The following is a 142,009-nucleotide window of genomic DNA, read 5'->3' on the forward strand; positions in this document are numbered from 1 at the left end:
CCATACATCACAGCTGCTGTGTAAAACAAATACCAAACACTTGCAACTATAATTGCAAGTGCAAGGAATCATTAAAGTGATTTTTCTAGAGGCATTAAAAGTGCTGTAGCAAGGATACACACACATAATGAGTCATACTGGTGGGATCTGATGGGGTCTGCCAGCTGGTTAGGGACTTCCTGATGTTAGTATCTTGCCCAAGGAAACTTTGGCACAAGGCGGGATATCGAACCGTTGACCTTCTGGTTAGTAGACGACCTGCACATCTTCTGAGCCGAGGATCAATCAATCTCATTATCATCAAATATATATAACCGTATTTATATTTCCTAGTTTTTTTTAATTCAATCCAATAATGCACAATAGAGCCAATACAAGATATTTCACAAACTGTAGACAAATTTGTCTTTTAAGGAATAATAAGGACAAATGTTTTGAAAATTATAATATTTCCACTTGCAATCGTATTATCTATTTATTATTATCATTTCCAAATGAATATTTGAACTATGAGCCAGATAAACTCAGATATAAACATTAGAGAGATTCACAGTCGCAGGAAGAAGATGGAAATTCACTCCCCTGCAGAGCGGGAAGAACCTGGAAGGATTATGCAGTAATTTCCAAGTCATTCAGAGGCAGAGCACAAATTATGCAATTGAAAATCCTTCACAGAGCTTATACCACTCCCCCCAGAATCAGGAAATGGACTCAGGTCCTTGCATGGGTGTGGACGAGCTGATTCATATGCTGTGGCGCTGCCCTGCAGTCGAGTCCTTTGGTCCGAGGTGTTTCACCGAATTTCAGGATGAATGAATATGAAATTCTGAGTTCTGTGGTGTTAGGGGAGAAGGTTGCACCGCTGAGGTCAGAGAGAAAAAACATATTCAGCTTTTTGGCTGCAAAATAAACTGATTTTATTACGATGAATGATTTGGGAGCCAAATTACTTCTCAATGGATTTCTGGTTTTGGTGTGAAACTAATGATGTGATCGAGAATGCGAGCGGAGTTTATTTATCAACCACCTTCCGCAGATTCTGTCTCAAAGGGCCTCGCAGTCAAAGTGATCAAATCAAAAAGATAAACCAGAAACACACACGGGATGTGATCAAATACTACATGTCTCCTAGATGTCTGAACAGAACTTTTCAAACAGAGTCTACAGAGTCCAAATACCTGAAGCTTAGCGGGAGACGGTTCCAAAGCTCAGAGGCGACCGACTGGAAAGCTCGATTCCCCCCCCCCACCCCCACCCCCGAGTCTTAAAGTGTGTCCAAGGCAGAATTGCAAAGTTCTGGGTAAAAGAACTGAGAGTTCGCCTTGAGGTGGTTATACTGCAGAGCCTGGACTTGTGGGGCTCTATAGCAACAGACTCTCTTCTCTCCTTTCTTTACCACCCACATCTCCTCCCGTCCCCATTTTTCTTTTGTCCTCAAATGTAAAAAAAAGAGCAATATTAAAATATATAAATAGATATAATGAGTTATCTCCTGACTCATGTAACTAAAAGGCCACTCTGAGCTCATACCATCGCTGCTGCTATCATCCGATATCGCCACGGAGAAGAATTTGGAAAAAAGATTCACAGATCAACACGTTTATTCTTAAGCCCAACACAACATTTCATGGAAATCAAACTTTTTAAGTCGTCCGTTAACTGATTGTTAATTGAATATCTGCAAATAATACAATAATCAAACTGAGCCCATAAAGGAGCTCATTTTATAAATGGGTTCTTACAGGACATTTGAAATCAGCCATGATCCATGTATGGGTAACGGACACGCTGCAGAAGAAGGTACCGGAACTCTAAGATGCGCTGGAGCTGACAGAATCCAAGCGGACAGCTCTCTGCCCCGAGGTCTGTGTCGTCGGGGGGGTTGGCTGAGGTTAGACACTCACACACGAGCCAAGAGGTAAACAGAATCCTGGAGAGTTGCTCCCGGCGTCAACCACGCGGCTGGACTCGCCAGCACCTGCTTTCAGAGCTCGGTGGGCGTGAAGTTGAACGGAGCCGCGGTGACGCACGGTATCATCGCACATCACCTTTCAGAAACAGTCCTGCATATGTGAATGAGGTCCACTTCTGACAATGTGCCAGCCATGCGCCTCCTTGTCATCATTTGAACAAAATGCACCAAGAGTCGTTTAGCCACGAATCTGAGCTTGGGATAGGAATGTTGATCAGTACAAACGACTGCACTGGTGTCACCAGGTGCTCGAGGCCTTTCAGACGTGCGCTGGCGTTTCAACCCACACCAGCGTCTCCTCCACCTGCTCACACTCTGTCCACAGACAGGAGGACAATTCAGCAGCAGGTGGCCGAGCACAATGCAGCCTCACAGGAGGACCAGGTCCTTTCTCCAGCCAGATTTTAGATAGAGTTGTTATTTTTGTACCAGTATTTTGTGGTGTGATAAGTTACCGGTGCTTCAGTTGACTTTTAGATGAAGAGCAAAGCTACACAAGAATCAAGATACATTCTTTGACTGTACATTAAAAAGGACGTAGACCCATATTCTCTCAAATGGTTGGGAAAAGAACAGAATGCATGACCCCACTTCTCACTTGATTTATAGCCCCATTTAAGATTTTCCTAAGCAGCTTGTGAGCACTGAGAGATGTAAATTCAGTCAAACTTCAATTTCAGGCTCCATTTTGCATTTCAAATATCGCTGGCTTATCCAATTTCTTTGGTCTTTCATGTCTATCCAATATTAATAGCCGGAGGACCCCTGTATAAACGAGCGACCTCCTTATTAATAAAACAACGGTGCTGAACTGAAATGACACTCACTCTCTTCGAGCTTCCTTGAAAGAATGTAAATACGAGCCATGGGGGTTAATGGTTTTTTAGAACGTATCATTTTCTTGATTTCCATCATATCGCTGTTATTAGCGCTCTGGTCATTCTTAAAGAGCAGCTCGGGGGCTTTGTGCTGGCGCCTGTGTTGTAACGGCCGTGTCAGTGCTGCTTTCTGAGCCATTAAGACGCAAAGGAAAACTTAAACTGCCTGTTCAAAAGCTTAGACACCAGTAGAGGCAGAGTGCTTTCATTCTACACATGCTGAACAAACTCAGCAATACTCACTAAATCTAGCCTAAAGCCTATATTCACATTGTTTAAAATAATTCTTTTGTAACTAAATTTGATTTAAATCATACAGAGTTTGTTGTATCAACTTTATATAGCCCTTTAAAAAAACTGTATAAATGAGAAGGGGTGCAGAGTGTCAATGGACTTTTGAAATACATTTTCTAATCATAAAGTTTGTATATTTCGTTTAAAACTGTGTGTTACTCTTGGGTTAAATCTGTGCAAGAGTATTTGTGCCACTTCACAGGGTAGAAAACGACACAAGACCAACTTCCACTGCAAGTGCGGAGATGTCTGTGTCATATTATCTGGTAAAAGATACTTTTTACTGTGGACCAGTTAGCTTTAAACTGTGTCTGTAATATTTAAACTTAAATATCAGTTAACAAAATCAGCTAGAAGTACAAATAGTACATATAATGGTACATATGTCACCATTATTGTGAACTACCTACACACAGTGTATATGCAGTAAACTCTTAGCAACAGAAGCTAACAGGGGCCTGGTGCAGCAACAGGAAATATCATTGACCCTCCGTATAGTTGAGTGAAAGTAAAATATTGTATCATCTGCATATAGTGTCAGAATATGTTGTACATCCTCTACGACAGATCACACATCAGTGTTCATGCTTTTGCAACAGCAAGTGTGTAGCCCAGTCACTTCTGGATGAGGTTTTATATAGAAACCACACAGGCTGAATAACAAGGCGTCCTTTGTACTAAGTCAGCGGTGGCAGCGAACAGACGTCCATGCAAATCAACGGCGCCCGTGAGATGCAAGGAGATGACAAGCCGGGGAAATGTTACGCTCCCCGAATGCCAAAAAATAGGTCACCAAACCACAACCTGTACCGAGGAGGCGAGGAAGCGGGGCGACGTGATTCATGCTGAAGACACAGAGAGAAAACGAGGGAGGAAAACACGGGACGGACGACAACCTCTGCTGAGAAAAGTCTTCGACAAGTTTCTAATCACGCTGCAGAGACAGATTCACGGGTAACACTGTATGTTTGGCTGTGGCTAAGTGAGTCACGTGACAGTTGTTTCCTCCTCTCTCATGTTCTTTTTCATTGTCCGCTGACAACATGCCGAAGAAACGACAGGTGGAGCAACGGAAAGAGAAGGAAAATCCAGGAGAGACGAACATGACAAGACTGAGGAAGAAGAGGGAGAAAAATTAATTCCTTGCACATGTATGAATTTCATGCAGGGGGAGAAAATGCATCTAGCAGAAACCAAATGTGCCGTTTCACCGCCGGACTAAAAATAGGGCCGAGGCGGGAGCACTTCCAGGGCTGACAGTGTTTTGAGTGCTGTTTCTTCAGTTGTTAAGAAACAGAGAAAGAGGGACAGTGAGCGAGCAGACGCCTCTGCCAAGTGAGCGTTTGGAATCCCTTACGCTCAACCAGGGATGTTGGGACGTCTGCCACCAGGATGTTGGAGGGATGGCAGCTCGGAGAGGAAGAGAAGCACATGAATGAACAATGCAACTGACATCGCTCCCACAGCAAGACGTCCGTCTGTGCTGCATTCTGCTCCAATCGCTGACGGTTACATAACATGATGTTCCATCCAAATTCCCCAGAGCAGGAATAATCCAAATCTGGCACACTTGGATTCAGTGCCACTTCCTTTTTATTATAATTATCATAGTTTTGATTTCACAAAGAAGAAGAACCCAGTATAGCAATACAAGGCTGCGAATATTTGATATTTTTCTCTCGCTGTAAATGGATCCAGAACACTGGTTTGGATAACAATGGTTGTAAATCAGAATTTGGCTTCGACAAAACTTGTTAGTGGGATATGTTGTTGGTTTTCATGTCATTTCTTTTCTTTTGTAAACGATAAGAAAAACAAGTGTCGTTGAAACAAACCATGAACGTATCATTACTTTTTAAGGTTTATATGACAAACTTGAGCAAACAGTTTCACCCTCAGCATTTGGATCCCTCTGAAATATGTCTATTCTCTCTGTGTTTGGTCTCCACCCAACTCTGGGGGGTAATAATTGACTCTTTAGCTGCAAGTGCTCCACCATGTTGTCTGACTCTCATCCACCAGAACTACTGCATCTACCTGCTGGTTTTGTTTACTTGCAAGTTGTGCTGAGCTGCAAGAGACCAGAGAACCACGGTGATACAGAGTCGAGACTTTTCCTCTGTGGTTTTCACATTTCACAATTCATATTATTGTGAAAAGAAAAAGATCTTGTTTATGGCAGATTTGCAGGATTTGATTCTTGAGCCGTTTGGTAAATATTACAAAATTATTGCACATCTCAGCCTTGTTGACATTTGTGTTGTATCAGGCATTCTGCACACGAGTCTTGACAACACCATCATCACAGAGTCAGAAACACATCGGACACCTGAGGAAAAGAAAATCGTAATTTCTTCGATCCTGCCTTCAAAGTCTTGGTCTACGAGTACAGTCTTGTCTCGAGAGATTTAATCAATACACGTAACACCATCCTCCCCCCCGACACGTGTTTGTTGTGTTGCTGCTGCTGCAGGAGTGTGCAAGTCATAAATAGAGCAGCCAATTACAGAAGCACCGCTGGTCCGCTGCTCCATCACCTCCACCACACTCGGACGCTCATTGATTGGCCCTTTGGATTTAACCTGGAGACGTTTGCATCATATATGATTTAGCAGAATATAAAAAGGCTAAAGCGAAGGCATGTAGAGTTCAACCAGTCCACATGGAGGTCAACGGTAAGAGGCAAAGTCTGCATGGGACTTACTGACCTCTTCTTCCTCTGTGGTGGAAACAATGTGCAAACCAGGGAGGTTGATTTCCCCCCCAGCAGGTCTCTGATGGAATAAACTGTAAGGTAAGATGAGGATCTTTAAAAACAAAAATATATTTTATGCAAATATCTCCTCCCCGAGCATCTCTGAAGCAAACTCTACAAAAACCTTGGAAGTAGCCAAGGAAGTGGGTCAGTTAAACAGGTGGAGCTGGATGAGCGTTCCTCTTACCATCTAATTAATACCTCCCAGACTTATCCTGAGTTATTTACCACTCTCTCTGCTAGTATTTGGGTTTAAAAACCAGACTGACACAAACAAGCCACCAGTGGCCCGAGCAGTCAGACCATTAGTATGACTGGGAGAAAAGGCTGATGCCCCATCTGTCACGCCACCAGACGAGGAGATTAGGACGGAGGCGATGCAAAGAGAAACTCATTTGGAAATAACATGAGAGGAATCTGGAGGTAAAGGTGCAGTGAGCAGCCCCTCGGGTGTGTGCATGCTAAATGAGCTTTCTGCAATCGAGGAGGAAAATTCAGTTTAATTCAGGACGTCGGCCTTAAATATTCACAAATATCGTTTGGCTCATTAATAATTCACAGCTGACTTCTTCATCGTGTCTGAAAGTCAAAGACTGATTAACAGTCTCTGCATTGACAGTCCATACAATACTTTTTTGGCAGACCAGTCTTTCTTTATCCTCTGCTGCAGAGGAGGGTGTGAGGAGGGAAACGACCAGCGACTCCCACAGAAGTCCCCGGAGACAGAGGAGAAGAAGAAGAAGAAGCAGATATAAGGAGACATATTACTGAAGATTGATTTGTATATATATCACGATGAGAGACGCTATTTCTCACATTGTAATTTATAAATGGACTGAGACAATTAGAACAGCGTTCGTCGTTATCTCAAGGTCACAAGAACATTTATCATCATGTGCTGTTGAGTCAGGCAGCGGCGCTTCTTTCACTCTAACAAGCTGATGTAGTTAAAATACCAAACTCATCACCCCCCCCCCCCTCCCCTTGCAAACTGCAGGAAACATAATGAACCCAATCATGGTGATTATTCCACAGGTATCTCGCTCAGAGACATCTGCATCCTCCGGAATGAAAGAGGATCCTAATTTGGCCGGAAGGGCCGGGGAGGATTTTGTGATTCTGTGCATGTGTGTGTGGGAAAGTGAGCGTCTGTCAGGAGTGTGGGTGCATGAATTTTGAGAGAAATACAAATAAGCCGGGAACCTGATGCAGCACGGCATCGGCTTCCAAGTTCCCCCCCTCCCCAGAGACCCTCTGTGTGGTGGTGGGCGGGGGGGTGGGGGGGAATGTAATCACACTGAACACATGCGTGATGGGAGGTGACGCACCATCAAAGAAATAGCGTCATGAAGAGGAGCAGAATGGAGCGATGTCAAGAGGATTGAATATTTGGTGAATAAAATGCTTTCCCACGGGAGCCGGCATCATGACGCACCGCACCCCCACACATGGTGGAGGGGGGGGGGGGATTCACCCCTTTGATTAAGTGTGTCATAATGAAGGAGTCAATGGATCCTCCTGGCAGGACAAATCTGCTCCAGATACCGATAAATGTGCTTATTGCTCACAGATGAGCGGCGGTACAGTGCACACTCGTACATTTAGAGTGTCTGTTCAAAAGCCAGAATCCTAATGTGCTTACACGACGACTACAAACCCACGTTTTTGTGACGCCTCGTTCGGATCCTTGTGCAGGAAATGAAAAACCTCACTCCTACATCCTATTTCCATGAATGAACATCTGTACATGCAGCTCAGATTAAACCGGTTGTGTCTCTTGTAGTGGTGATTTCGGTGCTGAGGCAGTTTGAGGGGGTGGATTGCCGCACCAGAGCAGAAACCTGGAACATCAGGTGTCTTCAGATGCTCGGAGTGCACGAGCACGATCTGGCTCTTAGAGTCAATCAGTCAAGCTGGAGAAGTGAGAGCAACGTGTGGAAGGAAACAGATCTAGTCCAGGCTTTGCTTTCAGTGTTTTGTCAGCGATGACTCACTGGAGAGGAGCGAGATCCCAGCAGCACGTGGAGCATTTTGAACTGCTCTACTTTTTACAAAGACATTGAAGGTTGCTCACTGCTGCAGTATACATTTGTATTTGTCTTGATTACACACACACACACACACACACACACACACACACACTGTAGTCATTATTTGGATGGATTGTGGATCATGGAGGCAGCTGATCGTGGGCTGTGATTACATCGAGACTGCTTCATATAAAATATTCTACCATTATTGACAATAACTCCTCAATCCCTTTTTCATTGCTGCTCCCTTCATCTCTATCATTAGATACGTTTTCTAATGTATAAATACTTTAAACATTGACACACACTTCTGCATTATGTTACACAAAGTTTCTTCTAATAAATGTTGTAAAAATTATGTTGAACTTGTAAATATGGGCTATACAATATACAATGTACTGATTGATTGATAGATTATTTTAACAGCATTGCAATGATTATTGTATTTTAAAGTTGTGTTAATACTTTGTTTTTGTGAATTTGTTTGGAAGAACCCGATCAAACTGAGCAGACACGTAACCAAAGGCCGTACAACGCAGTTCAAAGGTTGTTATTAAGTACGAGTGAAGAGGAAGCAACGTTCTCGGGCAAAGGTTCTGAAAGGCTGAACCAACAGTATATGAAAAGCGAGTGATTAAAATAAATAAAAGTCCATTTGGATCCTGGTTTTAAAAGTAACCTGTAGATGTATATCACATTAGTAACAACAGACTGTATCTGCTTGAACGTTTTTCGATTGGAAGAAATATCGCTTTGCTTATTGACCCTGTCTGACGTTGCAGAGAAGATACGACTGATGTTCCTGCATCTGTTGACACCTCGATGGTCTGAACACAGCCTCAGAGACGCCAGTGGTTTTAGGGATTATTCTCAGGCAAACTAATGAGACAAGGAAGGAGCAACACGTCCTCACAAGAAAAAGTCCTCTCCGAAAAAGATTAATTTGACCGTTTCAAAAGCATCTCGTAGTTTTCTTATTTCTTATCCCTCATCTCTTTTCATTTACTTCTCTCAACTCAAACTACATGAGTAGATTTTCAACGACATTTAAGTCCGTGGGTGAGTAACAGTTAAACTACCTGGTGGCGATAATCCCGATTTTTTAAGGCCTGTGTGGCTCCTGACACAAAGACGGCTTATCACAAAGAAGTCACAGAGGATTGTGGACACTATCTCCACACTGTATCTGGAAGAGGTATTTAAATCCATGCAGCTGAGCTTAGAGATAAGGTTCAGAAGACAAGTGCAGCTTTATCCCTCATATTAGGGTGAGACAGGACAGAGAGGAGGAGCAGGGTTGAGCAGAGGTGACGCACAGGGCAACCTTTACAGAGAAGATTCCCTCGAGGTACGAGCAGGATGGTGTTCGAGAGAGTGAACCAGCAGGAGGAAGCGGAAAGGTGGGTATGAGTCTGGAACAGTCAGTGGATGAATCGTGAACGTGAAGTGAAGGAAACTGGACTGACGGGAGATTTGTTGTAGAAGGCAAACAAGATAAAATTCACCAGTTAGCTACGATTTCAGCACATTCCAGGTGACGTCCATTTAAAATCTCCTACTGCTCAAATCACTCAAACCAAGATATCAGTCTACAGATAAATGATTTCTCTTTCTGTCCTTTATGTTCAGTTTGTCCGAGCACGATAAACCGGGCGACACAAATTATCCAGCAGCGGCAACTTAGAGCAAATAGAGATTAATTTATCATCAGGTGAGAATGAAATGTAACATTTACCCACAGTGCTTTTAAAGAATACGACTTCAGTGCTGGCATATTTTAACGAGCCACCTGGTTGGGAGGAGATTAGCTCACAGAGGTACATTTGAGGGAAGCGGTTGATAAGCCCACAGGAAATGGTGAGCCCTTCCATAGCTACTGCAGATAAAACACACAATAGATGGTTTAGTCCGTGCGGCTCACAATGTCACGGGAGGACGCGGCAGATCTGTAGGAGAAATGCTTGGGTGATGGAGCCATGTGGTGGAAAGGTTGGTCACAGAGAGCTCCTGAACACAGGCACATCAGTCTCTCCCTGAACTTATTGAGCAAAGTGTTTTTACATCACTTTGAAGTATCCTGAAATTATCTATTTTCTACAGTGACAACCCTGAAATGATCTATTCCACAGTCAAAATGTTGGACTTTACTTTGAAAAATCTCCAACTCCATTCAGTAAAAATGTGTGATATTCAGTGGTTGTCCGGGGGCAGGAAAAGACATTAGGCTTTGAATGCTGCATTTTAAGAACGATTGCATCACAGCGGCGAGGCTTGGCCGTCCAGTTTCGAAGGCTCCTTTAAATGAGTCCTTACATTACGAGAGGGTGGATCCATCTCGAGCAAACCCATCCAAGATCCATTGGTGCTGGGGATTAAACTAACTAAACAAACCTGAACTGTGGTAAATGCAGTGACTGAGAGGCGCTAACAGAGCGTGCAGAGCAAGTCCTTCAAGGGGGAAGGAGCCTGAACTGGTGCGGATCTCACGTGTTTGAGTATTTCATTATGTAAGAGTTGGGATACTGTTTGTTTGCTTGTTTGAATCTATAAGTATATATATTGCAAACACCATCATCATCCTTAAAATAATACACTTCAACTCCATCCATCAAGTAATGGAGCAACACAATGTAGTTTCCTTTTACTTTGGAATAATGGCTGCAAAATAATTTAGATGGTAAACAAACCTACAGTGGGTAGATTGGCGCCTGCGTCGTTTCCACAGGCCTGGTATCGAACTTTGAAACTCTGCGGTACCCAGCATGCTTTGGGGCAAATGTCACATGGCAACTAGCAGTGCTGGAGTTGGCAGCGAGCTATAAGATGTCCTATATGGTAATGTGTGTTAGTGGTAGATTTCAGGCTTTGCCGAATTTGATGCAATCCAATTTAAATTTGTCCCTGTTTGCAAACAGGGGTGAACACTATGTGTGTGTGTGTGTGTGTGTGTGTGTGTGTGTGTGTGTGTGTGTGTGTGTGTGTGTGTGTGTGTGTGTGTGTGTGTGTGTGTGTGTGTGTGTGTGTGTGTGTGTGTGTGTGTGTGTGTGTGTGTGTGTGTGTGTGTGTGTGTGTAAAATGAATGCATATACCAGCAGGAGAGTAAAGTAATTTAACTTCTATTTAAATTGGTAATTGAAAGGCAGATTGGCAGTTTAGGATTTATTGGGGGGCTTTAATGAAGACACAGTGCCTTTATATTGTGAGTCACTTGGGTGTAAAGGTTCCTCCCCCTCGTGCAGTCACATGTAAAATGGCATGGGGAGATTTTATTGGCTACTGTACTAAGCCAATCAAACTGTAACTACATCATTATTTCTAAGCCCGAGTCGTGTCTCTGAATTAAGGCTGAGCCCGGATAACAACACACGGGTTTTTCCGGATTATTGTGTGTTTGTGTTTTCTATATTCAAGCCCTCGGCAGATGCTGCTCCTGCTCTGCACTCAACTAAGAACCTTTTTTTCCCAATCTGCTGCGAGTCGAGTGTGTTCCTGTGAACGCTAGCGTGTGCAGGCGTGACGTCAACTATGATCCCCTGAGGACGGACAGATGACAACAGATCGTTTCTATCTCGTCCCCTCGTGGTGTTCCAGAGGACAGAGTGGGGGGGGGGGGGGGGGGGGGTGCGGCAGCCGGGAAGGAGATGTGTGTGTCTGTCGTTTTTCTCCTGATGCCCCTGCAGACCTCCCACCCCCCCCACCCCCGAGGGCGAGCTGGCTCCTGAAGACGTGTGTCTGTCACAACACAGATAAAGCCAAGGGTGGTCGTTCTCCAGCGGATCCTCAGAGGTTACAGAGCCATGGAGAAACATACCTCCCCCCCCCCCCCGCCCTGACCCCCCCGCCCCACTCTCCAAGTCAGTCTCAGGGACCTGACGCCACGGGTACAGACTCACATTAAAGGGTTGATGTGATGACAAACACACACACATAAGCACACAAGCAGACACACAAAGCCCTTGTCACTCAAACAAACAGGGTATGTGATCTGACACAAGATGGAGGGTGCTTACATAACACTTGATTCGTTTCAAAGGTGTAATTGGATGTCTGTTTGGGTCGGGGTGGTGGTGGTGGTGGTGGTGGGGGGAGAGGCTCCTGGCACCGGGGGAATCAAAGCCGACATTCATCAAAGTCGTGCAAAATAACTAACAGTGTTATTTCTGTACGGGAAAGAAACTCACAGAGATACACTCACACAGATCAGACCTGATGTTCATTTATTTTACAGGAGGAACAAACACATCAGTCACAATGTTCACGTAGAAATATGTAACTTCACCACACGTTGTATTTTAAATACTGCTTCCTATTCGCGTTAAAGGTAGACAAAGAGAAAAATAAAAATGTCTTCACATTACAATTCCCCAAAAAGAAATTGCTTTAAAAAGGAATTCAAGAAAGACACATTAAATCAAAAAAGATGCAAAATCGTGTTTCGCAAAATAGTGGTTTGTTTCACTTAATAAAATGAGATTGATGTGACATAAGCTCACATCTACAAAAAACAAAAAAATCCCAGTTCCTTCATTCAGTTCAGATTCTAAGAAACAACAAGTGCCAGTACTCAACAGCTGGAGGCAGCGACAGACGTGTAACATGACTTCTCTGTGTAATCCAGATGTACACATAACGTCCTCAGGCCTCCTGTATAACACTGTGCTTACATCTCACCACATCCAGCAAATAAAACGGCTCTTAAAAATGTACGATGGCAAAGAAATGCACTGAATTCCACTGACACAAGAAAACCAAGGCAGCGTGAGGCTGCTAAGCAAAGACAGAAATCGTTGGCATTTTGAATAACTCGGAATACGATAAATGGTCAGTTTTTAAGGAAGAAGGAAGTCAAGGGGTATTTATCTGTACATACTGCAATTGGGTCAGAGTTCCAGCGATAGGATCTCTCTCTCTCCTGTTCAACTTCATCCCTCCGTGGCTCGTTTTCTGTTTGAATTTTAAAAACCAGCGAATCAGTGAATGTAGGTCAGCCTGTTTGAACACGATACAATAACCGCTCCGCAAATACTGTCTCGTTTGGCCCGCAGTGCAACGAGAGCCGCCAAAGATCATATCACACCACTTTCTCTTTTTTGTTCGTTCCCTCTTTGCATTGTCTACCTTTTTTATTCTCCAACGCTGATAAAACCCACAGTGGAGTTCACAATTTAATAGAGGGAATGTTCTGTATTTCACACGCAAAAAAATAGAAATCCCAGATTTAGTACAAGAAATAATATGCAGGAACATTTCAAGGCAGTGGTCATGTTTTTGTTCATAGTGGTTCCCAGGAAGTGATGAGACATGAGGCCTTGTGGTGTCGTCAGTCATTTGCACTGAGCAGGAATGTAGAAACGAGAGGTTCATGGCTGTTTGTGCGTCCTTCACCTTCATCTTCACGACGTTTAAAGCTCCTCGAAGTAGGCCACTCTGGTCTTGGTGCTCTGTAGTGTTAGCTGTGGAGGAGATCACAAGCCCACAGGGTTTATTCCATCAGTGGGGAAAGTAAACAAGAGGAGAAAATACTGCAGTGGAGCAACATGTGTAAACAGGAAATCCTTATTGGAAACAAGAGTTAGTGAAATCATTTCCATCAGCCTTTCTGCCTGATCCAGTCCTTCCACTCCGACCACTCCCTGTCTGCTCACACCTTCCACCTGAGAGACCATTAAAACCAGTGGGGATGGTCAACAAGCTGACTGGGTCAAAGCCTGTTGCCAGAACTTAGCTTTTAGAGTTTCCTGGTTGTCAACACCTCTACACAACTAAAAAAGTGTTGTCCATGCCCATAGTGTATTGATAAAGTGTCCTATGAATTAATGTCCAATTTATTGATTTACTAAGGTAAAGTAAAGTAAAGGCATGTTGGCATTTACATTTATCCAACTGTAATTAAGTACAGAAGTAATATTAGCAAATACTACTTACGATATCAAAAGTAAAAGTACTAATTTAACAGAACCACCCTCGTAAGTGTATAATCATTTTTAAATTGAATCATTATTATTATTTTTAGTGATGCATTAAGCTGTAAGAAATATTTAAAGTTGTGCCTCCTCAACCACCACATGTGGTCAATTTAATTTAATCAATGATCATGTTTAGTTTTTTTGTTAAAGCTTAAATTTCACTTGATAGGTATGTATTGTATTACAGTTCGCAAGATGCTGATCCCTTATATGTCCATGTTCTTTTACGTTTCTGTGTTCTACTTCCTTGTGTAAACACAAAGTTGAAAGTTGAAGTTAAACCTGCACTTAATAACAACAACGGCCTCCGAGGTGCAGGATTTGACTGATGTTCACGGAGCTCTGATGTAAATCTACATTAATTCCTGTTCAATCCAGTCGAGCCTCCGTTGAACATCAGAGTAAATCGAACAGATCCAGAAACAGCTCATCCTGCCACATCCCGTGATTTGAGTCGTTTCCCTCGACTAATCAAAAGACTACGTGATCATAAGGAGAAGATAATTAGACAGTGTTTGTGCACTTTGCTGTGTTTACTGAAAACATCCCCTCAAGGTGACTCTGCTTGTGATGAATCTCTGATGTGACGTGACGGCGTGCAGCGTTGTTGATACGTCTTACACCGATTCTAATTTACATCAACTGAAAAGCAGAAACAGATTCACTCCGGATCTACAACCGGCTCCGATAGACAAAGAAACCTGTGACTTACACTAACTCTCTACTCCGGCAGAGATAATGAAAGAGACAGGGGAGTGGGGGGGGGGCAGGGCAGGTGGGAGATCGATGCCAGTCAGAGAAAGCACCGTTAACTGTTTTTCTCTCCGGGTTCAAATGAGCTGCTGACGGATTCACTCGGGCCACTGGCTGTGCTCTCACCCCCGAAGCAAACTTCACCATCAGCTTGTCTAATGCAGCGTAACGGGGGGGGGGGGGTGACTTCCATCAGGTGGGGCAAACTTTCTCTCCCGTCCTCAATGTGAGCAGGGTGAGGGGAATTAGAGCGGCTGCCAAAGTAAATATTATATCAGGGATGAAGGAGGACAGTTAGTGAAATCCAGGGTATTTCTGGGAAACGTGTACTTAAGCAAGGGACTTAAGCAAAATCCAAACAGAAAATGGTGTGGTACAGGGACGGATTTGCAGGGTAATGTTTACCAGTCACCTTCTATCGTCCCTGCTGATATAAAGTATGAAGGGTATGAGTTAATCTATGACTGAGGCTGTATCCACACTACTCCGGTGTTTTAGAGATCCTGAGACAAAGAAGTTTAGAAAGTTTTGAGTTTGAAAACTCCGGGGGGCAGCGTTTTAGTCTGGACGAGTAGAAACTGAAATGTTTGGAAATGACGATGTAGACTTGGTTTATTTGGTCTTTTCGGTCGAAACTTAGCCTTTGCTAATTCACCAGGCTCCCATCACATGACCTCCATCTGGAAGAAAACCACTGGCACTTGCCTTGGCTTCCAGTGTAGAGCTTGTGATGGATCAAGGATGAGTGTTACTGACTCTGTTGTCTTTGTGCAGTTTAATCTCATTTGTTATCTGATGGGGATGGAAACCGATGCAGAGCTTAAACACATTGGAATGTTTTAGTTTGAAAACAGCATTTTTAAAACGTAGTAGTGTGGATGTAGCAGAACTCTCCAGCTTTGTGTGCCACTCTATCCAACCTCCACATGAACGGCACAACACTGAGCTACTTCCAGAAAACACATATTTCGGTAAATTGTTAAGCAGAAATAGAGAAGCTGAACTCCTTTGAGTGCCACTTTAAAACAAAAAATAAGCATTTCCTCTTGGTGAGACTTTACACAGAGTCAGAGCAGTTGTTGTGTTGTTCAGTTGTTGAGACTAAAGGCCAATTTATGCCTCTCCGTTTTTTCTATTACGGACAGATAAGACCGCCCTATCCGTCGTGAAACGTCCTCTCCGAGCGCCTCCGACAGCTTTTCGTACACGTCTGATTTTTCTAACTATCCGTCTTCATGTTGGAGACCCGACTGACCGCTCTTGGCTGTGATTGGTCCGCGAACGACATCATTTCCGTATGATGTCATTTCCGTATTTCCGGACCTCAAACTTTCTGTTTACTTGTAGCAACAAACACGAACACAACTATGATTCTATGATTAATGTGACGTGTGTGTTAAGCCAGCGGAGTTGTCCGGCTGACGGTGGCTCGTTAGAGCACTGACGGCATGTGTGCACGGTCACATACGGTTATAACGAGCTTTCAAAACGGCGCTAGCAGGCTAGGCTAGCGGGCTAGGCTAGCCACCATGCTAACTGCGGTGGTAACAGTGCAAGAACCCGCCGTCACGACTTTAATTCCACTTCTATCATGACACTGTTTCTATAATACCGTCAGGTTAGAAGCAAACACTGGATAGTAGTAGTTAGTGCCGGGAGTCCCTGCTGACTGTGTGTGGAAGCTGGGGGGAGCTAGGTCCGTGTAGCTTCTAGCTACATGTAGCCTCAAGCAGATTCAAGCTGTGGAATCAGCAACACAGTTCGGAAACAAGACCGGGGAACCGCTGCGCTAAGAAACGATTACATCAGCATCTTGACCCGCTGGGTGTCACTTTATTTAGTTCTGTTAGTTGCCATGGTTCAGTGCGTGGGACGCAAGCTAACATGTCAACAGAGACACGTGGACTTCTTCTTCCCAAATGGGGTAGGCTTCTCTGAGCTCGTCTTCCGTTGCGCCACCTATGGGTTTGGCGGGGAATTGTTTTTAGACGGATAGTCGTCGGAGAAGTAAAAATCAAAAAGACACTTTGTCTCCCGCTGAGACCTCTCCGAGAAACGGATACGTAGAAGTATATAAGAGCCTTAAGCTCTCCTGGCAGGCCCGGGGCCAGCGGAGCAGAACCTGCGGCCGGCTGGACGAGCCGAGGCGCTGGCCCACGTTAAGGTTCTGTTCATTAATCATCCCGAGGGCAGGAAGGGGGGGGAGGGGATGCAGCCGGCCCTGATGCTCCTGGCTCAGAGTTCTGTGCTTCATTCCATATTCCATCTGACCTTATTATTCCCCCCCCACCGTGTGTTCCCCCTTCCTCTCATCCTGTCCCCCCCCCCTCTCTCTCTCTCTCCGTGACTCTGCCTCTCTTCAAGTCTTCACCCTTTGAACATTTTCGGTCAACCTCAGCTTTTCGACAACTTCACATCTCTTTTGCCACGGCAGCCTAAGTTTCCTCACTCTCGGTTTTCTCCTCCCCTCTTCTCCGCAGTGCTTGGTGCAACCCCCATCCCCCCAACCCCCCCCCACCCACCCACCCGTCTCACCCTTTCCCCCCCTCACTAATAAGATGAATGCCAGCCGCCTCTGGTTCAATTAAACCAACACTTTTAACTTCGCTCCTTCTCCCCTCCTGCAAGCCAGAAGTGCCCCCATCCATCCAAATGACTAATCACCACGCGGAAATCAATTAGTGCTCCCGTAACAAGTATACTTTACACTAGGAGACAAAATGGAGAGGGAGGGGGGGGGGGCTTTTTCTTACACAACGTGCTGAAAACAGCTCGAATTGTCAATGGGTAATTTTACAGAAATGGGAGAGAGCGTGGGTAGATGGAGGAAAGTTTCTCTAATCTGCCAGCTCATCATAAGACGGTGGAAATAGAATCCAATTTTTATAACAGTTTTCATTTTGCCTTTGACCAATCAATTTAAAAAATATCCCTCAAAGCCTCCAGCAAGTTTTACAATTTTTTCCCTCTGTTAATATTTCTAGTATGTGTTTTCAATCCGAGACTTTTATGACTTTAAAAATCAATTTAGTTGAATTTCATCATCAGCATTTTGTTTTGTCAATTCTTGGCTTATGAACTGTTCTAACCGTCAGCATGAAAGGTGCCAAACAAATAAAGTTTGATGGATTGATTGATTGATGGATTGATTGAATTGAGATATGTTCAAAAGGCCCAAAAAGTTTTGTTCTCATTGAACATTTGTGCTATATTTAAAAGGATTCTCTTTTTTGTAATTTCACACTGACCTTGACCAGCAAATTCTAATCACATCATTACCAAATTCTCAGGAATCGCCCTGAGGCGTTCGTGAGAGATCGTGTTTTTTCATAATGTGACGGACAGATGGGCCGACGACCTGAAAACATAATGTCTCCAGCCACCTACTGCTGCCGGCATGGAGGCATAAAGAACTCTAATTTCCCTCTCAGTTGTTTTTGTATTTCCTTTAATAAACATAAGAGCGGTAATCACTGTGCACTTGTAGAGCTCACGGTGGAGAATGAATAATTGTTGCCCCTCCCCCTCCTGCATCATCCAAGAGAAAAAATGAACCCGGGCCCAAATGGAGACTGTTGTTATTGGGCGATGCTCTGAATCAAAACCCAAACATAAAACAAGACGATGGCTGAGACGTGAGTGATGTACGAGAGAAGATTCTAAAAAACTTGTAAATGTAACCGTAAAAAGATAAATTAAGGATAAGTCGAGGTGTTGATCTCTTCATCTTAAATTATTTCACATATCGACATAAACAGACACAGACATTCCTCAAGCTTTTCAAATTTTACAATACTGAATTGGAAATAACCCACAAATAGAATCTCTCTGCTGCAGCGACAGCAGGAAGCAGCTTCCCTGTGTCTCTGTGGCTTGGTTTGCAGTCGGACTCCCAGGAGGAGGAACTTAAATGCTGCTGGCTGGTTTGCTTTTTTTTTCAACCTCAGCTCCTGAGTCAGTAATTTTCTTCAAATTTCAGTACTTAAATTCAATTCAAGAGGAGCTAGGACGTGTCCCTGTGAATGAAACGCCACACGGCTGCAGTCACTGGAGGTTTGCATGTAACCAGGAGACATTGAGGAGCAGCTGGAAGCGGCATTTCCTGCTGACAGTTGTCTCTTGGGTTCCTTTTCAGAACTTTACTTTCAGCGGACATGTCAGACCCCAGCAGATTTTTTTTTTTAAATGCTGAAATGTTAAGATTTCAAGGAAGAGTTGTACGGGATGCTCCCAAAACCTCAGGTTTCAGGTTTGTCGTACCCACGTATATAGATAGATTTATAAGAGATCATTTTGACAGCTGCATCAGACTTTTTAGGTGAATTTGGATTAGATTTGTGGTTGTGTACGGATTAAATCAAATTTCAGGTTTTTATATCGATTTTCCAATCTCACTTTGAGGGGCAGATGTAATCAGATTTCTGTTCTGTGTGGATCAGGCATGACAGGTGATTTCTATGCATGTTTTGGATGATATGAGGGTTATTTTGCTGCATGTGTGACAGTGTGTGTATCCATGTGTCTGCCACGCAAGCAGGTAGCTACCTTTTTAAAGTTGCTCTGCTTGCTCGTCCCCTGCTCTGCGTTCTGGTTGTGAATGATGTCCAGAGGAGTCTCTCTCTCTTTCAGCTTCAGGCTTTCAATCTCCGTCTTTAGCTCGTTCAGCTGCTCCTGCAGGTGTTTGCTCTTCTCCATGTACTCCACCCTTGACACAGACAAGTTGTAGGTAAGAAGATTTAACTTAAGCTTTTTTTTTTAAGATTAACACAAACAGATGTTGTATCTACATCCTCTTCACATGTTTTGGTCAAAATTATGAGAAATGTGCCCTTTTTCAGGACCAGGTGATAATTGGGAAATGGTAAGTAAATGACTAATGTGGACTGATGGGTCTGTTTATGTCCTGGATGTTGTCATTCTGGAGAACTGGAGAGCTTTGTCGAATTAAAAATGACAATTGGGTGTAAAAGAAACAAAATAATAGAAGGGGAAAACATCAACACATCAAAAAGTATGTATTTATTGAGCATAGCATTCTTCAAGGTTTAATCACCACTCAAAGATGCCCATTCAAATTCCAATGGCTCTTTTCTATCACTCGCACATCCAATTTAAATCAGAGGACCTGGGGAAATCGAACGTCCAACTTTTCGATTAGTAGACAACCTGCTCTATCTCCTGAGCCACTGCAGCAACTTTTTATATATCGGCCCAATTCAATCCCAGTCTTTCTTTAAGTTTTACGACCAGTTAGTGGACCTGTCGTCTCTCTGCTCGTTTGTTAACCTAATTACCTCATTAGATGACAATGAAGACCCAGGTAATTATTGGACTGCACAGTCAGGGTCATACTCGTTTAAACACACTTTCCTGTCTGAAATCAGTGACACAGGGGAGCGACAGCTGAAGGTCAATTGCTCACCTGAACTCCTGGATTGAAATGTACATATTTAAACGTGCCTGTGTTTTCCCAAGTAAAATACAGCCTTAAGTTAAGAGTCTTTCTCAAACACATTTTGAGATAAAGAGATGTTTCTGCTAAACAATTCCCATCTGTCATTCAAATACACAATGAAACCACTGAACCAGAAAGTGTCAGATTCAAACTAGCTGATGCCCCAAAGAATATAACATCAGGCAGCATCAGCGAGGTGCGAACGGCGACTCACTTCTCTTTCTCGATCTCCATGGAGAGGCGTTTCATGTCCGTGTCTTTAAAGTCAAAGCTGAGGTTCTCTCTGCTGAAGCTCAGATCCCGAGGCAAGCTGTCGGACGGGAGTCCAGGGGACTAGAGGAGGGACGGACAGATGAGACGGGAGAAACAGATGCAGACACACAGATACACAGAAAATAAAAGTGTGAAATTGGAAAGAACAAAGATTAACTTAATACAAATACTAACAAAAGGAAAAGTGAGGGAAAATATTGGAGAGGTTATACATAGAAATCAAGAAGAGGAAGAAAGAAAGTAGCAGTATATATCAAGGGAAGTACAGATGTACACCAGTTTACCTCTAGGACACATAGATGGAGAGAGCAGTCAGAGGAAGAGAAAGAAAGATGACCAATTTGATGGTCACACATCATGAATTCAGAAATATATTCCCTTAGATCCGGGCCACATGTTTCAAATGTATTGGCCACACAGCACTTGAATAAGAAATGGACCTGATACACAATATAAATGTAAATCCATTTGTTGGCACGTAAATCTAAACTGCACGGAGGATATATCTGACATAAACGCGGCCTGGCAGAGCATGGAGGGCAATCAGAGGCTGGCGGAAATGGGAACAGAGAACATTGTGTACTGGTGTGATCATGAGTGTGTATGTGTGTTTGTGTAGTTTTCACCAGAGTGCTGGTAAGTGTACACTAGAGATCCAGCGGCAATCTGTCTTTAATATGTATGTGCACTTGTGAGTATGTGTTTTGGCTTTTCATTCATAAGCTTGCAGGAGAGTTCTCTATCGATGTCCAGCATCTCAATGTAAATCTGTGTGTGTGTGTGTGTGTGTGTGTGTGTGTGTGTACATGTTTGTGAGCAGAGGAACATGTAAGTGTGGGTTTTCTGCATGTTGCATGCTCTTGCGTGGGCTGCCTCATGTGCAGCCTGTTCTTATGCAAGTATCTCTTGTTCAGTGTGGATTTTTGTGGCTACAATTGCATGTGTGAGTCTGTGTATTTGTGTGACTGTATGTGTGTGTGTGTATATATATGTGTGATATTAGCAGCCAAGATAAAACTGTCAAACCTGTACAGCTATGACATACTTTCATACAAGCAGCAGCAGCATGTACTCCAGATGAGAAAGTGAACAATATTTATAAAACACGACTGCATGTACAGTTCCTCCCAACGGGCACATTGTGTTCATGTACTGCATAATGTGTGTAGTATTTGCAATAGTTTATATGCATGTATGTACATGTAAACATATATTGTCTGGGGGCTTTCAACACACACATATACTGTATATATATATATATATATATATATATATTGTCTAACCTGTAAATCTGCAACGATTAATTGATCAGTCCAAAGATAATTGGTCAGCAACTCTGTTAATTTGTGTTAATTCATAATGTGAGCTGCAATTTTCACTGTTTTCAGTTGTTGAACAAACCAAATTAATTGAGAAATTTTTATAATTGTTAGCTGCAGCCCTCTCTCCTCATTAGATAAACTGGTAAATAAGCTTATTTCTGTAGCAGAGGAGCTGTAATCAGTAATTATTTGGTTATTTCACTTGATAGAATTTTCATTGATTAAACGAATCAATTCATAGCTCCCGCCGACTAGTTTGTTCCCCAACATTTACATCAGACTCTGTACCAGTGTATGACTTGTGTTTTATATGTATGTGTGTGTAAGGTTACCAGGTACACAGCCTTGGTGGTGATCTCCAGCAGCTTGTGCTTCGCCCTGCGCTCCGACTCCCGGGCTTCCTGCAGGTCGAGTTTCAGCTGCTCAGCCTCCTTGGCCCTGAGGGACAAACACACACAGACAGATGCAGTTCATACTTTAATTCATCTCGCGCTCCCTCAAAGAAATCATCTAAATTAAATCCCAATGGATTGTCAGCTCTCAGTGAACCAGGAATGTCACTCTGTTAATACCCAAGTGATCAAATCTCCATCAGACAATCCTTCCAGACTCCATTACAGCGCCGTTGAGCCTTTGCACATCTTGGTAAGAATTTTTAAACGGCGATGATCACGTTTCTTTTGATTGTGTTCCTGAACACTCAGCAGTTCCTCGTTGATGTGGGGGAGCTCGGTGCCTCGAGGGTTTGAGTGGACCGAGTCATTTACATGTTGAGTGCCACCGGTTTAAATTTCTCTGGTGCTGAAAAGTGCTCATCCAGAAATTGCAGTTACTGGCAAGTGGTTAATGGTGCCCATTTGAAATGATTGCCTGATAAATAGTGGAGTAGGGGCTGTGAAGTGATATTCTATCTATATGTAGTCTTCTATTATGAAAATTACTTCAGCTCCTTTCTACAATGATTGGCCGAGCGCGGATTCTGATTGACGATCACTCATCAAGGTTTAATCTCCTTGTCCAGCTGACATCTAGAGATATTTTAAAAAAGAATTTGATTTTAACAACTCAGGGAAGGAGAACAAAAGTGAGAATCACAAACTTTCTTTTTCAAAAAACAAATCAAAAAGTCAGTTGGTGTGCAGTGAAAGAGAGCGTTTGATAGGGTCTCCTACCTTCGATCGATACTACTGCTAACAATTAGCCAACATGAATTAACCTCTGTGCCTCAGACCTAAGGGGGAGGGCTGCTGAACAAAAGATACCACCCCTCTTTGTGCAGCTGTAAGCGCTTGATTACCTGCTTTTCAGCTGCAGCACAAGAACAAAGCCTTTGAAACAAATGATTGGAAATAAGTTAGAAGTTTAAATGCAGCTGAGCTTCCGTGGCTCTGCACCCGGAGCAAATCGACCCGCTCCTGAGCTGCAGAGCTGTTTGTGCAGCTTGACATCGAACACTTCAGCAGCTTAAGATCAGAGTTGAGGAAGTTATTTAGCAACTGTTTTGAGGATCATCTTAAAACAACTCACTCTGTTTGAGGAAATTTGTATTTCAAATTTCAAAAAGTGTCTTGAAAAGTAAGAAAGATGTAAAAACAGAAATGTGTGTGTGTGTGTGTGTAATGGATCCACAGAGAGAGATAGTGATAACAGAGACAAAGGCACTAAGTGGCCAAAGCTAAACAGATGTATATTGACTGCAGCACACATGGCTCTACCCTCGACATTCATCCTCCTGCTCCTCCTTCCTACGCTCCCCACCTCCTCTCCGACTCCTCAGCCATCTTGAGAGCCAGCATCTCCGCCTCCAGCATCTTCTGCTCCATGAGCCGCCGCTCCTCCTGACCGCGGATGGCACTGACTTTGATGCGCTGCATCTCTGTCACAGCCTCGGCAGCTTTCTGGGCCAGCAGCTTGGCCTCCTCCTCCGCGATCTGGGCCTTTTCCGCCAGCAGGTCGGCCGTCTGCTCCGAGCGCAGCTGGAGAGGAGCAGGGAGAGAGGGAGAGGGAGAGAAACACAAAAAGGTGAGACGAGCGACAAGAAGAGTGGAAAATGGGGCAAAGAAAGAGAAAAATATAAAGACGGAATGGCCGACACGAAAAAGAGACACATCCAACAAAGTAATGGATTTGGGTTGAAGCTAACCAATCCAGTCTTACCAGGGCATCGTTGGCCATGTGAGCCTCATCCTGCAGCTGCATCAGTCTCCTCTCCAGCTCGTCCCTGGCTCTCTCTGCCTCCTCCCGCAGCTGCTTCTCCCTTTGCAGACGCTGCCTCTCCACCTGAGCAGCACAGACAGGCGGAGTGCGGGCAAATGAGAATATGATTTATTGGGAAAGTGTGTAGAAAGTTAAATACTTTGCAATCGACATGTTTGACCCTATCCCCTCTGTTCCTCTGTTATCAGTACCTGTTTCCTGGCCCTCTCCTCTCTGGCCTGGGCTCTCATCTGCTGCACTTCAAGGGAGTCAACCCGTCGCCGGCGGATAAACAGGTCATGGTTCCCGATACACAGCTGAAGGATCTGCACAAGAGACACAAACAACAAGAATGTTTTCCAAAAGTATTTGGCCACTGGACACTGTCAAAAACAGCTTTTAGAGTTTCAGCTGAACTCACCAATTTGTTGACTCTCAGCCGTGAAGAATTGAACTTGAAAACGTTGGTCTTTTTGTCCAGAGGTTTGATGGTAAACTAAACAATGAGAAGACAAGTCAAATAAAAACGAGGTCAGGAACGTATCGCAGGGCCAACATACACAGGCTCACATTCAGACAACAATTTAGAGTCTCCAATGAACCTAATCTGTATATCTTTGTACTCTTGGCTCTCCCACCTCCTTGTCGCTGTAGGAGATGTTGCGTATCTCATTCCAGGGGAAGGAGCACTTGGGCGTCAGCCTGTTGTCCGGCTCGTAGATGTGCAGGCCCAGGGCGTCCACTCCCAGGAGGAGCTCTGTTCCTTTTTTATTCTAAACCACAACCGCATAGCAAACAAAGGGCACTAGTGAGACGTTTTCAGAGCAGTACAGTTATTTGTTCTTGTGTTTGACAGAGGTGGCATTACCGTGACTCTACCTGCCCAAACTATTTGTTCGAGCTGAGCCTGAACAATGCCCGATGCGGTGTGTATACACGCCGTCTGGGCTTGTTTACTTGAACAGTAGAGCTACAGTGAATCACCCAGGCTGAGGTTGACTCTGTGGTATTTTAAAATGTCTTGGCCTTTTAGAGAATGCCTCGATCAAGGCCAGCATCACCTCCAGTGAATTTCTGTTTGTTAAGAGTTATAACTTTGTTTTTGTTATGACTCACATGAAAAAAAACTGTGTCCAACAACAACCATTGATAAAAAAAAACACAAATTGGTTCATAAAATGCTTGAGATTCAAAACGAATGATCAGGCTTCATTTCACATCACCATGGGGAAACTGCCCCCCCCCCCCCCCCCCCCCATCCCCTGCCAATCCTTCATATTAGCTCACTTTGTAAAGACACAGCAAAGCAGCATTGACTCACCCTGATTAAAAAGTAATTGACGCCATACATGTCCAGGTCCTGAGCTATTTTTAAATACTCCATCTCGGCTTCATCCCTGGTTCAAAGACAGACAGACAGAGAGAAAGAGAATGAGAGGGAGCCAGGGGAATTGAGAGGAGGAGGTGCAGAAGAAGAGAGAAAAGGGAGATCAGTCCTTGTTTGCTCTGCTTTTGTGTGTAGCATCTGTCATGTTGTTGTGATCTCTGAAAATTGCCTCACAGCTGAAAACACGAGGACAGTGCCGACGCAAATCACAACTATAAGTCTCTAATAGGATTTAGGGGTTATGCTTGATGGAAAAGACGACTTATTACGACGCCTCAGAGTCTTTAAATACTGCGATAGAGAAAACAAATCCCTAAAAACTATTTCTCCTTCCTCTCTCTCTCTCTCAGATCTGTTGTCTTTTCAGGGTCAACTCAAAACATTAGCATACTTTGATGGCTGAGGAGAAATCAGGGCATCTTGGTGCCTAAACTTTTAATAAGTGTCTGTTTGATATGGGTGGTAGAAAAATTGATGATTTAAGCTTCATCAAAGTTTAAACAGGCAGGAGAGTATTATGCCAAGTAAATAAATCTTAACTGGGTTGGACACTAAGTAGATTCTGAGGGTCGGGGAAATTTAAATAAAAGTGATGCTCCGTGGAAAAACCAATAGAGCAGTGTCCTATAAAAAGAAGAACATGCAGAAAATGAGGGACAGTGCATTGAATGTCTTTCAAATAACTCTGAAGTTGGGCAGTGATCATGTTTTTAATAAATCAAATTCCACAATAATATAGATCAAAATACAGATGAAACAAAACTTTAACTGGAGGTTGTCCCCTGGAGCTGGATATTAAACCTGAATACTACTTTGACTACTGCTTAAAAAAAAATTACACTTTACAATTCATTCTTTGGGAGACACATTAAATGTCTGCAGACAATTTCATGTCAACACATTCAATGATTATGGAGATATATTTCAGTCTGGTCCAAAGTGGTGGAATATTCTAGGAGCCATATAAGCATCGCTAAAAGCTTGTTTGTATTTGTCAAAGCAAAGTACCACAAAAAAGATCAAATTGATTTGTACTTGATGCCAAACTCAGTTTATTCAGTGACACAACAGTGTCGGCATTAGGCTGGTGACCCCCCTCCTCATGCTACACTACATGACTTGCTCAACAATTAAAATGCTGAAGGTGTGAGGACCACCGACTGAGTTCTTTCTACTGGGATTGAAAAGGATTATTGATCGCGCACCAGTGACTCAATTATTACTTTTTTTGTCAAAGTGCTGAGGCTTCTGTCTTTTCAACTTCAATTTCCAGCACAAAACACTCCACCCACCGGGGTTTTAAGAGACTCCACATCCCTCACACTGACTCTCAACCCACTTCTAACTTTGTTCGGCTCAACGGTGGAACACAGTGCAACGACAGAGCCACAGATTGTCATTTTCTGTAGCCCTCTTCACGACGTTATGTTTGCTGCACATGAATCAAATAATGTATCTGTCCTTTGAATATGAATACAGTTAATTGATAGGATGTGAGCTGTGCCATTCGGTGCTGTTGAGTTCACATGGTCAGAGGTACATCTTAAAAAAGTTTTATGATGTTCATTAATTCGCCTTCAAACAACTTTCCCACAGACACAACTTCCATGTCTCTTTGCAGCTCACTGCCAAAAGTGGACTGTGGTTTTGCATAAAACATTTCTTGCGGAATCGACTTTTAAACACACGCCACGTGAACTCCAAACTCCAGATTGTGCTGATGACGGTGGAATCTCAGTGGTGCAGTTCAGTGCAGCAGTTCTTACCTTGTCCTGCCCCTGTGCTCCGCATAGCACGCTGTGATCCTCTCCTCCCACATTTCTGCAGTCATCTGGTACAAGTTAATCACCTGAAATGGAAAGAGACAGACATAAATATCCATGAATGCGAGCGGAAAATACAGTAGCTGCTGCAATGCCGCATACTGTATCCTACTGCAGGTGTGGGCCTGGGTGGGGAGACGGAGGTGTAAACATCATTCATGAATAATAATAATAATAATAAGTAAAACCCAACTTTTACTCACTCTCTTAGGCAGAAGTTCCTCTTCAGCCAGGAAGCCAGGTTTGTGAACACTTGGCTCGTAGTCTCCGTACTGGGGAATAAAAATGGAGCAAAAGTGCCAAAAGGATTAAAAATCACTCCAAACCAATCACCACTATCCACCTTCCCACCAAAAACCAGCCCAGACTACGACTCTCCCGGGAGCCGTTTATAAGACAGCAGCAGAGAAAAGTTTCTCTCAGTGAGCGAATGGCCGCTGCTCTGCCATCAGGCCATTAACCGTGCACCGCTCACCCAGTGGCCCAGTTGTTGCGAGACAGTATAAATTACGCTATTAGAAAATATCTCTGAGAGAACGGAGACGGATCACTTATCATCTGAGGGCCGGGGCACAAATGATATCACGCATGTTTGAAGAGCGATATGAATGGATTAGGCATGACTGAGTGGCTGCTACTGCAAAACTGGAGGAAGAATATGAATTAAACATGTAGCTCCAGTTTATGACTGTAGATTTATGCAATTGGGTTAACACGGAAATTTACCTGCACCTCTGCATTGCTACATGATTTTATCACAATCAAATCTAGTTGTTTCTTTCCTTTGCTTTGTGATTTGTTCAGACAGGTGGCTGATAACAAAACAGCTGATATGAGCTTTTCACAGACATACATATGTTTGCCAATATGCTCTGATAAGGAAACTCCTATGTTACAGAATAAACAATGCAGATAAGATGTGTTTTACGTTTTATGGTTGTGTTCTTTATTCTTAGTTATTCATTATGGAGTTCATGGTTAAACTGTAAAAAGCCAAAGCACCAGTGGAGAATCTGTAGAAAGAATAACACTCTCTGTATTTTGGGGTCTGATGCCAAAGTCGGACATCATCACGGAGACGAGCCTTCTGCTGATGCTCAGGTGTTTTTGAAGTCAAATTTAATTGCTCTGTCATATTCAATTGGACAACTACCTGCAGGAGCAGAACATATTTCAAACATACAGAGTGAAAGGACCAACACCAAACCCAAAGAATTCTAGAGCTACATGACACAAAGTTTTATAGAAAACACATTATTAAGTCTTTAAATGTTTTTATAGTGTTTTTTGCACTGTGGCTCATTTGCCCAGAATAAATAAGACACCCTGGACCATTTTTGTGGCTCTAACTTATATTTATATTGTGTTTATAGTGGTTCTTTAATGGGGATTTAATTAGATTTTCTCATTCTTTTCTTTTCGTGCACACAAGTCTGAAAACAGTACTGAACAGAGCTGAACTTAATAAGCTCGACACAGACTGGAAAAGCCTGGAACTGGTGCAGTGGCCACTGAGTGGAGAGGCACAGGGGCATTTAATTAGATCTTTTCTCTTCAGTTTCCATCCTCGCAGCTTTACCTCCCTCATTTCCTCACCTGTTTGTTGGTAACTGCTCTATAATTGATCATATATATATATACCGGGGGAGGGGGGGTATAACTCCAGGAGACAGGGTGACATTTTGACAGTGACGCTGCCTTCAGAAGCTTTCTGCTTACAGACAATTCTTCCAATTATTTCAAGCAAGCCCAAACTCACAGCAACAATCGATCCTCTGAGGACAGCTACGTGTCAATATTTTCACTTAACATCATCACCAGCAGCCCCCCCCCCCGTAATGGATATATTCTGCTCGATAAATCCACCGTACTGAATCTAGGAAATGAATTTTCTCACACTCTCCAGGCACTTTCAGGAAAATCCATTTTGCAGCACAATAGTGAGAAATACAGGTTTTCTCATATCAAGCCATAAAATACCCAGCAATGAAAGGCTTTAGTGTTACTTAGATTAAAATGGGACTTTTTCTTATTGGCTCTGGTGAAGCTGCTCCCACAGAAGTTTAGTTTTACACAATGACTCCCATCAGTGTCATTTACCCCTGTTTGTCTAATCCTCCTCACTTGGTTGGACAAAGATCCCGGTGGTGGAGAAGCTGAGGGAGTTCACCTCACTTTACCGACTCATTCTCTGCACCACAGTGACTCCCTCTACATTTTTTTTTTCCAGAGTCGAGCAACTGTCTCTTGAAACTCCCCATCGAAGCCTTCTTCCCGCACGGCACCAGCTCAGAATACAAAGCAGGAGGTCGTGAAAAACCTCTGCAGAGGCTGAGCAGTAAGGATTATACACACACACACACACACACACTGAAAAGTTACTGTGGTTCTTAAATCTCATGGTTTAGAACATTGGAGTGGTTTAGAGAAAAGGTAGAAACCAACATATCACCTGTAACTAACTGTGAATAGGACAATGGCACTAACATGCAACTAAGCTGTGCCAGGTGTGTTCAAATTCCAAATAGTAAATTTAGCAAATTGGATTATTTCTCTTCTCCAGATGTCAGCCTGAACATTTAGACAGTGTTAGGGAGAAAAGCTCCACGAGGATTATGTACAATTAACGACAACGAGGAAATGACGTCTTTATCCTAGCAGGAAAAAACTTTTACGGTTGATTATATTGTATTTTATGATTTCTCTTACAGATATAACACTACACGTCATATAGACTGTAACATATAACACATAAAAGGCACTTAAGTGAAGTCCATACATTGAATAATCCTGCAGGAAATGTGTTATTGTCTTTTTCATTAATATCTTATACATTCTTTTTTGTGGTTGACCGACACCTCAGTATTTATCTGTGTTCAAACTCCTTCTGTAAAAACAGAGAACATGTTTAAACACACTTTTCTGCATTATTTCCATTATCCCCTCGATTCATGCGCTCTCTGTAACGCATACAAGATAATGGTAGCTTTTAATGCTCCCTACTGTATCTGTTGTGAATTATATGACAATCAACAATCTGCGCAGCTGTCCGCACCTGAATCTGAACATCCCGTAGCTATAATTCACATTGTAGAAGAAAAAATAAATCCCTTTTAGACATTAAAAGTCAAATTGAGAACACGCCTTTACTTTCTCCACGCTGCTATCTTTAGGTCGGCATAATAATGATTAAAGATGAGTCAGGATGCCAAAGTAGATCCCACTGTGGGATTCGCTCCACATCACAGGCTGCTGTGTGGTTCTGCACAATAACAAGTCCTGATGAGAAAAGGAGAGAGGAGCAGTCTGCCAAAAACCTCTCAGCAGCTGCACTGCTAAACAAGAACCTGTCTTCTCTTTACAATTCCAATTTACGCACACTGGCTCTAATCAAAGTGGACTGACTGCTGATTAAATGAAAACAGATTGTGGCCGCATATTATATTTTCTGCTGTTTCCAGATCAACAGGACTGACAACAAGTCTCAATATGATTTTGCTTGATCAACACTTGTCTTTTTTATCCCGGGCCTGTAAATTGGCACGGGAGAGGCGAGTCCCTGAGGACGCCCGGCCAAATCTTTGAGGTAGGTCGCCCGATCTCACTAGACCCTGACTGCCTGTCAGAAAAGCTGCACCTCACTCACTCTCCGAATCTTTTTCTTGAGGATTTCAGAGAGATGGGATCCTTCATCCAAAACGAGTGAGATCGCTGAAGGTTTATTAAGGGAGCCTCTTCCTGTGGAGAGATTTGTATACACACCACATGTGGTTCGATCCTCACCCGTTAAACCAATGAACATGTTTATACACTACCTATAATTCAGGACGATGCAGTTCATAGTGCTCATAAAGTATTTATAACAAAATGCTATATAATGAAAACACAAATACGACCAATAGACATGTAAGTGATATGAGCATTAAAGGATATCAAACAATATTGATTAAATAATACAACTGTAGCACAAATATCATAAACATACACTTGGTGAAAGCCAGTGTAAAAAGGTCAGTTTGGAGCCGGGCTGCATAACATCAAATCTTTATCAGAATGAACTGTCACATTTAGTTTCCCTGCATAAACCCCATTTACAATTATCAGCCTCCAGGCCTGCCCACAAATCTGAATCATTACTGTGAGCAGTCACCTAGGGGGGGGTGTTCTTATCGGACGTGTGAGGTAACTTAACGTCGAGCTGGCTCAGCTGGTGTGGACTAGAGCATATGTTGATATTCAGGGTTGCATTTCACCAGAGTAGGATCCTTTCAGACTGATACTGGCATCTCCTCTGTCTCTTCAAAAGTCTGTACCTAATCTGTACTGTCATTCTTTCATTTCCCATTGAGGTTATTTGTTAATTCCTTGTTTTGCTTATTTTTGGTTTGTCAATTGTCACATCAGATTCTCGCATTTGTTGTCTCCTCTTTTTAAGCTATGCATCGGTAAGAAAATAATAAAATGACTAGCAGAGATACATGCATCCAGCTTCAGAACCATGGACAGGCCTGTGTTAGGCCACTCTGTAAATAAACGTAAACTGTTTCTAAGTGTTTCCCCGCTGCTGGTATAATATGAGTTTTAATTGTGGAGGCTGATTATTAAAGTAATTTTCAATTCAATCAAACAATGCTTTGTTTTTAATGACTGTTTACTTTTAACAACCAGCACCGTGCTCCAGGCACAGTGGGTTTTCGTGACTTCTCTCCGCAGACCTGCTGGAGCAGCACCATCTTTGTGTTTCCCAGCACGTCCTGACTTTCAAAATAAAGTAGTTTGCCAGAACAGTCATGCTCTATCTAAGAAGACTCTGAAATACCCAACCTCCTTCACTTGCAGCAGCCACTTAATGTCTGAACCTCAGAATAAATAGACGGAAGCAGAGGCCACTATCCTTACACTCTGCACCACTTGCAGCTTTTCAGTAGCTACTGGATCCTAAAGTTAATTGAATGAGATTGTGATATTTTATGAAGCTGTGATTTTTCTACCTGCAGATCTGCTAAGTGGCTGCTCTGATGGGTCGCTGCTGCTTTGGAAGAGCTGCTTGTTCTGCATTTTTAAAAATGTTAAAAGTTAAAAGGCTATTTCCTGAGCACCCAGACTCCCGGTTTGTTTGTTTATCAAAAACATTTCCTGCAAGGCCCTGAAGCAATTTGGGAAACAACGAGAAATTAAGAAAATCAATACCAAGTGTGGCCGGTGAAGGTGGAATGTCTTCTGGTTCTTATCTCGACTCAGACGGTGGATTTCTGTATGAAGTCTGCCTGAGGTTACACTAGTCAAACCCATAGGTGACAAAAACACGCAGTCTGTACTGTTATAGAGCAATGTGACATTTATCAGATAACGAACAACTACAGAGATTTCACCTCAATTTCAAAGTGGCACACAAGCTAATCATAATTTTTATTTTTCCATAGTCTTCTACAGCCCATCAAGTGTAGTTAATTAATTCAGTAGAAGATGGTTCCAGATGGGCCAATATATTCTCTCAGTCAGTTCACACTGATTTGATGACCCACTTTGTCAGATACTGAAAAACTGCTGCGTCTTCACAGCTTTTCTTTGGAGCTGTAGTGAGTCACAGCTTTTACCATCTCACACCAGTAATTCAAAGATGCTGCCATTTGATCACACAATTTTCAAAGGATGCATAAAAAGTTAAATGTTACCCAGACAGACAGACAGACAGATAGATGGATGGATGGATGTGCGAATCTTGTTTGAGTAAAAAAACTGTAATTCCAGTAAAAGCACGAACCTTGGCGTGGACAGCGTAGGACGCCAGGAGGACGGAGGCCTCGGGGGGGCAGTGGATCTCCTCCTCCAGGATCCTCCTCTTTACCTGAGAAGACGCCAAATGTAATTAGCTTTGAGACACAACCAATTTTGTTATGCATGCAACCACCTGAAAAACAAAGCCCTCTTCATTTCACCTCACACAAAAATCCATTCAGGATTAACCATGCGGCTAATGAATGTTCTCTGCCATTTAGTTGTTTGTTGAATTATAGAAGCTTTTCACTGTTAAATGTTGAAGCAGCAAGGAAGACAGTTCCAGAAAGGCTGGGACTAATACATCCTTTTATATTGATTTTCACGAGAGGAGCACAACGCCTCTTGACTCAGACACAATGAAAACAGTATTGATACTGGGTGTAACTTTCTGAAACAACTTCTGACATTCACAACAATATTCCCCTGATTCTAATCTATGAGTGTCACATGCAGCTGAAACACTGTGTTCAGGAGTCACTAAACCAAGTTATTATGCGCCGCACACCAGGTAAATAAACACTGGCTCAATTCAGAGAGGACTGGAAGGAGGACAAACTGTGCCAAATAAATATTGTACCAGTAAAGTATCATACCCACATGGGGACCTATTAGAAACCAAGCCAGGAACTATGAACCTCAGCAAACAGTATTTCATATGATCTTTATGCTGCTCCAGGAATATGGGCTTGGACAGAGAGTCGGGGAAAAGCTCCAGATGAGAATGTAAGGAGAACCGCCCGTTCTTACCATTTCTGTTATTCCTAAGCCCCGAGGATTTCTGACTTTATGTTTGTTTTGTTCTCCAATTTATATCTTAAGGAAAGAATGGCTCATGTTTACAAGAGATGCCTTTACTGTCATGGATCAGTGTATTAATATGTTTTCTTATTAAGGGCGGAAATCCCCTTTAACAAGCTCCTTCCAGATTAAAGAGCCACTTCTCGCTGGGCGTCGCATCCCGAGCTCCATCACCTGTCAAACTAATTGAATCCCAAACTTGTGTAACTACATATATAGAGCACAGAGCTGGATTGTAAGCTTTCTCAATTAAAACTGTGCAGAGCTGTAGGAACAGTGTGTGGAGTTTTTTGTTGTTATCAGAATCTTCCCTTCAAGGTTACACAAGCCAAACCTGTTGTAGTTATGCAAGTGAGCAATTTAATGCCTCAAGCCTTATCATTTAGTCGTGCTGTCTTCTCGTGTTTCGAACTAACAAAGGTGTGAAGCCAGAGGTGACAGCCCCTTACTCGGGGGTTAGCGCTAAGTGGCTGCGCTGCAATCAGGTTGTTTACAAATGACACCATGTTGTTGCAAAGATAGCAGGTCCAGAAAAGTGTCTGTCAACGTGTGAGGCGTGTGTGTGTATGTAACAGGGTCAGTGATCATTTCTGATAAGCACTAATCCTGCTGTCGTGCCTGTGACACTATCTCAATGAAGGCCTGCTCCCGACATCATGGGAATTAATGACAGCCAAGTTATAAAGAGACAGGCGAAGCGAGGCGCTGCACATTTGTTTTCCTCGCCCCTCGTAGCTGTGAATGGTTTTTACTGTTGAGTAATTTGTCAGCTGTAGTCGTTTTCTTAAGCACGGTTTCCCTCTGAAATAAATAAATTGCTCCGACTGCCTCTAAACGGATTAATGACACAGATACACCAGTTTCGAGTAGACATGTGCCGGTATCCAAAATCCAACACCAATGCTCTGCTGTCTGGAGCCGCAGCACAATGGGGTGAGTGTGAAGGGAGCGATATGGAAGACGAGCATCCCATGGAGAATATGTCATTAACTGGGCCAATAACTAAACCCCTTAAAGCCTAATTGGTAATTGATAAATGTGGCTGGTAGCATTGGACGACGGGAGCCTGGTTACAAATCTCATCTCTTGTGAGCAGAAATGTGTCGCAGGCGCCGCGGGAATTCCCCCTGAGAGTATTAAGTGGAGAGAAAGGGCAGCAGTAATATGTCGCACACTGATTCCACGCGGCTGCACACAATCAGACGGGGACAGAAAGTGAGGAAAGTGTAAGTCGGAGAGTGTGGACCCCCTGTTGGGACCGAGTCAGACCAGTAAAGCCAAATCCCCTGTGAGCAAGGCTGAAATGGAAAATGGGAAAATGACCGAGCTCATGAGGGCTCGTGTTTTTATAAACTTATTTTCTAAAGTATTTATTTCCAACTAATTAAGCTCACACTCACTTCTAAGGGTGTTTTCTTTCAAAGCTTCAAACGCAGCAGACCCTCCAGGAAGATTACTATCAAAGAAAAAGTAAGTGCCTGCCCACTAGCCAAACAGTAATCCACAGCTTCCTCTGGGAGGCTCGGTGGATTTGAGGTTTACCTCTACGCCCTACGGCAATTTCAACTTAGAGAGCAACAGAGAAAGAAGAGATGGTGTCAGTCAACTTACGGGTTAAATCTACAAAGAACCTTCTTGTGGACTGATGAAGTGAAACAGATAGGAAGACGAGCTGGTAATTGCTTTTGATTTGATTAAACGACACAAGAAGAATATAAATCTCTTCAATATGACCAGAATGAGAAAACAGGAAGTGTGTACTGTGTATAGTTACTTGTAAGAAGAAGAGATGCTGTGTTATATCTTGCACCAGCTCCTCCTCGGCATTTTCAGGGTAAAACTTTGCCAGGAAGTGGAGAGTGATTGGTTCCTCCTTCGGCACCTCCTGATCCAGAACCTGCGTCGGTGAACCAAAACAAGCGTTAAGGGAAATCCATTTCCTTCTCATGGCTGCTACACCTACGGAATATTAACAATGTCTACATGGCTCAGGGCTGTTAACAAAACCAGTGTGATATTAGAATTACTTACCCTCTTTTCCATCTTCAGCCATGCAACAGTGTCCTTGATGTTGTACTGGAGACCAAAGAACCATGTCTCCCTCAGTCCCAGAGCTCGGCACACCATGTCGAACAGGTCTTTTCCTTTCCACTTGGACTGAAACGTGCAAACGTTTTAGTCTCGGGACAGTAACTCAACGAACATGCTAAAGAATATCTAGAATTAAAATTTCAATCTGTTAGAGCAAAAGTTTCACAGTAAAATTCACATCATGCACAGACCTCCCCTGATGTTGTTTAAATATCAAGAGGACAGAAATACTTCATTCTTTTATAAGGTTGAAGATTGAAAAACATTCATAAGATGCAACGTGTTCTGAATCCAGACATCGCAGCATTTCTATCATAACCTCGGTCTGTGGTTTAAAGCTACGAGCAAAACATGGTCTCTACAAGGCAGCCATACGAGGCCCACATATTCAATTTAGAAAGCTTTCATCTGCAGCCTCGGAGATAAATCAGGGTACAAGCTGCTGTCAGGAGTATTCACGGTTGGCGTGGGAAAAAAGTTTCAAACTATGAGAAATATCGGCTGCACAATGCAGCAGCAGCAGGGTTTGCAGCTGGAGCCAATTCGAGAAGTCCCACACAAGGCAGAATGAATATTTGGTCTATATGAGCTACACCTTTTTTTTTTATAAATGCTATTTACAAAAACCCATAATTGATCAAATTATCACCCCAGGGCAGAAAATAGAAACCCAAAACTAGCATCATGCTGCTCTTTGTAATTACAAGCTGCCAACTTTGGCGGGGTTCCTCCCTTTATAAGTACAGAGATGGTGCCTGCAAGTTATTTTGATGGCTTTCCACTCCGGTATATAATCAACCCAGTCATATATTCATCTGGTGATTCCATTGCTGCATACGACAGAGATAAATTATCAGAGATTTGCAGAAGCTGCAGAGCACAGTTCAAAGTCACTTGCTGCCACCTAGTGTTGAAAAGAGAAACTCATACATCTTTATATGATACAAACTTTGTACTAAGGTTGGGAATTAAACCAAAATCAATAATAAGTGTGATATAAGTTTCATCAATATCAATATAAATAAGGTCTGATATGTATTGATATATTTTTTAGATGGTGAATGTGTGTATATTGCAGAGACTGTGTGACTTGTTCAGTGTTCAGTTAAGTGTAGTTTAAAACGTCAATAAAACAATAATGTGACATTTATTGTGATGATTAAGGACATCAACTGATATGAATAAGTTTTATTTATAAATACTTTTCTGCCACATCGTCCAACACTACTTTGTTAAGATGCACACTGCACTTTATTTAACCATCTCAGGGCTGCTGAATTTGTTGGATTTAACTGTGTACATTGTAGTTTAGTGTGTAGAATGTACTTTCTTGGATTAATATCTATCTTCATCATTTACAGTTGCAATAGAATAATAGGTACTTGTACTTGGTGCTGTGTTTACAGGCATGTACTTTATTTACAGTATGTCTGCTTGGATTAATATCTATCTCATTTACAGTTGCAATATAATAACAAGTGTATGTGTGTGTGTGTGTGTGTGTGTGTGTGTGTGTGTGTGTGTGTGTGTGTGTGTGTGTGTGTGTGTGTGTGTGTGTGTGTGTGTGTGTGTGTGTGTGTGTACCTGGTGTTGTATTTACATGCACTATATACACTTATTTAAAGCTTGGCTTAATATCCACTTATCTATCTACATCACTTGCGGCTTTAATAGAACAACAGGTGTGTACTTGGCGTTGTGTTTACAAACACTTTATATACTCTATTTGCAGTATGTCTGATTGGATTAATATCTATCTATCTATCTATCTATCTATCTATCTATCTATCTATCTATCTATCTATCTATCTATCTATCTATCTATCTATCTACATCGTTTAAAGTTGCAATAGAACAACAGGTGTGTACTTGTTGTGTCTAGACTATAAATGTGGTTCTTGGTTGAATAAAGGTAGAATAAACTCGGTTGCAGGACAGATCCTCACCTCGCAGCTGAACTCCATGTCTGACTCCATCGTGCAGATCCTCACGTTGAAGTTCTTGCTTTGTTTCCTCACCAGCGAGTTGAATCCCAGCTTGGCAGCCAGGGCACTCGCCATGACGTCGACCTGTGCAGGAATCTCCCAGGGATCCTAACTCCTGCAGGCTGCACTTCACAGAGAAGTCATCTGATGGAGGTCACAGCAGATGAACACCTCATATCCTGATGCTGGTAAAACTGCTGTTACAAGTTTACCTGTTGCACATATTAATGGTTTGTTAATGTCTTATTCGCTTCACGTGCTTTTTAAAGTAGTTGTTTGTGAAGTTCACCCAGGAAACTGTTTACAAAAGAGCTAATGATTTCCCAGACTTGCGAATGCTAACTCAAAGCTAAATAATAAACAAGTTAGCTAACTTTCTTTCCTGTCCTCTGTTGTCTTTTGTCTTTCGCTGCAGTCGTTCTCTTCTACACTGTGAAGAACTTCAGAGTTTCCATGGAGTTATAGATCCAGCAGGTTCCCAGTGTGGGGGGTGTGGGGGGGTGAAGACACTTTGGTTGTAGCATCGCATCGCCACAGGTCTGGAGTGAAGCTAACTGCTAACACTCATCTGCTAGCTAGGTTAGCCCACAGGCTGTGCTGCGTTCAAGTGCCGTGCGGGAGTGTGTAATAACAGTGTAGCAACTGGTGAGATACTCTATCAAGTTGAGAAGCTCATAATAAAAGTGTTTGATCAGATTTAATGGTTTTCAATCGCCTGGGTTATGTGGCCTTCATAACAAAGATTTGTTTTGAGACTAAGATAAAGAAAAAACACACAAATATTCAGAAATTAAGTTACTTAAAGGTGCACGATTATGTTTATGCTGTAATCATTTGTTGGTTAATCTATTGGTCAGAATATATTCAGTGACTATTTAGTAAATTGATTTAGGCATTGTTTAAGCAAAAAGGGGGTAACTGTTTAACCTTGCAAAAGTTGCTGCTTCTCGTTTGAGTGGATAACATACTTTTTTACTTTGATCAAATACTTCATATATGTATGTTTGGGACTGTTTATAACAGAACATTAAAAAAATGAATGTCACCCTTGTACTTTAAGGCCATGGGATGGTGTTGATTTGTCACTATATAATAATAATAAAAGCAATAATTTAAAATAATAATACTAAAACAATGTTTATTATGATCATGTGAGTCAGTTAATTGAACGTAAAATCATGCATCTTCCCATTGTCCATCTGCAAGCACCATAACAACACTAATAATAATAATAATAATACTTGGTTGCGTGATTTATTATTATATTAGGTATTCAGCTCTTTGTAAAACCACACATTAATTCTTCAAATATTCTGTAAAGAAAGTGACAAAGAAAAACATGTTTATGTTTATAAAAGACCAGTAAAGTTTTATTTTGCTGCTAGAAAAACACTCTGATTCATAAATTCCATGTAATGTGTATTTTAATTAACAAATAAAGCAGAATCTGCACAGTTTTAGTTTTGTTTTGTATTGTATTGACACTTTACTGTTCACCCTGTGTTAACTAACATCATGACAAATAAAACTCGAAACTTGAAAATCCAACTTCCCACGGCACATGAAAGCAGCAGCCCTTCCCCCTTCCTCCCTCTGCCCGAACCAACCAATCACGGACCACCTCTCCCCTCACACCCCGCCTCTGGCCCTGCCCCCTGCGCCATAAGGGGGCGGGGCCGGCACAATGAGGTAATCGGGGGGTAAACAGAAAAGATGGCGTCGTCTGTAGCCGGAGCCGCGCAGCAGAGCCTGAATGGAATCCTCCCGGAGCCCCGGGACAAGAAGCTCACCGACCTGCCGAGCGAGCTGCTGGAGCTCATCCTCCGCTTCCCGGTGCTGCAGCACGGGGACATCTGCAGCGTGTCCCGCTGCTGCAGGCGGCTGCACGACGTCTGCCACGGGAGGGGGACGGTGTGGGGACACCAGTACAAACTCAGGTGCTCGTGGTCGTGTCGTGCTCATTTGTCCCCCCCTTTCCCCTGTGTGTGTGTGTGTGTGTGTTTTTGTGTGCGTGGGTGTGCGTGTGTGGGTGAGCTGTGTGTGTTTTCCCCTCTGAGCTCCCAGGCAGCTGTCAGCCATTGACGTGCAGCTCATGCACCAAATCCAGCCAGGACCAGTGTGGAGCTGCAGGCTGGTAGTGGGGGAAGCTTCAGCAAATCCCAGTTTGAACCCAGTTCCACACCAGTAGCTGACAGAGAAGGAAACTGGGTGACCTTGGAAGCAGGAGATTACAGCTCCAGCCAAAAAACTGAGCCCTCCTCCTCCTCCTCCTCCTCCTCCTCCTCCTCCTCCTCCTCCTCCTCCTCCTCCTCCTCCTCCTCCTCCTCCTCCTCCTGCCTCACTTGGCTCCACGCTGCTGTCCTCAGGAGAAATGTGCAATATTCAGGATTCAAGACTTTATTGCAACACAAGTCAGTTGTGTAGACATTTCCTCAGATTTGCCCACGAGTACATATACACATAACCCCCCCCACCCTATAAAAACCATAACTTACATCTGTGGATGTGAAATACAGAATACAGTCAAACTAGTGAAAATAGAATAGCTGCTTTAAAAACAAACTAAAACACAAAAGCCAATGAAAAGTGCTGATGCAGGATTGAGGATCCATTTGGTGATTTGATGATATCATGTGTAACATCTCATATGACTTACTCCTCTTGTCCTTTCTACTTACTGCCACTTGTGTTCAGTAGTAGTTTCACTCTCACATATTTTATTCCCAAATATATTGTTGTTTACTATCAGGCACTGGCTCTGAATTACATGGTATAACACTTTATATTTCTATTTTGATTTGCATAGAATAAGTGTATTTTCCCTTATATTTTCAGACTATATAGCACAAGACCTATACCCCAGTCTACAGCATTTGACAGACAGGTCTTGTTTCTGCTTGAGGCCACAGGCTGCTGAAGTGATTCTGTATCAGAGTTACTAACACACCAGTTTCTCTGCCTTTCGTCCACAGATGGCCGAGGCTGCAGAGGTTCTACCGTCAGAACGAGAGCTGCGACTGGCTCCGGGAGTACAAGACACGCCATCGAGTGGGAATACAGATCAGACGGACGGTGGAATCCATCTCCAAGAGGTTCTTTACAGAAGTTGTAAGTCATTTATGATCTAGACTGGCTCTGAGTCAATTGTTTACCTCCGCCAAGGCCCTGCAGGCCCTGAATGAAACCATGTTATATTCACTGGATCAAGATCTTTATTTGGATCTGCACCAACTTGCACACACTTATAAATATCAGTCCCCTAAACATGTCTGATTTAAAAATATTGCAAAACGCCCATTATATCTTGAAAATAAATCTGGATCAGCATCATAATTGAATGGGTTCTTCTGTGGGTCATATATCAGCCCCTCCACTAAATTCAATGGAAGTCAATTAGGAAGAATAGTACTCAGTAGAACTCATACCTCTGCCAAACAGCTCCAGCAAGCTGCTCCAAATTACACACTCAGAGATATCGCATGTCAGATTGTTTTCATTGAGATCCATAAATGATTCCCTGGGAAATTGATGAAAAAGTCAAAATATCTCTCAGTGAAAATAAAGATCCTGGCCAAAATGTAATGGGACCTTTCTTGGCCCCGGTCCCATCCTCTAAACAACTTCCCTGGAAATCCATTCAGATGTTTTCACATAATCCTGATAAACAAACAGACGTTCAGGGGCTGAATCATAGCCTCCTTGGTGGAGGTAATCAGGGATACATCATGAGACTATGTTTCAGATTCACCATTTGATTGAAACATACACAATCGTTACGTGATTCTGTGGATATGCTGGCATGTTGTTGATGTGGCCACGTGTTCCATTTCCCAAACTAACCCAGAGATCTGTAACTCAGCCTTGCGTTGGCCAGGTGCTCGGAGACAGCTTCGCAGAGATTGAGTCGCTCGGGATGCCAGAGCACTTTTGTGAAGACGAGCTCCTCTTCATACTCAACTCTGACAAGAGGTGAGAGCCGCACTGAGCCCAACACACAACACACAACACACAACACACAACACACAACACACAACACACAACACAACACACACAGACACTGCATTTCACCATCATTAATGGATTTGGGTGTTGATCTCCTGTTAATCCTCCCTGAGACCTTCCCTCCGTGATGATGAAAGCTGTTGTGTTGCACACTCTTGTCCCTGGACCTTGAATGTGTGTTTTCTGCTGCTCTCTGCCCTTCATCAGGAAAAGCTTGACTTTGAAGTACTATGCAAAGAAAATCCTTTACTTCCTGAGACAGCAGAACATCCTGAGGAGTCTGAAGACGTTTCTGGAGCGGCCCGTGGAGCAGCAGTTGGCTGTCGAAGGTGAGGAAGCACACCTCAATTACATAAGCTGCTCTCAGACATGCACAAAACTCCGGAGAACACAAACCTCCATGTCAGTTCCTACAGACATTTTCCAGAGGTTTTTTTCCTGCCAGTCCCCTCAGTAAGAAATCTGGAGAGTCTCTGAGTTAGTCCATGTGAGAATACCACAGGATATTGTCTGGGAAATTCACAGCGACTGAGTTGATGTGTTGATGATGTTTTTAACACAAGAAAGCTGCAAAAGTGATAGAACAACATTTAAAAAATACAGGGAAAGAGAAAGAAAGAGCAGCCATACACGTACAAGACATCAAGTTTGAATGACGACGAGATTCAAGTTTTTTTTTGAGAATTTCTACGTTATGTCCTGTCTCCTGCTGCTCCACCCAGACGCCTCCCCCTCCCCTTAATACTCCAGCAACTCTCCAGTTGTTTTGAACCTGCCGCTTTCTTCATATTCTCATTGGATTTGTATCTCTGTCTCTGTGCATTAAGCAGTTTCACCTCATGCCTCCCCTCTCTGCTCCTCTCCTGCCCCTCTAGGTGCTGTACTGGTGGATCAGTATTGTAACCCGCTGGCCGAGGTCACGCTGGAGAGCATATCAGCCCAGGTGGATGAGATCGCAGAGAAAGTGAAGAAGATGCTGAGAGTCAAGAACCCGTCTCACCCCAGCCTGCGAATCGCTCAAGGTGGGCCCTTCAAAGTAGGATTGAAAAGTTGTTGCGTCGAGTCACATAAATCTCGAGCTTCCACTTTCGCTGTGTAAATGTGATTTGCACAAGATCCCTATTTCCGTCTCAGCCAAAGTCTAATGAAGTTCAATCTCTCGTGTGTGTGATGTAGGAGACTGTTTGGTCGTAGAAGATCCCGACCTCCAGCGGCAGGTGGTGTCTGCCTTAAACTCCGTCTTGTACGAGCAACTTCAATACAAAGGCAACGAGTTCGACTACTACAACCCCCTCAACTCTTACATCCACCAGGTACCAGGATGCCTGCTTTACGTCACAAGCTCTTATTCTTTTTAAATATTTCACTCAACTGATAAAACCTTCTTGTGTTAAATTCAGGTGCTAGTACGCCACACAGGAATCCCCATAAGCCTCTCTGTCCTCTACATGACTCTGTCCCGGAAGTTGGGCGTTCAGGTGGAACCGGTCAACTTTCCAAATCACTTCCTTCTGCGCTGGTGCCAAAAACCAAAAGGGTACTGCTGACCTTAATCTCTAAAAGTCTTGAAGTTATCTTTATAATTTCAGTCATCTCATCTCAGTTGGACCTGTTTGTGACGAGCATCTGGTAAAAACATGTATTACACTGTTTTCCTGCAGGAGCGAGGACATCTACGACTTTGTCTACATCGATGCCTTCGGTAAAGGCAAGCAGCTGACAGCCAAGGAGTGCGAGTACCTCATCGGCCACCAGGTGACGGCAGACTACTACAGTGCCATCAGCACCACGGAGGTGCTGCTCAGGATGGTGGGAAACCTGCTCAACATCGGCAAGAGAGGGTAAGAGAAACCGAACAGCTGACTCCTGAATCTCCTCCACTGGGGACATGTATGTATGTATGTAGGAATAACATGGAAACATTGAGAACAACACAAGAACAACTTATTCCTTAACTAAAACTAGTTGATCTTTATCCTGGCATCTGACAAGACTCGAAAAGCGATCGCTTCCAAACTGAATTTTTAATTAGTGTGCATTTAATTGGCTGCTTTTAATAAATCAATGCTTTCTTGCGGGTCAATAACATCGTCTGCACTGCTTGGTTTCTTTCAGCGAGGGCAACGAGAAATCCTACCAGCTGCTGAGAGACTCCCTGGACCTCTACCTCACTATCAACCCAGATAACGTGCAGTACCTGCTGCTGCAGGCGCGTCTCTACTTCCATCTGGGCATCTGGCCAGAAAAGGTCACTGCACAAGACCTGGAATCTGATTTTCTCTGTGACAGTGTTGTTAACATCAGTTATTCTGCTTGTGTAAAGTAGTGGCACAGTAGGTCGTAACTCTCAGCTGATAACAGTCCATTAATGTTTGTCCTTCATCCCAGGTGCTCGACATCCTGCAGCACATCCAGGCGCTGGACCCCTCCCAGCACGGGGCAGTGGGTTACCTGGTGCAACACACGCTGGAGCACATCCAGCACAAGAAACACCCAGTGAGCCCTGAGGTGAAGAGGCGCAGCGCTGAGGAGCACCTGGAGGTCCAGTACTCCGTCGGCCTGATCATGAAACACAAGAGGTGGGCTCAGAGGAATATGTGGAGCATGCTCTCTGTGGTCTTTTTAGATATGACATCATTCAAGCATCTTTTCCACCTCCTCCACCAGGTCAGGTTACAACTGTGTGATTTACGGCTGGGACCCCAAGTGCACCATGAGTCAGGAGTGGATCACAACCATGAGGGTCCAGCAGCTGTCCAACGGTGCCAACCAGCCCTTCTACAACGTCCTGGTGCAGGATGGAACGTGCCGCTACGCAGCGCAGGGTACGGGTTATATACATTCAGGGATCAGTGCACAAAAACCTTATCACAAATTAAGGCTCTCTTTAATTTCTTTTGCTTCCACTGTAAAAAAAATAACAATCTGATGTGTTTTCCACAAGAAAAGCCAGTTAAATTGGAAAACGTCAATTCCCATAAATCTATAGACAGAAGGTTACACAGATATATCAAGACAATCTATTCCAGCTGCATGTCGGACAAATAAATCATCCACATACACTCGTGAAGCTGTAAAACTGCTGTGTTGGGCTTAATAGAAATGTCAACTGAAGGCCCCCCCCCCCCCTAAAGTGACAGGATTTATTAGAGCCAAACTAATTTATGGCTTTTCAGATTAATATCGTCCAGTATGAGCCCTACACAGGCACTAGTATCAGTTTTTATGTTTGTAGATATAAGAAATGTTATGTTAGAGAATAAAAAATGCCCAAATGATACACATTAATGTTTATTTTCTGAATTAGAGTTCTATATATTTGGTTGTATTTAAGTTCATGCTAAAATATAGTTATTTACGGTTTATAAACTATAAAAATATTACATTTTAAGGAATCATTGCCTATTCTTTAAATATATATAAACATCAGCCCACAAAAATCTTTAGTGTGTTTGGGATTTAGTGGTTATTATATTTTGCAGCTTTTTGAACGTACAACTAACTTTAATGCTTGATAATATCATATTAATAATGAGGGAAGTTCATGCTGTGTGTGTTGAAGCAGACAAGATTTCCTATTACTGCATTAATAAGATTAAACATTAATACAAAGCTGCATGCTTGGTTTGAGGGAAGCTCCTTCGTCGTGCTGCCTATGCAACTTGTAGGTTTTCCCCACTGAGCAGAGCTGCTGTGGAACAGGCTGACTCAGGCTGGATGTTCCCCAGTGCTCACCTGCTCACCTGAACGCTCACCTGCTGATTCTGCTCTTACTTAGCTTCCCTTGTTTGTTCGGGTTATCTTTGCTCTCGCCACCACTTCAACATCCCCCTGCAGGCTATGTTCTCCACAGACCCTGAGGGGGGATGAGTATTGATTGATTCCCTGCTGCTAAGTCTTCCTCTTCACAGGAAGTGGAAATAACATCAGGATATGATGCCAAAATGAATTTTTGATCAGCTTAAAATATTGATGTGCAAAGCTTGTGCATATAAGTCATCGTTTTTCCGTTCATCAACAGTCTAGGTTACCTTAGGTCAGTTAATATATGATCTCTTATCAGTTTGTTACGCTTCTGTGTTCCTTAGAAAACCTGGAGCCCCACTCAGCCCCCCTGGAGATCGGCCACCCGGAGGTGGGCCGCTATTTCTCCGAGTGCGCCGACAACCACTACGTTGCCAACGAGGAGCTGCAGACACGATACCCAGAGGACATGAGTGAAACCCTGGGCTCGGTGCAGGAGCTCTACCACAGACCGACGCCTGGCCCCGGGAACCAGGAGCCGGCCGCTGCCACAGACCAAAACAACCACCAAGCCATGTCCATGTAGCAGAGCAGCTGGGACCAACATGGTGCTGACCCCGGCCGAGCCGCCACCGGTCCCCCGGGATCAATTTACTGTCCATTTAGTTGTTGCTCAATTGCACAGACTCAAGGAAAAGAGCAAATGTAATAGATATGGAAACAATTCATAAATGTGGTTTTGTATATCGGATGGGTTCCTGTCGAGGACGGGACAGATAATCTCAACATCTGCAAATCTGGGAAAAATATCCAAAAAGTGTTGAGAAGTTGTTGTTAAATATTGTTAATATTTCTGCTTCAAATACTTGTTTCCAAAAACTACAGTATATTTGTTGTGAAAACAAAGGCGTTGTTGACGAGTTCCGTTTCTCACAAACCAAAAACATTAATATCTTAAAATCCAGTTTTGGATAAAGAGTTTGGATGAAGAGTTTGGATGAAGTTTGGAAACTCGTCTCAGCCGCCAGCTTGAAGGATTAAAGAAAATGGCTTTGACGTTAACACCTAAGTGGACGTGTAAATTCAGGATGGGTGTCCAGGTGCTGTGAATCTACCTTTACCTACAAACCACTGAATGCACCTTTTACCCAGAGAGCTCCTCCAGACCCCCACCACCCCCCCTTTCTCCCTGCATCCAGCACCAGTCAAACAAGCACCCCCCCCCCCAACAAGTTACAGTGCCACAGAAAATAATATCCAGAAAAAAGACTTTGTAAATTGACTTTTACTTTTTATTCCCTGTATTTTACTCAAGTTTGACGCACTTACAGAAAAGTTAAACTTTCTCATTTCTAGAGTAAAGTTGTTCTTTTTGTTTTTTTCCCTCTGTATATTTACAAGTATAATAGGCTTCGTGTGGAGTCTCATCTCTGTGGTGTGAGCTTGCGAAACAAAAGAGGAACCAAATAAAGACTCTCCTGACTTAGAATAAGAGCCATGAGGAAATGAGCGAAAAAAATAAAAAAGCATTTCAACTTTTACTTTCTCCTCTCTGGTTTGTTTTCACCGAGCTGGAATCAATATTGTTCTTTACCTTAATGCACAATAAAGCAGGAGGTGTTTGTAGCAGGAGGAGGAGGAGGAGAAGGAGGAGGAAGCCACACCGGACTTCCATCCACAGGCTGTGTGGGTTTAGGACCTGGAGGACGCCAGATGTTTCCAGGAGCTGCACACTTCAGTTGCTCTGTCCCACCGGCAGCGGCTTGATAAAGTCGTAAATCAGAGAAGAGGAGCAGAGGAGAGTTGATCCAGTCGATCCGGATCCTCGTGCGTCCTGACGCGCCGGCGGAGCAGCGACCATGGGAGCGTCACACGGGCGCACGAAGCCCAACGAGTTCCAGGAGCTGATGGACAAGACTGGATGTAAGTAGGTGAAGACCCCCCCACGAGTAAAACCCACTATGTATTGGTTTTACTCTGCTAAGTGTGTGTGTGTGTGAGGTGTTTCTGTTCAGCTGAACCGCGTCCGTGCGTAAAAGTCTTGGCCACAGATGAAATCAAGGAAATGAACACGTTGAACGAGACAAGTGGAAACCTGATCACATCATGTGATCCGAGTTCTCTTTACCAGTTTAACATTCAGATAATGACTCAACTTCACATCAGTAAACAAACGAAGTTATTTCTTAACTAGAAACGCACAATCAATCTGACGTTTTGCTTTGATTTTACTTTTGCATCTGCAGTTTAAATGATAGGTAACAGACAGTGAATCAAACTGGATTGTGTTTATGGTTTTATCTGACTTCATGGATTAAGATGAATTGATTGGAAACGTTGAATGAGCCAAAGAGCAACAGTTAGAAACAGTTGAAAAGGAGAAGGATGTCGATCTTTCTGCAGGATGTTGATGCAGCAGCATGAAAACTCTCAGATGAAGTTTGGATCTCAGACCGAGCTCAACTTTATTGAAACTGAGCATTTGAGACCTTGAACCTTTCTTTATTGCCTTTGTTTCCTCAGGGTGGAGCTTTGACCCTGTTTTTATCTCTGGACTCAGCCAAGGAGATAAATATCTATATGGATTTATGTGTTCTTCGCTTTGATGATAACTAGTACAGTGCCCTTTCTTGACCTTATTCACTTGGCCTGTGTCTTGAACACATGGAGCTTCTTCAGAATGATTCATGTCATTAGTGAGTCGTCCTCAAACTGTGAAACAACACACTGTCACCGTTCATCATTTGTTGTGCAGAGCTTTTTATTAACAGTCTATGGTTCAGAGTGAAGTTAGAAAACTTTGTGTTCATCCTACCTGGTTTATCTGCAGTGAAGACTTGTTTGCCAATGTTTTTTCATAAAACAAAAGCCGAATCTGCCTTATTACTCTTCACATGTGTGGTTTATGCATTAGTGTTATTTTTCATATGTTACATCATGTCTCTATTTTGGATGTTAGTTAAGCAAGCGACACAATCTTCACACCCTTGCTCATGCAAATTTACAATACACATGCACTCGTGAGGCAGATTAGATGAACATACAGATGGATATTTGTAGAATTAGTTTGTAGATAATCATTATTAACACTTTTCAAAGCAGGAGAAGTATCTTAAGCTGCTCAAACATTAAACCAAACAATATAGGAGCTTAAGAACAGATCATGAGGAAATGCTTCTGTGGGACTAACAGGCTCACACTTGTCGCAGCGACCACAGATTCGTCATTGTGTTTGTATTTTCTGGAATAGTTGTGCACTTTATTTAGATCTACTTGTATCTTTTGATCTGTGCACGTGTAATAGTGACACCACCCACTCCAGCCAGCAGACTTGTTTCTGCATGAGGCTGCAATCTGTCTAAGTGCACGTTCTTCACCCGGCACTCAGCAGCTACACTTGCTACTGCAAACATCTCTTTAATAGCTTCAGTAATAATAAAGTGTTTACAGAAACAATTGATAATGGCCGACCTGGCGTGATATGTGATCAGGATGGAGGAGGATCCTGGTGTTTCGGTGTTTCAGTGTGTGGCCACGAGTGAGTTAATGATTCAGGGAACCCTTTTTTAAAAGGTAGAAAAAACAATCTCAGTGCAGCACAGTGTGTTTGCTTTGTCATTAGAGTGATAGAGCAGCTGCACCTGAACGCAGCGGCTCCGGGATCGAACCCAGTCCGTGCCGCTCGCTGCTCGTTATCCCTCCTGTGTCTATACACTGAGAAAAGAAGAATAAATCATCTGTTTATTGCTGTTCGATTGCATGTTAGACAGGAGTAACGGGTCACTCTTTCATTAGTGTTGTTTGTGTTTCTTCCCAGTTTCAGCGGAGCAGATCAAAAACCTCCGCATACGCTTCCGGCAGCTGAGTGGAAACGAAGAGACAATAAGGTAACATGGGAAAGATCAGAACGTGAATAGCTTCCCCTGGTCAGCTGCGCGTGGTCCTGATGGAAACTATTCGGCCTCAGCCACAGAGGATGATATACTACCTGCGTGGCTGTGGTGTTGAATTGTGGGTATTTCTGGTATCTGGCAGAGACGCAAACAAGCAGCACATGGTGAAAACAAGCAGGCACACTGGACACATACAGTATGTGGATGCATCAGCCACAAGGATCTGACATGCACTGTACACACACACACACACACACACACACACACACACACACACACACACACACACCAGTGGTATGGTGATGAATCACTCCCTTCCCTTTAAAAAGAACCTGAGCACATGTTGCGTCCAGCAGGTATTTCTCCTGACACTTTACCTTCAGACTGAGATCCTGTTACTTCCCATAAATAACGTTGAGTATTATTTGAATGTGCGTGAACGGGCCGACTCTGATCTGCAGCGTCTGTTTTACGGTAATGGATCTTGTCTTGTCGCACTGCAGCAGAGAAAACCTGGACAGCATTCCGGCCCTCGCCAACAATCCCATCAAAAAGGAAATCATCGATGCAATCTTCGACAAAAGGTGGGTAAGGTCAAAATATAGCATAGCGCATATAACTCTTCTCCTAAGTTAATATTATTATCATTATTACTAATAAGACTGAACATTAATACAAAAGTCCAACACTTTTAACTCAACCCTCTGTTATACAGCTGTATACAAATGTTTGGAAATATTCCATATTTAGATTTTTGAAGTGTAAAGAAGTAAAGATGGATAAAATAAAGTAAGATATGTCAATAAGGACAAATTTCTTGAAATATCACTAGAGCACAAACCTCCTCCACATTTAAATTCACCAGCTCCTGATATTTAGATCCCTAAATATGCCAGAAATATGTTTTCCATAAAGACCCATGAAATATTCTCTGAGAAATTTCTGGATCTGCACCAAAATTATTTGAGGCTTTTTTGTGTTTTTGGTTGAGTTGGATATCTTTTTCACAATCTGCTAACAAACAAACAAATGCGGAGGAAAACACGAGTTAATAAACTTTATTTGTGAATTTCTTTTCTTAATAAACCGACAAAATGCTTCACAAAAGGATGAAACCAACAATAATATAAATAATAAAAGTCTGATATAAAAGACTTGATCAAAGGTTAGTTTCTCGAAGCAATGATCTAGTAAATATTAAGAACTGACACCAGCCTTTGTCATGTCATCAGTATAATGAAGGAATTTCTTCCTGGTTCTTTAAGGCATAAATACAACCTGTAAGAGTTAATGATTCCTGGACTGTGAAGTTAATATATAACAGTTTGACATTTTTAGAAATATTCTTAATGGTTATTCTGAGGAGCCTGAGATGAGAATATTGACATGTATTGTGAATGAGAAGGTTTTCAGCTTATAAGCACCGGAGTAAACCACAAGCTGTTCCTCGGTGCTTCGGTTTCTCTTTTACTCTTCTAATCTTTGTGATAAGATAGACGGAGGAGTGGTTCTGTTCCTTTATGCTGAATATCTGCAGTGACTCAGTTTTACTGTTAGAGAATGGGATCAGTTTCAATCAGAGGGTTCGATGTTTATGACGTTTTAATCAAGCCCTAGAATGTTTACTGCTTTATTTCCGTTTGTTTAGTTGAAGAAAGTCAAACATGGCTCAGTAGAAAATATCTTTAATGCGCAGAGAATGCTGATAATGTTGGTTTCAGTCTCGATCCTGAGGAACTGTGGAGCAGTTAGTGAAAACAAAATGAGTAATTCATCCATTAACTGAAGGATATAACACAAGGGTTTTATTGCTGTGCACAGACACTTGTTTGACATTTTAAATCCAACAGTTCCCTCATGCTTTGGAAAGACGAGGCAAACAAGACGAACCACAACATGGACTGTCCGTTAAAAGCCATTTAAACAGCGGTAACATAAATATGTATATATGGGTCTGAGTGCAACCACAGAATCAAACTAAACAACCTCACACATGATTCTCTAGGTCTCATAGTAGAAATACAAAATAAAAAAGAGAAGTGTTTATTTATTTGTCATAAGACATAGGCTTATATGTCTATATGTCTAAAATAAAGATCCCTGAAAAATCACCAAAATGTTTAAAATGCCCTATTTTTATTGCTAAATGTTAACAAAAGTGGGAAAAAAACATCAGTAGATTTTATGTAATGACAGATGAAAACATAACCTCTGTAGCAGAGGTAATAATAATCAAAGTTTCACATTTTCAAGATTTTCCACCAGACAAAAATATTAAAAACAAGAAGATGCAGAATAACAGAAGCTGGTCTGTGAGGAAAGTATTAAAGTTGGTCTGCACCTTCAAAATAACACAATGGCTGGACTGTAAACTGTGATTTCTCCCCGATGTGAGCAGGAACCAGCATGAGAGCGAGGTGGGCTCCTTCCAGGAGATCGGCTTTGAGCAGTTCCTCATGGTCATGTCTCACTTCCGCCCTCCGACCCTGAAGACCACTGTGGAGGAGAAGGAAGCTTTGAGAAAGGAGAAGCTTCGCTGTAAGTACCTTCCCTCTATTTTTAATAAACGTCTACAAGTGCAGCTGTCTGGGACCCTTCATGTGTGACTCGGTTTCCAAATGCCGAGAAGAAAAGTGCAGCGCCGATCGTAGATTACAAACCAGCGATGTGGATCTCTTATTTCATGTGTCCATGCATAGCAGCATGTGTAGGCACCGGATTCCTCACTGCAAGGCGGGTATCACACTGGAGAGGCGTGTTGGTATTCACGGCTTGACCGGGCACTCGGCCAGTCGGCCAGAGCGAGTAGAGCGAGAACAACTTGATTCTGTTCCAACATATTTTTTATAACCTCACACTATTTGTTTTTTTGGTCATCTTTGCCAGGAGTCATTGTAGTTTAATCTGTTTCTCCTCAACAGGCCTTGTGTGATTTCTTCATCATGCTCTCCCCTGGTATGAAACAAAGTGGTCACACTGTTGGTACAGTTTCCTTTTGGCATAAAACACAAAGGTTTTGATTCAGGAGAATCCACAACCATGACTGTCCCGGCCACTGAAGCTGCTTTCAGATATGCACTGAACTCCGGAGAACCTCTGGACCTTCTCCGGAGGGATGTGAGAACACGGACGTCAGAGCACCGAGTTAAAAACATCATAGAATGTCTGAAGGAGTGGATGACTTGTGTGTCTCACTTGTCCCTTGTTGTGTCACAATCTTTATTTCCTTTCATATTTTCATAAAGATCTTTATGTATTTTGGTGAAACCATCAGTTCTCTGCTCTCGTGGTGATGAGCTCATTTGACATTAAGATGATGGAGGAACACAGCACATGGAAAATGTCATTAGAAGTTGCCTGAGGAAACAATATTGATAGTTTTTTCACTGTCGCATCACAAGACTTCGAGACATGAAGTTTAGCCACAGGCCTGAATCTTGTAAATGTCACTGTAAGTTAAAGCAGAACCATTTTAAAGGTGCTTCATTCATGTGAGTGTTTACAGCAACATTCTCTCTTCTTATCTCTGCATCTTCAGAAACTTTCTTCCAAGTTTCCTCTGGTCACAGGATCTTTTAGTAAGGTCTGGGGATTTAATGATTTTCTTTCAGACCATGAACTAAATATGTTTTCCCGTCTGTTTTCCCAGTTCTGTTCAACATGCACGACACAGACAACGACGGCATAATCACTCTGGATGAGTACAGGAAGGTGAGACCACTTTAAAACACTTGACTGAGGGGAATGAGTCAATAGATTGAACTAAAATCTAAAACTTAGATTCATCATACGATAGGTGACGTCATGAAGGAGTGAGAAATTGTCCCAGGTATCTCTGCATCCTGGACTATTGACTCAACCTTTAGTTTATTGATTAACAAATAATTTAGGATCAGATGGTAGGAATGACATCATGCTGTCATCCCTATTGAAGTTGTGTCATAAACTTTTACAATCAATCAAGATTAGATACTACAGCTTATTTAGTTTTGGAAGAAAGCTGTGGAGGACACACGAGTCCGGAACGTTTGTTGAATTAAATTTGATCAACATCACACTTTCCTGTCATACTTATTCAAATGTCTCAGACAACATGCAGGTCAATGCTTAAGAAACAAACACAAATACACGCAACACAAGCAAGCAAGACACAAACGTGCTGAAAGTGTTGTTTCAGACCAGAAGGCTTTTGACCAATGCATTTTAAAGGACTTACACACTGATGCGTTTGCAGTTTTTCAGCCAATAACATCATTTACGGTTTAGCTGTTCTGGACCAAACTACATGTTTTTTCCTAATCATAAGCTTCAGGTTGTCCTGCAGCAGCAGATCAACACATGTGTAATAGAGCGAATGGAGCCGTGAGTCCACACCCTGTGAACAGGTGTAATTATAGAGACCAGAGGAAAATATCTGTGTGGGCGGATCATCAAGGTGCAGTGCTGCTGCTGTTGCTGTTGTTGATGTTCTGGTTATTCGAGTAGTTAGTTTGAAAACAATGATAAATTGACTAAGTTCAAATGAAAAAGCTCTCGCCCTCATTTTTGTGTAGCAACGGAATCACACAATAACAATATATCAGGGATAAAGTAAGTTAGTGCAGAATTATGTCTGTTTGGTTGAAACAGAGAGAAACTCTTAAACAACATATTAGAACAATATAAATAAATATAGAAATATAGAAAACATAAAAGTAGTTTATTTTATTTTCACAACAATTTAACTAAATCCAAATAGTTTTCTAAACCATAGTGAACCAGATATTAGGACAATTGTGAAAATGAAGTCTTTCCCGTTTTCTTTTCTATCATAAAGTTTCTGGTTAAACTGTTAAAATATCAAACCTCAATTACATTTCTTTGTCACAAGAGTTTGATATTTTATAACCCACTATTATCCAAACTGGAGTTGTCTGGTGTGGCTCTGAAACTGATGCTGGTCAAACCTCAGTGAGGATTTAAAGACTGTTGATGTTTTAATCGCAGGTCGTCGAGGGAATTCTGTCGAAGAGCGGCGCCATCGAGCCGGAGACCGCCAAGGGAATAGCAGACGCTGCCATGCTGGAGGTGGCGAGCACAAACGTGCCGAACATGGTGCGTGACCTAAACCACAACTGAACCGTTAACTTTAAATTCCCACAGTCAAATATCATTCATTTGTCCTTTAATCATTTCAGGCCCCAGACGACTTTTATGAAGGAATTACATTTGAGCATTTTGAACAGGTTTGAGCTTTTCTTTGTCTTCATCATCAACCAAATCAAACTGAATCTGACTCTTCATTTGTCACTTACTGATGAAACTGTTTCCCCGTCTCCCTTCAGATCCTCAAAGGCCTTGAGATGGAGAACAGGATGCACATCCGCTTCCTGGACGTCGGCACCACGATGCGCTGTGGGAGGTCCACGTCTTGAAGGACTCGCTTCTCATGAAGGCAGATGTTTATGTTGCTTCTGTTTTTAGCAGAATCTCCTTAAACGGAATGAAGCCAAATACTTTTTTGATATATTTTTGGACGGTTAGGGAATAATCAGACATTTGGTTTTATAGTGATTATATAAAAGAATGTCTGGTTCTGCTGCTGATGCAGTTTGACTGGAGGGAAATATTTGAAGTCAAAGGACATTTCGACTTCCCCAGCTCACATTTAATCCCGAGTGATTCAGTTGAACATTTGGATTCTGTCACGTCTTTTCATTTCTTCTGTCGCGCTCCACTTCTCTTCTATCAGGTTTCACACTAACACTCTACCTCTCTGTGCTCTCTCTCCTGCTGTTCTGTAAATCTGTGACAAGAATGTAAGTGAAGGATTCTTCAGTCAGAACGTTCCCGTGTTGTGTGAAAGTCACTTGTGCCCAGCGGCTGCTCTGGTTTCTGTCTTATTTCGGCGAATATCCAAAAACATGAGATTCAACAAATCATTCCTCTGCAGTTTCCTGTGTCTGTTCCTCTGAGACTCTGTAACACTTATCTTACTACAAAATAAATGTCAGACTTGTGATAAAAGAAATGCACGTGTAAGAACTTTTTGTTGTGAAACTTTGACACATTTTTTAAACAAAATGAGGTAGAAATATAACTTTTTTTGTATTTATGTTGCACAGCGACATTGATTAAAATCCACTGAGCCAAACATCATTTAAAAAATATTGTAATTTTACACCAATGGTTACTGACGATGTGATCATGTGTAGCAATCAAGTATAGAATTCCTATGCAACAGTTAATAAACACATTATATTACAAAGCTTGATTTGACCACGACGCTAAAAGGAAAGTCATAAAGTACATAAAGGACGTAAAGGACACAGTCTGTGGAAAGATTAAATGATCAAATGTGAAAGTGTCTGTTCTCTGTTCAGTCCCTCATTGAGTCCCGGGTTGGGACGGTGCATGTCAGTGTGACGGGTGGGAGCCGGACAGGCGGTCGTACGGCATCGCCAGACCGATGTTGTAGTTGTAGCCGTCGGATTGGTTGTAGTCGGACCTGCAGATGGGCAGGATGTGGTCCTGGGACAGAGCGTCCTCCGAGAAGTCAAAGTGGCAGATGACGCCCCGGTGTCTAAAGCATGAAAGAAAGAAACAACATGAACACCTTCCTCCTTTTTGAATAACTTGGCAAAAGACTTTGGGCTTTTTAACTTTGCAGAACTTTTACATACACAACAAACCTATAAAACAAACTAGAGGAAAGCTCACTAACCTCTAAAGCTCACTAATTGAAACATTGTACAGCATTTGCTTAATATATAGAAGAAATTAAGTGTACAGTTTTGCAAACGTGAAATAAACAAGATATATCATTAGTGAGCGTTAGAGGAGCTACTGGGTGGATTTTATCACCTCCTTAAAGAACCAAACGTCCTGTTTCTGGTCTTTATGCTAATCATAGCTACATATTAAATACAGAAATTAGAATGTTACCAGTTCTCTTTCTGTTTTATGAGTTCAGAGACACTGACTATTTCCGACTCAAGGAGTTTTTATAATCTTGTGGGAGATGTGAGGTGGATGGAGAGAAGAGATCCAGGCTCAGAAGAGAATCAGAAGAAAAGAAGAAGAGTGTGGGAGTGAGATCAGTGACCTGCGGTGAGCTGTGAGGTCATCGTCGGTGATGCAGGCCCCCCGCGGTGACTTGTCGTCTGGGATGTTGGCCGTTACCAGGGTGCTGGTGTTGAAGCGTACATGCCTGACAGGATGCCTGCAGGACGCAAAACAACACAATCAGGACACACACAGCCATCACATCACTGCTTTTTACACAATAAATAATAATAAACCGTTTCTTGAGTTCACACTTTTTATTATAGGATCATGTGGTTGTGGTAATAAATAGTTTTTCCAACTGTGACCTACATGAAAGCTGAGTTTCTTAACATGAATCACTTGTGCGATGCCATAAAATAAACAAATCATTCACCTGAGATCTTAAAAGTGGCAATAAAAGACAATAAGAACGAAACAGCTACAGAAGCAGATCTGTTAGATCAGCCGTCTTTTCTCTCCTCTCACCGGTTGTGCGTCTCCCACAGCTTCGCTCCCATCCTCAGCTCCCACACACAAACCAGTCCCTCGCCTCCGCCACTCACGATCTTCCAGTCGTCCGCCTGCACCGAGGTCACGCCCAGGTGGTGGGCGTACAGGGACGCCACGGAGGAGTCGCCGGCTCGCAGGTCAAAGACCCTCACCCTGAAAGACGGCACAGGACAACACGTGTTTCTTATTTTTGTGTTCTAGTTGTTGTCATTGGCAGCTTTTTGATAATAACATGATAATTTAACACCAAGTGGTTTTCAGAGTGAGTCACAGTGAAGACAACAGATGAATAAGAAGTGAAGGGAGGACAATAGTATCAGTCATCTCCAGTGAAGCGTGGTCATTTTGGGTTTCGCTTCCTGCCAACAGAGGCGGAGATCTCATACCAAGACTGCACCGGAGAGGACAGTTTGTCAAAGAGTGCATTCATGTATAGACAAAAGGACACTATTCCTACTTTGAGAAGAATACAGCACGAGAACTTTTCAACATCCAGCCGAGAGCCCGAAGACAAATAAAGGCTGAAGCAGATGTGTCAGTGCAGAGTTCCTGCTCTATTTACCCTGAACATCATTTCTCTGAGCTAAGTTTACAAAAACACGCACAATAAACTTGTACAAATATTTACAAGATATAAAGTATGGCACCAAAGACTATATCTTTGTTGATTCATTTTGATTTAATGTAATTTTGTCTATAAGTATTGAAGTAAATATTCAGATTTAGATATTAGTTTTTCATTCTTTACCGGAAACAATTCATAAGTTGTGCTTTTAGATGCTTTAAATGCTATTCTATGATTACTCTGATTACTCTACTTAATTAGTTATTGTGTTAGAAGTTATTGTATAAAATGCAATGAAAGCAGGTTTTTTTCTCGTCAGGCTCCATGAGCAACACGAGCCCAGGGGAGCTTGAGCTCCATCTGTTGTAATTGTGGCTTTATTGCAGCAGAGAGGATCCAGGACATGACTCAGTCCAGGATCAGCCCTCTTCCAAGACCTCATTAGCATAATCCAATTCACTCCGGGGACTCACACAGATTTCATTTCCGCCTCCAATTAAAAAAAAGAAGAAGAATCCCAGTTAAATGGCTAAATGGGCACCGTGGACTTGTTGTGTGCAGTTTGTGTGTTTAGAGGCTTTATGTGATGGAGGCACACATTTCAACAATGAGGACTGGACATTTCTGGCAGACCCAGTGGAACCATGAATCTAATCCTGGAGCCACTGGGTCATCGGTGAGCTGTCGGTGTCTGGACTCCTGTTCATTACTCAGAAGATCTGCGTGAGAAGAGAAGAGTGGAAGACACTCATCTAACTCCTGAACAGTTTCCTGCAGACGGACGAGATGGTTATCATCATACACTGAGGATTATGTTTGAGAATCGCTGTTCGTCTCTCTGTGTGGAAATAGACTGTCAGTCTGTCCAGGACGAACCCGCCTCTCGCACAATGTCAGCTGGGATTGGCTCCAGCCGCCGACCCTCAAGGGATTGGAGGGATAAGATAGGATAGGATGGATGTTTGATGGTGAATCCACTCCTACACTCAAACAGATCACCTTCCAAATGATTACACGTCTCGGGTGTTGAAATGAACAATGACAGCTTTGTCCGAACTGTGTTTCTGGTTTTATGCTCTACAGACACTGCAGTTACATCAACATGTATCCTGCAATCTACGATCTGGAGAAGATCAAGTCAAGAATGAACCAAATTCAACGACAGCCCGACTGACAATGTTGAAGATTAAAATAGATCTGATACATTAACATCTGGAAGCTTACTTCTACATTCATATTCTTGTAATTGCAGCTTTCAACCAGCAGGGGATGTCATCAGGTGGTGTCCAACCTTCGTCTGGCATTTTAAAGTTGTATTGAGACATGTGAACAGCTCGTGTTGGCCGAATAAATCAGTCAAGATCAAGTTTTAATCTAAGATAGACGTGGACAAATTAAAGTGTTGACCCTTGAGGGCAGTAAATGAAAAATAAATCAGTCTGGACCAATGTGCTAGACGACCTTGCAATCCACAGTCAAGCCGCCAGCATCACATCGAAGACGAGTCAAAGATGTAAGGAAACTGGTCCCACAGCTGGACCCAAGACGTGCAGTCCTGCATTATGATCAGTGAGCGACAGCCACAGGTATAATTAACTTATTAATTTCCCCTTCTCTCCTACTTGAATCCAAACTCGCTCTCTGAACACATCTTTCCCGTCCGTGCAGATCTGGCTTTGTTCCAGCCGTTATCAGGACCCGTTGTTTGCTCCCAGGAGCTCAACACAAAAAAACAACAGAGGGACAAAACTCATTTGGACAAAAAGAAGGACTGTATTAAGCTCTGGCCTGAAGCCACAGTGTTGAAGCTCGCCCACTGTCCCTCAGTAGCAGCGATTTCCATTTGTCCTCGGCTGTGCTCTGCATCAGCCGGGGCCAAAGTGGAAGAGCCAAGCTGAGGGTGTGTGTGTGTGTGTGTGTGTGTCTCTCTCTCTGAACAAAGCTACACATCTCTCAGAAAGAAAGCAACAAAAAAAAAAACACAAAAGCATAAAGCAGTTGGACAAACACTCAACCGATGCTCTGGCCAGAAAACAAACCATTTGAATTCTTCATTCAAAACGCTGCCGTTCAATTATTTCTTCTTGAATCAAAACAATGTCGAACATTTCCTTTTGGCATCACAGAGCATCTTTAACCAAGCATGGTTTTGTCTTCGCATGGTTGCTAAGTAGAAAGAACGGGGGGAAAAAACAGAAACTAACAAAATAATGTGCTCTGTCTTTCGCTTTACGCCAACTACTTAACAGCCAGATGGATTCGGTGTTGAATAGACACAGCGGGGGGGGGGGGGGGCTTCGGACGAGGACGTGCCAGGGATTTTTTCCTCTCCTGCCAGCTCATGCTCTGCCGCTCCCGCTAACAAGGGCAGAATAGATGAGAATGGGTCCTTTGTGCGCCTTCTCCTCATCTGGAGAGGCAGGTTAGCGACGTGGCGAGTGCGTGCACACGCGCATGGACACGCGTGTGCTGTCGGATTGGATCGAGATGGACAGATTTCCTTCTTCTAAAGCATTCCAGGTAACAAAGGCAAAATTTCCATTCAATAGCAAAACGCAGCACATCGGAGTATTTCAAAGCCTCTTCTCTTTCCTTTTTGAGTTATTCAAAGCTTTGTTTTCCAAGGCAACACAGACAGAGACGTGTGAATAATGCACCAAAGCATTTACTTCTCACACATTTAGAAACACCTGTTTTTCCGCTGCAAGTAGCCGCAGCTTCCCGCTTCAGGTGTCACTGTGAGAAAACTATTACCAGCTTGAGTTCCTGGCTCAGATTCAGCCATTCGTGATGAGTATTATGGTTATTGGGAGATTCAGCCCATGTGCACGATCCATGTGTTTTGTCCATCTGTGTCTGAGAGCGTCTCACCTCCTGTCCTTGTTTCCACACACCAGCAGGTGAGGAGCGGAGTCCCTCAGGTTGATGCAGGTGAAGTCTCCCGTCGAGCTGCCCACGCACCCGGCGGATTTGCCCGTCTCCAGGCTGTAGATGTGGATCTGAGACGAGAGAACACACGAGAAAGGAGATTTAAAGTTTTTCTTGGCCCATACCCCATCCTTCCACCAAGTTATGTGTACAAAACTTCTGTAGGTTTTGCAAAATCCTGCTGACGAACAAACAAACCAAATTAACCCAAGTAAGGTTTCTGTTGAACTTCAAAGAACTAAATATAAACAAACTAGAACGACACCCAGGAGAGCTCACACCTCCGCTAAGGCTGGTTTAGTATAATTTTTGCATAATCCTGGTTGAAATACAAACCAACAAACAGGACCAACCTAATTCACAAAGGCCATAACCACTTTAACTTTATAACTCTTGATAATTTCTCTACCCTAAATTTAAAGATCATGAAAAAAAAGGGCAACAAATCTACAACATTCATCAAACCTGGACATAAAAACACTCAAATTAAAGCTGAAAGTAAAAAGTTTGACACTATGGCACAAAACAAATCTCTGCTCAGTGTTGTAATTTATTTTCAGATAACATCCCTTAAATCCTTTTTTTCCATTTTAATTACAGCTGCTCACTTTAGCATTAGGTCCATCATCTGCTAAATGCTGGATCACATCAGAAGCAACCGGCCGCAGCAGTGGTTTAGAATATGATCTTGTATTAAATCAGACAATTGGACATTTTCCTTTGTCTTTTAGTTTCCTCCTGAACTAAATACCAAATTCCTACCTGCTTATTCTTTGTAGCTGCACAATACGACACTACACACTGAGAAAGAAGGGATGATACTGGATACAAGCCAATAATTAATCATTAAACACTCCAATATAATTCCTTGAAGTGATACCTTGCCAGTTAATGAAATGCACAGCAACTCTTAAACATTTAAGCTTCAGTGAGGAGGGGGTTCAACAGAAGGGCAAACTTCAGCTCCAGTCAGAGGTGCACATCAGCTCCTCCGGCTCCACGACTGCACAGAAACTTTCTTCTCCGCAAGTTACAATGATGTCATCTGGAGCCGGCCTAATTGGTCAATTAGCGGCTGGTGTTTTCTCTTCCAAACGAGACAGAGACAAACAGGATGGCCGCCAGGCAAACAAAAAATCGTCTTTGAATAATTAAAACCATAAAGAAATTGAAAGGAGGGAGGGAGGGAGAAGGTGGGAGACAGAAAGTGAGAGAGTGAGAGATAAAGACACGTGAAGGAAGAGGAAAGACGAGGCATGATGTCAGCCTTGAGGAGCTGCCAGCAGTTTGTATCTGTCCCTTATTTGGGCCAAGCGGAGCTTTAATTGTTTACCACCCTGGGGCAAAGCCCAAATCACACCGGACTTTGAAATGACAGCTTGATAGGATTTGGACGGAGGAGAAGTGGATGAGGGGGGGGGCTGCCGTTGTCAATGAATCATTATTTCATATTAAATATCTGCCCACTTTGCCGACTGAAACGAATTAACGTCACTGAGGGAATCAAAAGATTTGTTTTGTTGTAATATTGGCTGCAGCAGAATATTTCTGATGAAGACTCATCACGAGTTACGTTAATGCGTTCGCTGGAGGCTCAGTGAGGATCTGACACAAAGGGAACTCTAATGGTGGCTTGTGCCGGGAGGTTAATGGAATTACTCTCTTTGCTGTTTAAAGAGGAAAGTCTTTCATGCTGCCGCTGCCTGAGCACATTTGGCCAAAGAGTAGAATTTGACTTGGCTTTTAATCAGGGTTTCTGCAGGTTTAAGTAAAATTTACGACTTTAAGATCATAATGAGTTAATTTAAGACGCATGTCAAATACAACAGATATGAAGGGATATCGGACATATCTTCTAACATCGATAACTAACTAAAAGACCTAGTACATCATGTTTGAACACATTTAAGACTTTTTTAACCCTATAATTCTTCTTAAATGTCCTATCATATTCATAGACCAAGAATGGAAAAACCAAGTTAGCCATTGAGGGCCAACCAACAGTTTGAGGTAAAACCTGCAGACTGTTTACTCTCCATGGAACAAACACCCATCTAAGCAAACATGGAGTCAGAACAACATTTGCTTCAGAGACCATGTGGACAAACGGAGATTACAACGTTGGACCAAACACACAACAACAGGCAGGTTTGTGGCGTCTTGTCTTTTGTTTTTTTGCAGCACGTCTCACAGGACTGAGAAGTGAGAATTTAGGAACCTGTTTTTCTCGGCTGCTTATCTGAAAACTCTGGATGTTACTGTTGTTTGTATAGAATCAAAATATACTCTACTAACGGCGCGTATCAACGACATCCACCTGTAGACCCAGAGTTCATCATAATATCCTCACACACCATCTCTGCTGTGCTACTGAGTTGACATCAGTCTGTCCAGACACACAGCTGCAGTATAGCACATATTCATATACTGTACATCCAACCATTCATCCATCATGCAGCCCTCTGTGGCCGATCCACTACAGCGCACGGACAGTTCGACAGTGGAGACGCCAGCTCAGGCTGAATGGCCAGACACGAGCTGGGTGGATGCCTGGGCGCCGCCGGTCCACTGGCAAAGAACGAGGCGGGTAGTAATGAGGATCTGGAGACTGGCTTCAACCACACACACACACACAAACAAACAGACACACGCACATACACACCCACACACACACTCACTCTGCTTCTCCAAAACAAAGCTGCAGCAGAATCAGCGAGAACCAACGGGTCTGAGTCAAGAAAAAACTCGACAATGTGGTCGAGTTCATCCGAGTCAAAATGCTGGAAATGGAAAATAAATCACTTCATAGGAGAAGAGGGAAGGTGTGAGATGATGTCACCTTCAAACATTCTGACAGATTTTAATGGAGCATATGTTTTCTTTCTAAAGGCTGCGTCTGGCATCGCTGTTCATTTCACGTTTTCAGAGAAAGAAATCGCTGTTTGAAGTGTGACAACAGTGACAGACAGGTTAATTAAATCTGGAAAGTATATTAATTAGTAAGAGACACATGCTAATCTCATATCATTGATATGAGAGTTTGGGTTCACTTCACCATGGAAACAATGAAGTTTGAAAGACAAGAAACTGAATCAAGCAACTGCTGCCATAGGTAGGAAAAACTAAACTAAAAGAACGCCCAGAAAGAAAAAATACAAACAACAACATTGGGATTAAACTTCCTTTGGATGAAAGTTTAACTGAGGTTATTGTTATTAAATCTGTTCATTATCTTTAATCCATTTATCTCTATTTCATCTATAAAAAAATGGACTTGAGACATTTTTACTTGCTTACTAAATTATTCACCAAATAATTATATACCAAATATTAAATAAAAAATAGTTTGAGTAATAAATTCACATCTGCATACGAAGTCCAGTAAAACAATATAGTTGGTATAATTTAACTTGACTAACTTAATATTTATCATGTGAAAAATGTACATATATTTATGTATCTATTCATTTAGCTTCATCTTGTTTCTGCCTTGTTACACCAGTGATTACACTAATATCTTTGTTTAGTGGAACCATTATCTCTCTCAGTGCTACTCTCCCATCTGGCCACCGTGTGGAGCTTTGGATCTGCGTTTGCTGCAGCAGAATATATTTTTCAATAGGAGTGATGTCAGCGCAGCAGCTTGGCCAAAGACCTGTCAATCAAAAACACAGTTTGCTGCTCACACCTAAAAGGCCACATCGTTGCAAAGCTCTCCAGTCGCTGCACAAACTATAAACTGAGGAAATAGTGTAAGAGGAAAATATCTTTGGATACGTTTTGACGCAGCTGATTCAGCATTTTAACAATAACAACAAATAACTTGATGAAGAGTAATAAGTTCTAAATATTTGCTTCACGATCCCAACAGCACCCTCTGTCTCAGGGCTCCTTGTTCTTTCTAAGTAAAGCCTCGAGAGTCAATTAGCTGCACAGGGTCCTTGGAAACACAACGTTATTAGAAACAAACAGATGCAGCTCAGGGAACGAGACTTTATTAAAGGACACTTCAAGGTTGTAGTAATTAGGAGCAGGGCCCAAGGTGAACCTGTTGCTATTTAAACTGGCTTCATCTGCTATAAACAACCCCCCCGCAGGTACATCCCAGTCATTTCTAATGGGAGCCCAGGGGTCTAAAGGGGGCACGGAGTAATAGTGACTGAGTGCCAAGAGACTCAGTTTACATTTACACACAGGAGATGTTTTCAAGAAACTATCTCTTTGTTTTTGCTGCTTCCAAAATTCAAATCAGATGAAACTTTTAAACGATTACAGCTCCTTCACTTCCATTAACACACAAACACTAGATGATTATTTCATAATATGAGAGTGCTGTTCACAATGAAGCAGATAATCATCGTCACAGTGTTTGTGAACCGGAGGCAGCTTTTAGTTCAATTAACACTCAAATGAGACACACGTTTGTTTTCTGCCTTCTGTGAAGCTCAGTACATCTGTGATCTCTTCTTATTCTTAAGGGGTCAGGAGGGAGAAGGGGGGGGGGTTGGTACAGCCTGTCCATCACAGCGCCAGCATACAGGGACACACTCACACCTACAGTCAGTTTAGAGTCACCAATTAACCTCCATCTGTCTGTGGGCTGTGGGAGGAAGCAGGAGGAACCCACACAGACACATGGAGAACATGCAAACCCCTCCTCACAGAAAGAACTCGGGCGAGCCAGGATTTGAACCATTAACCTTCTTGCTGTGAAATGACAGAGCCAACCACTGAACCACCATGCCGGCCATGTCGCTGGATATTGATTATATGTTTTAAATGTATTTATAAAATCTATATTACAAGTTTCTATTTGTTAATATAATACTAACAAGTGTCGAACGTATTGAATTAGTTTTATGCTACCAGCCATGAGAATCTGAGAATATGTTTTATGTGTTTTTAGCTAAATTTGATGAAAAAATCTGTATATTTCAAAATTATAACACAATTTCAGTATTTACCGACAACATAACATTTTTGCTTGGGTTGTATAGATTATAGAATCATGAAGAATTTGAAGATAACATCAAAATAAGCAAAAATACCATTGTAGGCACTGACAGACTATTTCTGTTGCAGAGTTTAAAATAGTTAAAATGTTGTAGCACATTATGCAAGAACAAGCAATCAATCAATATCTCGCTGTTTCCACCCACTGAACTTACCTTGTTGCCTCCGTCGTGCATTGACCAGCCTGAGCGCTTCACCCCGAGAGCAACATGGGAGTCGGAGGCGTCCAGACACGTGACAGGATGTCCATAGACCGAGTGGAGCGTCCGCGGCTTTTCGTCTCGTGGGTCGAGCAGGTGCACAGAGTCTCCTGCTGCCAGAGCTGCCAGCGGGCTCAGGTGAACCCGGCCTGGCACCATGACCAGGCTGTCTACCTGCCACACACACACACAATGGACAAACAGTTTACATATATCATGCTGCAGTAACACGTAAATATACATACAACACTTTCACTCAATTTCACTCTTTTTATGCATATGTGGCGTGACCTGAAATCGAAATAAATGAAGTCAAATATCTATTATACATTTTTTACTTTTCTACAATGAACAGTAACTGCCACGGTTTTCACAATTTCCACAATCCCAAGGGGACGTCTTTCAATATTTTGTCCAAATATCAGAGTATATTTCATTTACTGTTAAATAAATATATATTTTTTTTTTAACCAGACAAGCAGAAAAACCACATATTTAACAAAAAATATATATAAGTAAATAACTAAAAGTCAGCTCTGGTCAAATAAATATTTAATCATTTTTACATTCCCACAATATCCCTCCAGAAAATGTAAAGCCATAACATCTGGAACCAGTCGAGGTTGTTTAATGCTTCTTTCATTATTTCTCACATAAACCGAGACATTTCCAGATAAAAGTCACAAGAAGAAAACGTGTGAATCACAACCTATTAATTAAAACAATAACACATCAGTATGGATTTATTCAGACGCAGGAGGAATTCATCTGTGTGACTCACAGGGTTCGGGAGCCGGGTCCGGCAGAGAGTCCTCCAGTAGCCGTGATCGTCTGCGCAGTCAAGCCGAACATCCGGCCCGGCTGCGGAGCCCAGCACGGGGCCGTCTGGGCTCAGGGCCAGAGCCTGGATCCTCCCTGGGATCTGGTAGTGGTGGATGGGCTCCCCGCCTGTCTCCGTGCTCCACAGGTCCACACAGCCTTGGACCCAGGACAGGGAAATACATTTTACACCTTTTCTGTTCAAAGTTAATGCCGTTGTGTTTTCAGATTTGTTGTGATTTGGACTTCAGGGCCACCGTTCACTTGTGACGTCTTTCTATCACCAGGGAGCATCTTTTATTTGCATAAACACACACACTCACACTCTCACCATCTTCATAAGCTGCAGCAGCCACTGTGCTGTTGACTTGGACGAGGAGAACATGAGGTCTGGGCTCGGTGTTCGCTGACAGGCTGTTGGGCTTCAGGTACGAGGCGTTAGAGTCCCAGTGCAGCGTGTCCCACAGCCGCACGTCACCTGACGTGTACCTGAGAAACACACAAGAACACTGAGTCACACTCAACACATCCTCTAACCACGGAATAATTTCCCGTCTCACACCTTCAGCCTCTACTCACGTAGACTTCTTTTTTTGCAATTGATAAGGTTTAACCTTTAAATTATGTAAGCTACATATATTTTAACAGATTTTCTGGAGTGGTGTCAATAGATTCTCTCGTAAATACGTTCAGCACAAGGTTACACAACGTGTTAACTCACATACTGGCAGTATTTGTCAAACTTTACACACAACAATTAAAATCTGGACGTTTAAGTCCATCAGTCAATTAGCAGAATATTAGAGGCAGACTGTTTTGATTATCTATTCATTGTTTAAATACATTTTTACGCTCAAAAAAAGCCTTTTCTTTCTCCAGCTTCTGCCAATGTGAGGATTTGCTATTTACAAGATATTTGAGGGGATCATCTTACACTCTGGAAAACGGTGATGGGCATTTTCTGACATTTTAGAGACAAAGCAAATAAAGGATGAATAATCAGTAATAAATAATCAGATTAGTAATAATGAGAGTACTTGAATACCTGATAGATAAAGCTAAAACCAACTGAGCCTTTCAAAAGCCTTTCATCGCTTCCTCTACTTCCTGTAACATGGACTTAAAGTTTCTTTGACTAGTAAACTTCACTGAATGTTCCACAGAACGAGACTTTTCGGAGCCTGAAGGCAAAGCAACAGATTTCTTTCAAAGTCCAACGTCTGATCCAAAGTGTGAAGAGCAGAGGTCAACAGAGGTCGCCCAGCTCCTTAGTTACAGACAGAACTTACTGTGCTATCGTTTTATTGATTATAAAATACTGCACAAAGTCAGAAGTCAAGTCTGATCCAGCTTCAGTTCTTCAACACGCTACCCTGTGACCTTCTGCTCTTCTCCCCCAGCCTCACTTCACTTCATCCTCTCTGTTGGCGATCAAAACGCCGTCTTTATCTCGCTTCCACAAGTAACAACAGTCACCCCGTGCCCCCCCGACGGGTTCCTGTTCCATTCTGTTCTCGACCGCCCCCCCGCCCTCACCTCCTTCGCTCTCAAACAGATTCAATGAGCTCTCGCTGTGGGAGACGACAAACTGCCAGCGTTACCACCTCCACAGATACCATCAGGCCTGAGCAAGTATCCGCCTCGCAGCCAGAGTGTGTGACACAGTGACAGAGTGTGACAGAGGGTGTACATGTGTGCGCCTGTATGTGTGTGTGTATGGGTGTGTGTGTGTGCGTGTGATTGGCATCTCAGAATGCGACAGGAAGTAAACAATAGGAATACACACTCTCACTTAATTAGAGCATCACCTCAATGCCAATTATCAACAGGATGATGATGCTGCATCCAAGAAATGTGTCAAAACTTTAACGTGAAGAAAAAAAGTGCACGAATAAAAGCAAACTTTGTGCGACTTCTTATAATAAATGAATAATTGTCTCCTGTTGCCTCTTAAATGCCAAATCTCATTCTACCGATTATATAACAAGATTTTCTGAACACAATTGAATCATTCTTGATTACCTGCTATTGATTATTTTGTAGTTAAACAGATTCCACTAACTTCACTGAGATAAATGACCCTTAAAGTAAAAAATAATGGGAAAAGTATTGATGTTGTGAATTTGTTAATAGCTACGACATAAAGAAAGGAACTTTAAAGCACTTTTAGCAAAATTTTGTGTGTAGACTGTTTTCTGTACAGTGTGTCCTACATCTGCCAACGTGAACAAGATGCAAACAATCTCCAATGAGACAAAGCAAAGACTGATGGGAATCTAATCACATGACTCCCTGGAGATGAGGCCCGTCTCCTGGTGGGACGTCTGCTGGGCTCCTGAGGGCCTCACTCAATCTATCACTGTCTCAGCTCCCAGGTTGGGTTTAGTTTAGCTGCTGTTCAAACAGTCTTCACTCAAATTACTACAACCATTAGTAGGAGTGAAACAAATACTCAAAAGGTGACTTCATACATAAACAGCTGAAACCGAAATCACAATATGAAGTAAATCTGATCAGCAATGACTCAAACTGATAATTTTTTCATAGATAAAATAATCTTATCAGTTTAAATGTGACATCATTTTAATTTTATGAACAGTCATTAAACTGAAGATTTATAGACTCTGGTTATTTACATACTTACATTTATACGACTATATAAAGAGTGACTAACGAGGCAGATGTCAGAGGAGACCTGTGCGTTTTTTTAATTCCATAAAAACTCACCCGGCGAAGACAAAGTTGTCACAGGAGCTGACGTCACACAGCACCTTGCCCAGCTCGAACTGCAACTGGCTAATGGATCCCACTCGATTCTGCAAAAGAAATATATGATGATATTGGAATTCGAACACATCACTGTTGCCATTGTGTTAAAATCCCTATTTGACTGCTGCTTATTGTACAATACAGTAAACAGCCACAGATCACAGTCAAACAGCACGGAGCACAATGTTCTGTAAACGTGTGATGTGATGTAAACTGTGCACTAATTGTCCCGGACAAACATCTGGAGAAGTGTTGTATTTGGGTAATGAAGTGGCAGATTCACTGGAGTAGAAGACCTCGGGCTCACCTTCCAGTTGGAGCGCACGGTTTTGGCCGAGTTCCTGCAGTCTCGCAGTGTGCTCTTCCAGCAGGGGGAGTCGGACACGCTGGCGTCCTGATGGTAGCCCGCCCCCGTGCACATCCTGAACCACAGAACGCCGTCCTCGGCAAGGACTCTCCACGCCCTGCTCACCTGGGAGGAGGTTTGGGCAGAGGGACAGGGGATGAATCAGCATACATTACATGCTTGCGTCACTTAATTGGTTTGTGCTTAACGAGACCGTCCAGCTGCCAAATGGATTTCGTGCACTTCGCGCTAGGGATCGGCTGCACCAAATTTAATTTACTAATCTATACCAAATTAAGTCACATACGGTTTTTAAAAAGCCCTAAGCAATCCTGCATAATTGGGAAAGTGCAAGTTTACAGAAATGTAAAGACTACACGAGAACCCAGAGAAAAGACATCAGAAAGTAGCACAAATTGTAATGAGTTTACAGAATCGAAGGGTAAACATTTAGTATGAAGATTCAGTATTAAGCAGTTGCTATACAATTTGTATTTAGTGTGAGACTCGTGCCCCTCAGTTGCAGAAACTTCTTTCTATATTTTTTTTTGTTTTTAAGTTTAGGCCATATACACCAATCCACAATCTCCTTGGGGACAGACCCCTTATCCTGTTTTCAAATCTCACATATAGAAACATTTTTATGTGATCAACTTTATTCATATAAAACACCTTTTCAAAACTGTGGACAGTTGTCCAGTTATTATCTTTACAGCAGCTTGGTCGAAATAAGAAATTCTGGTTTGTTATAAGTATTGTATTAGAGGAAAAAACTTTCAAAAATAATGGCGTGAAGAATCCAGGTCCAGACCCTCAAAGTGGTTTGAAAAATGCAAAAGGCCTTTAGATAATTTGCTTGAAGCATTAAAATACACTGATGTGTATCAGCTTCTGCCTTCATCAGGGTGTCCTGACACACAGAGAGAAAAAGAATCGATAATAGAGTTATTATTCCTTTCCATGAGCACCAGTGGTTTGAGGGACACCAGCAGCGCTCCTGCCACCTCTCTCTTTATTATTATTATGATTATTATTGTTATTATAGCAGCTTACCTGTGCACATCGGCCCAGCTCAGTACAGTTCAGATACTGGAAGATCTTTGAAGCTAATTCATACGGCAACTCGACATCAAAGAAGGGAATGTCATCCACTTCATTCTGCAAAGGAAAGAAATCCATCGTACTCAGCGGATTCTGGTCAACCATCGTCATCTTCATCACCTCACTATTATCATCATCACCCTAATCCTCACTATCATCGTAATCTTCATCATCAACATCATACCGATCACCATCATTATCACAATCATCCTCATCCTCGTTATCATCATCCTCATCATCAATAGCATCCCCATCACCTCACTATTATCATCATCCCTATCATCCCCATCACCCTCATTATCATCGGAATCTTCATCATCAACACCATACCGATCACTATCATCCCCATCACCCTCACTATCATCTTCATCCTCATCATTATCATCCATAACTCCTCATCCTCCTCCTCTTCATCGTACCAGGTCCTGAATGAGTTGATCCACCAGCTCTTTCTTCACCTTCCTTTGAGGCTGTTGCTGTTGTTTCGGGGCCGGGCTGCAGAACCCGCTCCTGCTGTGAAACTGTCTTTTCCTCCGTGTCCTGTCCTCCTCGATCCTGTGCAGCAGAGGACCGGTCCTCCCGCCCAGCAAACCCCGAGCAATGGATACATACTCCGGCTGCTCCTGTGACCCTGCCGCCGCTTCTCCTCCTCCTCCAGCCGTGCCCCCTTCATCCTCCTCGGTGCAGACCTCTTCCTCAGGACCACAGGCCTTGTTGAGGTTTTTTAAATCTTCAAAATACCTGTTTTTCGAGTCCCTGTGTCCTGACTGAGCTGGGACATCACCAACAGGTCGCTGCTCCCCTGTTTGACTCGTTAGCTCTTGTTTCCAACTCTCCCTGAACTCAGCAAGCTCATCCCCAGCCATGTCCTTCATTCCTCGTCAACAAAACATATCGTCACTTTGATATAAATCGTTAAAACGTGATTTATAAGCCACAAATAAAAGCTTAAAGACAAATTCAGCTCGGCCCTGTCGCCAAAACAACATATGTCCGTCTCTATAAACAGTCCGTGAAGCGACAGAGTATTACCAAATTAAAGTTCCGCTCGTTTTTTATTCCGCAGTTTTATTATAGGCTGGACACACACACCGTGTTTTGTAGTGATTTCTATGAATATAAATGAAGATATTTATTTGTTTCATGCATGTGCGTGTATAAGGAGTCAAGTTGGAAAATAATAAATAAATAAATGAGACAAAGAAAAGACACAATGTCCCCGCTCGTAACAAAAGACCCAGATCAGAGCAGATCCAACTGTTAACCATCGCGTGTCTCTTTTGGGAAAAAGATGATGTAAACCCCACATCACGTGACTCTGTCATGAATAATACAGGAGGGAGAGGGGCAGAGAGAGAAGGAGAGAGAGAGGGAGAGAAAGGGAGAGAAAGGGGGGAATGGAAACCCAGTTGAGGTTTTGATGAGAGAGGAGCAGGAGGCTCGATCAGACTGATATTCTGAGAGACAGACAGAGGAGACAGGATGTGCTGGCTGCCCATGGACCAGCCTGTGCTGCTGCCCGGGGACTGCACCTGCAGCGGCCGCGCGCCCACGCCCTGCTCGCTGAGGCAGCTGCTGGCGGCGCGCCTGCGGAGGATCGGGGACCAGCTGGAGAAGGGACGGAAGACCGGGGACAGCGGGGACAGATCCGTGGACAGCTCCGGGGACAGAGCTGGACAAGGCCACATGAGGAGCTTCCTGCGCACGGCCCTGCACCTGACCGTGCTCGTGCTGCTGGTCGCCAGGAGACACCTGTAGAGCGCGAGGCGGCGACAGCAGCAACAGGTGAGCTCAGGCTGTCAGGTCATGTCACATTTTAATAATAATAATAATAATGAAGTGTTTTTTTAATCATTTTGTCTGTATGAGATTCATTTAATACTTAAGTGTAGGATAAAGAAAAATTTAGGGGAATTTGTCAGCTATATAAAAGGTCACCAGTGTTTTTGTCAGGGTTGTTCAGGGGTGTACATTTTGTGATTTTCTAGGTAATTGGATAAACTGCATGAAATATGTAATAATAGTAAAGTAACTCCAAAAATAGTTGTTCTTACATTCAGCACTTTGTGGTTTGGATTTAGTGAAGCTAATGTATTTACATGATTCTTGTTGTTATGGGAATTCAAACCTCACCTATTGGAAGTCGCTTTCGATAAAAGCATCAGCTAAATGATATGAAATGTAATGTGTAGTTTAATAAAAGATTTATATCGTACTAAAAGTTATAAAATACTGGTTGTTGTTATAACAACAGTATAATGCATTAGGGAGAAAACTACATGAATGAAACACAGTTAAAATCAAAAATAATGTGAACAACAGGTACATTTGAAATTGGGTTATTTAACCTGTTTTGGGAATTGGTGTAATTGTTGCCAACTCACAATCATCATCATTATAAAATAATCCATCTACTTTTGACCAAAAAAATAGACCTGTTAGAAACATGTAACATGAAGCACTTTGATGCTTGACAAACAAAAAGAAGTGGCTCAGGTTTGGTTAATTATGCAGATAAAGTGCAGACAAACTAAGTTTTTAATAGTTAATTCACATTTAATGGAATAGTAAATGTTTTCCTGTTCAGTCCTTACTTTGCTTTTATAACTTTACCTTAAAATACCTTATATGTGCATCTGTTTATAACCTTAATGTTATAATTGTGGCCAGGTTTCTGTTGGAAGTATATTTTGCATCATTTTGGTTGAAAGGATGAAACAATTTATTGAAAGATGCCATTTATCCTGTGATAGAAACTATAAGAGGAAGAAGAAGCTGATGTATTTGTTCACACCATCTTAGATGCTTTATGTAAATTAATGTATATTATATATTAAATCTCATATAGATGGTGCCTTTAGGACCATGCACGAGGAGCAGGCTCGCATCATTTGCACTAAAAGCAAAGGGCTGCAGGAGGATGCCGTCCAGGAAGCTGTGCGCAAAGAATGACAAACTGTCGGAGGAGGAAGAGGAGGATGAAGCAGGGTCCGATGATTCAGAGTCCGACATGGAGCATCACGTGTCACGCAGACTTTCTCAGGTCAACTGTGGAGTGGAATCTTACAGGGAGCTGACACACTGAAGCTCTGCAGTCAGCCAGAGAGCTGCGCGTCCTGCCCCCCCCCCCTGCGCCTCTCTCCCATTCTGTCATCCTGCAGGTTACAAAACAGTGATGTAATCCTCCCCTGGTAGAGTGGAGGGAAAAGCTTACTAATAGGTCTGCCTCCCACAGCCGGAGTGCATCCATGACAAAAGGGAACTGATTCAAGTGTATCTACAGCTAAACTGAGTGCAATCCTGAAAATAAAACGCACTGAAATAGACCCGAGCCTCATCATCAGCACTGTACTTTCTACATAAGCTATACTGTAAGTGCAAATAATATGAGAGGATGAATGTTTCTATGGGTGTTTTCTACAGTGTTTACATGATGTTTACACACGTTCTTATTCTGTAGCGTGCTCTGTTGGGGGCCGTGTTGAGTGGCTTTTCTATGATAAAGGACCTGTGCATTGGAAGCTTTACTGTTGATGCTGTTTGTGATTTCCTGGAAATAAGCTTTCTCTGATATGTGTAATGTCTTTTATAAAGTGTGTGTTATTTATACTTTTTAAATATTTCATATGGATTTTTAAGTAGTTGAAGTTAATAAAGATCTTTCTGAAATAAGTTCTCTGCTCGTGTTGTAATAATTGGAAAAAAGTGGGCTTGACACAGTGAGCTAAGGTGCTTTAATTCAAAACATGTTCACATTATTCTAAAGGAAATTACACATGTTAAGAATATCCACAGATGAACTCCAACTGTACATGAATAAGTGAACATTATCGGAAAGTGAAATCGTTCATTATCTGCACGAAGTACAATGAACTGTTAAAAAAAAATCACACCCCATCTTATGTTCATTACTCAATATCTAAATAATCGTATGGAAAAAATGTTTGAGTCGTTTTCTACTTGCAATCTCTTGTGAGACATTTCCCTTTTGTTCAAATAAATATTGCTGACATTTAAATTATATATCAAATAAAACTATATTAAAAAAAAAGTTATACAGGAACCATATATACACTACAAAATCAAAAAGAATAACAACAAATCTGTGAATATTTACATTATCGCCACACTAAGTCAAATCAACTCTTTTATCATGTTTAAAATGTAAAATAAATGTACAACAGAGAATAAATCAACATGTACAGATAAATGGGACTAATGCCACAACAGCACAGCTCTGTTAACGCACGTGGCTCCTACCAGCAGCTTCATGTTACTTCAGCTCCAAAATCAAAATCATCACCTTCAGTGTGTGTTACTGCAATTGTGCTAAAACCTGGTTTTAAGAATTACCAAAACAGAGAAACACGACACACCATCTTCTTTGTTGTGTCACGGCACGGTTGCGTCTTTGCGGGAGCCCATCCATCACGTGGTCACGGCTCAGTATATCTGGAAGTGAGCTGAGGTGGTGCCGTCCTTCCAGCAGCGCATGGTCTCGATAACGGTGGAGCGGCACAGCGGACAGGTTCTCTCCCGGTCGAACCACAGGCACAGGCACTCCTCACAGAACACGTGCTGCACAACAACAAAATGTCTTTCTATTAAAATCAGTAGTAATAAATTTGGCACAAAATATAGACTGTTACTGACTAAGTAGCTGATACTAGAGCCCGGCTGAGATATTGTTTGGATGCTCAAAAAACGTATCTGTATCAGCGTTTATGTTTGTCGAAAATTATTACAGAATAAACAAAGAAATTTTTTTAAGTTTTATATATTTGGTTGTATTTTATTTATAAAGTTGTTGATGTTTAAACTGTGAAATATCAATTCACACATTTCTCTACCATAAAAGTTTGATAACTAAACCTTAGAAATCATTGTATATGTACTTCAGAGGTCAGTGTCAGAGGTTAGAGTAAAAACATTCAACAACAAGAGACACTATTTTACAGCCTACGTTCTTTTTAAATTTCTATCTTTCAGTTTTAATCTTATTTCTAATTCTTCACCTTGCTCTAATCAGTTTGACCAACTCTTTACCTGACAGAGAAGGGCGATGGGATCTCTGAAATCAGTCTGACAAATGGCGCAGACATCCCCCGCCTCGCTGCACTGCTGATTGCCGGCCCTCATTCCATAACTCTGGATGAAAAAAACAACAAGTTTAAGAATCAAACATTTATTAAAACCTTCAATGCAAATTGTGCACATCTTTGTTCCTGTGTCCTCAAATGTGGAATAAATGAAAAGAGTCTGAATCTGACCTGGGAGCTGCAAAGCACAGCCACGGCTTTACATATGGCTGATACGCGTCCACAGATGTCGAAGGACTGCAAAACAAAGGAGACAAAGTTGGATCAAAAGGTTAAACTTAATCCAAAAAGGGAACATGAACAACTGTAATGTCGCATAGATCCATTCAACAGTTGCTAGGACTCCTGAAAACCACAAATATCCACCTCATGGAGGTCTAACAATAATATGGCGTGATCTCGGAAGACACCAAAGGGCGGGACCTTAGCACGCACACAAACACAGACACCCCCCCATTCAGCTGATCATCAACCACTACATCTGCTGAATCACTGGTGTATTAAAAAAATACAGAACCAGTTGTCATCACACGTTTTTAAAACATACGTCATCGTCCGTGCGTAACAATAAATAATTCACTGTTGTATCATTCAGAGATTCATTCATCCAAGTTCCACTGAAACAGTTTCACTATTTCTGCTTCCCACACAATGATGTGACTGTTTCAGAACGGAGTCATGGACCTCAACGAACTTTCAGGTTCCTCTTTGATGAGTGACTGACTTCGCTGTGACCTCACTGTGGGTTTCTCGTCTTCTTCAACCTCCCACAGGTCCCACAGCCGAGGTGCGGTGACCATACTAGTTTTTGTGCGTCACTTTTGACACACCACAACTTCCTGTGTGCAAAATCCAGCCCCAAGTTGTTTTTGACAGAGCTCGTCAACCACCTCTTTACCACAAATCTCAGAAAATGTGCCTGAATGAAATGGAAAGACTTGCAGTACTGTATTGTTAGAACTAATAGTTAACTCCGTAGCTATCATTGTATCTCTTGTCTTGGGAAACTCAGTTCATATGTTCCACAGCGAGACAACAACTAAATGAAAATATTCATAGATTTTTGTCACCAGAGGACGATTCCTAATGATTCTTCTGAACTCCTTACTTTCATGGAGCTCCACTCTTCATTCTGGTTCTTCTCCTTTTCTATTCTCTCAACAGGAACCTTTCCTCCAACAGTTGTCAGAGAGAGTCTTACTCTGACATCTGCTATTCTTGTCATGTTAGGTGAGATAACTGTTCCTGTATTGTTCTGTGATTACCTTGCAGAGGCTGTAGATGATGATGAGCGTGGCTCCCAGGAAGTAGCTGTTAGACGGGTCTTCTCCCATGATGTACTTGTACCACAGCTGGATGGGAACCAGCGCCCTGAACAGCTGGCTCAGGTCCTCGATCAGCAGGTAGAACTTACCCTGGATAAACACACACAATTAGAAACTAGAATAGCTGCTGAGGCCTCTTTAGAAGCGTTAATCAAACTGTGTGTCCATGTGCAGATGGCAGTTATGTGAATGTGCCAACTTAATATTTGGAAAGGCTGTGTTTTTGAAGGAGAAGCTACAAAACAGAGAAGAACTGGACCCGAGTTTCAAATAAATGAAAATATATAAAAAACGTGTTCTTTCTCTGATCCACTCACTAAGAGTCCGAGAAGCAGAAAGAGCTGAACAGCTTCGGGGTACTCTTCTATCTAGTCAAGAGCAGTGCAGTATTAAAAGCTTAAAACAGCACGCCTCCAGCCCAAACATGGCGGCTGTCCAGAGCTCCACAGTTTCACAGTGGTACAGGCAATTTCCCCACTCTGCAAGGGAAACTGGCAGCGGCTCTTTCCACCTGCTACCCAGCGCCCACATTAAACCCAGCCCTACGGGGGCCTCACCGGCTGCCTTCAGAGGACCTCCCCTCCCATCCATAATCACACAGAAGAAATCAACTTCTCGCTAAGACCCGCTCTGCCGCAAAGTGATTTGGGACGCGGAAAAAAAACACCAGAGGGCGACCGAAATGAAGGCGAACCTGATTCCCCGTTGGTCTCGTGGCATCCCAGCTTGCATAATGACTTCCTGGATGGCAGCTGACAAAGATGGATGACTGTGGGTAAAGAGCCACGAGCAGCCAGGTTGGTAGGCGAGGAAGACCTCCGCTCGTGGCTAATTCATCTTCCTTTTTGTCCCCTCGGCCTCGTGTCCCACAGTGCCCATCACGCCCACGCACAAACAGTCAAATCTGAAGCCTGGACACGAGCCAGGGAGTCTGAGTAAGCTGCACTTCAGGCCGTGCTTGAGTGGTTTCCTACTTATTTGGTTTCATTACTTTGTCTGATTGCCTAATCTCCTCCACCACAGCACAATAACACAACTTTACATTTTCATCTTTACTTTGGGGACGTAATTGAGTTTTAAAAACGTTGGCTACAATTTCCATATCCTGATCAACACAGAAATCACTTGTTAATCCATCTTTTCCTTTTCTGTTCAGGTGTCTACAACCATTTTTGTAAACAGTCTATGATTGAGGCCAATACAATATACAAAGTAAAAAAATAACCGCAAATAAAAAGAAAGAACTTCCAGCCATGAAAATTTAAATTCAACAATGAATATTCTTACAGACGCCATTAATCAAATTAAAACACAAGCAGCAAATACGAGCCTAAGAGGTCATTGAACGTCTGTGTGTGTTTGTCTGTGTTGTGAAGACTCAGAGCAGAAGTAGGATCATTAGTGGTTCACTGGTTGGATGCACTAATAAAGAAGACAGGTTTATTATGACTGATTGTGACTTCATGGAGTTCAGAAGAGACTCTATGAAATGAAATCTGAGACTTCCTAAAACTCAACATGTATCTATGGAAGCTATCAAATCATCTATGTGTGTATAGCATATCTTTGTGTGTGTGCATGTGCGTGTGTGGAGGGTACAGGTAATGGTCGAGCTCCGGGGAGGGATGACCTCACCGCTGCAACCCTCTTGAGGGCGAATGAGCTCAGTTGCTGGCTGCCGTGGTTCTGACGGCCTGTAGGTCTGTTTATCAGTGGAAAATTTAATCCTAATACTTTGCAACCCATCACTCGCCAAAGACACACACAAACACAAAAAAAACACACACACACACACACCAGGGCTGTACCTGTACGGAACTCTAGATGCATCTGTGTGTGTAAGTGTGTGTGTGTGTGTGTGTGTGTGTGTGTGTGTGTGTGTGTGTGTGTGTGTGTGTGTGTGTGTGTGTGTGTGTGTGTGTGTGTGTGTGTGTGTGTGTGTGTGTGTGTGTGTGTGTGTGTGTGTGTGTGTGTGTGTGTGTGTGTGTGTGTGTGTGTGTGTGTGTGTGTGTGTGTGTGTGTGTGTGTGTGTGTGTGTGTGTGTGTGTGTGTGTGTGTGTGTGTGTGTGTGTGTGTGTGTGTGTGTGTGTGTGTGTGTGTGTGTGTGTGTGTGTGTGTGTGTGTGTGTGTGTGTGTGTGTGTGTGTGTGTGTGTGTGTGTGTGTGTGTGTGTGTGTGTGTGTGTGTGTGTGTGTGTGTGTGTGTGTGTGTGTGTGTGTGTGTGTGTGTGTGTGTGTGTGTGTGTGTGTGTGTGTGTGTGTGTGTGTGTGTGTGTGTGTGTGTGTGTGTGTTTCCAGACACAATCTGTTGCCTCGGGCCAGAACAATGCACACAGACATGCACAAGCTCACCTAAGGAGGCCCATTTAAAACCTTATGAATACAAAGCAGTTTCACACTGTGACCCTTCAGCACTTTCTTCACTCGGCGGAGCATTTCATCATGGCTGATTAAATTTCCTATTTCGTAAAATATGAACAAAGTTTCACAACTTTGACTGTGAACTTTACTGCGACCGAGTTAATGTTTAGCCTTAAAAACATCATCTATGACAGTCAATGCAATCTATCAAGATTGCATTTTAAAGGGGCAATTCACCGATTTTTATCTTAGTTTATAAGAACAGATTTTCTGTGGATGTGCTCAGGGTCAGAGGGATAAATGAGGATGTCTTACCCTGGATTTGAACGCCAGAAGAATCTTGGGCAAAAAGAGGACGAAGCATTTCAGGCCGATGGTGAAATACTTCAGGACAAAGTCAGTGATGCCCACAGCCCAAATCAGGTTGAAGAAGTCAAAGCTGCTGAGGTTGGGCTTGGAAAACATAAGGCTGGAAGAGAAAATAAAACAACATCTAGCTGATCTGTTATTGGAGAATCTGGTGTTTTCACTCATGGTGGGTTGAACGATGAACAGCCGCAAAACAAATGTTAAAAATGAAGTTCAAAACTAAAAACGATGAAATTAACACAAAATACTCACAGGACAAGACCAAACAAGAAGAGAAAGACTCCCTAAAGGAAATGGAAGTTAAAAAAAAAATGACTTGCACAACAGAGAATGAATGGAAAAACATAAGTAAGTTAATTCAATCCAAATCATAAGATGGCCGGGAAAGAAAAACAAAGTGACAATAAAAAAATACACTGTACCTGTTGTGCAGCTCCTCGTGGCTGAATGTATAATAGATATAGAAAATATTCCCTGAAAGGAACATTAAGATCCAAAGAGCAACAATAACAGAACGTTCCTCCTGGTAAAACAAAACAAACACATTGTGTAATGGATTACAAATTGTCTGGTGCATTACACTAGAGAGCAGCACAGCTAATGAATATAGGTACAAGGTAAGGAACTTAACATATTTATGAGATATACTGGGGATCATTTTATACAAAATATCCTCTAATACTTTGTTGTGGTCATGTTAACTCAAAACCAAAGTTTTAACACAATTTTTCAGATGCATTTTTTTTTCAGCCAATTACTAGGTTCGCCTCAAGTATATTTAATATCAACATTTGATTCTAAAATGGGAATTTTGTGATTGCTCCCTCTGTTGCAGTATATGTCCTAGATCCAGCCTCCTCCACGTTAGTGCAGGGGACACTGTCATTGTTCTAGTCAAATTAAACTTTGGCATTGTAGGTAGTTCTCATCGCTAGACTATGGACTTGTGGTCAGGGTCATTATCAGCACAAGTCTTGTCAAAATTGAAAAAATATCAGTTATAGCAGTTACAATATTATATTTCTTTTTACCCGTAATGCCACTTGGTGCCTGAATGTGGAGTTTGCATAAGCGAATGTGCTGGCCATCCCCACGCACACAGCGATACCTGCAGAGGAGAGAAGCAACATCATCACTAAACCAGACCTAGTGAGTTGTGAGTGGTGCACAACTAGACACTGGTAGTAGCACTAGTTCTCTGCTCTACAGGCTGGTTTACCGAGCTTATGCTGAAAGCAGACTTTAGCCAGCAGAATCAGGATGAAGGGGAAACCCCTCTGCAGCCAGGTGACCACCGACTTCAGCTCGGACAGGGCCGGAGCCGGTGTGGACGGGTCCTCCTGGCCCTCCTCCCTGGAGCCATGCCTCTCCGAGCCGGCCGACGTGGCGGCCTGCTGGAGCAGAGAGGACGTCCTGTGCTGCAGCGCCTGGTGGAAGTGGTGATGGTGGTGGTGATGGTGGTGCTGCGGCGGGCGAGAGAGAAAGGATCCACCCTCAGAGCGGTGGGGGCCCCCTTCTTCTCTGGATGATGCGGTCATCTGGATAAACACTTCAGGGGGGGAGCCCAGGACTAAGCCGGCTGCCTGGAACTGGGCGGAGGAGACAGAACCGGAGGGGACACCTACAAGGCCGGAGAAGATCTGCTGGGGGGAGACGGCTGAGTCGGGCTTCAGGCAGTCGAAGACACCTCCCTCATCGAGGCTGCTCTCGGATCCTAGAGTTTGGCTTCGGCTCCTGAATGAGGAGAGTAAAGATGGATGCCAAAAAAATCTGTAGTCTGGAAGATTTCGAGATTTTCTCCCATTCTGCCAGAATGGCATTTGATAGAGTTGAGATCTGGTTCTTTAGCTCCAAACTAGGAAAACACTTCTTTAGTAAAGGGAACTCAATAACGCAACCATTATCCTTTATCTTTTTTATTGCAGCCTTGTAGTATTCCCATTTTCATTGAATGTAGTATTTCTCTTGTTATTTCATACAACATTTTTCCCTTGTGATTTCTCTGTGGATTGAGAATTACCTCAATGGATGATTAATACAGGTCTTATCGTATCCTATCTTGTCTTATCTTATCTTATCATATGTGATCCTATCCTTTAGTATCCGATCCTAACTTATCTTATCCTGTCCTATATTATCTTTTCATATCTTATCTTACCTTATCCTCCTATCCTATCCTATATTATCGTATCTTATTCTATCCTTTAGTCTCAAATCCTAACTGATTTTATCCTATCCTATATAATCCTAATTTATCTTATCCTATCCCATATTATCCTCTCCTATATTATATTATATTATCTTATCCTATCCTATATTATCTCATCCCTGGTGAAGCCAATGTGAAAAGCCTCACTGTGTATGTAGGAGGACAGAAGCTTCACACGAGACCCTAACCCTAACACACCAGTATAAGACCCAGTGAGGAGAACTAGCTGACCCACCTTTCAGAGGGCATGCCATCCGTGTTGCTGCTGTGTCTCCTCTGCATGGCCCAGTGCTCATCCCCGCATGGAGCAGCCCTGCAGACACACAACACACACACACCTGTTATCCACAAGTGTGTGTGTCTGCGGGTGTGTGTGTGTTACTTGCATGAATCTGTAAAGACGTGTTTTAATGTTTTACCTGAATCGGTTTCTTCAGCTCCTTCTCTCTCCTCATCGTTAAAAACAAGCTGCCTTGTCTGCGCCGGACACTTCCTGTCTGACGTCACCGCGGTGCGCGTAGCCGACCAATCAGCGGCCCCGATCCCGCCGAACCACTTCCGGGTTGGAAGTGTGTTTTGCTGGCTTCTCGCTGCCTGGACGTCACAGTCTCTGCCCGATGGAAAGCTGACTTTTAGTTTTGTATCTTTAAACGACACGAAAACACGTCACTGGACTTCGTTGCACTTTATTTGTCTTGTTTTAAAAAATAGCAGCGTTTAGGAGGAAAGGGAAGCTAATGCTAACGGCAGCTAACTAGCTAGCAGTTCCTAACAAAGCAGGCTTCTGTCATGTTAGCTTAGCTGCTGAGACGTGTTTACCACCATGGGTTAGCTAGCACGTCTGTGTGGATGCTGCTCGGTTACACCACCTCCTGTCGGCTGTCAGATTGAAGCTAACTAGCCTCCCTGGAGGGTTGGGGGGGTTCGGCTCCGTCACCAGCTCCACCACCAAGCCATGCTATGATGATGGTGCTGCGGCGGCTACTGAGGAAGCGCTGGGTGCTGGGGGTCGTGTTCGGACTGTCTCTCATCTACTTCCTCACCAGCACACTCAAACAGGTAGAGAAGCCCCCCACCCACCCAATGCACCTCCTGCACCGGCTGGTGATGGAGGTGGAGGTGGTGCTCGGTACATGGCATGTGCAAGGGATCCTGGAGCTGCACAACTTTCTCAATATTCTAAGATATTACACAAAAAAAGAATGTCACAGTGAATGATCAATGACAGGAGGATGCGTGTATTTGTATATTGTATATTGAATCAGATCTTCATCACCACATAAACCAATGTCCCCCACTCCTGAGTAACTGGAATTTAATATGTCTCTATTTCGGGCGATTCTGTGACATTGATTGGTTATATCTCCTTCATATAGGTCACAGGGAAATTGTTCTATAGCTCTCTTCTTGCTCTAACCAGTATGATATCCCCATTTAAACTACAGTGGTATCCAGTAGAGTGCAACAGTCCCCCTTATGGCACAATATTAAATCTCATAAGATCCATTTTTATCTGGATATGCACAATTTCACACCCCTGTAAATATCAGTCCCCTAAAATACGCCTGATTTTCTTTTTCATTGTTAAAGAAGGTGATTTGAATTCCTGGATCTGCCCCCTGATCTCCTCCCTGACCGATACATCCTTCAACCTAGTTTCATTGAGTTTTCCTGCCAACAAAAAACAAACACAGTCAGCAATGTCTTAGGCGAAAGTATAAACAAGTTAAATTGCAGAAATATCCTAAAATTTGTCACATTTTGTATACTGACCTCTAAAAGGTTTGGTCTCTGGTATTTGAGTTGTTGCTGATGTATCATTACTTATCTGAAGTGGCATCAAATCACTAACTGCAAGGTCTGGCCCATGCAAAGTGCTTATGTATTACTTTGTTATTGGACTCTTGATAAATGCCGAGGTGGTAATGAACCTTTAAGAAGCAGTGGCCATCCTTATATTCTGCTCCTTCAGAACCTTTTGTCTTTGTTCCACATTGTTTTATGTCGGCTCTTTAAATTATGTTTTCACGACCTCTCACGACCTCCCTGTGTGAATCTGTGCAGGAGGAACGAACCATACGGGACCGCACTCTCCTCGAGGTCCGAGACTCAGACCATCGAATCCCCTGGAAGGTCCGATTCAACCTGGGGAACAGCAGCCGACAGATTACTCAGTGCAGGAACTCCATCCAGGGCAAGACGCTGCTCACAGACGAACTCGGTGAGTAATCCATCTCTCTACCATCTTAAGTTTTCTTCCCTCTGGTCAACGCACATGCTTATTTGTGTATTAATGTTTTGCAGGTTACGTCTGCGAGAGAAAAGACTTGCTGGTTAACGGCTGCTGCAACGGCAACGCCCCCAGCTCCAGGCAGTACATTTGTAAAAGCTGCCTGGCCAATGGCTGCTGTAGTATCTACGAGTACTGCGTGTCGTGTTGTCTGCAGCCTGATAAGGTATCTGATCTCTCACATTCAGGAAGTTCAGGGGCGTGGTTTTATTACTGCAATCAGACACAGATCAATTTTGCAAGACCTCAGGGTTTATACAAGTTAAAACGATGATCTGTAAATTCAAGAAGTTGAATCTTGTTGTGAAAAAAGACAAAACAAATTGAGCAAACTGACATTTTACACATGCTCCGTCTCTTATCTCCTACAGCAACCGCTGCTCGAGCACTTCCTGAATCGAGCAGCTGAAGGTTTCCAGAATCTCTTCTCTGCTGTGGAGGATCATTTTGAGCTCTGCCTGGCCAAGTGTAGAACGTCTTCACAAGTATGTGATGAGACAGAAAGATTTAAAAAGTCCTTTTCAGCGATGAAGATGTTTCATGTGCTTTTCACAAGCTGCCATAGTAATATAGAAGAGTAGCTATAAAGAAAGAAATGAATGTATTTAATTCAAAAGTATGACTCCTGCAGTTGAGTATTATAATTTCAGTTTTTTGATTAAATTCTCTGAGGATTAAAATATCTGTTCACCTTTATTCTTCTGAGGCTTTTATTGTTCTTCCCAGTATTCAATATTTAATGCTTATAAAATCAGAATATTCCAAATTATTCCAAAATCAGTGTGTGATTGTTTCAGGAGTTGATTGAATGTTTTATATTAATTCTTCTCGGTTTGCTTTTCAAAAATCAACCACCTATCAATATTCAAATGTATGCTGTTTTATAATTTAAAAAATGTCCATCTGCACTTTAACAAACACAAACTTAAATGTGTGAAGTAGTTTTAATGTTTGTTTCTCTCGTGCAGAGTGTTCAACATGAGAACACCTACAGAAACCCTCAAGCAAAGTACTGCTACGGAGAGAGTCCTCCAGAGCTTCTCCCAGTATGAGCATCTCCTTCAGAGTGAAGGACTTCCAGGAGCAGCACTGGGCCCATGAAGCCTCCTGGTGGGACGCCTGAGGCTGTTTGGAGCAGAGACTCTCTACACATGAACTGCTGCTGTCTTGGATAATTTTGCATCATAGTGGCAAAGGAAGGAAAGACATCCAAGACCAGCTTCGACAGATAATGGACAAATTCTATATGTGATTTGATTATTTACACTTCATAAGTGCATAGAATGCTTCATACATTCATCCGTGATGATCATCAGGTTGTAATAGCCGGCAGCTCATCCATCAGGATTAGCTTCAAACCAGTTCACGTCATCCAGTAGTCTTCATTTTTTAAACTGGGAACATTTAACAGCTGTTTCAATGTTTCGTTGAATATTTCAAACAGCAGAGAATGTGTAGTTAGGTCTGTGTATAGTGCATGCATATGGAACAGCTATTTAATAAAAGTGACTGTGAAATAAAATCACTTAAGGTTAATAGTTGTGCTTTTTATTACGTAAATTCATCTTTTTTTAAAATGTTGCCTTTATGTGAATGGCAGTTTGACACTGGGGTCGTTTGTAGTTTAGCACATGGACTATATAGATATGGATGATGCATATCTACTTCCTCGTGCTATACAGAAATGAGTACTTTGACCTTTTAGTTTGGTCCATGTCCCATCTACTAACTATACTACTATATAATGCAGCCAGCCAGCAGGGGGTGATCAGGACACTGGCTTCACTGTGGGGGAGCTGTCATGTCAGCCATCTTTATACACAGCCTATGGTTTAGCAAAGGCCACAAGAAAATCTAGTTTTTCAAGGTTTGTTCAAGAAGTTTATGGTTTAAATTTAGAAAATGTCTGATAAAGAAATCACCAATAATTTCTGTTTCTCTGCCAAAATGAGCAAACTTAAGTTATATTTATATTAAATGTGAGAAAATTCAAGTGCAATAGTAAAAGTACAAATAGATAACTGGAACAATTTCAATCAGTCACCATCGTCTGTAAGAAATTTAAGGAACATACAAAAATCATGTTTTCCAAAGGGTTTAATATTTCAAGAACTTTTTGTTTCAGCAATAAAGATTCATTTGAGGCTCGTACAGAATAAAACCTGTGAACTTCTAACAGAACATTAATCGATCACTTCATCTGAGGAGGACCAGTCTCACATTAATCTCTGTCCTGGAGCTGCTGTTCTCCTGCGTTGTTCTGACGAGCCTCTGACAGACGTATCGGCCTTTTCTCTGCACTGTCCATCTGTCCTCGGGTTTCACTGAGCTACTCGGCGACTGGAGTCCAAACCTGCATCTCTCTGAAGCTGATTCGTATCAGCTCCTCCCTCCTCCTCAGGCGCTGTGGCCCACTCACAGGGGAGAGATGGCCAGAGCTAAACAATTAATCATCGGCGAAGGCTGAGAAAACAAACTGTCGTAATTAGGAAATGTATCAGAGCCCCATCTCATTTGGCAAGTTGATTAATTACCGTCACACGGGAGCCACGTCAATCCGTACAAAGTTCTAATTGAACAAATCTGTTTCTGAGGTATTCAGGGAAATTCACTTACTTGTCAAAAATGAGATGAGATTGATACCATTCTTTTCAGCTGCAGCTAGCAGCCGATTTGATGAGCTTTCCATACTGGAAATAATGAAACTACAAACCTCAACCTCTCTCAAACTGTCCTTTTAAACACCATTCAGTAATAACGGTCTTTTGATGAGCTGCATCAACCATATTAAAGAGTTATAATTTGCATTGGCACTGAATTCAACACACGTGTCAACACTTTACATCTAAGACAAACTAGAATTGAACACAATTATTCCCTGGGAAATTATTGGAAAAATCACAATGTTTAAGAAATTCCTTGATCCATATCAAAATGGAATGGGTTATGTTTGGGTCCATGTCATATCCCTCCAAAAAATGTCATTGACATCTGTTGTGTGGCTTTTGGGTCATCCTGCTGACAACTCATGAAAACTATATCTACATATATATATATCTCTGTAAACTTAAAAAGGTGAAACGTATGATGAGCTCAACGAAAACAAGACGTCAAACAACACAAAATTATATTTTTTTGTAGATGCTGCAATTACAACTTATGTTTTTGATGTGTTTCCTTTCTGATAAATTATTAAATAAACACCAGAACTCCATGAACACTTGAGTTAAATAAAATAGATATAAATGTAAATAAATAAAAAAAGCATAGAATCAGCCTTTAAATAAAAACAATAATCATCATAATAATGACATCAGTCCTTTTTTAGAAAATAATGATAAATTATAGATATAAATATAAAGACCTAATCTAAATATCATTCTGATAAATGTAATTTGATTCAAGTAAAATTCATATTCTAAACAAATAATATATGACTTGGTTTCGGGGCTTGTGACAAAACGAAGGAGAAAATCTTTGGACTATTTGGTCCAGTTGTGAATTCACAGCGTCAGTGGACTTAACTTTACACTCGCAGGTGTTGAGAAAGTAGGTTTCTTCAGAGTAAACTGTTGAATGTGTGGAGTGACCGTTTCCTCTGCTGGTCGCACATCTTCTTCATCTCCTCCAGCAGCTGCTGCACTTGTTCTTCCCAGTCCCTCAGTCGGACAATGACAAGCCATCCATACTCTTTTTTAGCATAAGTGTGATTAGCGGTCAACTTCGGCAGGGTCGGCTTCGATGGCAAAGGCACGTCAGGAAAGAAGTCCTTGAGAAGGTGCTTTACTTTAGATAGATGGTTTTTGAGTCGGCCCTTGACCAGCGACAGGGGCCCGGCAACTGGTTCTTTGTTTCCAAATATTTCTGAGTGATGCTGCTCAACTTTTAAAACGTGCAAACGAAAGAGCTCGTTCTTGATGCAGACGTCCTGCAGCTTCTCAGAGACGTTGACCCCGGACACGGTGGAGTCAGGAACATTCTCTGTGCTGATATTAGACCTGTGTCCATGAAATGTTATCTGTAAGAAAGAAAGAAAAGATCTTATAGGATTTCATGGAGTTTAAGTGGTGATTGTAAAATGCAAATAAGAGTAAAATCATACGTGAAATTCAAGTGTAAAGAATTATAGAATAACTCAAATTCTCTTTCAGATGAAAATACATTCTTATATCAAGCATTTTGCAGCTGAAAGAGATGTTTATTTTGTGGAAGTCTATTTAAAACTATAAGATTAATTTATTTATACAAAATGTCTCAAGAACGTTCATACATTTTTTCTGCTGCACTCAAAACAAAAGCAGCAGCGGCTCCTCTGCCGTATCTGGGTTGAAGTAGCTGCTAGATAAGTGTTTAAATGAACTTGCTGTTTCCATGGTTACCACAGTTGTCACGTTGACGTTTTCCTTTATAAATAGGCTATATAGGCTATTATTAAACGAAATAAAACAAAAATAATCTTAAAAGAAGTGTGTGTGTGTGTGTGATTGTTGATTGGTGTGTTTGAATTAAGTCATATGTTTAATTTACGTATGCCAGCCTTGGCTTTTTTAACAATATGCTAAATATGCTGTACTCATACTGAAGTTATTCTTTGTATACTGTATAGGCCTGGGAATTGGCGGTTTCTCCTAATTGTGTAGTGTTTGGGATTCCACGTGACGTACGTAATGCTGAGAGAGAGAAAAAGACAGAGAGAACCTGAGGGACAGCCAGTAAGGCCACATAATGCCAAACTAACTGTATGTTTGTTGTTATTTTTGGAATGTTCTTTTGTTGATTTGTTGATTCTCTTTTATTTTTAATCAACTCTGTTCATTTTATTTTGTCCTTCTGCATGTTTATGTAATGTGTACGTGTTGAATTAGCTTTGGCAATAGTGTTAAAAAACATTCATGCTAATAAAGCTTCTTTGAATTGAATTGAATTGAGAACTTGTGTGTGCGCACGTTTTGTTTTGAGATCGGGGCGGGCGTGTTTGTGTAGGCGCTATTAGAAACATGGCTGCATTTACTACCAGTAGGCTACTCCGTGTGTGGTTTCGCCGATGCGTGTGTGTGTGTGTGTGAGAGAGAGAGAGAGAGAGAGAGAGAAAGAGAGAGAGAGAGAGAGAGAGAGAGAGAGAGAGAGAGAGAGAGAGACTATCTTACGTGCACTCATGTTTTGAGATTGGAGGTTAGTGTGTTTTGTGTGTGTGTTGGACGCCGACTCTGGTTGTCGCTAAATCAACCAGGACTGAATTTAAAAGTTTAGTGCGGTTTTTAACTGACTTCCAGAGTAGAAAGATATGAGGTGAAGCTTCGTTATTACAAAAGCAGATTAGGTCATTTTTTTAATATAATGGGTCGAAGGAAGCAGTGAAGAAAATATCTGTACAATCATTTTGTCAGATATCAAATCAACAGCTGTGCACTTGGTGCAAAATGTCCTCACAACTCACAAAATATATACAGGAGATATATAACCTGTAGATATATGAGACTTACAAAGTGCTTCAGTAGGTCTTTGGCTTCATGTCGCAGCAGCGCTGAATGATCGATAGTGCTCTGTATGTCTGGGCAGTTCTTGTGAGCTGGAGCAGAAAACACCGGCCTGCACTGCAGCTCCAGGATCATGTGGACGAGAACTGAACAAAGATAAAGAGGAGACATGTAACTCGAGTTTAACACAGAATATGAGGTAAAAATAATGCAACTTTAATACTAATTGATTCTATCTGAAAATTACTGTGACTTACAGAACTACTATGTGATTGATTTATTTTTGATGATGCTCCAAGTATGGAAGGAAGAACCCTAATTATTAATCTAGTTTGATCTTAAAATCAAATTTTGAATCTTAATCTAAAGAGATTGAGAAACTCACAAGTGGTAACAAGGCAAATTTGAAGAGTTGTTGGAAGATAGAAAAGCAAAATACACCGATGTTGCAGAAAATGTGGTTATTAAAGTTTTCAGATTTTTCCCGTCAACTTTGCCTTCTCCCTGTTTATTAGTGGAAATTGTTTTTTAATTTGTTTATTGCAGGTACTAGACATATTCAGACTCAAGGTGTCAGTCCCCCTGCAGCATTTACCTTAAGAATTAACAAACCAAATGAAAGTAGTTGTAGAAATATAACTAAAGAACAAAACAAACCAAAGATAGAAATAAAAGGAAATAGAGAATTATATTTACTGTTTCCTCTGCAAATGATTTAAAGAAAAGAAAAGCTGTTTAAATCATCAGATCAGTGTTAAAACCATGTTTTGTCACTTGTCAATTAAAAGTAAATATTTTCTCTATACTCTATCCAAATGTATAGATCTGCAGATTCACGAAAAAATACACATGTGTGGATAAAAGCTTGCATGCAACATAATTCAAGTAGAAAACAAAACGTGAAAGGTTATTCTCACAGGACATTTAAACTAAACTATTTAATATTAAATTGCGTCATTAAATACATAAAATAACAATATACTTATTGCAAATCATAAAGATATTTACCACAGTGTCTCAGAAGTTCAAAGAGTTTAAAATCCATAGCGACGACGGGAGAAGATTCACTTAGCAAACCACACACAAAGTGACACACAACATATTTTCACCTGTAAACTGGCCTTTATATACTATACGAGTTGGGTCATCTACACCCACCATTCCAAAAAGTTTCCATTTACTATTCAGCATCACTCATGTTATGACAGCGTGATACATGTCAGAGGTGACATCACTGTCTCATGTGCTCCTCAGATACCAGGACTCAGATTCATCAAACAAATAAATAACTCCTCCCTAAAAATATCTTTATTTTTAACCAATACAACGTTACACACTAATCTGTTCAGTATCTTTGAATCAAACATGATTAATTCACTGTTTGGGATTTTTTTAACGTTTTGATTTTTCTTTAATTAAGTGAATATGTTAATGGGAACGTTTAGATAAAACACTCACAAACACGATTATACCAATTTCCACTTGTTCAGTGAAAATAAGACTTTAGACGTCATAGCACGAATCCTCCCCCGAAAGTTCCAGCGTTGTTAACGTCAGCGCGTTTCCGCGGAAACCCACAATGTGTTTGAGTATACAACCTCTCCTCATCCGATAAAGTTTGTCTTAACATGGATATATGCTCTATCTGGGCAGTGAATTAACGTATTGACACTGGTGATTATTTCTTCATAACCACTGGATGAAAGAGAGTTTTTTCTCACCTCTTACACAGAAGCTCGGTCCACCGGTGTGGCGCAAGTTTCTGTTATGGATCCCATTTTCTTTTCCTTGTAAAAGCTTCCTCTTCAGATCAAATCAACAGTTTAAAAGGTACATCTCATTTATATGCAGATGATATTAAAATGCTTATAATTTAACCATCAGTATATCAACTGGTTTGTGACCTGTGACCTTTGCCTGTAGAGGCCGATCACTAATTTGAACCCAGTTGTTTCTCTAAGCCTTTAAGGCTCATTATACCACAATCTGTCATCTTCAAATTACTGTATATACTTGACTCATGCATGATTAAATTCAATCTTGAAATAATCACTATTTGTTGGAACATGCATTTGTGCTATGATCCTGAATTTATTCCTTAAAAATGTTAAAAACCAAACAATTTCATGCCAAGAGGCCAACAAAGGTATTGCGAATATTCTTTATTGAACGAAGCAGCACAAAAATTACAAATGTTTACAGAATACTTTTACTTCAAAATGTACAAAATGTAGTTGTACCAAAGAAAACGTCTACGTGATATTAGCTACACTAAAAGTTCATTGTGCAAATAACAAAAGAAATAAGACATAGTGTTATTGACCTCGGGTACTGCTAAGGTTAAGAAATGCTGACCTCCTGAAAAACAAAATACTGACCAAGTCTCCTGTTAGACTGCATTCTGAGTCGTTTTAATATCGTAGAACTACCTGCACATTCTCCTCAGACACAATCAAATAATAAAAAGATCAGTTTTCCTCTGCATGAAAACAACTGCCTCGCGTTTCACGCTGTTGCAATATTGCACCTATTATGAAGGCGTTCGATTAAAAAAGAAAAAGGGTTGCTCAGACACATGGCGTTATGATTATACAAATTACTGGAAGACTACAATTGTGTGTTTATAGCACTGGTCAAATGTGTGTGAGTATATTCTGCAGTAATGTAACCACATGGTCCATGAGATCTCAGCACCTGCATTAGAGAGTGAGTCTTTCATAAGTGCCACTTTATCCGACTCTGTGCTTGTGAGTTTGAATGTGCAGGTGTATGTGTGTGTGTGTGTGTGTGTGTGTGTGTGTGTGTGTGTGTGTTGTGGAGTGATTGTGCATGTGTGAGCGTGTGGGCCTCCCGTCGACTCAGTGCATCCGGCGTCGGAAAGGTGAAGACAGGAGGCCGCACAGACAGACCCAACGTGCACGCCACGAAGAACAAGTGCTTCTGGTGTTCGTGGGAGTTAATACTGCTGGACACACAGCTCTAGTCTAGGCACAGAGTTAACCCCCCCCCCCCCCCCCCTTCCTGCTGCTCGGCCGCCCCACTACCACTGAAGTGGGAGAGTGAGAGGGTGGGAATGGGCAGGGTGGGGTCTTAAATGGGACTCCGGAGATCAGCTGCTGGCTGGTTCCTTCCTCTGATGCAGCAGCATGTCCGTCACACTCACTATGTCCTCCTCAGGGACCTGGGACAGAAAGAGTTAAAGCGGTGACAGCTTTGTTAGGAGGACAAACTTTAAACTTTAAATATTGACTAGGCTATCGTGTTCGCATCATTACGTCTGACGTTATTCCACCAGTTTTGAAACCTCAACCTGAAACCTGACTCTCTAATTTTGCAAAAGCTACAACTCCTTTTTATTTGTCTTGTTTACACCCAGAACAAACTGTCACATGTCAATGTCACAATATGCTGAAAACTCCAATAGGAAAAGGTCAGAAGACTCCACGTGTCTTTATTTAATTATTGCTTATTCACAGATCAACCTTATTTGGGTTATTTTAAACGAAAAATGCAGTTCTCATATATACATATTATATTAAAATCCGACAAACACACCAAACCGTTATTTACGGATGTTTCCAAATCTTCCGCCCCTTTAGTTCTTCTCACGAAATTCCCTGGAGCCAGGAGTTCCCCACATATTTTAAGACGTATGCAATGATTCAGACTGATTCAGCAAAACATGAACCAGACTGCTAAATGACTTCCACCCGCTTGGTTCTTCCTCTTTACAGACATGTGGATGATTTTTTGAAACAAATTGAGACATTTCCCTAAAAAAGAATAAAAGAGAATCCCAACGTATAAACTTCAATCTTCTTAAGGCTCCTCACAAAGTAAGGCTTGATACTTGTTATAGAGTAAAACCCGTTCGGTGGAGATTCTGGGTCGACGCTCGTCTGCCTCGATCGGTCGGATAGAAACAAAAGAAATAGAAGGAAGATGAACAGACCACTCATAATATCTATGTCCAACAGATCTGTACTATTGCCACTGATTAAAAGGAATTTTAGTGCCAGGCTGTGATGCAGAGAGTTTCTCAGAAGTGAATAAGCGGAAGTTTGTTTAATTTTCCTCAAATATGGTTTCCTATTGTTAGAACTAATATTGTCGGTTGTTACAGATCCAGGGCTTATTGTAGAATAACAGGAACAAATATAGAACTACATGCCACTAAACAAGTGGAACGACTTTCTGCGGCTGTGACACTTTGTGGTTATAGGTCGAGTGAGTTGGACACTTGTTTCCAAAGCACACCCCACATTTAACACATATTCTAATTCAGCAATGGTGGACACTTTTATAGTTAACCTAATGAAAATCCATTTGTTTTGTGTAAACGCGGCAGGAACAAAATGAAGGCCAGTATTAACATATACGTGTTACTGATGATTTACACATCACGCCTCCACATCACTGATGTAAGTGGAAATTTTCTGATTCAATCAGTTATTCTCTGCGGTTCGTTTCTGGGTAACACGAATACGACGGAAAGAAACTTTCTCTGTAACTTTCAAGATAAACAAGTGGTGAGAGTTTCTGATGAGTGTGTGGTGAATAGTGAGGAGACCATGAGACAGCTCATTTATAGAGTTAACCTCAAGTTTAAACTCACCACATCGTATACATTCTTATACTAAAGTTTCGAGATGCATGGCAGATAATGAGTAATATTAATTAGGCTGCATCATAAAATTCTAACCCTTACATCATCATGTATAAAAATCAATTTGTGAACAATATATTATAAATGGAATCTCCTCCATAAATATCATATACTGCATGAGTCTTTTAATACAAATATTGTTTGAAACAATAAATTCAAGAAGTAATTTATGACATTCAAAAGGCAAAGAAACGAAATGAGATCAGATGATCAACCATTTTTTTAATCTTCGATCTTCTGTTATCTCTCTTTCTGGTGCCGTGTCTGCAGGACCTGGGTCACACACGTGGGAAGGTGATAACGAGGACAGTTCTCAGAAAAAGATGTCTAGATTTAGTAGATAAATATTTATCAGCAGCACAGGATTTAAAAATACACTTTTTTCCAATTAGGTAAATAAGCATCAGTACAAATCTGGTTTGAAATCACCTCCCTGAAGCTTCTGAGTAAACCTTACACGATTCCTGCTAATGGTGATGCGCTGGCTCGTTATCTGTCTCCATCTCACACAGGAAGAGACTGCGCCCAATGGTACGTCTTTTAGTGTCTGAGCCGAGTGTGATACATGTTTGAGTCAACTTGAAGTTTTTTGACCTTTGTGAACACCGCAGGAACAACGTGAAAAGATGTCGGACTCACCAGCGCGTGGTCGAAGCTGAAGGTGCTGATGTAATAGGCCGAAATGTCGCTGTCGGCGAGAGGCTGAGAAATCTGGGCAACGATACCGCACTCGTCTAGAAAACACAGGAGAAATATCGTGTAGGAATTTGACCACATGACGACGTCGGGGTTCCTGTGTTCCAGGAGCCTTTCCTGACTTATCAGCACAGAAATCATCCAAATCATCATCATAGTTCTGGAGTCTAGACTGGAATTGAGAAGGCTGAGTTTAAACTGCTGCTACCGTGCAAACTGACATTATAGATTGTTTCATCGAGCTATAGTCAAACAATATTTTAGATTTAGTTTGTTTAATAAGAGATATACACAGTTTATGCATTTACCACAATACGTTTACGTGGGCAATATATGTAAGCAGCTAAAATACAGGAAAAAGCCCTATCTAGATTTTTCCATGTTTTCCAGGATGCGTGGGAATGATATTTATGACTATTAAGTTTCTCCGTCGTCTGGAACAAGAATGTGAATTAATCTCAGTATAAGTGAAAAGAAGTTACAATTTTGTTTAGTTTCAAACCACTTACATAAGTTTTAAATCTCTACTCACAAAATAACAAATTAATATGAAAATAATTACACCTGCAATCACAACGATTTCAATATTCTAAGAAATATTTTAGTATTTCTTGGTAAACACGGTCACAGGATATAAAAGATTTCCATGATGCGATTACTGTGAATCTGCTCTAGTAGAGATCATAAGTAGAGATCATAATTTTCTATGTGACCGAGATAAGTAGTTCCAGATGCAGTGGTGGGACTGTTGTTGCATGTCTGACATCTTTAGTCCTCTACAGTGGAATAAAACTCCTAACCCGTGTGGAGGTATGTGAAACGAGGAAACCTTACCAAAGCCGAGCGGCTGTCCTCCGATACGCACCATCCTCCACAGCTCTCCCGAGGAGCTGGTGAAGAGAAGGTCCGCGGGAAACCTAAAACACAGGAGATCAAGCTCGGACGTCTTACGAAGCAAAGCACAAAATCACACACCAGATATTTCAATGTTCTTCTAGTGATCTCTGGATAAAACGCAGCAAATAAGAAATTAATATCTGACAAACATCTGGTCCCTTCGACTTGGAGCTTTAAAAATCCTACTTTTAACAGATTTAGTGTTTTTATGGTGTCTTCTTATTGGCTGGAAAGACTCTTTGGTAGAAGCTTTCATTTCTATCTGCAGCTCCACTGTTTCTGATTTTATTAAAGCACAACTGGGGATTCCTCACTGTCTCTGAGCCTCGGTGTCCATCACCAGTGAGATGTAGCCGTCGATGAGGGAGAAGGAGAAGAACTTGATGAAGTCCAAGTCCTGGTTGGGAGACGAGAGTGTGTCCTCTTTAGGGCTGAAGAGGAGGAAGCACATTCAGCAGCATTCGTTTAATCATATTAACCTGCTTTCAAAACACAGTGACAAGAGGCTTTACCAGTTAAAGATGAGGAAATTGAAGGCAAAGCAAGTTAAAAAGCAATTTGAAGATCACACAAATTAAAGATGAGAAAAGTTAAATAACATATGAGACCATTAACACTTGAAAATAAAGTTCAAGATCCAGAGCAAAAACTGCGAATTTGACATGTGAAGGTTTAACTTTAAGAGAACAAATCACAAAGATGCATTTTGTTTTTAGTTTATTACCATTATTAAAATGCAAAGTATTTTCATGAATCTTTTTCAGTGTTTTAGATAATATGTTTAACATAGAGAATAAACACCAGGATCCAAATGTCTGTGACCTTGGATTTCACTGTTAATTATCGGTTTATGTGAGACGAAAATCTCAAAAGTCCTGATTTTTTATTTTACTCTCATCATAATCAAGATCTGATTAACTTATATATAAATCTTAGAAATACAGAATAGCTGCATATTATTAAAGACGATGTTCCTCTTTGTATATATTGATTTTGTGGGTCTAATATCAAACTTCTCAAACATCAAGTCCGATCACATTAAACCAACTCTGTCACCATTGAGGTGCGACATCAAGCCAATGAGCATCATGAGGACTTTGCATCATGTGCTGCCACCTTGTGTTTCCCACTGGTCCCACAGTGACGTGTGCGAGCTGCCTCTCACCTGCTGGAGTAGAAGAGCACGTCGATTAGCGTGGTGGCGATGGACGGCAGCGTGTCCGGGTCCAGAGACATGACACAGAAGTGGTTCTGGGGGATCAGCACCGGATGGACTGTGGGTAGGATCGCTGGGAGGAGGGAGACGGTACTGGTTTATAAACAGCTTCACAGGGAACAATAAATCAACAATGTACATATGATTAAAACATTTTTTTTAATTTTATCTCTTGAAAGTGGATTTTTCAACTTATCCAGCTGAATTTTAGACCCGGTAACGTTATCTATCACTTTCCATGATCAGCCATGAGTTCTGTGTGTATTTTGTGGATGAGTGGTGGCAGGGAAAGATGTGTATATGACGGGATAGATATGATAACAATGGATTTAAAACTAGAACCACTCAGTAGAGTCTCTCCCTTTAAATTCAATCTAACTGCACCGAATTTCACACACTCATAGACGGCCAGTTCCCTAAATATGCCGAATTCTTCTCATCAAGATTCATGATTTATTCCCTGGGAATTTGGTGAAAATGTCAAAAAACACCCTCACAATGGTAAAGAAAGGGATAAAACAAAATCCTGAATCTGTCCGAATCCACACCCAAATTTTAAACTTTATTTCCTGGTGCAACTTTTTAAAAGGTGAATGGGCCAGTTAAAAAAAGGAAAATGCAGCCGGTATATTTGTTGGAATAACCCTGAATGAAAAAATTAAGCTTGTGAGTTTACAAGAAAAACTCCACAACCCCTGTGTGATTTTACATTTCCTGTCATGGTGCCATAAAGAACCAGTTCCCACTTCTCAGCCGGCTGCTGGGACGTATGCATTCTGATATGCATTTGGTCCGGTTGCCCCATTAGACCTTTTCTCGCTATTCATTTCACACAGACAACAGAACAATGGAGGCTTCAAATAAACCTGTGAGGCACAAAGCTGTGGCACGGCTGCCAAGTGGGGAAATAATAACCATGAGGAAGCGCCACTGTTCTCGGAGCTCACACACCGGCTGGGCTCCACTGTAACGGCCCCTTTTTGAAGCCGAGTCATTGTTAGTGCCCGTGGTTTGATTACAGAGGACGAGCGACGGAACCCTGCTGCGTATTTCACAGGCTGAAAGCACTCGAGCTGCACAGCTGATCACTCACTGTGGATTTTGCATTCAGAGCTTTTTTAATGGGATTTTAAACAGTTTGCAGTGGGAAGGAATTTGATTTGAAAGGTGAGACGAGGCTTGTTTATAACTCAAGCACATGCCAACAGCTGAATGAGATCTAAACGGCATCGCGACCAATTGGTAAAGCGACATTAGACAATACAACAAAAATTTAGAGAGTAATAAGTTAATAAAATATTTAAAAAAAAACATAGTAATAGTGACGTGAATTAAGATATTAAATATTTGATTAAATAACTGGTAGTGACAAACAGGAATGTTTTAATTTGAAAGAACTAAGATTTGCAGGTGACCTAAGAAATTGAGTTTCAGAAATGTTATTCTGACCTATAAATAATAAAATAAGTATTTACAGTGAGTTGGTCAAGCAACAGTTTTCCTGTGTTAGTCATATTTAATCTCAGCTGCAACAATACTTGAGTTACTCCTTCAGTTCCAGAGAAAAAGTGATGATCTGTGACTAGTTTTATTATCACTTCCTGTGTGATGAGGAGCCTCTTTGCACTTTGTACAAACAGCCTGAAGGTGGTGCTAAAGGACTCTAAACTGCAACCTGAGACGAGGCTGAGCAGGAACAAACACCCTGGTGGCCACTCAGTAGAGCACACAGCTTCACCGAGGCCCAACGAGAGCATCCTGTCCCTCTGTGTTACAGAAAGGGACGAAAACAAGTCCTGTGTCCGTCCTTTTTACCGGATCCACGCCGAGATCACAGTCATTTGTTCAGTTGTTTTTGCTTTAACTTCACAACTCTGGTCATGCAAACAGGATAAATGATACACTCCTTAACATAAATTATATTTTTACTATTTTACACCAATGAGTTAATGTTACCTCTAATGCAGTTTCTGAAACAAACGTTTAAGTGACTTTTTTTTGTCCTTTCGTGGAAATTCATTCAGCTGTTTTAGCGTGATCCTGCTCAGGGGTGAGAACATAACCTCGTCAGTGGAGCTTATAACCGGGTCGTGACCTTTTACCTTCTTTGCCGTTCTTCTGGTGGCAGCCGGAAACATCCTGGCAGTGCACCGGCTCCGACTCTCCTCCCAACTCCCTGTAGATGTTGAACTCCTCCTCCAGAGTGCTGACGACGACAGACAGGTCTTTCTCTCGCACCTACACAATACAGATAGGGAGTGTAAATATTGATAGGAAAACGTACACACACACGTACACACAAAAACCTTGATCCATGAACTGCTCAGGATCAGTTCACAGTATTAACAGGATGCTTCAGATCCACCGACATGTCGACCATTCAAGTCCCTGCTGACACCAACGTCTGTCGGGCCGTTATCTATTTTTCTGCCAACTTAACACTTTCTCATTTAATACATCAACCAGCTTCTCAGTGACCTCAGCTCAGTGCAGACGATATGTACAGGGAGCTCACCAGGATGAAGTCGGTCTGATAAGTGGACAGCATGAAGACCGAGACGTGCTGCTGGGCCAGAGGGGCGATGACCGACTTGGCGATCTTGGTCACGCCGACAGCCTGTGAGCTGCTGGAGGCGTTACCGTTGGAGACCACGTTGAGCGGCAGCCAGATGGAGCCTTCTACCTTGAGGTGCTCCGAGGGCTGCAGCTCTGAGAGGGAAGGGAGAAAGAGGGGAAAGGTTGTGGGTTTACGTGGCAAAGATTTATGCTAATGTACAATGGTGAACATGCACAGTCACAGAAACACAAACTAGAAAACTACAAAACGAGTTTAAATAATGATGAGATTGAACTGGCAGGGAAGGGGGAGAATAAGTGAGGCATTGTGGGAAATGCAGGATGAGGGGTTTTTCGAACCTGACTTATAGCTGCGAGGGGAAAAAGTCAAGATATCGATATATTTCCTTCAATTTTGCCAAATTTATTTTACATTTTACAATCCCCTATCTTTATCAGTGCACAACATAAATAAAAAATATAAAAACAACCTAACAATGGTGCAACAGCCACACTGAGGCACATTTAAAAAGGTTTTAAACATTGATAAACCTCTGCATCAATTGATGTCAGTCACTGTCCTTTCTCATAAATGTTGTGACTCTCTCTGGCGTCTACGTTTTATTTATTGGTTGTTTTTCCTCACCCTTGACGACGTCTCAGGGCAGAGAGGGTTGCACCTTGTACAGATTGTTGAGCCCTATGAGGCTAAATGGGATTTCTGAGTATGTATATTTATATTTTTTTATATATATCAAAGAAAATATGATTGATTGAGGAGGATGGCTACATAGGCTTCTCGACAACATTAATGAAAAGTCTTTGAAATCACCATTACAGACGCTGCCAGTATCAGCTTTATGTTCTATGTGAGTGTACAAAGCCAAACATACACATACTGTTGCTCTGAAAAAACAACTAACCTTCTTCTTCATTTAAATTAAAAGGAAGTGAAGAGTAATATCAGTATCAAGAACGACAATAATTTAGTAGCTTCAGAGTAAAAGCCCTCATTATAACTTCATAACTCTCATCAAATGTGCATTCTATATTCATGAAGGTACAAATTTGTTGTCTGCTGAATGTTGTAAAGTACAAACTTCCTCTCTCCCACCTCCCGTTACTTCCTTCACCACAGAGACCTCACACGACTCTATTAATATCACCTGGCCACGATCATGCTCCGGAGAGGCCACCAGGACCTACACCAGTGTGACCTGACACCAGTGCACCGTGTGCTCCCAGTAAGGTAGTGAGGAGGGTTTAAAGGTCAGACAGGGCGAGAGGCAGTAAACTCCTGAGTGTCTCTGAGCCAAAAGAAACATCAGGATGTTTCTCTCTTCTTCCTGAGATCAGACTGAGCTGAAGCTGCCACCAACCTGGGGAACAGGTGTCTGTCCAGGAAGTCAACAGAGAATTGGAAGAATGAGAAACTGTGAGAAACCTTTGATTGAGTGTGATTTAGATTCTGAAGGGATTCTGCTGACTTTAATGTGTCTTTTGAGCTGTAAACTAAATGATATGTCTAAATTCTTGGGTTGAACATGGCTAACAACGCCACCTAGTGTTTTAGGCCTCTTGGACCTCTCAGGAGGAACACATACCTAGATTTGGTTTGGGACGTCTGTGCGTCATGACCACTTGTGAAATGTGGAAGCTAGAAAGCTGCTCTCATTTTCCAATCTATGCTGAAACCCATCCTGTCCTGCTCCTCCATGTTCCCAGACACGGCTGCGTCAAACTCAGTAGAATCGGGCTCTAGGACATTAAAAAAAAACTCAGGAGGGGAGAAGCCTGTGTTTGCTGTGACCAGAGCAATCGCCAAGATGGACAACCTTTATACCTTAGCTCCAGTAAGCTTATTTGTAGAGAGAGACGCTTCAGTTTGAACTTAGCGATGAAGTTACAATTAAAAAAACGGATCAAACTTCTGAACACTGACTGGATGAGGGGAACTTTCCCTCTGATCTTGAATATGCATCTTCCAGCCTCCTGAGACGGATCAAAGTGTCTCCGTCAGGGTTTCATTACGACTCAGCTAACTGGAAACATTTCATGTTTTCAAAATGTTGTCTCCCTCCTGCAGTGAACACTCTATTTTCTCTTTCTTCGCTCCCCTTCAAAGGCTCACTGTTCTGGTTTGTCACAGACGGCCCCTTGTGGCTGCGCTACTCCAGCTTTCACCTCTTAAAATAGGCACTCGGCTACAAGGAGGCCGAGGAGGACAGAGGGAGAAGCAGGGCGCCCCGAGGCAACATGTGCCTACAACTACATCTGTGTGAAAAGAACCAGATATAGAGATGGGACTTCAACTTGTACACAGAGAGTTATAATGTTCACAAGAGTGTTCACAGGCAGACGGGCATGTTGTAGAGGTTAATTATCTACGGTGGCCCCGAGGGTCAAAACACAATCAGGTTTTACAAAACACAACATGAAGATAAACCGTTTGATGTCACTTTTTTAAGCAGGGTTTGTGAAATGCTCTTGTGTTTCTTTGGATTTTGATTTGAAAACAGTTCTCCAGATTGTAGAAACTATTTTACAAATAGACAGGAACGTTTTGGCTAAAAAGAAAATGTATGGCCCATAGAACCAATCTCCGACAAACACAAATGGTTGTATGTTTTTGTGCGTTGACCGTAGACTGTGAATAAAGATGAATGATGTTATTCTTCTTCAAAACAATCCAGAATTGAAGCCAAAAACTTAACCCAGATACGAACGTCGCCATCTTGTGCCTATTTTATGGCATCAAAAAAATGAATTAAGACCAAAATTATCCCAAAAATGTGCACTTGAAAAAAACATCAGTGCAGTAAGAACTACTTGAAATTACAGAAACCATCTTCTAGTAAACAAATTTATTGTGCACTCTTTTGTTTTGTCTTTCAACACAGTCCATGTTGTTGACTTGAGTGTTTTACGCTTGTGTGTCTACAAACATGCACTAATGCACATGCGTGTCTCACTAAAATGTTTTACTAGAGAAGCTTCAACTTTGTTTCCCAAAGAAAATACTTCACCTCTGATAAGTCGGAAGCAGATACTCAAAAGGGGAAGTTGGACGTAAGGAAAATCAACACTATGTATTTGTGAAAGTTTCAAACTTTTAGCTCTACTTCATTTAACCACTCAAAACAGAATTTCCTCACGCAGCTTTTTCATTTCATGGTTGTCTCCACCCATCCTAGCACGCGAGGGGGCGAGGAAGGAAGGAAGTAACATTGCAGCGGTGAAACAACAGAATATTGTGGCTCAACACCAAAGTACACACAAGCTCATGAGCATGTTTTGAGTATGTTGCATGTTCATACAGAGAAAAGGTTGTGTGGTTGGAATGCTGGAGGAGCAACTAGCAACTGGTAAAAACTGATTGTGTGCAATTGTTGAGCCGACTCCATGAAAGAGGACTGAGTGTTTGGGATAAAAAACCTTTTGCCTTATTAAAAAAGCACTCAAGCTTTTATACTTCAGTCGAGAGACAAGTGGATAAGAACAAATTGATGCAGAGCACGACTCTCAAACTCCACACCTTACCTTTTAATGCAGGCTTTTCAATATCAAACAGATATCGTTTAATTTCTGGTATCATTTATGTTTGTGCAAAATATTACAGTTCATATACTGCTTGTAATCTAGCTGCCAAACATGATACTAAACAGATTAGTATATGGTCCAGTATGGGACTGGGGTGGGAGTGACTCTGTGGATGTGCCTGCTCAAGGGCGTTTTACCTTTGAATCCTTCCTCGTCAAGGACGACTGTGTAGTTCTCTGGCGTCTCTGTCAGGCTGAAAAACTTGCATCTGAAACAGAGGGAGGAAGAACAGATGGAGAGAGGCATGCGGTTGGAAGTTGATAGAACATGAAAGCAGGAGATAAGGAGGAGGGGAAGAGGAAGGGGTGAGAGAGAGAGAGAATGGTGTCATTCATTGTGTGTAAATGCATCAAAGTTCATAACTTTCTGAAACATCTCTGCACCAGAACCTCTGCAGGTCTGCAAAGCTTCAAGTCGAGCGTTTGTCCAGAATCCTAGGCAATCTGCTTCTAGAATCTAACTATTAGGGTTAAATATTTGAAAAGTCTTTGCTGTTTAAGTGAATACAGGAAAGAAAAGACCAGATGATATAAAGTTGTTGTTGTTCTTTGGGATATTTGAGCCGCTCTCCTTTAAATCCCTTGATTACACTTTACTTTGCCTCTTCTCTCCAGTCGGGCGTTTGTGTCTTCGTTGGGCTCGGGGCCAAAAGCATTTGCTTTCAAAGGCTTCGGCTCGGTCCGGCTACAGTGCTCGCTTCTTTTGAAAGTGGCCTTTGTGAAATGTTCAAAAAAACAGAAAACGCAGGGGTGCAAGGGGAGGGGGACGTGAAGGGGGAATAGGCCCATGAGATTCAAACTGGGGAATAAACTGGGCAGTGAGATGCACATTTTCCTGGATTACACCTGATTGTAAGGCCAATACACTCTGTTTCTGGACTGGAGACATTCTGCTTGTTCCACTTCCATATGTTTGGTATAAAAGTAAAACCAGAGACTGGAGCGGAGCTAAATATTGTGTTACTCAGGAGATGAACCAGCCCTCAAGCTTCTTGGACTTTCTGGGTTTTCATGACAAACTGAAGCTACAGATTAAACCTTCCAGAAATCTGACAGAACACACAGCCATTGAGTTTGTACTGCTTTTATTTTTTGCTTTAGATAAACAATAGCCAATACATTTGTGGGCGTCTTCTCTTTGTTTTCCCTTGAATCCCTGAAAAGGAAGTGCTACATATTCATCTCTGGAGATACACCTTCCTCTTCCCTCTGCTTATCAGTCAGCTGAGGTTATTACAGCAGAAGCCTGAGTGAGACGGCAAAACTGCAGAGTCAGCAAAAAGTAAATCCCTTCCATGAGACGGGACAATCGCGCCACAGAGAGCCAGAGAACACTGTAACTCTAACTACCAGCTGTGTTGGCAAGCTTGGCCGCGCCATTGTGTTCTAATACCCCCCTCATTTCCTGTGGACCCTTCACCTTCCCCCTGGTTGCAGTTTCCCGCAGGTGGTGTATGCCGAGCATCTACTCCCCCCGAGTGGGGGGTGTTTTTTGGAGGAGGCAGCAAAGGTTCTTATATTGCACCTGCAAGGCGGCTCAGACTGGTTATGTGCTGTCGGGCAACCGGGGAAAATCCATCTGATTAGATGACTTGTCTTCTGCATAAGGGGAAATTAATTTGCCTAACAATGTTTACTTCTCTTTACAATTACTGTTCTACCCTCTTCTTCATCAGCTCACAGTCTGACCCAAAGGCTTCTTATGAAATCAAGAGGAAGAGAAAACTTTGACACCTGTTATTGAAGAAGTGCAAAAGGTAGTTTCCTCCCGTTTACATCAGAAACTGAATCCGCTCAACTATACATTATGAGATGAGACTGGGTTTTTTTCAAATGATGGATGGATGGTTTTGTCAAATACATGCATATGGAAGTTTGAAGGTCTAGGAACCCATCCCCAAAACAAAGCCTTCTGGCCTCATCCTTGAATCTACCCTCGTCTCACATGGAGAACCAGACCATCAGAGGACACGGTGTCAGAGGGTTGGGTTAAGTTTATTATGCACATTATAGTCAATCATTTTCAATAATCATAATGTATCATGTCATCAATTAGACTTGCTGACAAGCTTTCAGATTCCACTTTTCTGAGCTGAGAAATTTGAAGACACGTCTTTAGGCCGTGGAAAACAATGATTAACTGACTGACTCGACATGTTTGTGCAGCACTCAACAAAACAAGCTCCCTTCCACTGGAGCATGAAGGGACATGACGAGGAGGAGACAGACAACAGCCGAGAGGAGACGAGGAAGCAACAGGTCGCCAGGGGAAGATGAAAACACAGCACTCAACAGTCTGGACTTTGATCCGAGCGCCGGGCGGTGACGGAGGTGAAGGAGTGAGGGCCGGGCGGTGGAGAGCGACTGTTTGCGATGATGCTCCAGCTGAGAAAACACGATAAGAGCGAGGCATACTGATGTTGAAGTGCGTGTGGAGCCTCCAGCTATCAGCCAATCGTCAGAGGCCGACCGAGCTGCCTTCACCACTTCCTACAAACACACAGCGTTCTCATGGGCTCCACTTTTCTATTAGAACAAAGGGAAAGTTTTTCTTCTTGAAATCGCTGCTTGTTATTAGAGGGTGGGAGAGAGAGGGGAGGGAGAGGGGAGAGAGGGAGGGAGCAGCCTTGTGTACATGAGGGGACCGAGAGCCCCAACCTCGACTGATCCCTGAAGCAGACAAGTGGAAAACTCCCGCTGCGCTTCTGGATCAGCTGAGGCTTTGTTCCGAGCCGTGCTCTTGTTAGCGAGCTGCCCGGAGAGGAGAGAGCAGGACTGTGTGGAGCCTGCAGGGCTGCAGCCACACCACAGCCTCACCGATATATACTGGGCTCATACTGGGGTTTAGATACTACCACACCCACAGACTCCAAACAACAACAATGCACAATACAAGACTCCAGGTCCCTGCTCCAGGATTTACTCACATCTCGAGGTGTTTCATAGAATCTAACAATACGTAGCAGATGCCTAAGTGCACACAGCTTTTGCAAGAGTGCATGAAGATACAGTACACACACAAATTCCCAAACTAACTAATTAACCTCGCTTTACTATCAAACCAAAAATCCCAGACAAAAGGATTCAACCAGTGCATTACTTTATTGTTTTATTTAACTCAACAGTATACGATTCAGAAACATGGCTGATATTCAGATAACAGTTTCCACTCATACTAAAATAAAAAGGCTAAAACATATTAAAACTGGGGAACCTTAAATATGCTGGATTTCATTGAGATCCATTAATTACTCTCTTGGAAATTGGTGAAAATGTACAAAAACAGACGTAAACCTTTTCGTGGATTGGCACAAGAATGTCCCAGACGTCTTCCAGGTTTCGATTTTGTGTAATCTTGAGACAAACCAAGAGACAGGGACAAAACCAGGGACTTCTTGACAGATATAAAGAAAAAGAATCCTCACTTTTGCTGAATTTTCTCAAATATCTTTACCCTGTTTGACGATTTGTTGCCTGAATAACTACAAGCACGGACGAGCTTCACAGATTAACACTGGAGCTGGTTCATCAAATAGAAGTAATTTCTAGTCGAGACAAAGATATGTTTTGCAGAAACAAGCAAAGTTAAATATACAGTGAACTGTGGAATCAGAGCTCATTTTCATAACATGCAATCGTCGGGTGGCTGTGGCCCAGGAGGTAGAGAGGCTCGTCCACTAACCACGGTGGTGTGATTCCGGGCTCTTCCAAATCCCTAATGGCCCCCGACGGCTGTGCAGATGAGTGTGTGAAGGCAAAAGTGCTTTGAATGTGTGTTAATGGGTGAACACTCCTTTATAGTATACTGTAGAGTGCAATATAAAACGAGTCCATTGCACATTAGAACCATAACATTTTTAGTAAACACACACAATTAGATACATGCATTTGTACTAAAAACAATAAAGCTGCATCTAGGAGCGGGAACATAAGTCAGTTAAGGTGGTGGAAGAACTATTGAAGGAAGATCTGCATGTTTACTGAGGAAAGTCCTGTCTCCTGGAAGCCGTTCCCTCCTTAACACTCTGCTCACGACTGCTCTCACATCACTTTGAGAGCGGAGCTGTTCTCTAATGAATGGCAGAGGCCGGAGAGAGGGAGGACGGCCACTGAGGCAACCAGGCCTGTGTTTGTTTTCTGTTTGCTCTGTGGTTGTTTTGAGTTACCGCTCTGCATCAGCCATTAAAAAAGAAAAAAAGCCTGCTTCAGAAAAAAGAACAGGAAAAACCAGGCAAAACGCATCCACACAACCACAACGATGACATAACTCTGGAGCGTGCACAACAACACACACGAGCTGCTGATCCCAGCCTCGGCATGCTTTGGCTCTTTCTGGTTCACTGGGAGCTCACTTGGTTTGTTTTTTTCCAACCAGACACTGAATGATTTAAAGAGCCTGTTTAAAATTAAAGTGTTGACTCGTTCTTTTGAAACACAACACTGACTGTGAACCTGTGCTGATGCAACTCGGGGGCTAGTTACACAGTGACTAGTTGTTTCTTTAGTACAGAAGTTTACGAGGGAGTCATCGTGACACAGTGGGGGGGACATCTCATGACCGACTGTTCTACTGGAAGAGATGCTCGTGAGATTTAAATGCGAAGATATCGACAAGAAGTGTTTTCCAGGGTCAAGATCCCATCATGCATCATGTTTACTGAGAGAACGGTTGATTAAAGGGCCGAGCCGCACAAACAGGATGCTCAGGACGAAGCAAATCCTTGAGGTGTCATATCGGGCGAGAGAAGGGAAATCTCCCGCTGACGTTCGCCTGCTTTTTAAACGCCATCGCTGTCCTCAAGCAGCTGGGGGACAGATGTGGAGCTCATCTTCAAGCCGTGCACATGTGGGGCAACCACAGAGAAAACAAAACACTTGCATAACAATGGGAGGAAATCCAGGGATTAACTGAGAACTGAGAACTGGTGCTGGGGACAAACACGAGATCCGGACGACATGCACTCCGGTTCACGGAGGTCAAAGGTCACGGCCGTGCTGCAGAAACAGGATCCCACCAAAATACAGGCTGTGTCTCGAGTCAGGGGGCCGCGTCCTTCGGAGGAGCTGCTCTATCCTTCATCGGCCGTGTAGAACACGTTGGACTGATTGAAATTCTACGATCTGCTTTTCTTATTGCATCGTCAGCTTGTTCCGCCCTTACAGCCATCGCCTAGCAACAGGGCTAAGGACGAACAAGTTCTTAGGTTGTTTAAAGCGTATTTTTTTAGCATGTGTACGGCTAGCTGTTGGGTCGAGTACCTAAATTCTTCATGTTGCTTTTGCCTCTTTGAACAGTTGGTCCCAGAGGCGCAATGAATCATGGGATATGTTGGTCTGGTTATTTTGAGAAACCTTCGAATCGGAACTGACATGTCGAGCAACTGTGACGCAATCGGTCTCTAAACGCAGCCTGCGAAGGACGCGGACCCCGAAGTGAGACCCAGCTACAGTGGAGGGGCCCTACAGTAACATGCATCACAGGCCATTCATTAAATGAGATATTAGTTTTCGTGCAAACAGGGATAGGACACGTAAAGCATGCAGTCTCATCTCCACAGTCAGAACGCGTTCTTCAGGGGTCTCCTCTCCTGGTTGATGTGCAGTTTTCCCAACATTGACATAATGTGTGTCACAAACTAACTTGTGAAATGGAGTGATCCCCTGGAAGCCAGTGCATCATTCGTGGAAGCAGAGCAGGGACATGCACAGGCAAACATCTGAGGAAAGGCTCAGTCACCCAATGAATGGAGAGGCTCTGCAGGTTATCTCAAATATCCGGACTGGATTACACACACACAGATACACAGACAGACACACACACAGACAGACACACACTTTCTCTCTCTGTCTCTCTCTCTCTCTCTCTGTCTGTCTGTCTCTCTCTCTCTCTCTCTCTCTCTCTCTCTCTCTGGACCAGTCTTCTTACCGTGTCCTGTTCCGGAGGAAGATCAGCTTGATCAGCGGGTGTGTGAAATTCACCAGCCCGTTCTTGGCTATGCTGGTGACCCGGAGTCTGTGGTCCAAGATGTGCAGATCCATGTTGTCGCTGGGGGAGCGGTGCAGTGTGTGTGTGTGCGTGTGCGTGTCCGTGCGTGTGAGAGAAAACGCCTCCTATCTGTCTGCTATCATCCAGACGTTCTGGACCTCGGGCCTGATGTTGACGGATTCCACCTCCAGGTTCCGCTGATCTCGAGTCAGACAAACAGACTCCGGCTCCTTCTTCCACTACTGTATATTCAAATGCAGGACACGCCCCCTCCTCTTAAAGCTGCAGCAGCCCGTCACGTGTTTCAGAATAAAAGATTTAATGATGTGGGTAAAACGGGAGGTTTTTTATTAAAAAAGCGTGTTTCATTTACTGGAGAAACAAATCTACTGTTTCTTCTGAATCAATGAGAAGTGATTTCTGTTTTTGTGAGGTGAAATTTGTCTTTTTTTTTTTTTACCAGACAATTCTGCAGTTTTCTTCTGTATGAGGTATTTTTCTGTTTTCATAAGAAATACAAATCTGCAGTCTTTTTTGAATTAACAAAAAAAGAGTGAGAAAAATATCTCTCCTGTTTTTCTGAATTATCAAGATGTTTATTTCTGTATATTAGACAATTGTCTTTTTTCATAGGAAAAAACAGTACTATTTTTTTGCAAGAAACAAAACTCTGCTCTGTTCTTTCAGTCGTTTTTCTGAATTGATGAGATGATGTTCTGTTTTAATGAGAAACAATTCTGCTCTTTTTTCTCTCTTCTCTATTTCTGAAAGCAGAGCAGGTTTTTTGTTTCTCAGGTGGATGTAATATGCTTTAATGCATTTCACTCCTGTTCACCTGCAAATTGATCAGTTTTTCATTATTTTACACACTTTACACGTTGTTTTCATCCCACAGACGCTAATGCCAGTCCTCACCTTCACACTGACACCTCACAACACTTTGGTTTCCGTGTTATCATCCAGGTCACATTCCAGGCTCTTCTCCAGACTGAACTTGGTCTGATGTAATTAAAATGGTTGTGGGAGCATCAACCTGTTGTCTCCTAGTTTTCAACTCTTCTGACCAGTACCTGTGCTCATCAAATTTGGACGTGCTTTCGTATACCTTCAGCCTTACATCTCATGCATGTGCAAAGCCAGCTTCTTACAGAAATAGTTTGAAAGGTTTGTTGGAGAATCTCCCTGGTCTACACAGACAGCGATCGGGCATCATCACCAAACATCAGACACTGAGCTAGTTGATGCTCTTATGTCTGAATGGAAAGAAACCTCTGCTGGGTCCAAATTCTGCTGGGAAGCCTTCACAGAAAAGGTTCCAGGTGCCCACGTGCCCAGAAACAAAATAAACAGGTAGGAATAACAGATCTGTGCATAATGCCTTTCCTTCATCTGGTTTTATACCATGTTTTGAAATCAGTTAGACCAATTTTTTTGTTTCTTTATCCGTATCTTTTTGTTTTCAATGGAAAACATCTTTCATAAGGATGTCAGGCTCTATTGAAAATGTTCAGAAAGGTATAAAAATTGTATGCTTCTATCACAAGTAGCCTTGAAAACTTGACTGACTCCGAAGATGCAGTTTCCCTGTTCAAACATTGTAGTGCAACACTGGTGATATAATTTAGGACACAGTTTTGTGTATTAGTCAGCTTTTATTTTGAAAACACTGGTCATTTCAGAGTGGAAAGTAAACATGTGCCCCTCATCACATCTTTGGTTATTATAATCAGTACAATGATCATATATTTTATTGATTGAGGTAGTAGTCAAGCTTTATTTGATTAGATATTAGATTCACAGTAGTGAAGCTCGGTGTGATTCTTTGGCTACAGACATAAAAACTAAGACATAACAAAAAAGCTGGGATAATTTTTTCACAGTGAAAAACAAATAACCTCTCATCAGTCATGATTAAAACAAAAAGCAGCATATCAGGCTTGATAATCATAATGTAAATTACTCTCTTTAGCCCAGTTCTACGAATGCAATGTCCTTTTGTATTTCACAGATTCAGTTTGTCAAAGCTTGTTCCACAGACTCGACCTAAACTCACAAATACAATCAGTAGGATCAGGATCATTCCATGTTGATCTGGCAGTCGGTGAATGAGTGATGGTCATTCTGTTGTTTGCAGTTTCAGTCTCTCTCTCTCTCTCTCTCACTGTAATGGTGAACTCTTGGTGGGAATCATTATTCTAGACTCCATGCTTCTAATCAAAGGTACTGAGAACAGACAGACAGAGACAGACATGTTAGAGTTAAAAGCAACACAGATATACTGGACATTTCTATTTCCATTCCACTTTTCCTTGCTCTATATTCAGCCCTACCTGTGTAATACACATTTGAATCCCATCCCTCCTTCAGCCATGCAGAGTTTCTCGTCTCCTCCCGGGATTGGAGGCTTTCATAAGCTGTAAACAAGAAAAGATAATCAAACCACAACATCACTGCATGTGTATCAGTCTAATGAAAGACTGGAAAATAATCGTATTAACTTAATAAATCTCAGTTAGTAGAGCCAAAGAAACTGTAATTCTAAATAATGCAATGTTTCTGATTTGGCCTGTGTTGTGTCGTGGGCACAAGACTGTAACTTAAAGTCCTTCAATGCTTACGAACTTTTTATCTTGTTATTTTAACAACACTAAACACCAAACACCTATAAAATGGTGGTAAATAAATGAATGTAACTCCATTTAAACAGGTTAGTTTCTCATCATTATCTCCACATCCTTCAGTTGTACATAAGTTGAACACCTTGTGATACAGTCTAAATAAATCTAAGTCACTTTATCTACCTGTCTTGTGTCATTTCTTCCTTGCAAAGCACTTAGTAACATTTTGAGAAGTTTTAAACAAAAAGTGTATTATTATTATTATAAATAACACTTTTCTAGGGCTGCATATCACTTAACAACGAGTAACCTTCAGTGAACCTGTTTTAATTCATTAAATCAATCTAAATGTTCACAGTGGATTTGTGTGCGCTCACCCCACAGGTGATGAACAACATACAGGTCCCCGATCTGGGAGAAGAAGCCGCCCACTGCCTCACTGTTCTCCTGTCGGTACTCAATGGCCCTCGCCCTGTAGAGAGGATAATTACCTCAAATGCTTCATGCTTCATTGAGAAAAAAAGTTAAGACAGTTGATAGGATTTATAGTTTAAAGAATTTAATTAAGCGTGTTGAGTCTCACCAGTGGTTGCCCCATTCGAGCATAGTTCCTGGCTGAAACACAAGTGAAGAATTCAAACATTAACATCGTCATGGAAGTCTTGCAAAATATTTGTATTGAAAAGATATGAAAATGGTTTTATGGCACTTCACACAATATCTACGCTCTTGGCATTAATATGCACTGCAGTGTGCTAATGAAGTACTGAAAACAGATTCTGCCAGTAATGGTTGTGATGAGTTGTCAGTAAAGAGAGATATTGAATGAAATGTACAGGTGCATCTCAATAAAATTAGAATATCATGGAAAAGTTTGTTTATTTAGATAATTCAATTCAAAAAGTGAACCTCATATATTATATAGATTAATTACCCACCGAGTGAAATATTTCAAGCGTTATTTATTTTAATGTTGATGATTATGGCTTACAGCTAATGAAAATCCAAAATTCAGTATGTCAGAAAATTAGAATATCGTGAAAAAGTTCAATATTGTAGACTCCCGATGTCCCACTCTAATCAGCTAATTAACTCAAAACACCTACAAAGGTTTCCTGAGCCTTTAAATGGTCTCTAAGGCTGGTTCAGTAGGATACACAATCATGGGGAAGACTGCTGACTTGACAGTTGTCCAGATGATAGTCATTCACACCCTCCACAAGGAGGGTAAGCCACAAAAGGTCATTGCTAAAGACGCTGGCTGTTCACAGAGTGCTGTATCCAAGCATATTCATAGAAAGTTGAGTGGAAGGAAAAAGTGTGGTAGAAAAAGGTGCACAAGCAACAGGGATAACCGCAGCCTTGAGAGGATGGTGAAGCAACTGCCATTCAAGAATTTGTGGGAGATTCACATGGAGTGGACTGAGGCTGGAGTCAGTGCATCAAGGGCCACCACGCACAGACGTATCCAGGACATGGGCTACAACTGTCGCATTCCTTGTGTAAAGTCACTCCTGAACCAGAGACAACGTCAGAAGCGTGTTACCTGGGCTAAGGAGAAAAAGGACTGGACTGTTGCTCAGTGGTCCAAAGTCCTCTTTTCAGATGAAAGTCAATTTTATTTGGAAATCAAGGTCCCAGAGTCTGGAGGAAGAGTGGAGAGGCCAGTGTGAAGTTTCCACAGTCGGTGATGATTTGGGGAGCCATGTCATCTGATGGTTTTGGTCCACTGTGTTTTATCAAGTCCAAAGTCAACACAGCCGTCTACCAGGACATTTAAGAGCACTTCATGCTTCCATCCGCTGATTAGGTTTATGGAGATGATGATTTCATTTTCCAGCAGGACCTGGCACCTGACCAAATTGCCAAAAGTACCAATACCTGTTTTAATGACCATGGTATCACTGTGCTTGATTGGCCAGCAAACTCGCCTGACCTGAACCCCATAGATTCTCTATGGGTTATTGTCAAGAGGAAGATGAGCGACACCAGACCAAACAATGCAGACAAGCTGGAGGCTGCTATCAAAGTAACCTGGGCTTCCATAACACCTCAGCAGTGCCACAGGCTGATCATCTCCATGCCACGCCGCATTGATGCGGTAATTCATTCACTTTTTGAATTGAATTATCGAAATAACTGAACTTTTCCATGATATTCTAATATATTGAGATGCACCTGTAATATATGAAAGGAATAAGTGAAAGGTAGTGTTTTCTTTACCCTAGAATGGACCTTTCATATTTACATCAGAGTAGGTCCTCTCTACTGAGGCTGCCATGTCTTTTTACAGTAGCCCAGACTGGACAAACTAAACCTGTTGAGTTTTTATGACTGAAGGTTTCAACAGGTTCTCTGTCATGTCGGGGAGGGTGAGGTGAGGGGTATTCAGCTGCAACATGCAACTTCACCACTAGATGTCACTCCATTCTACACACTGAACCATATTTAACTCAGAGTGTAGAATCTGCCAAAGAGGCAGGCATTCAATTTGATGTGAACCTTTTCAAGACACATTTAATAATACTAGATCATATGCTTCTTACTCAGCTGATGTAGAAGCTTCTCTTTCAAATGAGAGTTTACATATCTGAAGTACATGTCGGTCATTCAATCTTTATTTGTGACGTAGGTGTGGATACCTTGAGTTGATATGTTCGCATTTCATAGATGTTCGGTCCTGGTCTGGGCAAAGGTTCGTTCCAAAAGCTGAACTCCAGGAGAAGCTGGTTTCGCCTTGAAATCAACATTTTCGCCCTCTCTTTCCGAAATTCTAAATACTCCTGAAGAGAAATGATGAAATAAGTATTTACTGTAAAATACTTTTCTACTGTCACAGATCTGTAAAGATAAAACTCAAATCAGCTTAAGGTGGACTTTAAATACTGCTTTTGTAACAAACCTTGTTGTTGTTCAACTTCTCCAGACATTCAGTCAAGGCTGGGTAACCTCCCTTGTATCTCCACAGATGCACTGCAGACAAAGAACAGCAGATGTCACTGTAGGACTGTGTGGGGACTGATGCCACCCACACAGGCAAAAGAAGCAGGAGCTCCATCTCCGTGTGATCACTTTGTGACTGGATACACTTGAGATAATATTACACACTGTAAACATTCATATGAATAAGGAGAGGTGATGGAAGACAGTCATATGGTTGTGTGTGCGTGTGTGTGTGTGTCTGCATTTTTCTGGGACACTCCAACCACTCAAAAGACGTGTGTGAGGCCTTAAACCAAACAATACAGAAAGGAAATAAGGAAACAGGATTTTTCATGAACTCTCTGTCCTGTTTTCTGTCACGCTGCTGCTCACCAGCTTGGTCCTGTTCACCGTACCAGGTATTCCAGCTTCCCACCACCTCACATGGGTAGTCCTGGTCCTGATGGAGCCGGTTTTGCACCTCAGCCCTAGAGTCAGCATAAAATAAGTAAATACAAACTCTTCACTCACACACAAACACAGATTCCCTGAATGTGGGTAATCATATACCGTAACTTCACCATCATGACCAACTAGAGGGCACTCAGACAGCAGAAACACTACGATTATTCAACCCTCTATTACACCCAAAGACATTATTCTAATTTCCTTTATTTTAAGCTAAATTAATCTTATGATTCTGCAAGAATCCCATTACGACGGAATAAAGACTATCTTGTTAACTGGGGAAACCCTAAACTTGTGTCTTCAATTAAAAAGATTTAGCTGGTACTTGGCTAAAAAAAACAACACATAACCTAATTATAGAAATCATGGGCTATATACTAGATCTCATCAAAGATATTATTGAGAGTAACCAAATCATTTAAGAAAAAATATTGAACCCAAAACCTGTTGCATTGATTGATTTGATTAGTTTGATTGGTGGTTGTAATGCAGAGAATCTTTTAAAAGAAGTGAACACACTTACTCTAGACTGTTGTACGCTTCCATGCACTCTGGCTTGATATTGTGAACTAAAAAAAAAGAGAAAGAAAGAGATTGATAGACCCGGACTTTGGTGGATTTTTTTAAATACAAGCAACAATCAAATTCTTCAACAAAGTAATTTCACACTCCAATTCAGCAAAGACTTCTATATACAAAAAACGATTTGCCTTCAATAGGTTATAGGCTCCGGCTGATAGAGAGTTCAAATTGAAATCCCCACATGGTGTGACGTACGCTGCCAGAAACATCAAAGCTCAGGGAGAGTGATAGATTCCTCAAGGAGACACAGACACAGTTAGGACCAAAGACTGGAAAGAAAACCAGACAAAAAGGTTCAGATGTTGCTTATAATTCTTTGCCGACTTGAAACCTCACGCTTGTTCAACTTGTTGCTGCCTATTCGAGACACATGCATCACAAGCTGAGCTGTTACAGAGCAGTCTGTGCTTCCAGGTCTCTTTGAGGCCATAAAGGCCAGTTCAGATTGAACTGGCCTCCGTTTTCCACAGAGACACATGGATAATAGATGGTTGAAATTTTAAGCAGAATCCATTTCATTACAATAGAATTCTCCGGAGGGGCTGTGTGTGAGAGCGCTCACGTAACATCAGTTGCTCCCAACGTTCTCGGAGAGAATTTTAGAGTTTATCCTGCCGGGCCCTTCATATAAAAAAGAGGAGCAATAAACGTTCAAGACGCAGGAGAAGATTCAAGCGCTTTTGTTGAGAAAGGCCAACCTGATGTCAACGTGCTGTAAACAAGAACTTGTGATTTCTGCAGAGGATTTTTTACTTTATGTCCTGCCTCCGGCATGTTAACGGATTCACTGCTGCGAGCGACCTCACGCTTAAAAAGAAAATCAACCTTCACTTTGTAAGTATGTTAGAAAGTCTTGTGCCTACATTGGATTTTGTAAAGGTTGCTGGTCTCCCTCTTTGACAGCAGGTTGGAGTGGGCATCTTTCCTGGCATCGACTTTGTGCACAAATAAGGAACGAAACCAGCCTTTGTCGCCGTTCTCTGAAAACCTCCTACACAGGAACGAGATGAAAGAAAGTTTCACAAAAGGCTCAAAGCAACAACAGCGGAGAAGTTGTTGATGGGAAAAGAGAAAAACTTAAAAAGAACATGAAGATGTGCATGACATATGGACTAAAAGATAGTCATGCTACTATGCTTTGATATTAAAAAAACATGCATACTGTATGAGTGAGTGGGCTGAGTGTGGTAGAGTCTCTGGCATTCAATTTCCTTTCACCCACTCTGGAGTGAATAAAAGGGGAATATCATCCACTTTATCAGCTACTGTTACAATCTAACAGGCTCCACTCAGTAAATGAACGTGACTGTCGCTCTCTCTCAGTCACAGAGCGGAAAAATAAAGATATGAATCAGTGATTGTGTGTTCAGGCTGCGCTTCTGGAGCTCTGCCAAAAAAAACCCTGAAGAAGACAACAGGAAAAAGGGGCCAAAAATACTCAAAAGTTACATAGAGCTTGTCGTTTTAAATTTTGAGGCTAAAAATGGGAAAAGAAATTAAACTGTCACCTTTAAATGTTGTAATCAAACTTTAAAATTAAAAGCAAAATTGGACAAATAAATCCTTCGATTAAAATCAAGAGGAAAAGCTGCTTCACTATTGATATGCACTTTTGAACGGAGCTCCCACACAAATCAAATCCAAGGACATTTCATTGACTTGATAATATTTGAAACCAAGTCCACATTAAGGGAGAACAGTTGGAATGTTCCCACTCGTGGATTAGGGAGCTGTTCATTACGCACATGTTCACCCTCATGTAGGACTCTCAAGGCCGTCTGTTAAGTCACAAATGATTCCTAAGCTTTTTATTTTATTATCCTGAAATAGACAAACTCTCAAGGTCAGTGGGACGTCTTTGTTATTAATAACCTCATGGGCCACTGGCTTTTTAATTGGGATCTATAATTAGAAATGAATTTCCCATGGCACCCTCACCTAAAAACAACAACAACGTCAAGAAAAACTTCATTCAATCAGCCACAGAGGAAATACACACAATGCAGAGATAAGTTACCATGATGAAGCTGTGGTCTATCTTTGGTTTACTGTAGCTTTAGAGAACAAAGTTCACAGGTGCTGTCAATGATTAGAGCTGCTCTGGGAAAACACACCGAGTTAAATAAATGTTTGGAATTTTCTGAAACCTTTCTGCATTTTGGAAAATACTAACATGGTACATTTCAAAACAAATAGAACTTGACGAGTCAGAATTTAACTTAATCATTACAAAGAGGTTAAAGATTACTGTAAAATACCGATTGTGTGGTTTGGGAAAAATTAAAAAAGGGATATTTCATAGTTTTTAAATCCTACTTAGACCACATTAAAGCAGGTCCTGATAAAAAAACTACTTTAACCAGACTGGTCAAACTGGATTTATTTATCACAGAGACGCTAAACATGCTTTAAAGCACAATTTAAGATATGTGAAAATGCCAAAAAGGGAGATTTCACTGTATTTGTTCACACTTAGACCACATCAGACCAGTTTCAGATTCAACAGCCACTGTATCATGACTCATCATATACATAAACCAGATTAACCCACAGATGCTAAATATACTTTAAAACACAGTTTGTGATTTGGGAAGTGAAAATGCAACAAAAAAAAAGAGAACTAGCACTGAGTTTTTTTTTACACTTTAGACATAAAAAACTATATCCAAACTTGTCAAATCAGGACTTAATTCACCAAAAACAGTTAAATCAGTAGAGTTTAAAATATTAGATTCTTTGGTTTTGCATTAACTGTCGAATCAGCTGAAACGAATCGGAGGCAAACTTCAGAATCGTGGCTAGATAAGAAAGCTTCTGTTTGAAGTAAAGTGAGCTAGCTTAGCGGTTAGCAAACACAAAAGTCTTGTTTTACTATGTCTCAGTTTGGGTGTTTACTTGCAGCAGCTAGCCCACCTGAAGCTAACTGACGCTAACTGACTGATCATCACTGACATGAACTAGATCCACTGACAGCGACTCCCTCTGTGCACCACTTCCGGGTTCGGATTAAAAACTACAGCTACAAAGCGTCTCACCTGCTCGCCTGCTGCACGGAGCCACTGAACCACGTCTGTCCCCCGAGGCGCAGGGAAGAGGACACGGCCATGTTCCACGCTCCAGAGACAGGAGGACACTGAGGGACACGGAGACACTGAGGGACACGCGGAGCTGGGTTAATGTTTACCTCCGGTCAGCGGCGGCCCGGCGAGTTTAATCCGGTTTAATCACGAGCTCTAGAGCGGATTCAAGCGACGTTCACCCGCCGGAGGTTTAAAAACACACGTGACTCGGTGACGCAGGACGTTTAGTCGATCAGACCCGACTAGTCGAGCGTGTCTGATCCAGGAAAATTATTATTATTAGTATGATTATTATGATTATTAATATTGTTGTTGTTGGTATTATTATTTTACATTTATAATGTGTTGATAATACTGTCTTCGTCTCAGACTGTTTTGTTTCATTTAAATGTGTATTAATTTAAACATATTTTGTAGATATATGTTTATTTTGTATATATATTTATGATACATTTTACAACCATCGTGTCATGTGGTGTGGATATCCTCTGAACTGTATTTAACAAAGAGTGAAGTCACAAAGGTAGTACAACCAGAAGTGAGAATGACTCATTTCAGATAGTCAAACTTAAATAAATAAATTATTACTTTAATTATCTTCACAGATTTTATGTATAACTTACTGTTTTATTATTTTACAACCATTTAATGTTTTTTGTAGGCTAATATCTTAGATAAATAAAAAAACACCATGTTATGTGGTTTGTATACATATCTCTTCAATAAATACCCAATGGAGACATAGCTAAAAAACCTGTGTACAACATTTTACTGAGAGTGCGGTCATAAAGGTAAAGTAATATAATATTAATAATAATAATAAGCTTATCAAAACATAATAAGGTCAAGACCTTAAGTTTAAAGAGAAAGTGGAGTAGTATAACCTTAATTTAGTACTCAAAGATTAACAATAAATGACTGAATTTATGTACTGAATTATTATGATAATATTTAAGTATAATTTTGCAGCAGGTGATTGACTGTTGTTTGTTGTTTTAAACTAATAAATCAAACTTCAGCCTTCAGAAAACGATAATAGAGAAAACCATTGTTAAGTATCTCGACACAGAATTAAAAGCAGTTTTCTGGCTAATTTCTGCATCTCCGTATCTAAAGATACAACACAGGCCAAAAGAAGTATAATTGTGATTATACCAGGTTTTTTTAAATAACTAATAAGAAATATAATGGTGTGTATGTGTTTGTGGGAGGAATACATCACCAAATCCCAGCTTACTTTATCTAACAGTGTTTTGACTGGTGTTGCTGCTGCGAACAGGTCTCTTATCTAACAACGGCACTTTCTTTCAGAGCTGGTTCCTCTATTAGACGACTCATGCAGTACTTAAATCCTTTTTGTGCAACCCACTTTCAGTTCTTTTCATACACAATGCAGCGCTCTCTGATCCTCTCCATCATTCTGCCCACTGGCATTATATAACATCCAATCCGATCTTACCTAAAAGGATTCAAACTCAATACCTGTATTATATGCACATGTTCAATGACTCTCCATATTTCAAGTAGCGGCACAAAAGGTGTGTATTCACCGATTCTTTTAGAGAATAAACAAACCTTCTGAATTAATAACATTTTCATTGGATTGATTATTAAACAAGTTTAATTTATGCCAAATACATTTTTACTAATTTGTTAAATATGATGTCGTCCCAGGCACCCATCCTCTGGTTCATGTGTTGAGGAAAACGTCCACGGAGCTTTGACAAGTCTTCCATCTTCGCTGGCATTAAAAGTGCCGCAATTACCGTAACACTTCTCAAGCTTTTGCTGTACCGAACGTGCCAATTCTGCCACCGTGGTTTATTGTAAGCGCAGGAAGAATGTCTTTCGCTTTCGCATGCAATTCTTCAAAATCCTTGTTCACGATGATGCTCTAGAAAGAGAAGAAAGAAAGTTTGTCTCTCTGCAAATGAGAGAGGACTTGAAGAGATGTATTTTCTATAAAGGTGAAACATGTTAAATTACTTACTGCAAAGTCTAAAGCCTCCATGGCTGAATCTTTGTTTTCCAGCAGAGACTTGAGGATCCCATAACAACCAGCGTTCTGGATGGGGTTCCTGCTCATCTGGCCAAAGATAAAGATGAGAAATATGAGAATATGGAATAATACCACACACAAAAAAGGTATTTAGCGTGATTCTGGTTACTACAGGTAATAAAATATGTTGTTCATGTTACAATGGGTTTGAAAAGTGGATCCCCATTCCTTGTGCTACCAACTGCATCTGTGAAACTTTTTAACTACTTAACTCGTTATATCAGTTATTTTTCAAAAGTTGGAATAGTTTGCAACAATTGATTTGACTTCAAATGCTCAGATTGTCCTGCTCGGAATATTTTTTTTTTCACTTGTGTGTACAATCAAACAACCAAACTCCAATTTAAACCCAAGTGAGCTCACATCGATATCAAACTCTCAGGCTGAGACTCTCTCACTCTCTTTTTTTCTTGAGACGAGTCCCTGAGAAGCTCGGCTGCCGACATTAAAACAAAGTACAGTGATCCACTTATTCGTCCCATTTCATCCACTGATGCCACCCTTTGCTTCCCGAAGCCCAAACCAATCTCTTTTCAACAGCTTACATTCAGGGACTTGATTGTCTTGTTTACTTTGAGGCCGGCGGCGAGGCGGACGGCTCCTTCAGGGGGGATTCTGTTGTTACTGTGGAGACAAACAAATACAGGACAGAAAACAAAAGGAAGAAAAGGTGTGTTGGAGTCTGAGGGAGGCAATCATGATGTGCTGTGTTTTTAAAGGGTATTGTTCATCCATGAGGCAGTTTGGCTTTAAGAGAATCTGTGTTTTTAGATTTATTGACATCCCCAGCAGTCAAATAAAGAATATTTATGGAGGAGGTTGTTTTCATCCTTGTCCATAGTTTGGTTTTATTTTTTGTATGTTGACCAGTAGAGCTGCTTTCAGACACGAACCGAACGCCTCAGGACTTTCTCCAGACTGACTGAGTGTCAGAAGAAAGTTCATAATCTTTCGTGATTACGCTTCTAACATGCGACAGACGCAAAAATGAAAAAAAGAGGCAGTAACATACAAGAAGAAGACACCGACCAAGATGTCAAAAGAGCTTTTGGTGACAAGGGAGCAGCAGAATTAAAACATTACATCCTGCAGAGATTTCTGCACTGTTGGAATCTGGGTAGAGAATCTCCAGCTGTGTTGTTCATGTGTGAGAAGCAAACTCTGCAGCAAGTTCTGGACCCAATTCTCCAGGCATCCTAAGGAGATCTGGTCTGGAGACGGTTTATGATTATGCAAAATCTACTGAATGGATTACCATAAAACATTTTCAAAGGGAGGGGCATGGGCGTGGAAAAAAAACATTAAAGTTTGAAGTGAATCCGGGTAAATCCAGGAATCCTTCATCCCCTAATGCGAGATATGGTGCATTTAGATTTGTATGAGTTTGTGCAATTTCGTACGGATCCAAATAAAATCAAAATCTTGCCGATTTAAATGTGAATATAGGATTTTTTTCAGCTGCTGTATGGTGAGAAATCGCTCTACAAACCGGTAACTGCCTCCAAATAATAGGTGAGATAATGAGAATTCATAAGGGAATAAACTGTATCTTTATGTCCAAGGGGGCTGTAGGGCTCTGGCGGAGGTAACTGCTCTGCTGAGTGCTGTTCTAGTCGGTAATAGCTTTGCTTTAATACCAAACAAGGTTAAACATCTCATTTGCACTCATTTATCCTTGAACGCTCTGTACTGAAGTTGCAGCCTCTGCCCCCTTATTGACTCAGCTACTGTACAATGACACCAAGATTGAAAATTGGCTCATACCTCACATTCAACTCCTCCAACACGTTGTTCTCCTTCAGAGCCTGCCCCAGAGCAACAGCTCCTTCTTTACCGAAGCCATTAAACGACAGATCCACTGCTCTGAGTGAAATGTTCCCCTGAGAAAAGAGAAGATGGGAGATGTTTGTCCTTTTAAAAAAAAAAAAGCAGTAATGAGAACAACTTGAACACTTTCTCCAACAAGATGAACCGAAGACGCACCTTCATTTAAAATGAGTGGGCAGTGTAAATCCTGAGGTAATGAGGCTCTCAGGAGCTGAATCAATCAAACCTGTCAGTGCAGCTGAGGGATTAGAGTCCCCCTGACCACCCTGGTCATTAGGAAATGAAAAAGGGAAAAAGAAGGAGGAGGATGCTGCACTTTTCAGTCTTTTCGGCTGTGAGAGACTTGATGAATATAAAACCAGAGGGCAGTGAAAGCCAGGTTATCATATAACCTCTTCTATAAGTGACTATCAGACTGAATTATACTGAATCACATCACTAACCAGGGCCGGGTCTAGACAGGCATGTATGAGGGGGCAGCCACAAATCTTGAGGGGGCATTGTGCTTTATTATATTATTATTATTATAAATTGGGATTTAGTTTGAGGGGGCACAACATTTATTTGAGGGGGCCAGGCCCCCTCTTGCCCCTGCCTAGACCCGGCCCTGTCACTAACCCTGATAAACACGTTCTGTTTATCCTTCAAAACAGCATTTACAGAACATGTCATGATCCAGTTTCTACGGGTTGCACGGTTTGTCCTAAAACTCACTTTCAGTTCACTTTTCAATGGAAAACAACCCCATGGTAGAGAGTTTACTGCAAGAAGTATGTGGACTATCTATCTTCTTTTAAATACTTAGATTCAGCTCTATTCAGCAGTGATGGGATGACTTTTATAATTGGCCCCAAGCCCACCATCTGTGTTCTGAATTTGATAACTCTTTTTATTAATATTATTATTATTTTATTCTTGTTTCTGGTTTTTGTGGGCAGGATTACAAACAAACTACACAACATATTTCCACAATACATGGTGGAAGGAGGGGACGTGGGCCAAGTGGGCAATTTTATATCACTTACTTTAACATTTAATCATTAATTTTTACCAATTTCCTTGGGAATAATTCATGGATCTTGATACAAAACATCAGCTATGTAAAGGGGACTTATATCTATGAGTGTGGGAAATTTGGTGCAGCTTGATTGAATTTGAGGGGACTATCGTAGGTGGCATGTTAATTTCAATATGATTTAGTCATTTTATTTTTAGCATGACTGGAGGCTGCTCAGTTTTAGCCCAAGATGTTTACGAGTCACATATGGGTAAAAAGTTTTAGTTTCCACTCAAGTTCAGTTTATAGAAATGTTTCTGAATGTTTCTCAACCATGTTTCTGAATCCAAGACAAAAACAAAAAGGGTCCGGCTCTAATCTTTCACTGTATCACCTGTAGTTCTTCTTTCTGTCTTGCACAAGTTCAAAAACCAATAAAGTGTTCGAACACTGATTTCAAGGCTGATTACCCCGAGGCCGTCGGCCAACATCACAGCTCCTCTGCCTCGGATGCTGTTCCAGGCCAGACTGATCGATCTCAACCCCGTGTTCTCTGACAGAGCTTCTCCAAGGATCTCTCCTAAAGGGGAGAAATTAAGAAAAAGTACTGACAGTATGAGACAAAGGAAAAAGGTCAGATTTAAAACTGTATGAATTATTGCTTATTAAGGAGGTTATGTTTTCACCCCTGTCCGGTTGTTTGTTGGTTGGTTTATTTGATGGTTGAACAAGATTATACAAAAACTGCAGGAGAGATTAACACGGAACTTGATGGAAGGATGTGGCATCGAAAAGGGAAGAATTCAGTAAAAAAAAATTTTTTTTAACATTTTCAGATGGGGCGTTTTTTGATATTTTCACCAATTTCCCAGGGAATACTTCATGGATCTTGATCAAAAAGAAATAAGGCATATTTAGAGGAATAAGATATATGAGTGTGTGCAATTTGTTGCAATTTGATTGAATTCAAATCATTGGCTGAGGCAGCTCCACTGCAAGTATTATTATATTTTTTACATATTTAAAATATTTTATTGGTAGGACAGCATCATCAGAAGTACTTCAAATGAAAACCAATGACTCAAACTCCCACGTGTGTCCTCTTTGGGAGCCATTTATCATATCAGCAGTGAGTTTGTGGAATTGTGTGTTTCCCGGTAAGTGAGGACGGTAAGAGTCAGAGATCCCAAAGAGAAAGATTCCTGTCATCATCTCGCCCACTGCATCACAGGGATAAGAAAGTGCACAGCCCTCCGCAGCATGTAATCACAGAAAGAGACCCTTACTGAGCTTGTCTGAAAAAAAGCAATAACACCAAACCCTGAGCGTCAAAGTGTGTGAGAGCTGTATGTCCTCTCGCGGAACTCCGATATGAACGAGTGCGCTCGAAACGCACGAGGACGTACTTTGATATTTCAGCAGGGGGAAAAATCTGAATTGAATATGTGGGGATGAAAAACATCCGCACACACGCACAGTAATTAGACGTGAAGGCGTCCCCTTTCCCACGGAGAGATTTATTTTCAATCAGCCACATCAGAAGCTCAGTGCATCCTGCTCGGCCGCTCTTCCACAAGGAGCCTGTCACAAAGCTCATCCCATGATAATTGAAAGAGGTTTTAATGAAGGCGAAATGTTCTTGACCTTTGAATGCCACAGTCTGCCGCCACCTGCTGTCCTGCGCCTGCTCACAGATAAGGCTGCGTAATTACAGAAAACTCTCACTGGTTTGATGAGGATGGTTTTAAAGAAAAAAAAATGTCTTAGTCCAAATTAGTATCTTTGTAAAGCCACGGGAAACAGAACTCATTTTAAATGGTCATTATTGATGAAGAACAAACACCTGAAATGGATTTAGAGGCCGAGACTGAGAAAGTAATTAATATGACAATTCAGATGTTTCATTAGCATCTTCTGCATATGACTGTACTTTTACTTTTAATACTTTTAAGTATATTTAAAAACAACTACTTACCTACATGTACTCGAGTAAAAAGTTAATGTGGAACTTTTACTTTTATTTTCATCTTTCTATTTATTTATTGTCTCTTTATTATTGTACCTTGACAGAAGTAAAATGTTTGAGTACTTCCTCCACCGCTGATTCAAAGAACTTTGAGTTTTGATGGAAATTGGATTTTAATTGGACGAGCTTTGCCAAAAGAAAACTGAACTGACTGACACCTCATTACTCAGATCTCTTCTATTATCTACTGCAATTTGTCGATTTTATACATAATGTCTCCGGCCTGACACTGTCTGGTGCTGCCGATAGAAAATATGTATCTACAGTGTACATCTTTAATATCCACGTAATAAAAGAATCCGACATGGGTACAGTTTCAGTCTGGGAAAGGCTTCGCAGAAAACAGGAGACCTTCACCTATATGTGTCACTAATTGCTGGCGTACCTGCCTGCTCCCTCAGAGCGTTGCGGCTCATGTCGAGGTTCTGCAGCTTGGCGTTGGTGACGAGAGCCGGGCCGAGGAACTCAGCGGCGCGGTCTGTGAAGTGGTTTCCTGACAGGTTGAGCCGCACCAGGGTGCTGTTCTCCTTCAGCATGCCGGCTATGGCTCTGGCCCCGTAATCCCCCAGATTGTTGTTGGATAGGTCCGCGTCTGGGATTGACACGACAGAGAGACAGGTCAAAGGTGGAAAAGGGCCACTGAGAAAAATCTTTTTAAGTCAGGAAAAGCTGTACTTTCCATCATAAAAACAATTCAACAAGAAAAAATATGAGTTATATAAATGTTTTTTGAGCCATATTCAGCCCATATGTGTAGATTCCTTTTATTAATTTGTGGTGGATGTGATTTTAAAACCAGCATTAAAGTCGTTCATCAAAGAACAGTCATGTGATTTAGTTAAAAGATTGAAAATATGTTTTATTGTATTAGATAAAGAGGTGTCCTGACTTCTTCTACGATAGTTACATCTGGTAGCCAAGAGTTTGAGAAACATCCAATAATATTCCCATCCTTCTCTTCAATTTAAAGTTCGGCCTCAACAAGAGGCTTTGAAAGCTGTTGGACATAATTCACAGCCGTCATCTCCCCCTCGTTGAGGAGATGTCCCCGGGGACAAAGTGGAGACAAGTTCATTTTAAATCTGAAGCAGTTCAAAAGGAGGATGTTTCGCTGTTTAACAGCAAAACCTTTGGAACATTTCAGGGTCACACAGTTCCTGTCGTCTCCAGCCTCACACTGGGAGCACGACTCTGGAGCAAAGTCATCATGTCCGTCGTCCTTTTGTCCAGACTGAAACACCTCATCAGCTGCTGAATGCAAGGCTCTCAGAGGATGAATCCTAATGACCCTGACCTTTCAGTCATTCCACCAGCTGCTTGGCTTTGATTTCTGCATTGTTACTGAATGATTATTTTAAAACCACCGTAACAAAGACACCAACTTTAGTTGCAATGACCGTGAGGATGTATCATCTGAAACCTTTTTAAGAGTTTTCTTTTATTACCTCGGCTAAAGAGGTTATGTTTTTATCCGTGTCTTTTCATTGGTTTAATTTTTCGCAGGATTAAACAACAAACTATTGCATGTGCAACAAATTCCATAAGATTTTGGAGCTGATAAATGGGAGAATCCATTATTTATCCTCATTTATTTAACATGGGGGGATTGGGTGTTGGCCTTGGCAGGGGTAGGGTACGTGGTCTCTGAGCACCGCATAGTTTCATGGCTGTTTATAAAACTATATTTATCTTTAAGCACGATTTCACAAAATTTGCTGAACTGTTTTTTTATTGAAACTTGATGAACGGTTTGGGAATGGGACAAGAAAAAAGATCCTGTTCTCATTTAGAGCAGATTTAATAAAGTAGGTGGATCCAGGAGTTTTATTTCATTTTCTTTATCATGTAACAATCATCTGATATATTACGTGTCTTGTTGTGTAACAGTCCTCTTTTAATCAATAACTTCAATTTTTTACCAAAACCACTTTGAATTACGTTGCCTCTCTTTCCCCTGACAACCTGGACACAGCCCTGCATGTCATGATGAACAAATCATTTCAGTTGTCAGACCACATCTTTTTATTCTTCTTTATTCTATAAGAAGCATGTGTAGGATTGTGTAGCCTTGGCTGAGCTGCACAGAGTTCACTCCCAGTGCCTGTGCATTATACTCTGCATTCACTGGATTGGAATAACCCTGAAACTCCAATAGTGGTGTAGGACAAAGGATGTTTAAATAGCAAGAGCCTGCGTGAGTCACAGGAGTCGTCCTCCAATCCCGCTCGTAGGTTCCTGAACCGCGCAGATGACTGACATGCAGCAAATAAAAAGAGGGACCCCTGATGTTAAACCGTGTGGCATATAATTGAGGTGAGAGTGGCGTACGAGTGGGAGTGCGGGCGACACCTTTTCTAAGAGAAAGGTGAGACACAATTGGGGGAAAGGAAAGAGAGGATGTGTGCATGCTCCATCGCCCAGTACAACCACCTGTAATGTAACAATTTTCCTTTAACATCTCGGCGATGGCAGCTCCGCCCAGTCCTTCCATCCAATTATCTCGCAGGTTCAGTCTCAGTATTGAAGTGTTGGTTACCAGGGGAACCGCCAGTGCTTTGGCGCCCTGCAAACACACAAGCAACCCCCTCGTCAAAGTGAAATTCTTCTGTTTGTTCGCAGCAGGGTACTTTCTCCCTTATCTGTGCTGCATTTAAAAGCTGTGCTGATGCAGGTGGGCAGCGGGAGAGAGAGAGAGTATTAAACCTGAGTGAGACAAATGAAGCAGAAGGCGGCTGTGTGGAGGCGTGGGTCAGGAATGAGGCTCGCGGAACATGAAAATTATAGTTTCCAGCTCGGCTAATGAGAAAGTTGAGTGGATGAACCCTTACGATAACTGGATCTTGCCACCAAAAAAAAGGGAGAACAGGAACAAACCCATCTGAGGACAACGTGTTTCAATGCACGAGGAGAATCTGTCTGAAAGATCTGACAAACCTTCATCTGCATTGAATAAATACACTTTTACAGCAGCACCAGTTCGATTACTTCTGCTCTGTGTAATTGGCAGGTGAGGACGTATTTAAAAATCCTATTTAATCTATCTGAAGGATATTAAGACAGAACATGGGCTTGTTGAGGAATGGATTTACTTTTTACATCTTTAATTTACGACGTTATGGGAAAGTGGAAGCCTGTGTAAATGTCAGAGTGTGTTGCCAATGACTCCAGGCAATGGATTTACACATTGACAATGACTGTACCCTTCTCTCAGGCAGAGATGTTCTACTACAGAGCAATTCAACATTGATTTTTCATTGATTAGTCATTAGAGTCTAATTGTTATTGACTTGGTTGGAAGCTACAGAGCGTCGAGCTGTTAAACACGACTACATGTCATCAAATTAGTTTTGTGTTTTTTACTTAGATGCATAAGACAGAATCTGCCCAGTGGTGATCAGAACATCAAGATCCCACTGAAATACATGTTTAACCAATCATGAGTCTCCGGCTCAGCTGTCAATCATGATACCCCGTTTTATAGCATCACATTTTATCTATATATGTATATATGAACACATGAACATTCATCATATGATAAGAGCTGAAATGACAGAAATCATCTTTGAGAAATTGGATTTTGACTTTTTTAATTTGGTCCATGTCCCATGCTCTAACGTGGAGGAGGCAGAATCTACGACCTGTACTGCAACCAGCCACCAGGGGGCAATGGAGACGTTTTGGCTTCACCTTTACGGAGCATTCATATTGTCCATCTTTACTCAATGTTCTCAACCGTTTTAAATATGTTTTTGTGTGACTGTTTAAATCCGTGCATGAGAATTACAACACACAGACTCATCAGAAACATAATAATAAAAATTCATTACGTGGGTTTAGAGGTGAAAGTGATTTGCTTCCATTAAATATACAGAACAATACCTCTCTCTCTTGGAGGAGGTGAAGGACTCTCCACATGAATGTGCTCTGCTGAGATCTACACCATATGATGGGTGATATGTAAAGTGCACTGCAGACATATGTACATGCATGATCTGTTTCTGAGGGAAGGGGCTGGAAACTCCTTGAAGCGCAGCTGCGTTGCACTTAGCACAGTGCAGCCCGGACGTATTCATGATCAGAGCCGTCCCCTGGAGGAGAATGTGACTTTGAATTAATGAGTCACTCACTGAACAAAGGTCTGCGCTGATGTGAAATAGCGTTGGAGTCTAATCTCATCCAGCACATCTACATGTGTAGCTTTTGCTCAGACTCACATGGACCTTTTATTAGAATGTGGGATAGTGTGTGAGAATATTTCCTCACGCGACTTCAAGCATTTGTGGCTTTTTGACAAGAAGTTCTGTTCGGTACGTTTCCCCTGGTGAAACGGATCTGATGAGAGAAATGGAAAAGCTTGTAGGAGATCTGAAGCAGAGACATTCAGCTGATGTATGACGCTCCTCAGTTTTATTATGTTCCTGTACAACTCCGCTGGTGAAACTGAAACACTCTTAATCACCTTATAGGTCGGCGACAACTTCAGATTTCTTGGCCACTTGGGGGCAGTGCACACAAAGTGAAACCAGAAACTCTCAAACAAAGATTACAGCTAAATCCTAAAAGTGAAGCCAAATCATCTGGCTTGCCCCCTGGTGGCTGGCTACAGGATAGGACATTAACCCCACCTCCTTGGCTATAGTAAACGGGACATGGTCCAAATTAATAAAAGCTCAAGTCCAAATCAAATAAATTATTCTCAAAAATGTCATTTTAGATTTTGTTAAGAAGTTATTTAAAATTAGTTATTCGATGCAAAATGGTTGACAGCTTTGTCCAATGGGAACAAGTTGAGACACGTTGTCCATCTGTCTTTAAATATATGCTTAATAAATAAATCATTCTTTTGCAGTCACAGTTTCTATATACATATAATTTTTGTAAATATTTAAATAAAACAAATTGTCTTACCACATTGAAGGAAAAAACTTTCCATGCACCTGGATTCCAGATGATTAAATTAAGAAAACAGGATAATAACAAAAATAAAGTCTGGATAAAAACATAAATAGATAAAAACTTCACAATCCCTGCTCTCTACCTGAAAACGTTCAGCAAACGACAAACAATCTCAAACCTTCCCCCAATTCCAACCCCTCCCCTTCTGATAATAGTTTTCTAACTTCTGATGAAAATACCTGAGGCCCGAGGCCACGATGCATCATGTTCAGCTCACTGTCTTTCACGTGTCGCAGGAAGTAAGAGGCGGGCACCACCTGCAACTTTTCACATGCCTCCATGTAGCGCGTCTGCCCCGAGGGGTCGTACGCCTCCTTCTTACCTGCAACACAAGTGAACATAATAACACTGTGTCCGTCTGAATCGTTCGCCATCAATACCTCTATGAAAGAGCAGAGATGTGGCCTTCTGAGTGTGATATTGAAAAAGTCGCTGGTGGCTGCTCTCGCCCTCTCAGGGGGGCTCATTCACACCAGATGGGTTTTCACTGGTGGTGAAAAGGAAGCCCGACACAAAGACTGAGATGATTTCATTAAGATGCAGAACAGGGCTCCACATGTGTGGGCGGGCGAGTGTAGGAGTTTCTATTTGTTTTTTTCTTTTCCTTTTCAAAAGTCATTTAGCGATGGGGCGGAAAGAGAGAGAGGGAGACAATCAGCAGATTGGGATCGACTTTGCCTTGTCAATGCAAGTTCTGATCAAGATCAAATTAAAACATTTTAGGCTATAGTTCAGAATATAATTGCAAAAAGTCGATATCAAGATGGAATTATTAATTTCAAACATGACTCATAACACAGAGCCATTTCCCTTGTTATTTAAAAGGAGGAACATCAAACCCTTTATCACAAAATCTAATATATCTCACCCACTCAAATTTATCTTTTTCAATCTGAAAATCAACTTCCTCTATACCTCCGAGCTCCAAATCTGTGTCGTCGTCCTCATCCGAGATCACAGACTCTTCTCCTCCCAGTTCCTCCTCCTCCTCCTCGTCTTCCTCTTCACCCTCTCCTTCACCTCTGTCTTGATCATTCCCATCGAGGCTCGAGGGTCCGTCCTCCGGCCCACGCACGCCGACCTCTGTCCAGCTCGCTCTCGGCTGGATGGGGGGGAATGAGAGATATCAGGAGTCTGCAGCGTCGGCAGGCGGAATGAGGCGACTGGACGGATTCACTAAGTAAAAGTGACCCTACACTCAATTTGGATGAACTTCTGTCCCTCTAGTCTCTTCCCACCTCCCTTTGACCTCTTGAACAAGAGTTCTCTCCTCATCTCTCCCCCTAATTAGAGGCACGTTCATTATTTCCAGGACTTTACATAGAAAAACCATCAGTATTTATTAAATGTTGCCTCAGAGCATTGCTGCATGCCTTCACCTGCCTGATATCTTTTGAAACTGCTTTGCCGACTTGGCTGCTCACTCGTCTTCCTACCTCCCCCAGCTGCAGCTTCTCACTTTCTGCTCCTGCGTCATCGGCTTCCAGCACAGAAGGCATCACCGTCTCCTCGGCCAACTTCTTCCCATTAACCATGACTTCAACGCAAAGCCACAGTGATACTAACACTGAGAAAAGATAAATCTATTTTAAATCCTTTGTGTAGAAATCACTTCCTCATTTCGGTCTGTTTTTGGATCCATCCTGCTGGTGAGAATGAAATCACTGCGCTGCAACAGGAGAGTCAAACAGTTTGGGCTAATTAGAAAGGCTGCAGCCTTGCTGCGGGACGGCCAGTCCACCAATCGGAGTCTCTGTTTGAAGTTGGAGCAGCTTGCTTTGTTGACAGGTTGCCGTGGCACTGAGAGACGCCTCAGATACTCTGAGCCATGACGACCGTTAGGCGGGAGGACAAGGGGGGGGGGGAGCGTGGGTCTTGTTTGCTGCAACTCTTGTGATTCAGTTAGAAAAAAGCAGCTCTTTATCAACATCTGAATCTGACCTTCCAAATAACGAAAAGGTCCCAAAGTCGTATAAACCGTCTTTCTTATAAACAAGACCAAAAAAAAACAAAGGAGGCAACTGTGTTGACATATTCTGTAAATGTTTCTCTTTATTTCGTAAGTAAATGAAAAGTCCTTGCAGTTGATGCGTTAGAATGGAATACCCTCGATCAATTACACCACAAAGGTCATTATAGCAGAGGCTGATTGGATCAGAGTTGTTTCGTAGCAGCAGCGATATGCAAACACAGAGAATCTTTTTTTTTTTTTAAGCATCCAAAGCCCTGTGGGAAAAGGCCAGACCTCACGATACAGCCTCACTGACCGACACAGTGCTGGTTAACAGACAGAGCTTTTTAAATATGAACAGGAGACAGAAGATCACCATGCATGTATTTAATGCTGCTGTTTTATCCCCATACCTAAAGGATATGAGAGACACCATATAGAATAGGCCTTATTTTTTTTTGTTCTTTTTAAATCAAGCAGAATCATAGTGCTCATTTACATAATCAAAATACATTCTTAGAAAAGATCGAAGTGGTACTCTTTATACTTTATACTTTGTCTTTGAATATATATATATATATATTTATATATAGAAGCTATATATAGAAGCTATATTCTTGTATCAATTGTTTTCTTGTTGCACATTTTACATCACAGACATTTTCTCATTACAATTAAAGGAAATCTGTTAAAAACAAATAATACAGAGGAGACATTCATACGGAGGGAAGGACAGTGGAGACAATGGGAATCGCCTGTTTTCTCTTGGCAGTTAAAACAATTGAATCAGACCAAATAAAACAAAACAAACATTTTCTCAGCAGATGTTCGAGATGTTTTTGAAATCACACTGAAATCCATGAATCATGATGACGGCTATCTTTAAACCGTATCAGAGACAAAGGGACGGAATAAATAAGTCCGAGAAGATGACAGGAGAAGTCGCAGGTCGCTGTCGAGTGGGTCGATAAACGATGTAGCCGCCGCACAAATATATTCAAATTACAGCTGTGACTCATTGGAAAGCAGCAAATGACCCGAGCGGCCGCCTCTTGTCTCCTCTTGTCTAAAAACAAAACAAAACTTCACAATGAGACTGAACTGCTCAGATCAAAAAAACAAAAAGCCATGTGGGCAGTTTCCTGTCACCAAAACACCATCTGTAAGATTTCATTTTCAGACTCGAACACGGCAACACACTCATGCTGGTTTCAAAAATTCCGACCAGTGTGACGAGCTAGCAGACGACAGAGCAGAATAACCATATAAAAACACACACCTGAGCACATGCACGTTTCCACCCACTCGAATAGAGACACACATACGTACAGAGATTGATATGACACACACACACACACATACAGACATACACACACATGCTGATGCTACTGAGCGGGTGTCAGGTCACAGTGAGAGAGAGGCATGATACAATAAGTGAGTGAATGTGGTGCATGTAGGCAGAAGCAGAGAGTGAATGTAAGGCAAGAGGCAGAAGAGTCATGATGCCGACAAACCAAAGTTTTAAAATCCGGTGAGCACAGGGCAGATTCGACAGCTGCCACATGTGATCGGGGCAGCGCGGTGTGCAGGAGCAGAACTTTTACTTTCACGTAACAAAAGAGGTTCGCTGCCGACCAGAAAAAAAATTGGCATTAGTTATTTTTGCTGAGGAAGGTGAGGATCGATACCACGACCATGTTCGTACCGTAGATCTGACGCTACAGCCTGCAGCTAATCAGCTTAGCTTAGCATTCAAACAAAGGCTTCCTATACCAGCACATCTAAAGCATATATATATCACATGATTGTTATTTTTGTTTAATCTTCACAAATATACTAAATACGAAATTACAAGTTGCATTTTAGGACAGGGTTATTTTTAAATTCATGATCCGGGAGCTGCGACTTCAACACGGAACTTTGGTTTTTGTGGAACTTCTGGTCTGAACGCCTGCTAACTCACCACTGGCTGTATCTTCATATCTACCACACGGACATGAGAGGGGCAGGCTATCGATTTCCTCATCGAGCACTCAGCAAGAAGGAGAAAGAGGAGACTTCATAATATCGGTATAATATGTTGAACTATCTTTAAAGAAAACCTGAGAGCCCTAAAGAAGTGTTTTGGAGTTGAGTAACACCACATAGCGACACATGGTAGCTTTGATTTCTTGCTGCTGTCCATGGGGACACATGAGATTATGAGGTTATGAGAGAAAGGACAGGCCACCAATAAGAGAGCTGCCGCGGAGGCTGATGCAATTTAACTAGACAGCGGAGAAGAGCGAGAGAATACGTTTGTTACCTCGGCCAAAGAGGTTACACTTTAATCGCGGTTTGTTCTTTTGTTTGTTTGACATTGACCAGCATTACACAAAAACCTCTGCACGGATTACCAGGAAACTTGGTGGGATGGGTCAGGGAATAACATTCAAATTTTGGGGTAGAGCCAGATGACCAAAATTAAAAATATCAGGCAAAGTTTGGGAACTAATATCTAAAATTTGGTGCAGCTTGACTACATTTAAGGGGACTTCTAGGAATTGGCGATTGCACGTTAATGTTTGTTAGTTAAGATTATGCAAAAATTATGGAACCAATTTCCAGGACATTTTTACCGATGGGTGGAACACGACTCAAGGAAGAACACATTACATTTTGGAGCTGGTCCGGCAAAAACAGACGTATCAAGGACTTTCTTTTCACTTTCTTTTAACCCTGCGATATGCAACTTTTAGCCTTGGCGGAGGTGAGCGCTCTCCGGATGTGATATTCATCATTGCGGTGACCTGTCAATCTTTCACGATTCTACATTGTTCTGAAACTTCAGCCTTTGATGTAAAAAAATAAATAAAACAGCACAACACCCCAAATATCTTTGATCAGCCCTGATACTTGATAAATCAATGAAATCAACTTTATACACCAGCAATTCCTGTTCCTGTTATCGATGCCACAAATTACCTTGCAAATATAAAACCTCGATAAAATCCTTTTCACTGTAACAATAACACAGAGTATATTATATTTGTTGAGTATATTCTTGTCTTGGTCATGCATTCACAATGAGGCAGGTCATTACAATAGGTTCACACGTTATGAAATCAAAAATGATCAATTTATAATTTTTGGAAGAATCATCGACAAGCAAAACAGATTCTCAGAGAACGGAACATTTTCCAACTTGCTACAGACGAAATCGCAAAAGAGCTCAACAGAAACATTAAAGTGGTATATAAAAAAAGACAGAAAGAAAGAAACCATTTTTTTTATACAGTACAAAAATTGGCACAGTATTCTTCAACCAGTGTTGCTGCATCCTCCGGACTGGTTGTTGTCGGAAACCCCCCGATTCATAGACTTACAAGCAGAAAACCCTGAGAAGGGAAAAGACAGAAGGAGACACAGAGAGAAAGACAGACAGACAGAGAGACAGAGGGACAGAGAGACAGAGAGCAACGGAGACATAGAAATAGAGATGTTACAGTCATTACTCATCCAGCATGCAGGGGCTTTGACGGCCAAATGTGAAATTCAAGTGACAATCCACACAGGAACCATCGTCTGTGATGCATTATGTTGGTACTTAATGAGCCATAGTGGCTATGTAGGGCCCTTGTTTTGCTCTCATGGCAAGAGTACATGAAGTGTTTAATCTTGAAAATGCACAAATAACGACGGAAACAAAAACAGAAATGGAACAGAGCCACTCGCTCTCACTCTAATCCTGTTAGTTTAAAGGCCTCTTCTCTCCACGGGTTTCTATGGTTACCCACTCTGTTTTCATCTGAAACTATTGGGTGACAACACGCCGGCGTCACCAACAACTACAGGTTGCGGATTGGAGTTGGACCAGAGCCGCTGTGGTAATCTCGCTGGTTGGGATGAATCTCAGTAGCCGGTGCCAAAACGTTTCTCTTTTTGTGAGATATGAGATAACCAGCTGTTACATGTGAGCAGGGAATAAGGATCTATGATGAGAAGATGAATAATAAGATCCTGCACAGTTCATTGGTGTTGCAGCCAAGACAAGAAGTGAGTGATCCTGGTTTTATGTGTAAACAATAGACATTGTCATGCTTCCTAAGATCCACTGGAGAACAGAAGATTGTGTGAATGAAGGGAGGAATAAATGAATGTTCTGTATCTTACTGGTTTCATTCAGGGCATGTGGAGCTATTTTTATAAATCGTGAGTCATGACTCTAAATCTATAAATGTATCTAAATGACTGAGAAATGAGCAAAAGGCTCATGTAGCGACTAAGAAGAACAAATTAACCAAAGTTTCAAAAGAGATATATGATGTGTTTGTGTTTTTTCTTTCTTCTAGTGTGTTAAATAGGTTTGTTGTGTTTGTCTTAAAGATACAGGAGCTAAAATCAAGTGTTTCAGACAGAGGCTGAAAAGAGGAGCTGCAGCAATGGACAGTTTGAGGAAAGTGATGTGGTTTCTGAACATTAGAGCATGTGAACTTTTGCGAGTTAAAACACAAATTAAAATGATGGAACAGGAATATGAGCAGAATACGTCTCTATTCATGTTCGTCTCGCTAAGTGTGAGGAACATCTACTCTTTTCAGTGAGTGTCAGCGAGTCGGAGCTGCTTTCAGACATGTCAGCCTTGTAACCCTGAATATGTCTAGACATCATCCACAGGAGGATGAATGTGTGAAAGCAAGTGTTGAACTGAACTGCAAATTAAACTGAATAAAACCTTCAAGATCCTGAGGCCGAGACATTCGGACATTAGGCAGAAGAAGGCAATCAATCTGCATTTAAAAGCATTAGTGCTTAACAGTGGAGATGAAAGAAATCCACTAACTCATCTGGGTCTTTTTTGCTCTCCTCAATGTAGGCAATGGACTCGGAGCGGAGCCGGTTGGTGACCTCATAGGTTCGCAGGGTGACACCGAAGATGTCCTCGTGGTAGCGACTTTCGTCCTGGAAACAGAAAGACGAAGAGAGAGAGATACATATCTTTTAAAGTAGAAGTTTTTCTTTATTATCTTGAGGCCACATCAGTAATTTGCTCTGACACAAACTGGCCTTTTGGAACAGGATTCAATTTGTCCAGTGCAGCAGCAAGGCACCTTCATAAATCCTCCCTCTGAATGAGGTCTGAGCTTCTTGGCTTTGAGCTCACTCACCACAATACATCACAATACTCTGCAAAACATCGTCTTTGTCCAAATGCAGCAGGTGTAAAGTACCAACCTATTTCTATGATCTTTCTTTTGATTAATTTCATCCTTTTTTAACGCCATTGTCCATTTCTAACTTCTTTTAATACAATTTGCTATTATTATGCCTTTATCCTAAGTCTTATTTTTATGATGATTATTTGTATTATTATGTAGACTATAAAGGGATGAGAGGATGCAGATTATCAAACTGCGTTTCCTTAACGGCAAACTGCAAAGGCGGACTTCACCTTTCATTCATGTTTTTCATCCTGGATTCAAACTAGCAGCCTCTCTTTCCTGACCCCACTGAGCGATCTAATGGTGGTGTAATGATTTCCTCTCTCTCTTACCCGGAGCTTGCTGATGAAGAAGCCGGCGTCCTCCAGGCTCATGTTGCCCTGCTGCTTGACGACTTGCTGGATGGTCTTGAGAACATCTCCGGCCATCGTTACATCCCCGCACACGTAGATGTGTCCTCCCTCCTCCTTCAGGCAGTGGTACAGCGTCTCCGACAGCTGCTCGCGCAGAACATCCTGTACGTATTTCTGACACAGAGGCAGAGGAGGAGACACGAGTGTGAGTGGAGTAGAAACAGAAACAGTCAGATAGGAAGCTAAGTACAAGGTAGCAGCCGCTCAAACTGTAATCGGGAAGACTGTTGTGACCTTGGAATAATTATGTATGAAAATGTATGCGTCTTTTAATTAATGCTAACAAGAGCACAATCAAACAAAACATCAGAAGATCGAAAGAAAATGTTCTGGTACTAAAAAATACATAAACATTAAAAATGTTACCTGAACAACTAGAGTTAAAAGTGGTGAAATGGAAACACATGATTTGAAGTGCACTCCAGAATATAACCACAGCTGTGATTTTATTTCAAACCCACACAGATGTACAAAGAGAGCTGACTCATCCGTGGTAACGGACGGTTTAGTGTCTGTACCTTTGGTTTGCCGGGTTCTCTGGAATAGGCCGAGTAGAGCTCCTTGAACACCTCCTTGTTCTTGGCCTGGACCGTCTCCTCCTTGTAGATGTGGTCCATCTCCGACTGCCGACAACCGAACACCAGGATCATGGGGCACGATTCAATCTCTGAAAGAAGACAGGCAGAGTTGATTCAAGATGTATAAATAATGGTTTACTCTGACAAGGTTTGATCTTTTCTCATTATTCAGAGGTGTGAATAAGTGAAATCAGTCTGTTCCAGATAATCACATAATCAGTCAAATTCTGTCTAAGTAATTAAGTCATTTAAAAGAAGAACCAACCTTTGTGTTCACGGTCGTAGAGTCTTTGTTGCCAGAAGCTTCTGAACGGGGCGATGCCTGTTCCTGGACCCACCAGGATACAAGGTGCTTGGTTGTCTTTGGGAAGTCGGAAAGATGGGGCACTGAAATATAAAAAGAAACGCACAAAGAAATTAGGCAACAACACTTTTACAATGTCTTAAAAATGACAAAACAGCCTGTGAAATGGTTTAGGAAACATCTTCATTTGCATATCTGCAACAAGTTAGAGGAGAATGTTGATACCACTTTAATGTCTCTATGCTTAATTTGAATCTACTGTTAGCTTTGGTCTAAATAAAAAACAATATCCGCCCATCAGCACTTCTAAAGCTCACTGATCTCCACATTTATCTCCTTCTGTTTGGTGTAAAAACAAGGGCCGGACTATTTCCTGATCTGGACCAGTTGCCTAGCAACCAGTGAAGGCTGGACTACAACATCGAGAAGCAAAAGTTGTGCCTCAATTCGGGAGCTGTGTCCTTGTGAGGCTGCATGTGAAGAATGATTGCGTCACAGCGGGGCATCGAGATCGTCCCATTTCGAAATCTCCTCCAAATTCACACTTCTCTATAAAACTTTCTGCAAGTGTCCAACTGGAGCTCTGTTGCTAGGTGACAGCAGGAGGGGCAGGACATCTCTAACCTGTGGAAAGAGCCTGGCAAGCTCCTCCACCTGTTTCCAGTTTCCATGCTAAGCTAAGTTAGCTACCGACTTGTGGTAGCTTCACATTGTTGTTTGGTATCCATCGTCATGTCCAACTCTCGGTGAGACAGCGAATTAGAACCGTGTCCCCAAATGTCAAACATTCCAAAATACTGATCCACGTAATATATAAAATAAATAACCCTGATACTTACCCTCGGACAAAACACGGCACCATCTCCCCCTTCTCTATCCTGTTGAGCCACGATGAACACACTCCATGGTGGACGGGCCCCTCTCCATCTGAAAGGGACAATTACTCAATCAACACTTCACCTTTTCTCCCCCCCCACCCCTCTGCCTCCCACTCTCTTTAAGTGCACAAACTGACACAGGAAGCGTGCGTGACCCAAACATGTTATCCGAGGCTCGGGCAATTTCATAACCCTCTCTCTCTCTCTCTAAAAGGGAAATTACAGTAATTCAGCTTTTACAATCATAGGAGCATGTCGGCTGTGGTATACATTTCATGTGTGAGAGAAAATAATAGTGAGCAGAGGGGAGAGTGGATGTGAATTGCAAAAGTGGCGACACAAGGACCTTGTAATAAACTGAAGTAGTAGCATTAACACCTGAGTAGTTAAGTCACTTTACACACTGTCACACAGATTAGTGCAGTTTACACCCTTTCCTCTAAATTTGAGTTTGTATCTCTAAATAGAATCTGTGTCTGAGATTCTGAATCTTCCTGAGGTGTTTCTAAATCCAAACTCTTTGTAATTGCAGTCGTGGTCCAGCTGCTGTATAAAGCAGACCGGATTTCCAAGATAACTTCCAATCTATTTCCTCTGAGCCGTCCCTGGATGAGTCATTTTCAACAACCTTGAAAAGATCCACAGACTCTGGCCTTTTATCCGCGACATAAACTCACCCACAGTGAAATATATGGATAAACAGAATGTGCACGTTTTTGAGTAATAACCAGCTTAATAATGTTCGTCGGGATCCGCAGGGTGTGATTACGTTTTTCATTTCCCTGAAATGTCAAGAACATCATCGTCAGAAATGCCAGAAATAAAGGGACCGATTTCAGACCCTCAAAAGCCCAATAAGAGACAGGAAAGACCGTAACACCCGCAGCTTCGCCTACACCTGTTAAAACCTCAGAGGGATGTGTGGCTAATGCTCAACACAGTGCTGTGGGTGAGAAGGAGCCCCAGATGAGCAGTAGGTCCGTACCTCTGGCCCGATAGGAGACCACAGCGACGGTGAGGTGGATCTCCCCGGGGTGCAGCTCTGGAGAGGAGCTGATGGAGTAGTAACGAGGCTGCAGCAGGGGCAGCTGGGTGAGCAGCAGCGTGGAGGGCATCTGGATGGAAGGGAACTCCTCCAGCACCTCCACCAGGGTGGGATTGTTGTACCACTTCCACTCCTCATACTCCTGCAAGCCCTGGGGCGTTGAAAGGGGGGGTGGGGGGGAGACAGAAAAGGAAGAGTGGATATTTATCGGTGAGTTGATGAGTTTTCTTCTCCTAATTAAGAAAGCAAAGTAAGTGGCGCAGTGAGGGGAGAACACGGAGGAGGGTTTCCTCTTTTAGATCTGTAAACATTTCTGACTCAGGAGCAGGAGGCCGCCACAGGCAGAGCCGCTCACCGTTCACCGTCCAACTGGGTTTAGTTTGTCATCGCTGACATTTGGATGGGATGAATTTAGAGAACTGCCACCAGGCTTTCAAAAAATCTTTGTTCTCAAGCTGCTTATTAGTGACACGGCGCCCATTGAGACGCCCAGTGTGGACTATGTGCTGGAGTGAAAGCACAGTTTGAAGGACCCGACAATTAAAGTACTCTAGGGGACTTTTCTTTTCTTTTTTTACCTATGTTAATATACAGGGTTGTGGGACTATTCAAGAGTTCAGTTCTGATATAATTAGTGTGTTTTGAGTAATCTACAATATTTCCAGGAATCTCTGGCCGTCTGTGG

The 142,009-nt window shown here is 41.9% G+C and overlaps 10 protein-coding genes across 13 annotated transcripts in view; 3 read left to right on the forward strand and 7 right to left on the reverse strand.

Moving 5' to 3' along the window:
- Positions 1–12,129: 12,129 nt before the first annotated feature.
- On the reverse strand, positions 12,130–38,242 carry nf2a (NF2, moesin-ezrin-radixin like (MERLIN) tumor suppressor a). Of its 3 annotated transcripts, none has more exons than XM_061071389.1 (17): positions 38,134–38,242; positions 37,721–37,903; positions 35,715–35,840; positions 35,458–35,580; positions 32,869–32,952; positions 27,308–27,376; positions 27,048–27,130; positions 25,216–25,291; positions 24,533–24,667; positions 24,316–24,390; positions 24,107–24,220; positions 23,856–23,978; positions 23,457–23,674; positions 22,031–22,136; positions 20,318–20,436; positions 19,194–19,353; positions 12,130–13,382 (listed from the first exon to the last, which is right to left on the reverse strand). In XM_061071389.1, the coding sequence occupies exons 2-17, from the start codon at positions 37,832–37,834 to the stop codon at positions 13,332–13,334; spliced, it is 1,776 nt and encodes a 591-aa protein (XP_060927372.1). In that variant the 5' UTR covers positions 37,835–37,903; positions 38,134–38,242; the 3' UTR covers positions 12,130–13,331. The 3 variants fall into 3 exon arrangements, with proteins under 3 accessions (XP_060927372.1, XP_060927371.1, XP_060927370.1); XM_061071388.1 differs by having other exon boundaries at positions 37,721–37,971; XM_061071387.1 differs by having other exon boundaries at positions 37,721–38,242.
- A 1,225-nt stretch (positions 38,243–39,467) lies between these two features.
- fbxo21 (F-box protein 21) lies at positions 39,468–46,699 on the forward strand. 2 transcript variants are annotated; one of them, XM_061071385.1, is made up of 12 exons: positions 39,468–39,696; positions 40,732–40,867; positions 41,619–41,728; positions 41,969–42,090; positions 42,637–42,783; positions 42,938–43,074; positions 43,162–43,298; positions 43,423–43,602; positions 43,877–44,009; positions 44,150–44,340; positions 44,429–44,586; positions 45,850–46,699. In XM_061071385.1, the coding sequence occupies exons 1-12, from the start codon at positions 39,473–39,475 to the stop codon at positions 46,089–46,091; spliced, it is 1,917 nt and encodes a 638-aa protein (XP_060927368.1). In that variant the 5' UTR covers positions 39,468–39,472; the 3' UTR covers positions 46,092–46,699. The 2 variants fall into 2 exon arrangements, with proteins under 2 accessions (XP_060927368.1, XP_060927369.1); XM_061071386.1 differs by having other exon boundaries at positions 41,634–41,728.
- Positions 46,700–47,205: 506 nt separating this feature from the next.
- tesca (tescalcin a) lies at positions 47,206–54,812 on the forward strand. The gene is made up of 8 exons (XM_061072117.1): positions 47,206–47,428; positions 49,323–49,392; positions 49,902–49,982; positions 51,797–51,936; positions 53,048–53,109; positions 54,385–54,492; positions 54,576–54,623; positions 54,723–54,812. The coding sequence occupies exons 1-8, from the start codon at positions 47,365–47,367 to the stop codon at positions 54,810–54,812; spliced, it is 663 nt and encodes a 220-aa protein (XP_060928100.1). The 5' UTR covers positions 47,206–47,364.
- Positions 54,813–55,564: 752 nt separating this feature from the next.
- fbxw8 (F-box and WD repeat domain containing 8) lies at positions 55,565–71,656 on the reverse strand. Its single transcript, XM_061071792.1, has 11 exons — positions 71,095–71,656; positions 70,628–70,732; positions 69,536–69,700; positions 69,187–69,275; positions 66,791–66,948; positions 66,422–66,618; positions 65,596–65,814; positions 60,371–60,498; positions 56,911–57,087; positions 56,483–56,599; positions 55,565–55,960 (listed from the first exon to the last, which is right to left on the reverse strand). Exons 1-11 carry the CDS (start codon positions 71,548–71,550, stop codon positions 55,795–55,797), a joined length of 1,977 nt encoding a protein of 658 aa, XP_060927775.1. The 5' UTR covers positions 71,551–71,656; the 3' UTR covers positions 55,565–55,794.
- A 2,738-nt stretch (positions 71,657–74,394) lies between these two features.
- Positions 74,395–82,526, reverse strand: rnft2 (ring finger protein, transmembrane 2). The gene is made up of 10 exons (XM_061072275.1): positions 82,456–82,526; positions 82,272–82,349; positions 81,047–81,561; positions 80,859–80,935; positions 80,250–80,350; positions 79,774–79,927; positions 77,040–77,189; positions 75,946–76,011; positions 75,722–75,823; positions 74,395–75,253 (listed from the first exon to the last, which is right to left on the reverse strand). Exons 2-10 carry the CDS (start codon positions 82,316–82,318, stop codon positions 75,119–75,121), a joined length of 1,347 nt encoding a protein of 448 aa, XP_060928258.1. The 5' UTR covers positions 82,319–82,349; positions 82,456–82,526; the 3' UTR covers positions 74,395–75,118.
- Positions 82,527–82,603: 77 nt separating this feature from the next.
- Positions 82,604–85,851, forward strand: spring1 (SREBF pathway regulator in golgi 1). Its single transcript, XM_061071296.1, has 5 exons — positions 82,604–83,095; positions 84,101–84,257; positions 84,341–84,492; positions 84,698–84,811; positions 85,295–85,851. Exons 1-5 carry the CDS (start codon positions 82,997–82,999, stop codon positions 85,376–85,378), a joined length of 606 nt encoding a protein of 201 aa, XP_060927279.1. The 5' UTR covers positions 82,604–82,996; the 3' UTR covers positions 85,379–85,851.
- A 7,009-nt stretch (positions 85,852–92,860) lies between these two features.
- Positions 92,861–109,631, reverse strand: castor1 (cytosolic arginine sensor for mTORC1 subunit 1). The gene is made up of 9 exons (XM_061071783.1): positions 109,360–109,631; positions 103,572–103,642; positions 99,794–99,987; positions 99,381–99,516; positions 97,228–97,351; positions 96,377–96,493; positions 96,000–96,082; positions 95,109–95,203; positions 92,861–92,984 (listed from the first exon to the last, which is right to left on the reverse strand). Exons 1-9 carry the CDS (start codon positions 109,470–109,472, stop codon positions 92,913–92,915), a joined length of 1,005 nt encoding a protein of 334 aa, XP_060927766.1. The 5' UTR covers positions 109,473–109,631; the 3' UTR covers positions 92,861–92,912.
- Positions 109,632–111,051: 1,420 nt separating this feature from the next.
- nipsnap1 (nipsnap homolog 1 (C. elegans)) lies at positions 111,052–119,228 on the reverse strand. The gene is made up of 10 exons (XM_061071682.1): positions 119,045–119,228; positions 116,873–117,000; positions 115,951–115,996; positions 115,353–115,447; positions 114,940–115,010; positions 114,680–114,820; positions 112,621–112,652; positions 112,415–112,509; positions 111,750–111,833; positions 111,052–111,642 (listed from the first exon to the last, which is right to left on the reverse strand). Exons 1-10 carry the CDS (start codon positions 119,113–119,115, stop codon positions 111,578–111,580), a joined length of 828 nt encoding a protein of 275 aa, XP_060927665.1. The 5' UTR covers positions 119,116–119,228; the 3' UTR covers positions 111,052–111,577.
- A 1,638-nt stretch (positions 119,229–120,866) lies between these two features.
- On the reverse strand, positions 120,867–132,489 carry lrrc74b (leucine rich repeat containing 74B). Its single transcript, XM_061071946.1, has 10 exons — positions 132,391–132,489; positions 131,859–131,936; positions 131,134–131,265; positions 128,429–128,561; positions 126,384–126,590; positions 124,443–124,552; positions 122,913–123,028; positions 121,694–121,772; positions 121,080–121,175; positions 120,867–120,983 (listed from the first exon to the last, which is right to left on the reverse strand). Exons 1-10 carry the CDS (start codon positions 132,487–132,489, stop codon positions 120,867–120,869), a joined length of 1,167 nt encoding a protein of 388 aa, XP_060927929.1.
- Positions 132,490–137,696: 5,207 nt separating this feature from the next.
- Positions 137,697–142,009, reverse strand: part of nos1 (nitric oxide synthase 1 (neuronal)) — a 29,180-nt gene continuing 24,867 nt past the window's right edge. The window contains exons 22-27 of the mRNA XM_061071947.1: positions 141,265–141,475; positions 140,241–140,328; positions 139,363–139,484; positions 139,038–139,186; positions 138,439–138,633; positions 137,697–137,846 (exon numbers count right to left, since the gene is read on the reverse strand). Of these exons, the coding sequence (XP_060927930.1) occupies positions 137,697–137,846; positions 138,439–138,633; positions 139,038–139,186; positions 139,363–139,484; positions 140,241–140,328; positions 141,265–141,475 (915 nt within the window). The remainder of the gene's footprint in view (positions 137,847–138,438; positions 138,634–139,037; positions 139,187–139,362; positions 139,485–140,240; positions 140,329–141,264; positions 141,476–142,009) is intronic.

This window comes from Limanda limanda, chromosome 5 (genome assembly GCF_963576545.1).
Source record: "Limanda limanda chromosome 5, fLimLim1.1, whole genome shotgun sequence".
Classification (NCBI taxonomy): domain Eukaryota; kingdom Metazoa; phylum Chordata; class Actinopteri; order Pleuronectiformes; family Pleuronectidae; genus Limanda; species Limanda limanda.

Bases quoted from the DNA above. Each gene is read 5' to 3' on its own strand.
- nf2a (XM_061071389.1), bottom strand. From the start codon at position 37,834: ATGGCGAGTGCCCTGGCTGCCAAGCTGGGATTCAACTCGCTGGTGAGG. The intron at 24,668-25,215 runs GTGAGTCAATGC...GTTGTGGTTTAG, and splicing joins TCAATTACTTTTTAATCAGG to AATAAAAAAGGAACAGAGCT. The intron at 24,391-24,532 runs GTGGGAGAGCCA...CTCATTGTTTAG, and splicing joins TCTCCTACAGCGACAAGGAG to TTTACCATCAAACCTCTGGA.
- fbxo21 (XM_061071385.1), top strand. From the start codon at position 39,473: ATGGCGTCGTCTGTAGCCGGAGCCGCGCAGCAGAGCCTGAATGGAATC. The intron at 40,868-41,618 runs GTAAGTCATTTA...TCTGTAACTCAG, and splicing joins AGAGGTTCTTTACAGAAGTT to CCTTGCGTTGGCCAGGTGCT. The intron at 44,010-44,149 runs GTCACTGCACAA...CCTTCATCCCAG, and splicing joins TGGGCATCTGGCCAGAAAAG to GTGCTCGACATCCTGCAGCA.
- tesca (XM_061072117.1), top strand. From the start codon at position 47,365: ATGGGAGCGTCACACGGGCGCACGAAGCCCAACGAGTTCCAGGAGCTG. The intron at 47,429-49,322 runs GTAAGTAGGTGA...GTTTCTTCCCAG, and splicing joins GCTGATGGACAAGACTGGAT to TTTCAGCGGAGCAGATCAAA. The intron at 54,624-54,722 runs GTTTGAGCTTTT...GTCTCCCTTCAG, and splicing joins CATTTGAGCATTTTGAACAG to ATCCTCAAAGGCCTTGAGAT.
- fbxw8 (XM_061071792.1), bottom strand. From the start codon at position 71,550: ATGAAGGACATGGCTGGGGATGAGCTTGCTGAGTTCAGGGAGAGTTGG. The intron at 69,701-70,627 runs GTAAGCTGCTAT...ACCTCCTCCCAG, and splicing joins AGCTGGGCCGATGTGCACAG to GTGAGCAGGGCGTGGAGAGT. The intron at 66,619-66,790 runs GTGAGAGTGTGA...CCTGGGTCCAAG, and splicing joins TGCTGCAGCTTATGAAGATG to GCTGTGTGGACCTGTGGAGC.
- rnft2 (XM_061072275.1), bottom strand. From the start codon at position 82,318: ATGCAGAGGAGACACAGCAGCAACACGGATGGCATGCCCTCTGAAAG. The intron at 80,936-81,046 runs GTAAACCAGCCT...TCTCCTCTGCAG, and splicing joins CTGCTTTCAGCATAAGCTCG to GTATCGCTGTGTGCGTGGGG. The intron at 80,351-80,858 runs GTAAAAAGAAAT...TTGTTTTACCAG, and splicing joins GGCACCAAGTGGCATTACGG to GAGGAACGTTCTGTTATTGT.
- spring1 (XM_061071296.1), top strand. From the start codon at position 82,997: ATGATGATGGTGCTGCGGCGGCTACTGAGGAAGCGCTGGGTGCTGGGG. The intron at 84,493-84,697 runs GTATCTGATCTC...TATCTCCTACAG, and splicing joins GTTGTCTGCAGCCTGATAAG to CAACCGCTGCTCGAGCACTT. The intron at 84,812-85,294 runs GTATGTGATGAG...TCTCTCGTGCAG, and splicing joins AGTGTAGAACGTCTTCACAA to AGTGTTCAACATGAGAACAC.
- castor1 (XM_061071783.1), bottom strand. From the start codon at position 109,472: ATGGATCTGCACATCTTGGACCACAGACTCCGGGTCACCAGCATAGCC. The intron at 96,494-97,227 runs GTGAGAGGCAGC...CCTCCTCTTCAG, and splicing joins GTGCTCTTCTACTCCAGCAG to CCCTAAAGAGGACACACTCT. The intron at 96,083-96,376 runs GTGAGGAATCCC...CCTGTGTTTTAG, and splicing joins GACACCGAGGCTCAGAGACA to GTTTCCCGCGGACCTTCTCT.
- nipsnap1 (XM_061071682.1), bottom strand. From the start codon at position 119,115: ATGGCCGTGTCCTCTTCCCTGCGCCTCGGGGGACAGACGTGGTTCAGT. The intron at 112,510-112,620 runs GTGAGACTCAAC...TCCTCTCTACAG, and splicing joins CTCGAATGGGGCAACCACTG to GGCGAGGGCCATTGAGTACC. The intron at 111,643-111,749 runs GTAGGGCTGAAT...GTCTGTTCTCAG, and splicing joins TTCAAATGTGTATTACACAG to TACCTTTGATTAGAAGCATG.
- lrrc74b (XM_061071946.1), bottom strand. From the start codon at position 132,489: ATGGTTAATGGGAAGAAGTTGGCCGAGGAGACGGTGATGCCTTCTGTG. The intron at 131,937-132,390 runs GTAGGAAGACGA...GAGGAGGAGGAG, and splicing joins AGAAGCTGCAGCTGGGGGAG to GAGGAACTGGGAGGAGAAGA. The intron at 128,562-131,133 runs GTATTTTCATCA...GTGTGTTTGCAG, and splicing joins ATCGTGGCCTCGGGCCTCAG to GGCGCCAAAGCACTGGCGGT.